The sequence below is a fragment of the Heloderma suspectum genome, chromosome 2 (genome assembly GCF_057233095.1).
Source record: "Heloderma suspectum isolate Gila_16-S chromosome 2, 16-S_ref, whole genome shotgun sequence".
Classification (NCBI taxonomy): Eukaryota; Metazoa; Chordata; class Lepidosauria; order Squamata; family Helodermatidae; genus Heloderma; species Heloderma suspectum.
This window is the reverse complement of record NC_139459.1, coordinates 361,359,798-361,498,272: the sequence shown is the minus strand read 5'-3', so window position 1 is coordinate 361,498,272 and position 138,475 is coordinate 361,359,798. Positions and strand designations below refer to the sequence as shown.

Below are 138,475 nucleotides of genomic sequence, written 5' to 3'. Positions count from 1 at the left end.
TATGCAAATGGTGGCAGCTACGGCGGCCGCCATTTGCGTTCCCTTTTTTTCGCCATTTTAGCCTACGTAAATATTTACATAAGCTATTACGGTGAATAAAAGGGGAATGCATATAGCATAGTGGACGCTAATTGCGTTCCCCTTTTTTTCGCCGTAATAGCTTACGTAAATATTTATGTAGGCTAAAACAGCGGTGGGGAAAAGGAATGCAAATAGCGCCCACTACGCTATTTGCATTCCCCCTTTTTTTTGCCGTAATAGCTTACATAAATATTTACGTAGGCTAAAACAGCGAAAAAAAATGGAACGCAAATGGCGGCCTCTGTAGCCGCCGCCATTTGCATACGCGTTCTTTTTTTTTCCGGAAGGCTGCCCAGTGGCTGGATGTCCGGCTTCGGGCGGCCCCGGCTGGTGCCTCTGCAGAATCTCCACGAAGCAGAGCCAGCTGGATTAGGATTTCAGGGGGAGGCGCGGAGCGCCTCCACCCCCGTCGAGGATTCCGGGGGGAGGGACGGAGTGCTTCCACCCACCACCACAAAGCAGATCCGCGAAACAGTAAGTGACTTTCATACATCCCTACTATGAAATGGACCAGCCAGCGTGAGAATGCTTTCCAGAATGTCAGAGTCTTGTTAAGTTCAAATTTTGTGCTTGTACATTATGATGGAGAGAAGCCACTAATCCGTACTACTGATGCTTCTTCTTACGGGGTTGGTGCTGGGCCAAGCCACAAATTTCCAGATGCTACAGAAGCACCAATTGCTTATTTTTCAAGGACTATGTCATCCACTGAAAGAAACGTTGCAAAAAAATTGACACAGAAGCCCTGGCTGTTACTGCAGGAGTCAAAACATTCCACAACTGTCTCTATGGCTGTGCTTTTAAAATACGCACGGACCACGAGCCTCTTCTAGGAATCTTCTCTCCTGGTAAGCCTACTCCCTGCATACTTTCACCTCGCTTGCAGCACTGGACCATTCTGCTCCATGCTTATGATTATACACTTGTCTGCAAACCAGGAAAGGCAAGAGCTAATGCCGACAGATTGAGTCGGGGGCCACTTCAAATTCCAGATTTTGCTGTACCTCCTCCACTGGAAGTCTTGATGCTCAAAGCCCTTCCTGACCCACCTCTTCAGGCAGATCAAATTGCTAGGCTGACTGCTCGAGATCCTGTACTGGCTCCTGTTTTCAATTCGGTATGGAGGGTATGGCCAGATGAGGAACTGCCAGAGGAATTTAAGCCCTTTGTATGCCATCAGCATGCGATGTCTGCCCATAAGGGTTGTCTGCTATGGGGAAACTGTGCTGTTACTGCAGTTAAAGGTCATCAACCATCTTGACTTCCCTGCATGCAGCTCATCCAGGGATCATTTGTATGAAAGCATTGGCCAGAAGAAATGTCTGGTGGCCAGGTATTGACTCGGATATGGAAAACACTGTAAATGAGTGCAATACTTGTCAAGCCACTAGGCACAATCTACCAAGGGCACCTATCTCTCCATGGGAAGTGACCAAGAATCCCTGGTCAAGAATCCATATTGATTTTTGCAGGACCATTTCAAGGAAAGCACTTCTTGGTTGGGGTAGATTCTTACTCAAAGTGGCTTGAAGTAGTCTTAGAACCATCACATACATCCGCTGCAACCATCACAGCACTGTGCCGCTTATTTGCAAGCCACCGGTTGCCTGATACTATGGTCTCAGACAATAGGACAGCTGTTACATCTGCTGAATGTAAAACATTTGTGGACAAGAACCTTATTTGGGCTGTCCCCATTGCACCTCGTCATCCCCGAGCAAATGGCCAAGCTGAATGGGTGGTACAGACAAAAAAGATGCCCTGAAGCGCATTGCGGGAGGAGACTGGCCAACATGCCTTGCCAGGTTTCTCGTTGCTCAACATGTCACTCCTTGTGCAACAGCAGGAGTCAGTCCTGCAGAGTTACTTATGGGCGGCATCTAAAATCTTGCCTTCACTGTCTCCACCCAGATTTAGCTGAAGACTTACAAAGCAAAGGGGAGCAAGCTCTGCATGCTGCCTTCTCAGTTCCTACTCTCCGTTCATTTGCCCCACAAGATCAGGTCTTTGCTCGGAATTATGGTGATGGACTGAGATGGGTTCCTTCCTCTATCAGTGAGGTCACTGGACCTGTGTCATGCAAGGTCCAGTGTGCAGGCGGGTCAGTGTGGCATCGCCATGTTGACCAGCTGAGAAGGCGTTCTCGCCAGAGTGGGTTGTCTTCAGCAGAGGTAGCTGCTGAAGATCTATCTGGGACTGGTTTCTCTCACCGCTGGTTGAAGTGCCAGAACCACTAAGTGGTGGGAGCAATACTCCTTCCTTACCCACGGCAGTTACTGAAAGAAAGTCATCTGAGCAATCTACACCTACTAGTCAAGTGCAGAGACCATGCCGGGAAAGCGCACCTCCTCGTTGGTTAACATACAGACTATGATAGCGAAGGGAGGAGGAAACAGCGGAGAAATTAAATTCTTAATTTCATGTTAAGAATTGGATAACAACTAAGAAATGCCCCTCCCAGCTGATTTCATCTAGTCTGGATCTACTGATAGGTCTCTGGCTGATCTGCAGTGGATCAGCAAGCAATGCTGACTCCCAGTTGTATAATAACAGCAGCAACAAGGGACTCTCTTCCGCCCTAAATTATGCTGCTGAAACAACAGAAACTTCGGGGTAGCCAGGAGTGGGGTCTTGTGTCCCAGCACTGTGAGCTCCCTTTAATTCTGGCACTGAAAAGAAACCCCTGGGCTCAGAATACTTTCAATCTAAGTGGGTGTGTCTTTTTTGCACCAGGCTCCGGTTGCAGGACCTTGAGGTGCTAGTAGAAAAATGAAGGCGATCTCTCAAGCTCGAAGTCTACCCACTCCTGACCTAAACGAGTGGTTCCCAGCCTTGCATTCCCAGCTATTAGACCTCTATCGTCCATGGCCGGGGACAATGGGAGTTATAGTGCAAGAGCATCTGAGGACCTGAGGCTGCGAAACACAGAAAGCATCCCCGTGGTTGGGCGCTTTGGGCATTTTGCAGGGTGCATAAGGAATTCTGTAGCATGCAATAATTGCGTGGTTTTTTTCTAGCCCCAGAAATAAGGCCTCTTATCATCAAAGGCAGAAATAATCAACAGTTACTCAGTAGTATATTTATTGCAAGGAATAGGCTATTACAAAAAACATCAAACATACTGAATGTATGTTGCATTCAACACTGGCAGATTTTTGAATGGACTGAGCGACCTTGGGGGTTGTTTTCGAGGACGTCAGACCTTTTTTCCCTCTCGTTCAATCTCACCTGCACTGAGTGGCAGTGGATTTCCTTCCCTCCCCTCTCCTACCTAGAAATGCCTCAGGAGATCAAACCTCAGGGCTTCCATGTGCAAAGCAGATGCTCCTTGGGTCCTTTACCTAGGATTGTGGTTCTCACGGCTTCCGAATAAAGCCAGAAAGGAAGAGACCTCATCCAGGGTCAGCCCATAGATCTTCTCTAGCTCAGTACATAGCAGTTGCTCTCCGGGGTGTGACACCAGGGTATCTCCCATGGTGGCCTGTATATGCCAGGGATGGATCCTGGGACCAGCTGCATTTGATTGATGTGCTGTATCAATGAACTACATTCCTTCTCTAAAAAGTAAACAAGTTTCCAGTCCTCATGGTGCTCAATGAAGGACCAATGCAGGTAGGAAGGTGTTCTGTACCATCTCAGGGCTTTGGCACATTTGGATCAATCTTGCCTGTACTGACTAACAGCTGCTCTCTAGGATTTCAGAGAGGGCTCTTTCTCAGTCCTGCTGGAGGATTCCTGGGACTAAAGCTGCCTTGACCACTGAGCTATGGTCCTTCTCCACAATAGTTCTGAATCACATGTGTAAACTCTTGTTCACTATAAAAACTTACTGGAGATGTAGTGATGGATCCTGGGCTGACTTTGCTTTTAAAACCATCAGACAAATTCCTGGAGGACAGACCTATTGGCAGCTCATAAACATGATAGTTAAATAGAGATTCCACTGTTGGTGGCAGTCTACCGCTGATCATTCAGGAGTTGCTGAGAGGGAAGAAGAAATTACGGCTTCTATGTTCATATCCATCTTGTGGGGCACCCAGGAAGCATCTAAGTTGACCACAGTTGGAAAAAGTATGATGAATTAGAGGGAACCACCTTGGTCTGATACAGCAGAGTTCATCTAATGTTCTTCTTACTATGTCCTTCAATCAATTCATGGAGAAGGCTGGTTGAACTGAGAACACTTTTGCTATTGTTAATCCTGATAGAGCTGCACAGTGGGAAGGACCCTGTCAAACTGTATATATATATGTATTCCTATTGCACTTTGGTTTTATGTGCAAGCCACCTTGGAAACATCTGTATCCTGGAAGGTGGAACATCAATAATGAAAATATGTAGTAAAAAAAATAAATTATAGATGTGGTGAATTAGAACTCTTATCCAGCCGGGCTTATCAGGTGTTCCTGTGAAATGCATCCAGCAATAATTGGTGTCTCTCTGTGCCAATAGAACAACCTAAATTTGTCTGTGAATCCTTGGTGTCGATGTCTGTGGTCTAGAAGTTTTGTGTCTGTACAAAAGGGTTCAACCAGATGGACGTTTTAACCCACCGCTTCTCCGCAGTTCTGTTGGGATCCTCACCCACCTCCCAATGCCACTCTCATCACTGCAGGATGATAGAAAAGTACTACCAGGAACTCCTGGCCTTGGCGTTCACCATCAAGGAGCTCAACAAGGATCCTGTTCTCCTACCCAACTGTACTCTTGGCTTCCGCATCTGTGACCACAGCAACATTGCAAGATGGATCTACTTGAACAGTCTGTCTCTCCTCTCCACACGGGGCCAAATGTGTCTGAATTATAGATGTCACAAGCAGGATCAACTGCTCTCTGTTATTGGGGGTCTGGACCCCAAATCCTCAAGGGAGATTGCTTCCTTCATGGGAATCTTCAAGATCCCACAGGTCAGGGGATTCACCTGGGGATAGATGTGAGGGCCTGCAGAGCTCAGGGACACTAAGGTGGAAAGGCAAATACCTGAAAACAGATCTGCCTGTGCAGTGTGTGGGTTGGTTGCTTTGATTCTGGGTGGCAGGAGTAGGGGGCCTTCTTATTCTGGCTAACCTGCCACGCAATAGCTTTGGTGGTGGCTAGGAATCTCAAGTGGCTACTGCGTGTCTAATCCCAGCCAGCAATCAGTCTGTTCAAAAGGTTTTGTATTGGGAGACGTAACAAGGAGCTTTGCAACACTTGAAAGATTCAAAAACGTACAAGGTGCCATAAGAATCCTTGTTGTTCTTGCTGCAGTTGACTAACGCAGCTTCCCCTCTGGGGACTGTTTGTGTCATAAAATGTGTCAGTGTTTTATGTTTTGGGGCACATTTCCATATAACATAGCTTCTATTTCAGCCATACAACTTAAGATGCAAACAAAGTTTTTGGAGGGGTGGCACTTGGGGAATTTCTAATGAAGACCTGCTAACTTTGTGTCAACATTTTCTATTTTGTGTGTTGTGATGTATTTCAACATGGAATGGAACCAGTGCGACCAAACTATCCTTTATGGGGAAGAAGCAAGAAAGCCCCCAATATACTTATAGAGAGTCACACTTCTTGAATATACACACAAGGACCTGTTGATTGCAGTGGTTAGGAATTGTGTCTGGGTTACCTTCATAGAAGCACTGACATTTCCGGTGAGATCCACATGGTAGAAGGGGACTAAAAGTTCTCATCAAGCTTCACTCTATATTTGGATGTCCATTTTAAAATGGACATCTTCCCACTGGATAGCACTTCACTATCTGAAATGGGCTGTAGTAGTCCATGGGAACTTAAGTCATTAAAATTTGTGTCGGTCTTTAAAGTGCCACAAAATTCTGCCTCAACAGACTAACAGCAAATTCCTTCCTTCAGCTCGGATATGGCTTGTTCGAGACAACGGAATTTCCTTCCTTCTACCAGATTGATCCCAGTGAAACCTCCCAGTATGTGGGCTTAGTCCGGCTCCTCCTGCATTTCCACTGGAACTGGATTGGGCTGGTTGCCTCAACTGATGACACTGGTGAACATTTCATCCAGTCACTGATACCAATGCTCCAGCAGAATGATATCTGTGTTGCCGTCACCGAAATGTTCAACCCAAGAAACCGCCTCCTTCTACAACAAGCACTATCTGGCTCTGTTCCTCGTTCTTGGTTTGACCCTCAAGTGATGATTGCCTTTGGGGACCCCAGTGTTATAAAGATATTAACAGTGTTCTTGGTTATTCATGAACGAAAGACCAAGATCTCATTTAGGAAGGTTTGGATCCTGACATCCCACTGGGAAAGTTCTTCGACAGGACCAAAATTAGGACTGGCCAAACTCTTCCAGGGTGCTTTTCACTTCAGAGTCCACAGGAGGGATGTGCCAGAATTCAAGCATTTTCTCTGGGCTTTAGATCCACACCAACCACAAGGAGATGTCTTTCTCCGTCAATGGTGGGAAGAGGTATTTGACTGTCAGTTTCTGAAATCAGGCCAAACATCTCCAAAGGCAGAGAGAAGATGTACCGGGGAGGAGAAGGTGCAGGACCTGGAGGTCCACAAGTTGGAAATGACCATGTCCAGTCGCAGCTACAACACCTTCAATGCCGTCTATTCCGTGGCACATGCACTACATTCCGTGTCCTCATCTGGACCCAGACGTGGAATGAAGGGGGAAGGCAAGTGGCTTCCGAATATCCAGCCTTGGCAGGTAATGTCCTCCTTCAAATTTGGCAATTTTTTAGAAGGTGCCTTGGTGGTTTCTCAGTGGTCTGATCCTGGAAGCAAAGGGCGAGCCTGGGAGAAAGGCTATTAGTGCACTCTAAGGCTCCAAAGAAAGACATTTCCCATGGATATTCTTTCATGGCTGTCATTTCCCCTGAAGAGCCTTAAGAAGGGAGTCAGGAGTAGAGGAGACCTATAATGCTGCTGTGATAATTCTGCAGTTAAAACTTTGGACAATGGGGAGGGAGGCATCAGGAAGCCTCTACCCCAAACACAAAGTTCTGGTATACAAAGCAGTCTTGATCCCACCAACCCTCAGAAGTAAACAGCAGGCAGGTCCCCATTCCCCATCTTCCTCCTTGACAGCCAGCTGAAGTTCCCCAGATGTGGGCTGGCTATCAGGCCACTGCAAAGGTCTTCAGAGAGACATTCCCCATAGGTATTTTTCCATGGGGCTCATTTCCTGTAACTCACATTTATAAGTGAGTGAAGACTCATCCTGTTTCTGTAACATTTAGGTATTTACTAATGTGGCTATTGAGGAGCAAGAAATCAAGCAAGTCCTCACCCCAAAGCCATAGTGCTAATCTAGTAAGCATCGCTGGTCCCCTCCCCCAACAATCGGCAGAAGCAAACAGCAGGCAACCGTCCCCCCACCCCTGCCAGGCACCTGCAGAACCCCAGGAGTTGCTTCCTTTGAGGGTTCAAGCCTGAGGCCTCTGCCACCCATTCAATGGCATGAGGGCAGCTCATAGCAAGCAGACGCCAAAGGAAAAAGCCCAACCACTGGGCAAGCAGGTCTGAGCAATTAGTGCCCAATGAACACATCTTGATGCATCTTAAGTGCACACTAAACAATGGAGTACAGAAAAAAGAAGAAGTCTCATAACATGAGGGCAGTTACGGTATTGTCAGGTTTCAAGCCCTTCCGACCTGTGCATAGTCAGACAAAGAAGTCAGTCTCCAAGTAAACACGTTTTGCTGAGCAAAGCAATCATTCTCTCAGCTAGTCGGGTGACAGACCTGGTCATCTTCTGACAGCCCAATGCTAATGTCCCTGATCAAGCTGACACAACCCGAAACAGCTTATCTGAAGTTCACTCTGAGGGATGCACACCAGCAGAGGAGAACGTTGTTGCAGTTCTGACTCTGCTCTACAGCACGAATCCGGAAAGGCTTCCTCAGTTCCGCCCTCAGGGAGGATCCTCCGCTAGAGGCCTCCTGTGGTGGGCCAGCTTGGTGGAATGCCTGACCTCCTTGTGCTGCTCCTCCCTCTTGACTGTACATCTGATCCATGCATCTGTCACACTCACCTCCTCGCCCTCTGTGAGTTGCTGGGTTCTCACAGAAGGAGAAGTTATGGTTGGGCTTCGATATAACTGATTAGCCTTGGGAAGTTCCTTCCATGTCTCTGTGAGCTCCCTGAGGCTTGGGTTCCTCTTCCACAGTCTCTGCAGGGAGACTGGGCCCAATCCTGACAGGTATGTTAGAAGAAAACAGAACTCACTCACAATTACCCTGATTTTCTAATTCTCTCTTCCATTTCAGATTCTTGCCACTTTGAGGAAAGTCCGGTTTAACAACAGCCTTGGAGAGCAAGTCTCTTTTTATAAAAAGAGAGAGAGATACGATATTGAGAACTGGATTTTCTTCCCAAATACATCCTTTGCTCCCAGGAAAGTTGGACAGGTGGATCCAGAAGCTCCCCCAGGCCAAGAGTTCACCATTCACTCTGATGGGATTGTGTGGGCTACAGAGGTGAGTTTGTGGTGAATATCAAGGGAGAAGGAAAGAATATCGTAGTTCTGTCACTTGAGAAGAGAAGTCTCCTTTCTAGACGAGACCAAAGGCCTATTGAGTCCAGTGATAAAGAACAATCTTTGCATGCAAAACCCCCAGGTTCAGCCCAGGGCATCTCCAGGCAAGAGTGGAAAAAAGCCTCTCCTTCCATGCCCAGAGAGCCGCTGCCAGTCAGGGCTGACTATATGGGGTAAGTTGGATCAAGGGGAGAAGGGAGAGGTAGAAGGGAGAAGGGAGAAGATCTACTCGGTAGAAGGGAGCTTCCAATCATTCTGATTCTTAGAATATTTTTTATATCATCTTCTACTATGATGGTTCTAAAGAACCTGCAGGTAGGGGTGGATGGACCCATCTCCATCCAGGGCGCAAGGGAGCTTGACGAGCTGCCCATCTGCTTGCGCAACCCTGATCCACTCGGTGAGCCTCCCCACCTCCCCAATGAGCTGCATGAGCCATGCCTCCTTTCCACGCCAAGTACTCCAGCAGTCCGGTCTTTGTGCTTCATGCACACAAGGGCTTGACTGCTGGAGTCCTCTGCATGCCGCACCCTCCCACACACACTGCCAAGCACTCTAGCCCTGTCCTCCTCTCGAGGAGGGCAGGGCTAGAGCACTGGAGTGCTGCCAAGGCCCTTCCTGCCATGCCAGTTGTCAAGAACTTCCTTGACAGATGGTGAGGGCAGGACAGGTCCCAGCTTCACCACCCCTCAGAACGACTGCCCAGTCCTCTTATCAAGGAGGACAGGATGAGAGCACTGGGGTGCCACTGAGGCCCTTCCTGCCCATGCTGGTTGTCAAGGGCTTCCTTGAAAGCCAGCTGTGGAGGGACGAGTCCCAGCCACTCGCCGAGCTCTGGGATGCTCGGTAGCCAGGTCCAGAAAAAGATTCACCCTTCCTAAAGGTGTTCCTATCCATCGTGTGATGGGAAACCTGGCTGAGTAACTCCAAGTGCTTTTTAGTGCAATGAATATCATATGTAAAAACTCAACTATTTCTCTCTTCCCTTTAAGAAGACACCCCTTGCCAGATGTGTAGAGCAGTGCTCTCCAGGGCACTGGAGAAGAGTTCCAGAGGGGAAGCCCGTTTGCTGCTATAGATGTGATCGTTGTCCGGAAGGGACAATTTCTAACTCGACAGGTACCACAAACTTTGTAAGAGCTATGTCAAAGTGCAGAATATACTGGGGCAAGAGTCGAGTGAGGGCATAGGAAAACGATAGACAAGAAAAAGAGTGAGCCATTTCCCTAGAAATATTTTCTCGATAAATCCTATTGTGATTGCCTAACTCGGTGGTTTAGTGCTTTGCAAAGTCTTCACAATTTCTTGACAAAACCTTCTATTTAAATAATAAAAGAATGACTCTCATTACATTATTAACACTCGCAAGTACAGAATCTGTTGCGGTTTCTTAGATACTCACATTGGCCAATCTCTTCATACTGTATTTTTTAACACCGTACCTCCATTTTCAAATGTTTTGGCATCAGAGCTGAAGCTGTTTGCGCAGAACATCAATCAGGGCAGGTGGTTGGTCATCTTTGGAACACCTGGAGCATGTTATTCCAATCTCAAACATGTTGCCTTTCTATCCATAGTGATTACTTCAAGCCTTTTTTGCCAGCCTTTGCACCAACAGATCTCCTAAGAGGACAGTCCATCAGCTGAAGAAAATTACAGATCATTATTTCTTTATTTGTTTACCCATTCAGGAGGCACTGCAGGTGTAAGATAGTGGTTCACTTCATACAGTCCCCAGAATTTCACTTCTGCTTACAGTTTTGGGAGGTTTCTTCCTTGCAGAATATTGAACATGAGTCTGGAACATGGGGCCATGTTTTGGAGGTGAAAAAAGCCATTTCGTACCTTTTCTGACTCTTGTGATATGAAATATGATGCTGATGTTTAAAGATAAAATAATGAAAGGGAGGTTGTACCTTAGGTGTAAAGAAGGCTATGGAATTGATATTTCCCTCTCCTTCTTTGTGGGTTGAACTGCCCCGTATAAAGAACATGTATGTCACTTTTGAGATACTTCCATTCCTTTTGCTCATTCCAGATGCAGATCGCTGTACCCCATGCCCAGAAGATCAACACCCAAACAGGAACCAAGACCAGTGCATCTCCAAGAAGATCCATTTCCTTTCCTATCAAGAGACACTGGGGTTGGTTTTAACTTCTCTTGCCCTTGCCCTGTCTCTGCTCACAACTGTAGTGCTGGCAATCTTCATTAAATCCCGTGACACACCAATAGTCAAAGCCAACAACCGAAACCTCACCTATGTACTCCTCATCGCCCTCCTGTTCTGCTTCTTCTGCTCTTTCCTGTTCATTGGCCGACAAACCACGGTCGCCTGTCTTCTCTGAAAAACTGCTTTCAGCCTCACCTTCTCTGTTGCTGTTTCTTCCGTGTTGGCAAAAACTGTGACGGTGGTTCTGGCCTTCATGGCCACCAAGCCAGGAAACATGGCAAGAAAACTCTTGGGGAGACAACTGACAATCTCCATTGTCCTGGCCTGTCCCCTCATCCAGGCTGTGATCTGTGCTGTCTGGCTGGTGACCTCTCCGCCGTTCCCAAACTTGGACTTCCATGCCTTGGCTGGAGAGGTCATAGTGGAATGCAATGAAGGCTCAGTCACCATGTTTTACGCTGTCCTGGCTTACATGGGCTTCCTGGCTCTCATCAGCTTCACAGTGGCTTTCCTAGCCAGGAAATTGCCTGACAGCTTTAACGAAGCCAAGTTTATCACCTTCAGGATGCTGGTGTTTGGCAGTGTGTGGATCTCCTTTGTTCCAACCTACCTGAACACCAAGGGGAAGACCATGGTGGCTGTGGAGGTCTTCTCCATCCTGGCCTCTGGGGCCGGACTCCTGGGTTGCATCTTTCTCCCCAAATGCTACATTATTGTGCTGAGGCCCCATCTCAACACCAGGGATCAACTTTTTAGGGGTGCACAAAAGTCACTTACCTGGTCTCACAGCTTTTCGTGGTGGGGGGGAGGCGCTTCGCTGCTCCCCCCGTGAAGTTCAGCCCGGGGGGGGAGGCTTCCCGCCTCGCCCGGCCAAAATTCAGGCCGGGGAGGAGGCGCCTCACCTCGCCCGGCCGCGAAATTAAAAGTTTTTTTAAAAAATGCCCCCGTGATAGGCTACGTGACCATTAACGTAGCCTGTCACAGCTAGATCTGCAAAGTCAGCCGTGATAGGCTACGTAAATCGTCACGTAGCCTATCACGGGTGACTTAAAAAAAAAAAAAGTGCGTATGCAAATGGCGGCCCCCATAGGGAGCGACCATTCACGTTCCTTATTTGGTCGCTGTAGTCTACGTAAATCTTTACGTAGACTACGGCGAAAATAAGTGCAATGCAAATAGCGTTGCCCTTATTTTCGCCGTAGTCTACGTAATCTTTACGTAGACTACAGCGACCAAAAAGGAATGGGAATGGCGGCTCCCTATGGGGGCCGCCATTATCCGTACGCGCTTTTTAAAAATATTTTTAAATATTTTTAATATTTTTACTCTTCTTTAATTTATTACTCTCTGTCTTTCTAAACACACTTTTGCATGCCCTGCTCTTCCTCACTACTGGTTTATTTGCCTGTGATTTGTATTTACTAGGCTTCGACCCTTGACTCGCCTCTTTTAGCCTGGGGGCAGCCCTTTTAAAGGCATCCACAAGTGTAGTCAGAAGTGTATTGCGTTCAGACAGGAGGGGTTTGACGTGTTCAATATCCTTCATGAGTAAAAAGAGCCAGCCTTCACTTGGTAGGCTGTTACTCTGCTTGGAGGACTCTTCCTTCTTTGCTTTTTCAGCACTGCTAGGGATGTCAGAGAATTCTGCCTCAGACTCCAATGAGGTTGGATTCTAAAGAATCTGGCCCCTCGGTGTCTGTGGCGGGATGGGCCACCCACCTCTGCCACCCCGCGAAGTTGCCCCGGAACAGGTCTTACCTGCCACTGGCCAGGTCCAGTCCGTCTGCTGCCGTCCTGCCGTCCGCTACGCCATTTGCGTCCCCGCTCTTTGCCATGATAGGCTACGTAAAGATTTACATAGCCTATGACGGCAAAGAGCAGGGATGTAAATGGCGTCTGCTATGCCGGATACCATTTGTGTCCCAGCGGCCGGAAGTCCGCCAGTGGCCGGAGCTGGCCGGCAGCTCCGCAGACTTATCCATGAGTGCACAATAAAAGCGTCGCACAATCGTGCCCTAAGAAGTTGCTGTTTAGGGGAAAATTACAACTGAGTCCCGTAATATTTCCACAGATAAAATTTCCTCAGCTAGACAGAACTGAGCTTTGCGCAGTTGCTCCCTCTGAGGTGAGAAGAACGATAAGGAAGCTCCCAGAGACCCAACCAGACCAGACCATCACTGACTATGCTGACAGGCAGAGGCCCTGCAGGGTCTCAGAGAAAGGTCCTGCCCAGCTCTCCCTGGAGATCCGGGGGATCTAACAGGGACCTTTTGCATGCAAAGCAGGGGCTTTATCACAGACCTATGATCCTTCCCCTACAATTAATGTAAGATTCCTCATCTCATGGTTCTGGATGTAACGTCACGTTTCCTACTGTCAACACTGCGAGGAGTGGGGTGGAAACCATGGGGCCTGGCTTCATACTGTAGGGGGCTTGGTTTAGGAGAAAAGTGTTGACCCCAAACTAGTGTGTGGTGCCCCGAGCCCACCATGATCCATGTTCTCTGACAGGAAGTGGAGGAAAAGCATATATATATATATATATATATATATATATATATATATATAACTAGGATTTATTTAACAAGCAGGAAGCAAAATTAGTTTTCAGATGAATACACAATTTAAAGACTTTAAACAATAACATTGAGGGGATAGAGTATGATATTTGTGTGGTTCACAAAGGTCAGGTTATTTCTTAAGAACTGTCTCTAGGTCTCCAGTCGAGGACCCAGAGGTAGCTGAACCATCTCCGGGGAAGGAGAGGATGCTACTTCAGCTGGTGCTGTCCTTCCCAGGGTTTTCTTAGCCCTCTGAGGACCTCTCTTCTCCATCTCTCCCTATACCCCAATTTCCTCAGGGACCTTCTTTACAATCTCTTTCTCCTTTTGTTCCTCAAAACAAAACCCATCAGGGTGAAAAATGGTGGAACTCAAGGGATTCCAGTAGGGGGCAGCACGGCATAGTGTGACATGAAAAAGGGGCTGCCTGAAAATAGCAGCATGGGAAGCTGCCTGACACAGTGTCAGGCCCTTGGCCCACCCCGCTCAGCATCGTCTGCTCCAGCCTTCCCAACCTGGTGCCCTCCAGGTGCTTTGGACTTCAGCCCCAATCAGCCCCAGTCTGATATTCAAACCATCTGGAATGCCCCAGATTGGGGAAGAATGGAACACATACAGCTATCTCCACTGACTGGCCGTGGCTTTCCAGGGATCCAGACAAGAGTCCCAGTCCTACCTGGAGAAGCTGTGGATCACACCCGGGGCCGTCTGCATGAACAGTGCCTGGTCCCCCACTGACCATGGTCCCCCAGAATCCGCGCCCTTCCGTTTCTGTTTGTCTCTGACCTAGGAGGGCAGCTTTCTCTGTGCCACTGTGGATTTGGCTACTGCTGTTGCTGTTTTGGCCCCTGCTTGAGGCTACCCGAGGTTGCTGAGGGCCAAGTGCCTCTTGAACAAGAATAATGACCTGAAAGAAGGTTATTACAGGCCATGTTTTAAAGTGCATACATTTGGGAGCCAAGCCATTTAGGACGTTGAAAGTATGTACTGGCATCGAGAACTACACTGGGAGCAAATGAGCCTGGCCATGCCTTGTTTTCTTAAGCCTAGAGATTACACCCAGAGTGAGGGACCCAGAGCCATCCCAAGACCAATTCCTGCCTGAGAGAGAACAGCGAATGGCACACGCAGACTTACACGCCTAACACACACGCACCCCCCAACACACTCAATACGCACCTGTAGCAGAACACCCCACAAAATCCTCTCTCTCAGAGTTACACTACAAGAATCAGAACACATTGGGAAGTAGCAATGTGTTGCCCTTTCCTGACACCCCAAAGTAGTGGCCGCCTCACTCTGCCAGGTGGTAGGGTGGATCCCGGTGGGACAGGGCCTTTTCAGTGATGGCACCACGATGGTTGTAAACATTCCCTCAAATGCTTGATTGGCTCCTATTCTATTTGAAAAGGATTGTGGGAATAATAATAATAATAATAATAATAATACTTCAAGACTTCTAAGTGCCTCACAAGCATTAGAGAGCCAGTGTGGGGTGGCAGTCAGAGTTTTGGACTGGGACCCGGGAGATCCGGGTTCTAGTCCTTGCTTGGCCAGGAACCTCATTGCATAACTTTAGGCCAGTCACTGACTCTCAGCCTAACCTACCTCACAATGTTGTTGAGTTAAACAAAATGGAGGGGAAGAGGACAACGTGAGCCACATTGTGTTCCTAGCAAGAGAAAATAAAAGTCAAGATATAAATGTAGTAGTACTAGTAGTAGCAGTAGCAATTATTATTATTATTGTTGTTGTTGTTGTTGTTGTTATTTCTCATGGTAATTTTAACACAACCCTGTAAGGTCAGTATTATTATCGCCCATATTGCAGATGAGGGGACTGAGGCTGAGGGGTGGGGGTGGGGGGACTTGCCTAAGGCCACCAAGTGAGTTCATGGCAGTGGCGAGACTTGAACCAGGGACTTCCTGATTTGTAGCTACACGTGCCTTTGATTTGATAGGGTTCCTTCCTCTCTGGGATATGAACGGAGTTGTCTGATTCTGCTGGGATTTGTGCACATTACAGATGTGGCCTGAAATCACCTTTCAGTTCGTCATTCTCGATCAAGAGGCACTTGGTCCTCAGCATCCCCTGGGTGGCCTCGGGCAGGGGCCAGAACAGCACGGCGGCCAAATCAGAGGCACAGAGAGAATTTCCCTCCTACATCAGAGACAAGCAGAACCTGAAAAAAAGCTGACTACACAGGCCCCAGCAAGGGAATTAGATCTCAGGCAGAAAGGATCAGACACCGAGTGACCAGACACCACCCGGGCCGACATGGAAGGGCTCAGAGCGTACTTACATTAAGCACATTTTGTCCAGGATTTCTTTGTTATTGACTCACTAGGTGGAAATCCATGGGGGATTCCTCAGGAATTACTGTCATTTTGATAATTCCAGGGTAGTGAAATAATCACAGCCCCAGAACGCTGGGCTCCCTTTGCGCTGTTGAGCAGGGAAAAAACAACAGTTAGTGTCAATCTTTGCTTCGCTGTGGGCCAGTTGGACTTGTCTTAATTTTCAGATTCTGGCCTTTGGCCTGTGTCAATCCGATCACCTGAATCTTAAGATGGAGTCCGGGATGGTGCCAAAGTTCTGTACTGATGGAGATGGTGCCTGCTTGCAGCAGCGCAGGGCTGGGCAATACGGCTCTGCTAGAGGACATGACTGATCCGGCTGCAGTCATAACATCCTGCAGGGTGCAGAGGGCCAATGAGGGTGGTCCACACTCAGAGACCTGTGTAATGTCAGGGTTTCTGAATGTTTGGGCCTTTTGTTTTGCTGAGGCCCTGTTCTCACTGCCATGCCAAAGTGTCCATCCTGGAACTGCAGGGCTCAGGTGGCTCCCTGGATTTCAGGAGAGCTTGGGGCTGTGAAGCAGGCTGGATACCAGCTAGCGCTCCAGAGGTGTGAGGATCAGGACAAACGTGGCTCAGCACAGTTGAGAGCACAATATCATGCTTGCCTACCATGTGGTGGCGGCAGAAGGGAAGGAGGCCACATTCTTGGCCCCCATTGCGCCCACAAGTAGATGGATGTGACTGGAGCTGTCAGTGTCTGCCCTTGGCGTTGGGTGAAGCTGAGCCCCTAAAGCCAAGGTTCCCCCTTCAGGAATCAAGGCAACAGGGAACGTCGCCTGCCATGCCCAGGCAGATGTTCTGGTTGAGTGCTAGAGCAGCACCCTGAAAACGTTAATGTGGAAGGGTACCTGGGAGAACCCGCAGACCTCGGATGACACGTTGCCTTAACCCGTCTCAGGTGACCCACTCTGCACTTTAATTGACCCTTGGTCTTCAGTCTTCTCAGGCTCCAGACAACATTGTGTGTGCCAGTGGTCCCCTATCTAGGAACTTCCAGATAGTTTGGATTTAAACTCCCATCATTTGGATTTAAAATCCCATCACCAGTTTGGCCATTGGCTATGATTTGGATTCCAAAAGGGCTTATCTAGGTGATGGACTTGACCTTGGGGGAGCTGGGGATGGCGACGGCCGACAGGAATCTCTGGCGTGGGCTGGTCCCTGAAGTCACGAAGAGTCGGAAGCAACTGACCGAATAAACAACAACAACAAATAGGCCTTTATCTGTCAACAGCCTGGGATGTGACAGTGTAAGGCACAGCTCAACAGGCCCAAATGGCTCTCGAGCAACTAAAGCAACTGCTTCTGTTACTGCCCCTTGAATGTTGCCAGGACGAACTACATCTTTTGATGCATGTATCTCTCTCTCAGAGGCCTACAGAAGTTAACCATCCATCCCAGGCTGATTGAGTGTTGGTGTGTTAATGGTGGTCCCCATGCAGCCATGAGAAGTCATGGGTGAGCCCCAGGAGGGATTGCCCAAGCCTAAGAGAGACCATCGCAGTGGTATCACTCCAAGGCCAGGCACCTTGGGAGGGGGGCAGCAGGCCAAAGGATTATTGGGATGTCTTCGTAACCTCAGCTGGCTCATTTCGGTCCTGTCCCCCATGTGAACTGGGAGCTTGCAGAGATCCAGGGAAAGGCCCTGCTTGGCCTGATGCTGGAGGGAGGGGGGAGATGAACCTTTGGGCAACTAGGTATGGACTTATAGTAGGGCCCATCCCTCTTACATTCCAGGACTAGAGAATCTATAGTGCAATGAGGGTAGATGATTCCACTAGATATCAGGAGGCTCTCCTCCAGGGAGTAGTGGCAGCCGTTCCCCGTGAGTTCACTGAGGGTTTTATTGGGGGGAGGGTGTTTCCCCATCAACAAGGAACCCAGAGAACAAGGAATGGCCTTCACATCACAGCTGCACCAAGCTCCTGCTTTGTTTACAGATTTGACCTTTCTATCCTCCGACTGAGGGTCGAGTTGAATGCTAGGACTGCACCTCGAATATGATCCTGTGGAAGGTGAAAGGAGACAACCCTAAGGCCAGGCAAAGGAGGGAGCCCCAGGGATGCTGGTGCTTCAGTTCAAGTGTATGATTTAGGGTGGGAAGGAGTCCTTTGTTGCTGCTATTATTACTAGTGTTGTGCCGAATCCTGCCCCCTAATTTTGGGAACTCTTTCTCCCTGCAAAAGAGGCATTGTTTTTTCTGTCTCTTTCATGGGGGGGGGGAGATTTCAAGTAATTTTCTCCTTAGGGCGGGGGACACATACCCTTTTAAGTTTAGGAGGTGGCTGAAGGATCTCCTTTCTCTACATTTTGAACTTTACAAATGTCTGGTGCACTTGCAGCAGCATGAGAGTCTTTACAGACAGGCTTCTCCAACCCAACAGCACTTCTTGAACTCCTGTGAGACCACAGGATGTTGTCCTCTCTCACAGGCAATCGGGAAGAGTTCCCTGGCTGAAGAGCCAAATATCTCCTGGATGTATGCAAGTTAGTTAGAAACATCATCCAAGAGGCTCATATAGAATGTGTTTTTCATGCAAGGCAGAAATTGGAATGTTGGAAGCTGCTGTTTCCTGATGATGCCAAGGGGACCAGCCCCCACCGCAAATCTCCTCCCCCTCCCATGACATCAGGGAGCCCACCCAACCCACTTTCCCCTCCTCCACGCAGAGAGGCATGGAGCTCCTTGCCTCTCTCTGCATGGAGATATCCTGCACTCGTGCTGCAGCCCTATCTGAGTTAGATGCCTCCTTCCCACAATCCTTATGTCCCAACCGGGATGTGAATCTGATATGAAATATGTTCTGAGACAGAAACAGGATCTTTGGAATCTGCCTTCTGCCGAGGCAAACCCTTGGTCCACCTAGCCCAGTGTTGTCTGTCCTGACTTGCAGGCCTTTCTAGGGTTGGAGGCCCAGAACCCTTTTCCATCCCTACGTGGACATGTGGGGGAACACATCTGGGACATTTACATACAGAGATCATTCCTTTCCCTTGGCTTCCAACCCCTGCTTGACTCAATAGGCCCTTGGCTTCATCTAGAAAGACTTCTTCTGTTCTCAAGGGACAGAACTGCAACATTCTTCCATTTCCCCATGACTTGAAAACATTCGCTTCAGCCAAACCTCTGTAGCCCAGACAATTGAATCAGAATGAATGGTGAAGTCTTGGCCAGGGGGAACTCCAGGATCCACATCTCCAACTTTTACAGGAACCAAAGAGCAATTTGGGAAGAAGATCCAGTTCAGGATCTCATATCTCCTATTTTCACTGAAAGAGACTTCATCTCCAGCACTGCTGTTAAACCGGATTTTGCCAAAGAGGCCAGAATCTGAAATGGAAGAGAGATTTAGAAAACAGTGTAACAGGAGTCCGTTCTGGTGTCTTCTAATATACCGTGACAGCCATCAAGTGAGGAGACAGGGTCTTTCTCCCACACACCCTGGGACTCTGGTGTTCGGTTTAATACTTAAGATGCATCTTCTTTGGGCACTGTCTGCTCAGATATGATTGCCCAGTGGTTTGAGGAATGTTTTCCTGGTGTCTACTTGCTATAACCTACCCTCATATCTTTCAGCGGGAGCTGGAAGGAGTCTGCTCATAGCAGCAAATAGACCAACATCTGGGTTCTTCAGCTGCCTGTCAGAAAGGAACACTGGAGGGGGGGGAGCTGCCTGCTGCTTCCTTCTGAGGGTTCAGTGGTGCAAATAGTGCTCTATAAACTAGAACTTTGTGTTTGGGGTAGAGTCTTGCCTGATTTCTCTGTCCTCAATATCCACAGCTAGAAATGCATAAGTCTTACAGAAGCAAGATAAATCTCCTCTAGTTTTGAATCTACTTTTCATGCTCTTTAAGAGAAATGACAGCTAGGGATGTATGAAAGTCACTTACCTTTTCAACGGGGTGATTCGCGGTGGGGGGGGGAGGCGCTCTGCACCTCCCCCCAAAATCCTAAACTGTCCGGCTCTGCTCTGTGGAAATTCCGCTGAGCCGCCGGCCGGGGCTGCCTGCAGCCGGACATCTGGCCACTGGGCATCCTTCCAGGGAAAAAACCCACAGTGTACGCAAATGGCGGCGGCTACGGCGGCCACCATTTTCGTTCCCTTTTTTTCGCTGTTTTAGCCTACGTAAATATTTACGTAAGCTATTACAGCAAAAGAAAAGGAACTCAAATAGCGCCCACTACGCTATTTGCGTTCCCTTTTTTTTGCCGTAATAGCTTACATAAATATTTATGTAGGCTAAAACAGCGAAAAAAAGGGAATGCAAATGGCGGCCGCCATAGCCGCCGCCATTTGCGTATGCAGTTTTTTGTGTGTGTTTTGCTTGCCGTGATAGTCTACGTAAGTATTTATGTAGCCTATCACGGCAAAGGCAGCTACGCAAATGGCGTGGTGGCCGCCATTTGAGTCCGCAGCAGCCGGCTGAGAGACCAGCTGCTGCCGCCGCCACCGCCGGAGCTGCCGCCGCCGGAACTCCCCCCCCAGGTAAGCTTCGTCCCAGGGGGGATTCTGCCAGGGGGGCGGGGGGTGGGAGGCCGTTCCGCCATGGGTTTCGGGTGGCCAGCCTCACTGAAATCTGTGGTGGAATTCTCCGCCATCCCTAATGACAACCATGGAAGTATATCCCTGGGGAATGTCTTTCTTAGGGCGTAATCCTATGAAGATAGTTGCCAGCTTCCAAACTCAGAGGCTGCTGACTATACTATGCAGAGCAGCTGGAACACAGGGGGATCCTCTCCTCTGTGCTCTGGCCACCCAGCATTTTCAGCTAACCATGCGATTTCATGCATCTAGCCAGGGATGTTTTAGCAGGAGAGGTTGCACGGTGCATAGAAAGCCTCATAAAGAGACTTCGGTGGTCTCCTTCCCTCCCCACCCCCGGGACTGTCTCCTTTGCACCCTCTCTGTGCTCTGTTTGTGAGCATGGAGAAGCAGCCTTCTCAGAGAGAATTGTGCTGGCTATGAGAGGCAGGGTACGGGGGTGGGGATTGTGGTTTCTGGGAACCCAAAAATCCTATGGCTAGGGACGTCAGAGAATTCCGCCATGGATCTCGGTGAGGACAAATGCCAGTGCATTCAACCCCCTGAAATCCATGGCGGAATGAAGCCCCCTGCCCCCCCCCACGAAAGGCGTGGGAAACGGAGTACTTACCTGCTGCCGTCCGCGCTGACTTGAGAATGGGGGCCACGTCTGCAACCACCATTCGTTTCCTCATTATAGCCGTGATAGGCTACGTAAATAATTATGTAGCCTATCATGGTTAACGCGAGGATGCCATTTGCGTCCCTATGGAGGCCTTGATAGGCTATGTAAGTATTTACGTAGCCTATCACGGAAAAAAACAACAACAACAGCGAACGCAAATGGCGGCAGCTACGGTGGCCACCATTTGCATTCCTTTTTTTTTTGCCCTTTTAGCCTACGTAAATATTTATGTAGGCTATTGCGGCAAAAAAAAAAAGTGCAAATGACGGCCACTATGCCATTTGTGTTCCCTTTTATTTTATTTTTTTTGCCGTAATAGCCTATCTAAATATTTACGTAGGCTAAAACAGCAAAAAAAAAAAAGGGAAAAGCCATTTGCGTTCACTATTTTTTTTTTTCCATGATAGGCTACATAAATACTTACGTAGCCTATCATGGCAAAATACAGGGACGCAAATGGTGGTGGCTACGGCAGCTGCCATTTGTGTTCCTGCTGACTGCCCAGTGGCCGGATGTGGGCAGCCCCAGCTGGCGGCTCCGCGGAATCCGGAGCCGGCCGGAGAGAATTTTGGGGGGAGAGACAGAGGGCCTCCCCCCTACCGCGAATGTCACCCTGCGAAAAGGTAAGTGACTTTCGTACATCCCTACCTACGGCCCTCTAGACAGTGTCTAGTGGCAATAGCAATGCTCCCTTAGCAGCTGTAGAATGGACTTCCTCCAGACTCACCCTGTGCCTTCACTAGGGATGTCAGAAAATTCCTCCATGGATCTCGGTGAGGCCGAACGCCAGTGCATTCGGCCCCCTGAAATCTATGGCGGAACGAAGCCCCCGCCCCCCCAACCCACGAAAGGCGCGCGAAATGGAGCACTTACCTGCTGCCGCCCACGCTGACTTGCGAATGGAGGCCGCTCTGCAGCTGCCATTCACTTCTTGATCATAGCCATTATAGGCTACGTAAATACTTAAGTAGCCTATCACGGCTAATGCTGGGACACCTTTTGCGTCCCTGCGGAGGCCATGATAGGCTATGTAAGTATTTATGTAGCCTATCACGGCAAGCCAAAAAAACAACAACAGCGTACACAAATGGCAGCGGCTGCGGCGGTCGCCAATTGTGTTCCCTATTTTGAGCCGTTTTAGCCTACGTAAATATTTACGTAAGCTATTATGGCGAAAAAAGGGAACGCAAATAGCGTAGTGGGCTATGTAAATAGTTACGTAGGCTAAAACAGAGGGGGGGAAAGGAACGCAAATGGCATCCACTACGCTATTTGTGTGTTCCCTTTTTTTCGCCGTAATAGCCTACGTAAATATTTTTTTTAAATAGGGAATCAAAATAGGGAATGCAAATGGCAGCAGCCGCAGCCGTCGCTATTTGCGTACGCTGTTTGTTTTTTGGGGGGGGCTTGCTGTGATAGGCTACGTAAATAGTTACGTAGCCTATCACGGCAGCTTTGCAGGACGCAAATGGCAGCCGCTATGGCGGCTGCTATGGCGCCCGCTATTGGCGTCGGCAGCAGCCCGTCTGCGGCCAGAACTCCAGCTGCGGACGGTCCTGGCCGGCGGCTCTGCGGAGCCACCACGGAGTGGAGCCAGATGGTTTAGGATTTCGGGGGGAGGTGCAGAGCGCCTCCCCCCCAACATGAATCACCCTGTCGAAAAGGTAAGTTACTTTCGTACATCCCTAGTTGCAGGACAGCTCCAGGCACTCTTGAATGAAACGGATTATCTAGATCCATTTCAATCTGGATTCAGGCCTGGATTTGGAACGGAAACTGCCTTGGTCGCCCTGTGGGATGACCTCTGCCGGGAGAGGGACAGGGGGAGTGCGACCCTGTTGATTCTCCTGGACCTCTCAGTGGCTTTCGATTCCATCGACCATGGTATCCTTCCAGATAGGTTGTCTGGGTTGGGAGTTGGAGGCACTGCACTGCAGTGATTCCACTCCTACTTGGATGGCCGACTTCAGAAGGTGGTGCTGGGGGATTATTGCTCTATGCCATGGCAATTGTGCCATGGGGTTCCACAGGGCTCTATTTTATCCCCCATGCTGTTTTACATCTACATGAAACCGCTGGGGAGGTTATCCAGAGGTGTGGGCTGAGGTGCCATCAATATGCGGATGACACCCAGCTCTACCTCTCTTTCTCATCAAACCCAGGTGAGGCAGTGGCTGTTCTGAATCAGGGCCTGGGCACGGTAATGGACTGGATGAGGGCCAATAAACTGAAACTCAATCCAGACAAGACGGAGGTACTGTTAGTGGGTGGTTCGTCTGCCCGGCTAGGTGATGTTCAACCTGTTCTGGAGGGGGTTGCACTCCCACTAAAGGACCACGTTTGTAGTTTGGGGGTGCTCTTGGATCCAGGACTGTCACTTGAGGCACAGGTGACCTAAAGGGCACAGAGCACTTTTTATCAGCTTAGGCTGGTCTACCAACTACGCCCTTATCTCGACAGAGATAGCCTAGCTACAGTTATCCATGCTCTGATAACTTCTCGTCTGGATTACTGCAATGCGTTATACGTGGGGCTGCCTTTGAAAACAGTCCGGAAACTTCATCTGGTCCAAAATAGGGCAGCAAGATTGTTAACAGGGACTAGCCAGTGAGCTCATATTACGCCAGTACTTTTTCAGCTGCACTGGCTGCCAGTCCATTTCCGTGCTCGATTCAAAGTGCTGGTGGTTGTTGTTCAGTCGTTAAGTCGTGTCTGACTCTTCGTGACTCCATGGACCATAGCACGCCAGGCCTTCCTGTCCTCTGCTCTCTCCTGGAGTGTGCTCAAGTTCATAAAGTACTGGTATTAACATTCAAAACCCTTAATGGCTTGGGGCCAGGTTATCTGAAGGATCGCCTCCTCCCATATGTGCCCGTCCGGACCTTAAGATCATCCTCAGCGGCCCTTCTCCGTGAGCCCCTGCCAAAGGAAGTGAGGTGGGTGGCTACTAGGAGGAGGGCTTTTTCTGCTGTGGCACCCCGGCTGTGGAATGAGATCCCTAGTGAGGTTCGCCTGGCACCAACATTGTATTCCTTTCGGCGTCAGGTGAAGAGCTTTTAATTTTCCCAGGCATTTTAGCTTTCTAGACTTTTAGCTTTGCTGTTTTAAATCTGTATTTTAAATTACTGCACTGCTGCTAGGTTTTATTGTGGTTGTATTGTTATATTGTGGTTTTAATGCTTTATAGTTTTATTGTGTGCTGTTTGGTTTTAATTTTTTGAACTGCTCAGAGAGCTTCGGCTATTGGGCGGTATAGAAATGAAATAAATAAAATAAATAATATTTTATTTTATTTACTTAGGGACCTCGACTCGCACCTGCCCTGGAGTGAAAGCCGGGTGTAGATGCACCCCCTGTGAGTCTTGCAAGGAGTGTGGAGGGGGATGTCCCACCTTTCGCTGACACTCTGTGAGCCATTTGGCTGAGCACAACCTAGCTGGCTGAGACTAGCACCTCCAACCCACTGCCAGCTTCCTGAGCCTTTAGCCAAAGTTGGGAAGGAGTCCAGTGCGATGCTTTCCTGCTCTTAACATGTCTGGCTTTCTCCCCTCCTCCTAATGCACACCCATGTACGTCTGGTCCAAAAGCCCCTTTGCCCGGAAGGAGGGAGAATGCTCAGGGATCTCAGGTGCGTGAAAGCCTTCCTCTCCCCCCTCGAATACAGACCACAAATTAAGATGGTTTCACTTATTTATTACGCAGTTAAATGGCAGCCAAGCACTGCACAATGAAGCCACTGACAGAGGAGGGCGTAGCTCAGTGGTGGAGGCCCTGTTTTGGATGGTGAAGGACACATAGTTCGGTCCCCCAAATCTCCGGACAGGGCTGGGAAAGAGCCCCTTTCCGAAACCCCAAGGAGTTTCTGAGTGACGACAATTAACGTTAGGCTTCGATGGTCTGTCTCGGTAGAAGGCAGCCGCTGAGGTGGCTCGTTGTCTTCTGCTTTGCTTCCTTGACAGAGCACCTGCAGAGGGACTGCTTGGCCTTCTGTGGTCTGGAATATAAGCTCACAACGCACACGTCAAATTGTACAGATAGGCAATGCTGGGTGTGCTGACTGGGGCTGATGGGAGCTGTAGTCCAGCACATGTGGAGGCTGCCAGGTAGGGGAGGCTGCTCCACAGCACTGGCTCAGGCTGCTGCTGGCGTGTGCGTTTGTGTGGAGAGTGACTGTTCCTATGTGCTCATATCACATCACAGGAGGTGACGACACACGGGGGGGGGGGGGCGCCAGACAGCTCTATAGCTTCATGTGCACCACGTCGCTCTGCCCTAATTGCACCACACGCAAACCCCCATTTTACATGTTAAAACGTAAAAGCATCTTCTGTTTTTGGACAAGAACATGAGGTGGGCCAATCCCCTTCTCACAAATCCCACCAAAAAAGAAGCGGGGGGGCTTCCGGACGTGGCTTTTATTATGCCATCGCCCTGCCTCAGCCCCATAACTTTTACGGAGAGCCCAGGCATTGTCGCCTTTACCCTGTAATCCTCCCATGCTCTCCCACCCCTTCTTCTGAGGGAAATCCATTCAGGGAAGGCGGAAGAGCAGCACGAGGCCTTAGCACTGAGCCCTCGTCTTTATGTGAAGCACCCTCTGAAAGGCTGTCCATAACCCTCCCTCAGAGCCAGAGGCTCCCTCAGGGCCGTCTCTCCTCAGAGCATGCAGGCTGGGACTCAGCAGGGCCTGCGTCCTGACTGCTCTCTCTTCCCGTCGGTTCTTCCTAATGGCTCAGAGGGGTGCCTGTCGCGGAGTCTGTCACGAAATGTGCTCTGGGTAAGCGTTGCTTGACAAATCCCTTGACTGTCAAGTACTGGCTGTCCGTCCCCCACATCCGCCAGCCGTAGGGAGTAAGAGGAAAATGGAGCTCCAAGTCGGCCTCATGCTCCTTTTTGTGGGCCAGAAACCTGAGCAGGCAGCTGAAGCAGGCACAAGAAAACTTTACTAATGAACACAACTATCTTTTAACAGAGGGGGAAAAGATCAGCCCCAAGCTAGCAAGATGTCACCTGAACGGTCCTCTATAAACTGTCACAACAGACTAGCCGATGGGCTGTTCCTCTAACCCTGCAAACTTCCATCTGGCCTGCAAGATAAACAAACGTCTGTTTAAGTGCCATGTGTCCGGGGGCGGGGTGTACCGTGGGTTAGTTATTGTTGTTGAACCCAGGCAGCTCCTGTAGATCTGGGGGTAGCAACAGTGGGTGTGCTGAAGAAAGAACAGTTGTGTTTGAGGCCTGGTGATTCTTGCAGTCATTGCTACTACCTATGCAACACTTTTTGGCAACAAGGACGGGATCCGAGAGCTATACGGGCAGCATGGACTGTGAATCCAGTGAATGCAGCTAACTGGTAAGCAGTCAGCTAGGCCCACTCCTGTGGGAAAACAATCAAAATCAAAATGGCTGCCTTTGGACATACTGAAGAGTTTGACGTGAGTCAACTTCTTCCTGGGATTCTTATGCAGAGCGGCTTTCATTCGATCTGGAGGCAAATAAGATAGCTAATGCTGAACAAAAGCGAGCTGTGCTCTTAACTGTTTGTGGTAGGGATGGCGGAGAATTTCTGAGAATTTCTCCACGAATCTCGGGGAGGCCGAATGCCAACGCAATCGGCCCCCCGAAATTGGCAGTGAAATTCCCCCCCGCCCCCCCCCCCAGGATGGGACTTACCTCCTGCGAATGTCCCTCTCGGCAGCAGGTCCCGGTGGCGTTTCGGCGGCGTTTCGGCGGGGCCGGGGGCGGCGGCCAGTCTCCCGACCGGCTGCCACCGCCGCCATTGCAAAAAAAAAAAAGTAAAGTAAAAAAAAAAACAAAACACCCATGATAGGCTACGTAACGATTTACGTAGCCTATCATGGCTAGATTCCCAAAGTCAGCAGTGATAGGCTTCGTAAATCGTCAAGTAGCCAATCACGGGTGACTTTGAAAAAAAAAGCGCGTACGCAAATGGCGGTGGCCCATGGGCGCCGCCATTTGCGTTCCTTGTTTTGGCACGTCTAGTCTACATAAAGATTTACGTAGACCAGGGCGAAAATAAGGGCAACGCAAATAGCGTTACCTTATTTTCGCCGTAGTCTACGTAAATCTTTACGTAGACTAGACGTGCCAAAATAAGGAACGCAAATGGCGGCGCCCATGGGCCACCGCCATTTGCATACGCGCTTTTATTTTCCCCCCCAAAGTCACCCGTGATAGGCTACGTGACGATTAACGTAGCCTATCATGGCTGACTTTGGAAATCTAGCCGTGATAGGCTACGTTAATCGTTACGTAGCCTATCACGCGGTTTTGTCGATCACGGGGGTCCCACTTTGCAAGCTTCATAGTTCAGCTTTTGTATTACAAGTGAAGGTGCTATCTCATTATAACACCATTGCACAGATCTTCCATCAGTATGCATACCCTCTAAGTCAGTATCTCGCTATCACTCTATCACAAAATAACACTAACATACATTTGCACTATCGCATGATAGCACATTAATTCAGGGTTGCCTGCTGACTCCTGTTGTAGTCGATGAGTCTTGTTCCTGAAAATGCACTATCACAAACTTCTGCTATTGTGCGATAGCACATTTATTCAGATGTGCTTGCAATGGTGGTAGCCTGGTATTTAGAGGGAAATCAGGGAGGGGGGAAATGGGCAGAACATTAGTCTGGGAAGTCTACTCAGAAGTAACTCCCATTGTGGTCAATAACGCTTGTTCCCTAGATTGCCATCAAGGGAACTAGATCCTGGAGGGGAGAGCCTCTCTTATTAGTTGAGCAGCCCCTGCCAGTCTGATGACGTTCACTTCCAGTCTCCCCACCTCACCCGGAAGTATGTTTCTGTCAGCGACTTATAATGGTGCGGTGCAGTCCTTTGTGGAGCCCTGCACGGAGCCCTGCCGATTCCAGGAAAACTCCGGTATTTTTTCATTTGCTTCACCCTTCCATTGTCGTGGAAACATGGCCCATGTGGGGATTACAAGGGCACTGTGAATAAGCACTTAAGCAGCATCCATATCCTGTGCCTGCTTTCTATCAACTCCTCGCTCTTCTTGGTGCAGGGAAGGTCTTTGCAAAACTTGATCTGGCCTACATATCAGTAGTTGATCGTTGATGAAGCTACAGAAGGTGCCCAAACAATGATCACTCATCGAGAGGCATTCTGACTAAAGCATCTGCAATTTGGAATTTCTGTGCCCTCTGGACTGTTCCAGCAATACATGGAAATCCTACTTTCTGGAATTCCAGGTGTTCTATTATATTTTGCTGATGTCCTGATCATGGGATCAACAGAGGAAGAACTTGCTGAATGACTTCAAGAAGTCCTACATTGTTCTGTCACAGCCAGCATTCATGTAAAGAAGGAGAAATGTGAAACTGAAGCTCCAGCATAACATTTTTGGGCCACTGTATTGATGCTTCTGGCATTCGCCCCACTGAAGACAAAATACGTGCAATTCACGATGCCCCTGCTCTAAAAACAAAGCAGGAACTTCAAGCCTTTGGGGAACTTCCCAATTTCTACCATATGTGTCTTCCACAAAAGGCCACCATTGCTGAGCCATTGCAAGGCTTGCTGGGAAAAAGAACTCCATGGAAATGGACCAGCCAGCATGAGAATGCTTTCCAGAATGTCAAACACTTGTTGAGTTCAAATTCTGTGCTTGTACATTATGATGAAAAGAAGCCACTAATCCTTACTACCAATGGGTCTTATGATGGGCTTGGTGCTGGGCTAAGCCACACATTTCCAGATGCTACAGAGGCACCAACTGCTTATTATTCAAGGACTATGTCATCCACTGAAAGAAACTGAAAGCAAATGAGCAGAGAAGCCCTGGCTGTTAATTGCAGGAGTCAAAAAGTTCCACAACTATCTCTATGGCCATGCTTTTGAAATACACATAGACCACAAGCCTCTTTTAGGAATCATCTCTCCTGGTAGGCCTACTCCCTTCATACTATAACCTCACATGCAGCACTGGAGCATTCTGCTCCATGCTTATGACTATACACTTGCCTACAAACCAGGAAAGGCAAGAGCTAGGGATGGCAGAGAATTCCACCATGGATCTCGGTGAGGCCGAATGCCAGTGCATTCGGCCCCCCGAACTCCGTGGCGGAATGGCCTGCCATCCTCCCCCCCCGCGGATCCCCCCCAGGACGAGACTTACCTGGGGCGGATCTTCCGGGCGGTGGCAGCGGCGGTGGCTGCGGCGGCTGCCGCCACCACCATTTCCAGTCTTGTAAAAAAAACAAAAACAAAAACGTGATAGGCTACATAAAGATTCACGTAGCCTATCATGGTTAGGTTTTAAAAAAAAACACGACGTGATAGGCTACGTAAATCTTTACGTAGCCTATCATGGCTGGGTGGGTTAAAAAAAAAAACTGCGTACAAAAAATGCTATTTGCGTTGCCCTTATTTTTGCCGTAGTCTACGTAAATGTTTACGTAGACTACAGGGACCAAATAAGGAACGCGAATGGCGGCTCCCTATGGGGGCCACCATTAGCGTACGCGCTTTTTTTTTTTAAGTTACCTGTGATAGGCTACGTGACGATTAACGTAGCCTATCATGGGTGACTTTGCAGATCTAGCCATGATAGGCTACGTAAATCCTTACGTAGCCTATCACAGGGGCGTTTTTGTTTTTTTTTTACTTGTAATGGCGGCGGCGGCAGCCGGTCGAAAGACTGGCTGCTGCCCCTGCCCCTGATGACGACCTGCCGAACCGCCGCCGGGACCCGCTGCCGGGAGCGACATTCGTGAAAGGTAAGTCCCATCCCGGGGGCGGGCGGGGGGCAGGGGGGCGGAGAATTTCTCCCCGAACAACCTTCGGAGGACCAAATGCATTGGCACTCGGCCCCCCGAAGTTTCGGGAAACATTCTCCCCCATCCCTAGGTTGCAGATGGCTCTGGGCTGGCTGGGCCTGGCCGGCTACTCCGCGGAGCTGCCGTGGAGCACAGCCGGCCATCAAGGATTTCGGGGGGGAGGAACGGATCGCCTCCCCCCCACCATCAACATAATCCATGAAAGGTAAGTCACTTTCGTACATCCCTAGCAAGAGCTAATGCTGATGGACTGAGTCGGGTCCCACTTCAGATTCCAGATTTTGTTGTACCTCCTCCATTGGAAGTCTTTATGCTAGAAGCCCTTCCTGACTCACCTCTTCAGGCAGATCAAATTGCTAGGCTGACTGCGCGAGATCTGGGTGACCGTCTCGACCCAGATTTAGCTGAAGACTTACAAAGCAAAGGGGAGCAAGCTCTGCATGCTGCCTTCTCAGCTCCTACCCTCCGTTCATTTGCCCCAGAAGATCAGGTGTTTGCTAGGAACTATGGGGCTGGACTGAGATGGGTTCCTTCCTCTATCACCGAGGTCACTGGACCTGTGTCATGCAAGGTCCAGTGTGCAGGCGGGTCAGTGTGGCATTGCTATGTTGAACAGCTGAGAAGGCGTTCTCGCCGGAGTGGGTTTTCTTCAGCAGAGGTAGCTCACCGCCGGTTGAAGTGCCAGAACCACTAAGTGGTGGGAGGAATACTCCTTCCTTACCCACGGCAGTTACTGAAAGAAAGTCATCTGAGCAATCTACACCTACTAGTCAAGTGCAGAGACCATGCCGGGAAAGGGCACCTCCTCGCTGGTTAATAGACAGACTATGATAGCGAAGGGAGGAGGAACGTTATGTATCGGGGGGTGGGGTACTGTGGGTTAGTTATTGTTTTTGAACCTTGGCGGCTCCTGTAGAGCTGGGAGTAGCAGCAGTGGGTGGAGAGTCTGCGCAGTTCTGACTTCTGAGGGTGCTGAATAAAGAACGGTTGTGTCTGAGGCCTGCTGATCCTTGCAGTCATTCCTACCACCTGTACAGCATTAAGCTTGTACACAGAACTTACATACGGTGGAACTCCAACTATCACTGAACTCTGCCACATCCAGCTCCTCCTCCCTCTCCCCAGCCATCCATCTGGGTGAAAACAAAACTTTGGAAAAAGCCCAGACTCCATCTTGGTGCTCAGCCTCAAATGGGAGCAAGGCCAAAACATGACAACTCAACTGGATACTGCCTCTGTACACTAGTTGCTGGGGAACATGGGTGGGAGGGTGCTGTCCAGCTGGTGGGTTTCCCGTGGACAGCAGGTTGGCCACTGTGTGAACAGAAGGCTGGACTAGATGGACCCTTGGTCCGATCCAGCAGGGCTCTTCTTACGTTCTTAAATCTCTGCGCCCTTCTGCCTCACAGGGAAGCCAAGAGTGGCACAAACTTTCCCCTCCTCCCTCTGCTGTGCAAAGAGAGCTCAGCGTTCTGGGGCCGTGTTTATTTCCCTACCCTGGAATTGTGAAAATGACAGTAATTCTTGAGGAATCCCCCACTGATTTCCATCCAGCAAGTCAGTAACCAAGACATCCTGGAGAAAACGTGCTTAATATAAAGACACTCTGAGCCCTTCCATGTGAGGCTGGGGTAACGTCTGCTCACTTGGGGGCCGATCATTTCTTGCTAAGGTTTAATTCCACTGCTGGGGACTGCAAACTCCGCTGTTTTGCAGTTTGTCTTTGTCACTGACCGAGGAGGGAAGTTCTCTCTGTGCCACTGATGACTTGGCTGCTAGAGGTGCTGCTCTTTTGGCTCCTGCCTCAGGCCACCCAGAGGATGCTGGGCACCACCTGCCTCTTGACCAGGACGAAGGAACTGCAAGACTATCACAGCCCGGGAGACCTCCTTGTCAGTGGGAATTTACCACTTGGCTGTTATTCTTATTTCAGGATACCAGATTTCCGTAGGTTAGCCCCACCAAACTTCCTCCTTCCTACTTTGTAAGTTTCCACAAAAGACGGATAGAGGTTTGCCTACTTTGCTTTCAGATTAGTGGGCTCCTTCTAGGGATGGGGGAAAATTCTGCCACAGACCCCAATGAGACCGGATTCCAAGAATCCAGCCTGTGGCGGAACGGAGCACTTACCTCCGCCTCCCTCCAGAATCCTTCTGGGTCGGATCTGTCCCTGCCTCGATCCTGCGAAGCTGGCCACCTGCTCTGCATCCCTGGTGAGTGTCGATACAGCCAGCAGCAAATGCCGTGCCGTAACACTGTAAGTAAGTCTCTGGATGGAAATGGCATAGTGGGCGCCCCTTGCGTCTGGAAAGGTGGTTGTTGTTGTTCAGACGTTCAGTCGTGCCCGACTCTTTGTGACCCCATGGACCATAGCACACCATGCCTTCCTGTCCTGCGCTCTCTCCCGGAGCTTGCTCAAGTCCATATTAATTGCATCGGTGATGCTATCTAGCCATCTCATCCTCTGCTGTCCCCTTCTCCTTTTGTCTTCAATCTTTCCCAGCATCAGGGTCTATTCCAGCAACTTTTCTCTTCGCATTAGGTGGCCAAAAGAGTTGAGCTTCAGCTTCAATATCTGTCCTTCCAATGAGCAGACAGGGTTGATTTCCTTTAGGATGGACTGATTTGACCTCCTTGCAGTCCAGGGCACTCGTAAGAGTCTTCTCCAGCACCACAGTTCGAAAGCATCAATTCTTCGGCGCTCAGCCTTCCTTATAGTCCAGCTCCCACAGCCATACGTTGCTAGCTTTGATTATATGAATCTTTGTCGGCAAGGTGATGTCTCTGCTTCTTACTATGCTGTCTAGGTTTGCCATAGCTTTCCTCCCAAGGAGCAAGCGTCTTTGAATTTCATGGCTATAGTCACCGTCTGCGGAAATAAAATCTGTCACTGCTTCCATTTCTTCCCCTTCTATATGCCAGGAAATGATGGGGCCAGATGCCATGATCTTCGTTTTTTGAATGTTGAGTTTCAAACCAGCTTTTGCACACTCCACTTTCACCTTCAGCAAGAGGCTCTTGAGATCCTCTTCGCTTTCTGGCATTAGGGTGGTATCATCTGCGTATCGGAGGTTGTTGACAGTTCTCCAAGCAATCTTAATTCCGACCTGTGATTCATCCAACCTGGAGTTTTTCATAATGTACTCTGCATATAAATTAAATAAGCAGGGCGAGAATATACAGCCTTGTCGTACTCCTTTCCCAATTTTGAACCAATCTGTTGTTCCATGTCCAGTTCTTACTGTTGCTTCTTGACCCTCGTATAGGTTTCTCAGGAGACAGGTAAGGTGGTCTGGTACTCCCATCTCTTTAAGAATTTGTCACAGTTTGTTGTGATCCACACCATCAATGGCTTTAGTGTAGTCAATGAAGCAGAAATAGACGCTTTTCTGAAATTTTCTTGCTTCCTCCATGATCCAGCGAATGTTGGCGATTTGATCTCTAGTTCCTCTGCCTCTTCGAAACCCTGCTTGTACTTCCGGTAGTTCTCAGTTCACAAACTGCTGAAGCCTAGCTTATAGGATTTTGAGCATAACCTTGCTGGCATGTGAAATAAGCGCAATTGTACGGTAGTTTGAACACTCTTTGGCGTTGCCCTTCTTTGGAATTGGAATGTACACTGACCTTTTCCAGTCAGTGTTCCAAATTTGTTGGCATATTGAATGCAGCACTTTAACAGCATCATCTTTTAGGATTTTAAATAGCTCAGCTGGAATACTGTCATCTCTGCTAGCTTTGTTGTTAGTAATGCTTCCTAAGGCCCACTTGACTTCACTCTTGAGGATGTCTGGCTCAAGTTCAGTGAGCGCACTATCATGGCTATCAGGGACATTAAGATCTTTCCTGTATAGTTCTTCTGTGTATTCTTTCCACCTCTTCTGAATCTGAATTCTGAATCTGTTTCTGAATCTGAAACAGAAACAGTATGCTTTTGTTAGGTCCCTGCCTTCTTTGTCCTTTATCATGCCCATCTTTGCACAAAACATTCCCTTGATATCTCCAATTTTCTTGAAGAGATCTCTAGTCTTTCCCATTCTGTTGTTTTCCTCAATTTCTTTGCATTGTTCATTTAAGAAGGCCTTCTTTTCTCTCCTTGTTATTCTCTGGAACTCTGCATTCAGTTGGGTATATCTTCCCCTTTCTCCCTTGCTTTTCGCTTCCCTTCTTTCCTCAGCTACTTGTAAATAGGGATGTCGGAGAATTTCTCCACAAATCTCTGGGAGGCTGAATGCCAACGCATTCGGCCCCCCGAAATTGGTGGAGAAACAGTCCACCCCCCGCCCCCCCCCGGGATGGGACTTACCTTGTGCGAATGGCCCTCGCAGCGGCGGGTCCTGGCGGCGGTGTGGTGGCGGTGCGGCGATGGCCGGGCCTCCAACCGGCTGCTGCCACCGCCATTTCCCAGTAAAAAAAAAAAAGTGATAGGCTACATAAAGATTTATGTAGCCTATCACAGCTTGATTTTCAAAAAACACCGTGATAGGCTACGTAAATCTTTACGTAGCCTATCATGGCTGACTTTGAAAAAAAAAAAAGCGCGTACACAAATGGCGGCGCCCATGGGCGCCGCCATTTGCGTTCCTTATTTTGGCACAGGTAGTCTACGTAAAGATTTACGTAGACTAAGGTGAAAATAAGGGCAACACTATTTGCGTTGCCCTTATTTTCGCTGTAGTCTACGTAAACCTTTACGTAGACTACCCGTGCCAAAATAAGGAACGCAAATGGCGGCGCCCATGGGTGCCGCCATTTGCTTACGCGCTTCCCCCCCCCCCCAAAGTCAGCCGTGATAGGCTACGTAAAGATTTACGTAGCCTATCACGTTTTTTTTTTTACTTCTTCCTGGCAGAAGAACTTTCACGGCCGGAGAGGCGGGGCGCTCCCCCCGGCCAGAATTTCGGTGGGGAGGGATGGGGCGCCTCCCCCCCGGCCAGAATGTTGGGCGAGAAATGGAGCGCCTCCCCCCCACCGCGAAGCAAGCTGCGGGACCAGGAAGGGACTTTCGTCCATCCCTACTTGTAAAGCCTCATCAGACAGCTACTTTTTTTCTTGCATTTCTTTTTCTTTGGGATGGATTTAGTTGCTGCCTCCTGAACAATGTTACAGATAGGGATGTCAGAGAATTCTGTGACGGATCTCGGTGAGGCCGAATGCCGGTGCATTTGGCCCCTCGAAATCTGTTGCGGAATGAAGCCCCCGCCCACCCAAACCACAAAAGGCGTGCAAAACAGAGCACTTACCTGCTCCCGTCCGTGTTGCTTTGCGAATGGCGACCGTCCTGCAGCCGCTATTCGCTTCCTCCTCTTCATAGCCATGATAGGCTACGTAAATACTTACATATCCTATCATGGCTCAATAAAGGAACGCAAATGGCAGCGGCTACGACAGGAATCTCCTACTGGGAGATTCCAGGGACTAAAGCTGCCTTGACCACTGAGCTATGGTCCTTCTCCACAGTAGTTCTGAACCACATGTGTAAAATCTTGCTTCACTACAAAGAGTTACTGGAGATGTAGTGATGAATCCTGGATTAACTTTGCTTGTAAAAGGATCGGACAAATTCCTGGAGGACAGGCCTATTGGCAGCTCTGAACTAAATAAAGATTCCACTGTTGGTGGCAGTCTACCACTGATCATTCAGGAGTTGCTGAGGGGGAGGGAGAAGAAGAAATTATGGCTGCTATGTTCATATCCATCTTGTGGGGCACCCAGGAAGCATCTAAGTTGACCACAGTTGGAAAACGCATGATGAATTAGAGGGAGCCACCTTGGTCTGATACAACAGAGCTCATCTGATGTTCTTCTTACCATGTCCTTCAACCAATTCATGGAGAAGGCTGGTTGAACTGAGAACACTTTGCTATTGTTAATCCTGATAGAGCTGCACAGTGGGAAGGACCCTGTCAAACTGTTTATATATATTATTTTTGCACTTTGGTTTTATGTGGAAGCCACCTTGGAAACATCTGTATCCTGGAAGGTGGCACATCAATAATGAAAATATATAGTAAAAAAATAAATTACAAATGAGCTGAATTAGATCTCTGATCCAGCAGGGCTTTTCAGGTGTTCCTTTGAAATGCATCCAGCAATAATTGGTGTCTGTCTGAGTCAAAAGAACAACTTGAATTTGTCTGTGAATCCTTCATGTCGACGTCTGTGGTCTAGAAGTTTTGTGTCTGTACAAAAGGGTTCAACCAGATGGACGTTTTAACCCTCTGCTTCTCTGCAGTTCTGTTGGGATCCTCACCCACCTCCTAATGCCACTCTCATCACTGCAGGATGATAAAAAAGTACTACCAGGAACTCCTGGCCTTGGCGTTCACCATCAAGGAGCTCAACAAGGATCCTGTTCTCCTACCCAACTGTACTCTTGGCTTCCGCATCTGTGACCACAGCAACATTGCAAGATGGATCTACTTGAACAGTCTGTCTCTCCTCTCCACACGGGGCCAAATGTTTCCGAATTATAGATGTCACAAGCATGATCAACTGCTGTCTGTTATTTGGGGTCTGGACTCCAAATCCTCAAGGGAGATTGCGTCCTTCATGGGAATCTTCAAGATCCCACAGGTGAGGGGATTCACCTGGGGATAGATGTGGGGGCCTGCAGAGCTCAGGAACACCAAGGTGGAAAGGCAAATATCTGAAAACAGATCTGCCTGTGCAGTGTGTGGGTTGCTTTGATTCTGGGTGGCAGGACTGGGGGGCCTTCTGGCTTTGGCTAACCTGCCATGCAATAGCTTTGGTGGTGGCTAGGAATCTCAAGTGGCTACTGCGTGTCTAATCCCAGCCAGCAATCAGTCTGTTCAAAAGGTTTTGTATTGGGAGACATAGCAAGGAGTTTTGCGACCCCTTAAGGAATAAAAAATGTAGAAGGTGCCAAAAGGCTCCTTGTTGTTCTTGCTGCAATTGACTAACGCGGCTATTGCGTTGCCCTTATTTTCGCCGTAGTCTACGTAAATCTTTACGTAGACTACAGGGACCAAATAAGGAACGCAAATGGCGGCTCCCTATGGGGGCCGCCATTTGCGTACGTGCTTTTTTTTTTCCCCAAAGTCACCCGTGATAGGCTACGTGACGATTTACGTAGTCTATCACAGCTGACTTTGGAAATCCAGCCGTGATAGGTTACGTAAATCGTTACGTAGCCTATCATGGGGGTGGTTTTTGTTTTTTTTTTCCCCGTGGCTGGGTAGACGGGGCGCTTCTACCCGGCCTGAATTTCGCCGGCGAGCAATGGGGCGCCTCCCGCCCGGCCTGAATTTCGACCGGGCGAGGTGGGGCGCCTCCCCCCCCTCGCATGAACTTCGGGGGGAGAAGCGAAGCGCCTCCCCCCCACCGCGAAGCAAGCTTCGAGGACAGGTAAGGGACTTTCGTCCATCCCTAATTAAAAATTGTGTCAGTCTTTACAGTGCCACAAAATTCTGACTGAACGGACTAACAGCAAATTCCTTCCTTCAGCTCGGATATGGCTTGTTCGAGACAACGGAATTTCTTTCCTTCTACCAGATTGATCCCAGTGAAACCTCCCAGTATGTGGGCTTAGTCCAGCTGCTCCTGCATTTCCACTGGAACTGGATTGGGCTGGTTGCCTCAACTGATGACGCTGGTGAACATTTCATCCAATTGCTGACACCAATGCTCAAGCAGAATGACATCTGCGTGGCCGTCACTGACATGTTCAACCCAGGAAACCACCTCCTTCTACTACAAGCACTATCTGGCTCTATTCCTCATTCTTGGTTTGACCCTCAAGTGATGATTGTCTTTGGGGACCCCAGTGTTATACAGATATTAACAGTGTTCTTGGTTATTCATGAACGAAAGACCAAGATCTCATTTAGGAAGGTTTGGATCCTGACATCCCACTGGGAAAGTTCTTCGACAGACCTGGCCAAACTCTTCCAGGGTGCTTTTCACTTCAGAGTCCACAGGAGGGATGTGCCAGGATTCCAGCATTTTCTCTGGGCTTTAGATCCAAACCAACCACAAGGAGATGTCTTTCTCCGTCAATGGTGGGAAGAGGTATTTGAATGTCAGTTTCTGAAATCAGGCCAAACTTCTCCAAAGGCAGAGAGAAGATGTACCGGGGAGGAGAAGGTACAGGACCTGGAGGTCTACAAGTTGGAAATGACCATGTCTAGTCACAGCTACAGCATTTTCAATGCTGTCTATTCCGTTGCACATGCGCTACATTCCGTGTCCTCATCTGGATCCAAACGTGGAATGAAGGGGGAAGGCAAGTGGCTTCCGAATATCCAGCCGTGGCAGGTAATGTCCTCCTTCAAATTTGGCAATTTTTTAGAAGATGCCTTGGTGGTTTCTCAGTGGTCTGAGCCTGGAAGCAAAGGCTCAGCCTGGGAAAAAGGCTATTAGTGCACTCTAAGGCTCCAAAGAAAGACATTTCCCATGGATATTCTTTCATGGCTGTCATTTCCCCTGAAGAGCCTTAAGAAGGGAGTGAAGAGCAGCAGAGACTCACACTGTTTCTGTAACATTTATGTTTTGACTAATGTGGCTATTGAGGAGCAAGAAATCAGGCAAGTCCTCACCCCAAAGCCATAGTGCTAATCTAGCAAGCATTGCTGGTCCCCCCACCCCCAATCTGCGGAAGCAACAGCAGGCAACCGCCGCCCCCCCGCCAGGCAGCTGCAGAACCCGAAGAGTTGCTTGCTTTGAGGGTTCGAGCCTAATGCTTCTGCCACCCATTCAAAGGCATGAGGGCGGCTTGAAGCAAGCAGACGCCAAAGGAAAAAGCCCAACCACTGCGCAAGCAGTTAGTGCCCAATGAACATGTCTTGATGCATCTTAAGTGCACACTAAACAATGGAGTACAGAAAATAAGTCTCATACCGTGATGGCAGTTACAGTATTGTCAGGTTTCAAGCCCTTCCGACCTGTGCGTAGTCAGAAAAAGAAGTCAGTCTCCAAGTACACAGGTTTTGCTGAGCAAAGCTATTATTCTCTCAGCGAGTCGGGTGACAGGCCTGGTCATCTTCTGACAGCCCAATGCTAATGTCCCTGATCAAGCTGACACAACCCGAAACAGCTTATCTGAAGTTCACTCTGAGGGATGCACACCAGCAGAGGAGAAAGTTGCAGTTCTGACTCTGCTCTACAGCACGAATCCTGAAGGGCTTCCTCAGTCCCGCCCTCAGGGAGGATCCTGCCCTAGAGACCTCCCGTGATGGGCCAGCTTGGTGGAATGCCTGACCTCCTTGTGCTGCTCCTCCCTCTTGACTGTACGTTTCATCCATGCATCTGTCACACTCACCTCCTCCCCCTCTGTGAATTGCTGGGTTCTCACAGAAGGAAAAGTTATGGTGGGCTTCGATCCCACTGATTAGCCTGCCCTTGGGAAGGTCCTTCCCTGTCTCTGTGAGCTCCCTGAGGCTTGGGTTCCTCTTCCATGGTCTCTGCAGGGAGCCTGGGCCCAATCCTGACAGGTATGTTGGAAGACACCAGAATGCACTCACAATTACCCTGATTTCTAATTCTCTCTTCCATTTCAGATTCTTGCCTCTTTGAGGAAAGTCTGGTTTAACAACAGCATTGGAGAGCAAGTCTCTTTTTATAAAAACAGAGAGAGATACGATATTGAGAACTGGATTTTCTTCCCAAATACATCCTTTGCTCCCAGGAAAGTTGGACAGGTGGATCCAGAAGCTCCCCCAGGCCAAGATTTCACCATTCACTCTGATGGGATTGTGTGGGCTACAGAGGTGAGTTTGTGGTGAATATCAAGGGAGAAGGAAAGAATATCGTAGTTCTGTCACTTGAGAAGAGAAGTCTCCTTTCTAGACGAGACCAAAGGCCTATTGAGTCCAGTGATAAATATTTTTTATATTTTTTTTATATCATCTTCTATTATGATGGTTCTAAAGAACCTGCAGGTAGGGATGGATGGACACATCTCCGTCCAGGGCGCAAGGGAGCTTGACGAGCTTCCCCCTCCGCTCGCGCAGCCCAGATACACTTGGTGAGCCTCCCTGTTTCCCCAATGAGCCGCATGACCCATGCCTCCTTTCCACACCAAGTACTCCGGCAGTCAAGTCTTTGTGCTTTATGCAGACAAGGGCGGAGTCCTTGACTGCTGGAGTTCTCAGCGTGGCGCATCCCCGCCCCCCCGCCAAGCACTCTAGCCCTGTCCTCCTCTCGAGGAGGCCAGGGCTAGAGCACTGGAGTGCTGCCAAGGCCCTTCTTGCCATGCCGGTTGTCAAGAACTTCCTTGATAGATGGTGAGGGCAGGACAGGTCCCGGCTCCGCCACCCCTCAGCACGATTGCCCTGTCCTCTTCCCGAGGAGGACAGGACAAGAGCACTGGGGTGCCACTGAGGCCCCTCCTGCCCACGCTAGTTGTCAAGAGCTTCCTTGACAGCCAGCTGAGAAGGGACGGGTCCTTAGCGGAGCTCCCAGCCACTCGTCGAGCTCTGGGGTGCTCGGTGGCCAGGTCAAGAAAAGATTCACCCTTCCTAAAGGTGGTCCTATCCATCGTGTGATGGGAAACCTGGCTGAGTAACTCCAAGTGCTTTTTAGTGTGATGCCTATCTAGGGATGGCGGAGAATTTCTCCCCGAAACTTTGGGGGGCCGAGCGCCAACGTGTTCGGCCCCCCGAACAAGTTTCGGGGAGAAATCCTCTGAACCCCCCCGCCCCCCGCCCCCCCCCCGGGACGGGACTTACCTTCACCGAATGTCCCTCCCGGTGGCGGGTCCGGCCGGCGGTTCGGCGGGTGTTCGAGCGGGACGGGAGCGGCAGCCGGTCTTTCGACCACCTGCCGCCACCGCCATTGCAATAAAAGAAAAAAAAAAACGCCCCCTGATAGGCTACGTGACGATTCACGAAGCCTATCACGGCTAGATCTGCAAAGTCAGCCGTGATAGGCTACGTCAATCGTCACGTAGCCTATCACGGGTGACTTAAAAAAAAAAAAAAAAAGCGCGTACACTAAAATGCCCTTATTTTCGCCGTAGTCTACGTAAACATTTACGTAGACTACAGCGACTAAATAAGGAACGCGAATGGCAGCTCCCTATGGGGGCCGCCATTAGCGTACGCGCTTTTTTTTTTTTTTAAAGTCACCCGTGATAGGCTACGTGACGATTGACGTAGCCTATCACAGCTGAGTTTGCAGATCTAGCCGTGATAGGCTACGTGAATCGTCACGTAGCCTATCAGGGGGTGTTTTGTTTTGTTTTTAAACTTTCGCTTTCGCGGCCGGGTGAGGCGGGAAGCCTCCTCCCCGGCCTGAATTTCGGCCGGGGCGAGGCGGGAAGCCTTCCCCCCCAGCCTGAACTTCGCGGGGGGAGCAGCGAAGCGCCTCCCCCTCACCGCGAACGTCCTTCGACGACAGGTAAGGGACTTTCATCCACCCCTATGCCTATCACATGTAAAACCTCAAATATTTCTCTCTTCCCTTTAAGAAGACACCCCTTGCCAGGTGTGTAGAGCAGTGCTCTCCAGGGCACCGGAGAAGAGTTCCAGAGGGGAAGCCCGTTTGCTGCTATAGATGCGATCGTTGTCCGGAAGGGACAATTTCTAACTCGACAGGTACCACAAACTTTGTAAGAGCTATGTAAAAGTGCAGAACATACATGGACAAGAGTCGAGTGAGGACATAGGAAAACGAGAGACAAGAAAAAGAGTGAGCCATTTCCCTAGGAATATTTTCTCAATAAATCCTATTCTTATTGCCTAACTCGGTGGTTTAGTGGTTTGCAAAGTCTTCACAATTTCTTGAAGAAATCTTCTATTTAAATAATAACACAATGACTCTCATTACATTATTAATACTCACAAGTACAGAATCTGTTGGGGTTTCTTAGCTACTCACATTGGCCAATCTCTCCATACTGTATTTTTTTAACACTGTACCTCCATTTTCAAATGTTTTGGCATTAGAGCTGAAGCTGTTTGGGCAGAACATTGAAATCAGGGCAGGTGGTTGGTCATCTTTGGAACACCTATAGGGATGGACGAAACTACTTACCTGTTTCGTTTCGTGACATATGTGGGGGGAGGAAGGTGCTCTGTCCCTACCCCCAAAATCATCACTGGCCGGCTGTGCTCCGCAGTGACTCTGCGGAGCCGCCTGCCGGGGCCGCCTGCAGCAACATCCGGCCACTCCTGGGCTGCGCGGGGATGCAAATGGCAGCCGCCATAGCCGCCGCCATTTAAGTTCCCTTTTTTTCCCCGTGATAGGCTACATAAATATTTACGTAGCCTATCACGGCCTCCGCAGGGACGCAAATGGCATATGTACATAGTATTTACATAGCAAATGGTGCATTTACAAATATTTGCATAGCCTATCACAGCGAAAAATCATGATGTGGCCGCCATTCGTGGCCGCCATTCGCAAAGCAGCGCGAACAGCACCAGGTAGGTGCTCCGTTTCGTGCGCCTTTTGTGGGGGGGGGGCTTCGTTTTGCCACGGATTTCAGGGGGCCGAATGCACTGGCATTCAGCCTCACTGAGATCCATGGCGGAATTCTCCGCCATCCCTACTGGAGCATGTTATCCCAATCTCAAACACGTTGCCCTTTCTATCGATAGCGATTACTTCAAGGTGTTTGCCAGCCTTTGCACCAACAGATCTCCTGAGAGGACAGTCCATCAGCTGAAGAAAATTATAGATCATTATTTCTTTATGTCTTTACCATTCAGGAGGCACTGCAGGTGTGCGATAGTGGTTCACTTCATACAGTTCCCAGATTTTCACTTCTGCTTACAGCTTTGGGAGGTTTCTTCCTTGCAGAATATTGAACATGAGTCTGGTACATGAGGCCATGATATAGAGGAGAAAAAAAGCCATTTCGTTCTTTTTCTGACTCTTGTCATATGAAATATGATGCTGATGTTTAAAGCTAAAATAATGAAAGGGAAGCTGTACCTTAGGTGTAAAGAAAGCTATGGAATTGATATTTCCATCTCCTTCTTTGTGGGCTGAACTGCCCCATATAAAGAACATGTATGTCATTTTTGAGATGCTTCCATTCCTTTTGCTCATTCCAGATGCAGATCGCTGTACCCCATGCCCCGAAGATCAACACCCAAACAGGAAGCAAGACCAGTGCATCTCCAAGAAGATCCATTTCCTTTCCTATCAAGAGACACTGGGGTTGGTTTTAACTTCTCTTGCCCTTGCCCTGTTTCTGTTCACAACTGTAGTGCTGGCAATCTTCATTAAATCCCGTGACACACCAATAGTCAAAGCCAACAACCGAAACCTCACCTATGTACTCCTCATCGCCCTCCTATTCTGCTTCTTCTGCTCTTTCCTGTTCATTGGCCGACAAACAACGGTCACCTGTCTTCTCCGACAAACTGCTTTCAGCCTCACCTTCTCTGTAGCTGTTTCTTCCGTATTGGCAAAAACTGTGACGGTGGTTCTGGCCTTCATGGCCACCAAGCCAGGGAACATGGCAAGAAAACTCTTGGGGAGACAACTGACAAACTCCATTGTCCTGGCCTGTCCCCTCATCCAGGCTGTGATCTGTGCTGTCTGGCTGGTGACCTCTCCGCCGTTCCCAAACTTGGACTTCCATGCCTTGGCTGGAGAGGTCATAGTGGAATGTAATGAAGGCTCAGTCACCATGTTTTACGCTGTCCTGGCTTACATGGGCTTCCTGGCTCTCATCAGCTTCACAGTGGCTTTCCTAGCCAGGAAATTGCCTGACAGCTTTAACGAAGCCAAGTTTATCACCTTCAGCATGCTGATGTTTGGCAGTGTGTGGATCTCCTTTGTTCCAACCTACCTAAGCACCAAGGGGAAGACCATGGTGGCTGTGGAGGTCTTCTCCATCCTGGCCTCTGGGGCCGGTCTCCTGGGTTGCATCTTTCTCCCCAAATGCTACATTATTGTGCTGAGGCCCCATCTCAATACCAGAGATCATCTTATACGGAAAAATAATTAAAGAAACTATCACTTTCGGAACATGCCCTGCTAGTCTAGTTCCTTGTCAATTATATCTACAGTGGTGAGAAAACGTTTGGAAACCTTAACAATAATTATGGAAATCCCATAGTTTTACAAAAATAGCCTTCATCAATCATAGCCAGTCCATTTCTAAATATCCAATAGAGTTTATATTTCTGAATTGCATGTCTTGTGAAATAAAACAATGTATAAATAAGGCATATAATGAGTACTTAAGAGTCAGGAGATGTGCAAAAGTAATTGAACCCCTGGTTGCATCAGCACAATTAAAGGGATTAATTAGAATCAGATGTTTAAGTAATTAGGCAGACCTTCAGGGGTGGGTTTGGGAGGCCATACCCTAGATGAGGATCAGAAACTTTTGGTACTGGAGTTTGGTACTTAACATACGCTTGTGTGTAAATATGTCATGCCATGATCAAAAGACATCTCTGAGGACCTCAGAAAAGCAGGTAGCGCTGCTCACAGCATTGCAAAACCATTTCTAAGGATTTGGGGCTCCACCAATCCACAGTCAGATCGATCGACCAGAAATGGAGAAGGTTCAAGGCCACAGTCACTCTACCCAGGAGCGTTTGTGTCCCTGGATCTGCAGGCCACTCTCGCCTTGGCTAATGTTCATGACTCAATGATCAGAAAAAGACTGAACCAGAATAGTGTTCTTGGGAGGATAGCCAGGAGGAAACCACTGCTCTCTAAAAGGAACATTGCTGCCCGTCTGAAGTTCACTAAAGATCACATAGATGATCCCCAAGACTTCTGGAACAATGTTCTCTGCACAGATGCATCTACCAAAAAGGTAGAACTTATTGGCCTCAGTGAGAAACTTTTTGTCTGGCAAAAAACAAACCCTGAATTCAAACAGAAGAGCCTCATCCCAACTGTCAAGCAAGGAGGTGGGAATGGTTTGGGCCTGCTTTCCTAACTCAGGACCTGGACAGCTTGCCATCATTGACACAAGCATGAAGTAGGGATGGCGGAGAATTTCTCCCCGAAACTTCGGGGGGCCGAGCGCCAACATGTTCGGCCCCCTGAACAAGTTTCGGGGAGAAATCCTCCGCACCCCCCCACCCCCCGCACCCCCCCGGGACGGGACTTACCTTCCCTGAATGTCCCTCCCGGCGGCGGGTCCGGCTGGCGGTTCGTCGGGTGTTCGAGCGGGGCAGGAGCGGCAGCCGGTCTTTCGACCGGCTGCCGCCCCCGCCATTGCAATAAAAGAAGAAAAAAAAAAAGTCCCCTGATAGGCTACGTGAAGATTCACGTAGCCTATCATAGCTAGATTTGCAAAGTCAGCCGTGACTTAAAAAAAAAAAGAAAGAAAGTGTGTACGGATAATGGCGGCCCCCATAGGGAGCCGCCATTCCCGTTCCTTATTTGGTCGCTGTAGTCTACGTAAATGTTTACGTAGACTACAGCAACTAAATAAGGAACGCGAATGGCGGCTCCCTATGGGGGCCACCATTCGCGTACGCGCTTTTTTTTTTTTTAAGTCACCCGTGATAGGCTACGTGACGATTCACGTAGCCTATCACGGCTGACTTTGCAGATCTAGCCGTGATAGGCTACGTAAATCGTCACGTAGCCTATCAGGGGGCGTTTTTTTTTTTTCTTCCGCGTTCGCGGCCGGGCGAGGCGAGGCGCCTCCTCCCCGGCCTGAATTTCGGCCGGGCGAGGCAGGAAGCCTCCTCCCCGGCCTGAATTTCAGCCGGGTGAGGCGGGAAGCCGGCCTGAACTTCGCGGGGGGAGCAGCGAAGCGCTCCCCCCCACCGCGAACAAGCTGCGAGAAAAGGTAAGTGACTTTCGTCCACCCCTAGCATGAAGTCTGCAGTGTTTCAGAAGGTTGTAGAGGAGAATGTGAGGCCATCCGTCCATGAGCTGAAGCGGAATCAAAAGTGGCTCATGCAACAAGGCGATGAGTGTAAAATACAAGCCGATCTACTAAAGAATGGCTGCAGAAGAAATTCCGTGTTTTGGAATGGCCTAGTTAAACTCCGGACCAAAACACCACCAAAATGTTGTGGCAGGAGGACCTAAGGTGAGCTGCTCATGCAAGGAAGGCCTCAAATGTCACTGAGTTGAAGCACTACTGTGAGGAGGAATGGGCCAGAATTCCTCACGATGTGAGAGACTGACCAACAGTTACAGGAAACAGTTACTTGAAGTAGGGATGTACGAAATACTTACCTCCAGGTCCGGGGGAGAGTTTGCGGCAGGGGAGGCAATCTGTCCCTCCCCCCGGAATCCTACCTGGCTGGCTCCGCTCCACGGCAATTCCGTGGAGCCACTGGCCCACTCCGCAGAGCCAGCGATATAGCCACCTTTGCCATACTGCTGGTTGAGAGGGACTGTCTCCAGACGCAAATGGCTTTATGGATACATTTAGCTTAACATAAGACCTTTACGGCCGGAAATGGCATCGTGGACGCCATTTGCGTCCGCAGTCAAGCCGCTCAGCCAGCAATATGGCAATGGCAGCCTAATCGCTGGTGCTCCGGAGCCGGTTGGCGGCAGGATCCAGCTGGTGAGGATTCCTTCAGGAGGCGGAGGTAAGTCTTCCAAACCTCCACGGACTCCGGGGTCCATAGGGGATTTCACCCCCATCCCTAACTTGAAGTCATTGCTGCTCAAGGGGTGCCACTAGGTATTGAATCTAAAGGTTCACATTCTTTTCCCACATGGATATTGACTGTTGAAGCAGTTTTGGATCAGCATCATGTTAGTGTGTCATTTGTTTAATCAGGTTTTCTGTTATTCTTTATCTAGGACTATGTGGTCAGATTAAGGTGTAATCACATTTTAGTTTGGAAATATGTGACAATCCTAAAGGGTTCAAATTTCTGTTGCCCTTAAATTTGCGTTGCCCTTATTTTCACCATAGTCCACGTAAATCTTTACATAGACTAGACGTGCCAAAATAAGGAACGCAAATGGTGGCGCCCATGGGCTGCCGCCATTTGCGTACGCACTTTTCCCCACCCCCGGCTCACGGGTGACTTAAAAAAAAAAAGCGCGTACGCGAATGGCGGCCCCCATAGGGAGCCGCCATTCGTGTTCCTTATTTAGTCGCTGTAGTCTACGTAAATCTTTATGTAGACTACAGCGAACAAATAAGGAACAGGAATGGCGGCTCCCTATGGGGGCCGCCATTATCTGTACACACTTTTTTTTTTTTTTTTAAAGTCACCCGTGATAGGCTACGTGACGATTGACATAGCCTATCACGGCTGACTTTGCAGATCTAGCCGTGATAGGCTACGTGAATCATCACGTAGCCTATCAGGGGGCGTGGTTTTTTTTTCTTTCATTGCAATGGCAGCTGCTGCTCCCGCCCTGCTCAAACACCCGCCGAACCTCCAGCCGGACCCGCCGCCGGGAGGGACATTCGGCGAAGGTACGTCCCATCCTGGGGGGGGGTGCGGGGGGCGGGGGGGTGCAGAGGATTTCTCCCCGAAACTTGTTCGGGGGTCCGAACACATTGGCGCTCGGCCCCCCGAAGTTTCGGGGAGAAATTTTCCGCCAACCCTACATAGACGTGAATTACAGTGATGCTGAATGGTTTGCCTTGGATTCGTACTGAGATCATTCTATCATTTTTGAGATTGTACTCCAGTACTGCTTTTCCCACCCTTTTGTTGACTATGAGTGCTACTTCATTTCTTCTAAGGGATTCTTGCCCACAGTAATAGATATAATGGTCACCTGAATTAAATTCGCCCATGCTTGTCTATTGTAGTTCGCTGATTCCCAAGATGTCGATGTTCAATCTTGCCATCTCATGTTTGACCATCTCCAGCTTACCTTGATTCATTGATCTTACATTCCAGGTTCCTAAACAATATTGTTCTTTACAGCACTGGATTTTATTTTATTTTCAGTGTAACACTACAAGAATCAGAATACATTGGGAAGTAACAATGTGTTGCCCTTTCCTGACACCCCAAATTAGTAGCCACCTCACTCTGCCAGGTGGAAGGGTGGGTCCCGGTGGGACAGGGCCTTTTCAGTGGTGGCACCACGATGGTTGTAAACATTCCCTCAAATACATGATTGGTTCTTACCCTATTTTAAAAGGATTGTGGGAATATTACTACTATTACTAATAATAATAATTCTAGTCTTCTAAGTGCCTCACAAGCATTAGGGAGCCAGTGTGGGGTGGTAGTCAGAGTTTTGGACTGGGACCCGGGAGATCTGGGTTCTAGTCCTTGCTTGGCCAGGAACCTCATTGGGTAACTTTAGGCCAGTGTCACTGACTCTCAGCCTAAACCACCTCACAGGGTTCTTGAGGTAAACAAAATGGAGGGGAAGAGGACAACGTGAGCCGCCTTGTGTTCCTAGCAAGAGAAAATAAAAGGCAGGATATAAATGTAGTAGTAGTAATAGTAACAACAACAACAACAACAACAACAATTTCTCATGGTAATTTTAACACAGCCCTGTAAAGTCAGTATCATTATCGCCCATATTGCAGGTGAGGGGACTGAGGCTGAGGGGTGGGGGTGGGGGGACTTGCCTAAGGCCACCAAGTGAGTTCATGGCAGTGGCAAGACTTGAACCAGGGACTTCCTGATTTGTAGCTGCACATGCCTTTGATTTGATAGGATGCTTTCCTCTCTGGGATATGAATGATCTGATTCTGCTGGGAGTTGTGCACATTACAGATGTGGCCTCCAATCACCTTTCAGTTCGTCATTCTTGATCAAGAGGCGCTTGGTCCTCAGCATCCCCTGGGTGGCCTCGGGCAGGGGCCAGAACAGCACCATCTGCCAAATCAGAGGCACAGAGAGAATTTCCCTCCTATATCAGAGACAAGCAGAACCTGAAAAAGACCCAACTGCACAGGCCCAGCAGGGGAATTAGATCTTAGCCAGAAAGGACCAGACACCGAGTGACCAGACACCACCCGGGCCGACACGGAAGGGCTCAGAGCATATTTAGATTAAGCACATTTTGTCCGGGATTTCTTTGTTATTGACTTGCTAGGTGGAAATCCATGGGGGACTCCTCAAGAATTACTGTCATTTTGATAATTCCAGGGTAGTGCAACAATCACAGCCCCAGAACGCTGGGCTCCCTTCGCACCATTGAGCGGGGCAGGGGGGGGGGGACAACAGTTGGTGTCAATCTTTGCTTCGCTGTGGGCCAGTTGGACTTGTCTTAATTTTCGGATTCTGACCTTTGGCCTGTGTCAATCTGATCACCTGAATCTAAGATGGAGTCCAGGGTGGTGCCAAGTTTTGTCTGTACTGATGGAGATGGTGCCTGCTTGCAGCAGTGCAGGGCTGGGCAATACGGCACTGCTAGAGGACATGACTGGTCCGTCTGCAGTCATAACATCCTGCAGGGTGCAGAGGGCCGATGAGGGTGGTCCACACTCAGAGACCTGTGTAATGTCAGGGTTTCCTGAATGTTTGGGGAAGCTTTTGTTTTTTGAGGCCCCATTCTCACTGCCATGCCAAAGTGTCCACTCTGGAACTGCAGGGCTCAGGTGGCTCCAGGTGGCTCTCCATAGGCATGAGGATCAGGACAAGCACGGCTCAGCACAGTTGAGAGCACAGTATCATGCCTACCTCTAGGGATGTACAAAAGTCACATACCGTTTCGCGGATCTGCTTCGCGGTGGGGGGGGAGGTGATCCATCCCTCCCCACGGAATCCTCGATGGGGGGGAGGCGCTCCGTCCCTCCTGCCCGGAGTCCTGCCCGACCAGCTCCGCTTCGTGGGGATTCCGTGGAGCTGCCAGCCAGCTCCGCCAGCAGCCGGACATCCGGCCGCTGGGTAGCAGGGACGCAAAGGGCGGCTGCTGTAAATATTTACGTAGGCTAAAACAGAGAATCAAAGAGGGACGCAAATAGCACCCACTACGCTATTTGCGTTCCCCTTTATTTTCGCCGTAATAGTCTACGTAAATATTGACGTAGACTAAGACGGCCAAAAATAAGGAACTCAAATGGCAGCAGCCGTAGCCGCTGCCATTTGCATACGTGGTTTTTTGTTTGTTTGTTTGTTTTACCCAGAGCCCTCCGTGGCCGGGAATCCAGCTGTGGATGGCCCTGGCCTGGCCGGCTGCTCCGTGGAGCCACCACAGAGCACAGCCGTCCGTCGAGGATTCCAGGGGGGAGGAATGGATCGCCTCCCCCACTACCATGAACATAATCTGCGGAAAGGGAAGTTTCTTCGGTACATCCCTAGATCTATGAGCCAGGGCAAATTGGATGTGGTTATTGGGGAGATGTCAAGATTAAATATAGACATTTTGGGTGTCAGTGAACTGAAATGGACTGGAATGGGCCACTTCACATCAAATGACCACCAGATCTACTACTGTGGACAAGAGGACCACAGAAGAAATGGAATAGCCTTCATAATTAATAATAAAGTGGCTAAAGCAGTGCTTGGATACAATCCAAAAAATGACAGAATGATCTCAATTCGAATTCAGGGTAAGCCATTTAACATCACTGTGATCCAAATATACGCCCCAACCACAGATGCTGAAGAAGCAGAAGTAGGGATGTATGAACGTTCCGCCACGGATCTCAGGGAGGCCGAATGCCAGCGCATTCGGCCCCCCGAAATCGGTGGCAGAACGGCCCGCAACCCCCCCCCACCCCCCTGGGACGGGACTTACCTTGGACGGATCTTCCTGGCGGCGGCGGAGGCTCCGGCGGCGGCTCCGGAGGCGGTGCGGCAGCAGTGGCTGTGGCGGCCGGTCTTCTGACTGGCTACCGCCGCCACCATTTCCAGTTAAAAAAAAACAAAACCGTGATAGGCTACGTAAAGATTTACGTAGCCTATCATGGCTAGATTTTAAAAAAACACCGTGATAGGCTACGTAAATGTTTATGTAGCCTATCACAGCTGACTTAAAAAACAACAATGCACGTACGCAAATGGCGGTGGCCATGGCTGCCGCCATTTGCGTTCCTTATTTTGGCATGTCTTAGTCTACATAAACATTTACGTAGACTAAGACGGCAAAAATAAGGGGAACGCAAATAGCGTAGACGCTACGCTATTTGCGTTCCCCTTATTTTCGCTGTCTTAGTCTACGTAAATGTTTACGTAGACGAAGACGTGCCAAAATAAGGAAAGCAAAGGGCGGTGGCCATGGCCGCTGCCATTTGCGTATGCGCATTTTTTAAAAAAAATCAGCCGTGATAGGCTACGTAAACATTTACGTAGCCTATCATGGCTGACTGCAGGGACGCAAATGGTGGCAGCTATGGACGCCGCCATTTGTGTCCCTGCTAGCCAGCGGCCGGATGTCCAGCTGCTGGCAGAGCCAGCCGGCGGCTCCACAGAATCTCTGCGGAGCACAGTCAGCCGGCCAGGATTCTGGGGGGGAGGAACAGAGTGCCACCCCCCCGGCCAGGATTCCAGGGGGAGGGACAGAACGCCTCCCCCCCACCATCAACATAATCCGCGAAAAGGTAAGTCACTTTCGTACATCCCTAAGCAGAAGTAGATCAGTTGTATGAGGATCTGCAGCACCTACTGGATAGTACGCCAAACAAAGATGTTATTTTCATTACAGGAGACTGGAATGCTAAGGTGGGGAGTCAAACGACACCTGGAATTCCAGGCAAGCATGGTCTGGGGGAACAAAATGAAGCGGGACATAGGCTGATAGAATTTTGCCAAGACAACTCACTGTGCATAACAAACACTCTCTTCCAACAACCTAAGAGATGACTTTATACATGGACTTCACCAGATGGTCGACACCAAAATCAGATTGACTACATCCTTTGTAGCCAAAGGTGGCGGACATCTATGCAGTTGGTAAAAACAAGACCTGGAGCTGATTGTAGTTCAGATCACGAACTTCTTATTGCACAATTTAGACTCCGACTAAAGAGAATAGGGAAGACCCACAGATCAGTTAGATATGAGCTCACGAATATTCCTCATGAATATGCAGTGGAGGTGAAGAATAGATTGAAGGGACTAGATTTAGTAGATAGGGTCCCAGAAGTACTATGGACAGAAGTTTGTTCAGGAGGCGGCAACAGAAAACGTCCCAAAGAAAAAGTAAACCAAGAAGGCAAGATGGCAAGAAGGCAAGGACCTAACAGAAGCAGAAGAGATCAAGAAAAGGTGGCAAGAATATATGGAAGATCTGTATAGGAAGGATAATAATATTGGGGATAGATTTGACGGTGTGGTCAGTGAGCTAGAGCCAGACATCCTGAAGAGTGAGGTTGAATGGGCCTTAAGAAGCATTGCTAATAACAAGGCAGCAGGAGATGATGGTATCCCAGCTGAACTGTTTAAAATCTTGCAAGATGATGCTGTCAAGGTGATGCATGCCATATGCCAGCAAATTTGGAAAACACAAGAATGGCCAACAGATTGGAAAAAATCAACTTATATCCCCATACCAAAAAAGGGATCACCAAAGAATGTTAAAACTATTGGACAGTGGCACTTATTTCACATGCCAGTAAGGTAATGCTCAAGATCTTGCAAGGTAGACTCCAGTAATTCATGGAACGAGAATTGCCAGATGTACAAGCTGGGTTTCGAAAAGGCAGAGGAACTAGAGACCAAATTGCCAATATCCGCTGGATAATGGAGAAAGCCAGGGAGTTTCAGAAAACTTCTATTTCTGTTTTATTGACTCTTCTAAAGCCTTTGACTGTGTGGATCATAACAAATTGTGGCAAGTTCTTGGTGGTATGGGGATACCAAGTCATCTTGTCTGCCTCCTGAGGAATCTGTAAACGACCAAGTAGCAATGGTAAGAACAGACCACAGAACAACGGACTGGTTTAAGATTGGGAAAGGAGTACGGCAGGGTTGTATACTCTCACCCTACCTATTCAACCTGTATGCAGAACACATCGTGCGACGTGCTTGGCTTGATGAAGCCAAGGCTGGAGTTAAAATCGCTTACCTGGGACGGAACTTCTGGGTGGCAGCGGCTCCAGTGGCGGCTCTGGCGGCAGTTCGGCGGCGGCAGCTGAGGCGACCGGTCTTCCAACCGGCTGCCGCCACCGCCATTTCCCATGTTAAAAAAAAATAAAGACGTGATAGGCTACGTATATCTTTATGTAGCCTATCACGTCTGACTTTAAAAACAAACAAACACGCACGTACTCAAATTTGCGTTCCTTATTTTGCGTTCCTTATTTTGCGTTCCTTATTTGCGTTCCTTATTTTGGCCCATCTTAATGTACGTAAAGTTAGTAAACCTCCTGATGACAGCCACCAGTGGCTTCACATAGATGACAAATAGCATCGGGGAGAGGATGGAACCCTGTGGCACCCCACAAGTGAGCAGCCATGGGTCCAAAACCTCCTTTCCCAGTACTACCCTCTGGTACCTGCCAGAGAGGAAGGACCGGAACCACCGTAATACGGTGTCTCCAATGCCCAACCCTTCCAGGCGGTCCAGGAGGATACCGTGGTCAATGGTATCAAAAGCCGCTGAGAGCTTGAGGAGAACAAGGAAGGAGTATTCGCCCCTATCCAGAGCGCTCCTCATATCTTCCACCAAGGTGACCAAGGCCGTTTCTGTCCCATGCCCAGGCCTAAAGCCTGACTGAAATGGATCTAGATAATCGGCTTCTTCCAAGTGTGCCTTCAACTGCATCGCCACCACCCACTCTATCACCTTGCCCAAAAAAGGCAGATTCAAGACTGGGCAAAAGTTGTTCAGAACTTGGGGATCCAAGGAGGGCTTATCACTGCCTCCTTGAGGGCTGATGGCATCACTCCCTTCTCAAGGGAGGTGTTCACCACTGCCTTGATCCCCTCACCCAGCCTCTCTCTGCAGCTCTGAGGAGAAGTTATGGTGGGCTTCGATCCAACTGATCAGCCTGCCCTTGGGAAGGTCCTTCCCTGTCTCTGTGAGCTCTCTGAAGCTTGGGTTCCTCTTCCACAGTCTCTGCAGGGAGACTGGGCCCGATTCTGACAGGTATGTTGGAAGACACCAGAAATCACTCACAATTACCCCATTTTAATTCTCTTTTCCATTTCAGATTCTTGCCTCTTTGAGGAAAGTCTGGTTTAACAACAGCCTTGGAGAGGAAGTCTCTTTTTATAAAAAGGGAGAGAGATACGATATTGAGAACTGGATTTTCTTCCCAAATACATCCTTTGCTCCCAGGAAAGTTGGACAGGTGGATCCAGAAGCTCCCCCCGGCCAAGATTTCACCATTCATTCTGATGAGATTGTGTGGGCATCGGAGGTGAGTTCGAAGTCAATGTCACGGGAGAAGGAAAGAATATCGTAGTTCTGCCACTTGAGAAAAGAAGTCTCCTTTCTAGATGAGATCAAAGGCCTATTCAGCCCAGTGATAAAAGAACAATCTTTGCATGCAAAACCCCCAGGTTCAGCCAATGGCATCGGCATACAAGACTGGAAAAAGGCTCTCCTTCCATGCCCAGACAGCCGCTACCAGTCAGTGCAGAATATACTGGGTTAGTTGGATCAAGGGCCTGACTCGGTAGAAGGGAGTTTCCAATGATCCTGCTTCTGTCTTAGAATATTTTTTATATCACCATCTATTATGATTGTTCTAAAGAACCTGCAGGTGGGGATGGATGGACACATCTCAGTCCAGGGTGTGAGGGAGATTGACAAGCTGCCCCCTCCACTCGCACAGCCCGGATTCACTCGGTGAGCCTCCTTGTTTCCCCGATGAGCGGCATGAGCCATGCCTCCCTTCCATGCCAAGTACTCCAGCAGTCAAGTCTTTGTGCTTTATGCACACAAAGGCAGTGTCCTCAACTGCTGGAGTCCTCAGCACGGCTCACCTCCCCCCGCCGCCGCCAAGCACTCTAGCCCTGTCCTCCTCTTGAGGAGGACAGGGCTAGAGCACTGGAGTGCTGCCGAGGCCCTTCCTGCCACACCAGTTGTAAAGGGCTTCCTTGACATCCAGTGGAGGAGGGATGAGTCCTCAGCAGGGCTCCCAGGCACTCACTGAGCTCTGGGATGTTCAGTGGCCAGGTCCAGAAAAGATTCGACCTTCCTAAATTGGTGGTCCTATCCATCGTGTGATGGGAAACTTGGCTGAGTAACTCCAAGTGCTTTTGAGTGTGATGCCTATCACATTTAAAACCTCAACAATTTCTCTCTTCCTTTTAAGAAGACACCCCTTGCCAGGTGTGTAGAGCAGTGCTCTCCAGGGCACCGGAGAAGAGTTCCAGAGTGGAAGCCCGTTTGCTGCTATAGATGTGATGGTTGTCCAGAAGGGACAGTTTCTAACTTGACAGGTACCACAAACTTTGCGAGCCATGTAAAAGTGCAGAATATACTGGGGCAAGAGTCGAGTGAGGACATAGGAAAACCAGAGACAAGAAAAAGAGTGAGCCATTTCCCTAGGAATATTTTCTCGATAAATCCTATTGTGATTGCCTAACTCGGTGGTTTAGTGGTTTGCAAAGTCTTCACAATTTCTTGAAGAAACCTTCTATTTAAATAATAAAACAGTGACTCTCATTACATTATTAACACCTGCAAGTACAGAATCTGTTGGGGTTTCTCAGATACTCACATTGGCCAATCTCCCCATACTGTATTTTTTAACACCGTACCTCCATTTTCAAATGTTTTGGCATCAGAGCTGAAGCTGTTTGGGCAGAACATCCATCAGGGCAGGTGGTTGGTCATCTTTGGAACACCTGGAGCATAGGGATGTACGAAACAACTTATCTGTTCCGTTTCACTTTCAGAACATGCCCTGCTAGTCTAGTTCCTTGTCAATTATATCTACAGTGGCGAGAAAACGTTTGTAAACCTTAACAGTAATTATGGAAATCCCATAGTTTTACAAAAATAGCCTTCATCAATCAAAGCCAGTCCTTTTCTAAATATCCAATAGAGTTTATATTTCCCAATTGCATGTCTTATGAAATAAAACAATGTTTAAATAAGGCATATAATGAGTACTTAAGAGTCAGGAGATGTGCAAAAGTAATTGAACCCCTGGTTGCATCAGCACAATTAAAGGGATTAATTAGAATCAGGTGTTTACTTAGGCAGACCTTCAGGGGTGAGTTTGGGAGGCCTTACCCTATATGAGGATCAGAAACTTTGGGAGTTTGGTATTGACCATAAGGTTGTGTGTAAACATGTCATGCCACGATCAAAAGACATTTCTGAGGATCTCAGAAAAGCAGGTAGCGCTGCTCAACAGTCCAAACAGGGTTACAAAACCATTTCTAAGGATTTGGGGCTCCACCAATCCATTGTCTGATCGATTGTCCACAAATGGAGACAGTTCTAGATCACAGCCACTCTACCCAGGAGCATTTGTGCTACCAAACTCTCTCGAAGAACAAACTGGCGCATTACCCAAGAAGTCAAAAACAACCCCAGAGAAACATCCCAGGATCTGCAGGCCACTCTCGCCTTGGCTAATGTTCATGACTCAATGATCAGAAAAAGACTGAACAAGAACAGTGTTCATGGGTGGATAGCCAGGAGGAAACCACTGCTCTCTAAAAAGAACATTGCTGCCCATCTGAAGTTCACTAAAGATCACATAGATGATCCCCAAGACTTCTGGAACAATGTTCTCTGGACAGACGAGTCAAAGGTAGAACTTTTTGTCCTCAATGGGAAACGTTATGTTTGGCAAAAAACAAACCCTGAATTCAAACAGAAGAGCCTCATCCCAACTGTCAAGCAAGGAGGTGGGAATATGATGGTTTGGGCCTGCTTTGCTGCCTCAGGACCTGGACAGCTTGCCATCATTGACACAAGCATGAAGTCTGCAGTGTTTCAGAAGGTTGCAGAGGAGAATGTGAGGCCATCCATCCATGAGCTGAAGCGGAATCAAAAGTGGTTCATTCATGCAACAAGGCAATGATCCTAAAATACAAGCAGTTCTACAAAAGAATGGCTGCAGAAGAAGAAATTCCATGTTTTGGAATGGCCTAGTCAAACTCTGGACCAAAATCCCATCAAAATGTTGTGGCAGCACCCGAGGTGAGCTGTTCATGCAAGGAAGCCCTCAAATGTCACTGAGCTGAAGCACTTCTGTAAGGAGGAATGGGCCAGAATTCCTCAAAACCGATGTGACAGCCTGACCAACAGTTACAGGAAACAGTTACTTGAAGTAGGGATGTACGAAATACTTACCTCCGGGTCTGGGGGGAGGGTCCGCAGGGGGGAGGTGATCCGTCCCTCCCCCCAGAATCCTACCTGGCTGGCTCCGTTCCGCAGCAGTTCTGTGGAGCTGCCAGCCGGCTCCGCAGCGCCAGCGATACGGCCGCCATTGCCGTATCGCTGGCTGAGGGGAACTCTCTCCAGACGCAAATGGCGTCCAGTATGCTATTTGCAGCTGCAGAGGTCTTAGTTTAAGGTAAATGCAGCCATAAATGGCTGCATTTAGCTTAAACCCATACCTTTACGTTCCCAAATGGCGTAGTGGACGCCATTTGCATCTGCAAGCCACCCAGCCAGCGATACAGCAATCGCAGCCACATCGCTGGCGCTCCAGAGCCAGCCAGCGGGAGGATCCGGCCAGCAAGAATTCCTCCTGGAAGCGGAGGTAAGCCTTCCGAACCTGTTTAATCAGGTTATCTGTTGTTCTTTATCTAGGACTATGGGGTTAGATTAAGGTGTAATCACATTTCAGGTTGGAAATATGTGACAATCCTAAAGGGTTCACAAACATTTTCTCACCACTGTATTTGGGGAGGCTAATAAAATTACTCAAAAATTAATGCTCTGAGTGTTTTGTTAAACAACGGGGTACTTTAGACAATGCGGTCCTTGTCCACTTTTGAGGCATTTGTTCTTTCTCAGTCAACTTGAAGTGGACTTAGAACGGTTTTGTGTATGGCAGTATGTTCCTCATAAACAGCCTTCCATTGTAGAATCATTTCATAATCATGTGAATGCACTGTCAGGAATTGGTGTGATATATATATATAAAACCCATGGCACCTGCAATGTGGTATTGCAGTATATCCTCTGCCCCAAGGGTTAGGGACCCCTGCCAGCCTCTCATGCTCTCTTCTGGGATATCATAGTTTATATGGAGTTCAATTCTACTGCAAGGAGAGCATTCCACCTTCCTCATGACACCATCGTTTCCTCTTCTTCTCTTCCAACTGGCATAATATAGGGTGGCTATTGAATGTTCTCCCTGGGTTGTTTTTGGGGGGCTACGTTTCCTTTGGGGGATGGGTGTTCTTTAGCAAATGTTCCCCAGAGCATGCTGATGCCTCACTTGTGTTTCTTAGTAGCCCCGTTTTGGCTCGATTTCTATCAGCACTCACCAGCTGTTATTAAAGGGAATATTATGTTGAATTATGGAAAATGCTGGTTATCCCCTTATGTGCACAGTGGCAATGTGAAATATGTCAATATTCTATCATGACAAAACTGGAAAATTAGGTCTTGCTATGGCACCTAGGCCTCTGTGATTGGTTATCCTGTTCCACCATATACTCATGGCCTCTTTCCTCTCCTTCTACATTTGGGCAATCAAAAATATTTTTTTTATTTCCATCCCCTAGGGATGATTTAACCAGAACCAGATGCTTCCCAGCTCCTATTGGCTTCCCCAGAGTTTAGTTTAAAAGCTGCTCTGCCACATTTTTTATGTTTAGTGCTAGAGTTTTCGTAATCAAAGCTCCCTAGTCCCTGCCCCAATCCTTCCGATGTGTGGCAGGTTTGTTCCCCCGAAACAGCTCCGTGAAGTGTATCTTTTTCATAGGACTTTTGCCCAAAATCAAAGAGGGAGGGAAGGGGAAGCCCATCTCATACCATCCACCCCAAATGAGGACTCCCCTTCCGTATGAAGCCCCCACCTCTCTTTCTGAAACGTTGCAGCTTTCTTGTGCAGGGGCACCTCTATGCTGCCTGCCATTTTCAGAAGAATGGTCCACATGTCTTATTCTTCGGTATGCTCAACATGTTAAGTCTGCTGTTGCCCAAAATAACTCGTCACCTCTTTACTTATCTGCAGAAGGGAAAGCTATCCCTGCACATTTCATCCTATTCTGCCAAGAAGTAAAAATGTTATTGGTAATTTCTTCAAACTACCCCCCCCCCCATGCAATGGGATGTAACTCAAACAGAGCTGTGCCTATGTTTCTGAAATCTGGCATGCACAGTCCTCTCCTAAGGGGCTAGTAAGCCTGCAGTTTTCATCCATAGCTCAGAAATGCTGTGTGTGTGTGTGGGGGGGGGGGAGTTGTAGCCATTGTTTTATTGCCCAGAGGCCTACTCGATTTTGACAGTGCAGCCATGAAAAATCATTCCATTCCTTGCCCATTTGCACCTCTATAGCTGAACTGTGTCAGGTCTGAATCTTGCCCTGAGTTTGCTCTTTTTGACCTTTCCTTGGCATGGTACCACAGGGAGTTTGGCGTGGGGGGTCAGGGGACAAAGACCACTGTGGAGACCCTGTGGGCTGTTCCTCAGCCAGGCCGGTCTCTCAGTAATATCAGGGAGGGAACGGCTCCCTCGTTCCAGCAGGTCCAGCTGCCTTGGAGGCAAGGCATTGTTCCATCAAGGCGTTTGCAACAGGGATCGTCTCTGTCTGGTGGTGATTCCCCCTCCACCTCAGTCCGACTGACATTGCGTGAGTTGATCCAGGCTGCTGCAGCTTCCCCCTCCTGGTTATTTTATCTCCTGACTTGTATTGCACCGTTTATTGTGCTCGACAACTGAGGGGAGAAGTTAGCAGGAGGAAGAAACCCGACTGCGAGATGCTTTCAGTCTGAGTTAGGCTAACAGTAGTACTCTCAAGGCAGAAACTTGATGCCAGACAGACAGGGAGGTGGGTGGACTTGGGAAGGCGGTAACAGAAAACAGTGCAAAAGGGATGTTGGTCTTGGTTAAGCTCGGTTTAGACTCTGAAAAGACGTTTGTGTCTTCTTGCAGTAACAAAAGCGAAAAGATAGACTAGTCCTCCTAGTGGAAGCAGAACAGCAATGGAAAGTTGCTGTGGAGAAACTCAAAGTTCACTTGTCCTCAAGGAAGAATAAGGGTCCGTCTTAATGCTCTCTATGTTGTCAACCTGGATTTGTGTGCACTGCTGGAATACAGAATGATGATACGACTCCCTAGCGCTCTCTTCTCTCTTTGGTCACCACCTGCACCTAGAAGACAGCCTCTAAAGGTGACCCCAATTCACGGGCAAGTTGGTATGGGAACAGATGTCCTTCAGACACCTGTGTCTTAAGCCATATTGGTCTTTAGAGATTCCTGTTTCCTGGATATCATGTGGAGGTGTGCTAAGTGGGGCCTATGTGGGGCTGCATCCTCTGAAAGAGTTCGTTGTGCAACAGGTATGAACCCAGGATTCTGAAGATGGCCAAAGTGATTCTGAAGATGGCCATGGTGACATCCATGGGTCCATAACTGGGATCCTTTGGATTACCAGATAACCCAGATTAAGATTTTAAACTGTAACATCTATGGGCTGCTGCAGCCAGAGTTAACTCCCACATGCTAAAATGAACAGCAAAGAACCAGCCAGTCCGCAAGGACAATACATGCAGTGCAAACCCGAGTTCCACCACCTGGGCAACTGAATTGAGCACCACCATCACGCTTCCCTCCCTCCCTCCCTCCCGATCCCTTTCCTTGTCTCTCCTGTCTTTTTATATTGTGAGCCTGAGGGCAGGGACTATCAGATTGCTGAATTTGTAAGCCACTCTGGGAGTCTTTGGACTGAAGCATGGGATATAAATGCTTTGAATGAATGAATGAATGAATGAATGAATGAATGAATTTTGGGCCATGTGGAATCCCGCAGTTTGAAGAAAAGGGGGGGGTGCTTGTGTGCATCACGGCCCAGGCCCAGCCCCAGCAAAGGAGATAGCAAGCAACTGCCTTAGTGGTACCACCAATTTCGTGGTCCTGTCCTTGAGGGCTGATTTAAAAGAATCCCATTTCAGCCAGTGCAGCCGCCATTTGCATCCCTGCTACCCAGCGGCCGGATGTCCGGCTGCTGGCGGAGCCAGCCGGCCGCTCCGTGGAATCCCCATGGAGCGAAGCTGGACGGGCAGGACTCCGGGGGGAGGGACGGAGCGCCTCCCCCCTGTCGAGGATTCCGGGGGGAGGGACGGAGCGCCTCGCCCCCACCGCAAAGCATATCCGTGAAACGGTAAGTAACTTTCATACATCCCTAGTCTTTCTGCTTCCTGTAGAAAACTAGGGAAGTTCCTAGTCTTTCTGCTTACCATAAGGAAAAAACTGTAACTTTTTTCTCTTGGTCAGAACTGGATGATAGTTTCAGGCATAGTAGATCTCTAGAAGGGGATTTCACCTGCCCAGTGTCAGAAAAATCATAGCATGGTTTATATTTGGATTATTTTTAAAGAGAACTGCCAATAACATTTGTATTCCTTGGAAGAATTGGATAAACATTTCAGGATTCATTTCCCCATCAGAGGAGATTGTGTCTGCCAAATTTCAGAATGATAGCCACAGGGTTTTTTTCGAAAGAGTAGCCATGACATTTTGAGGTCTCCAAAAGAGGACATACTTATCTCCATATTTTCCTTGTGGACCATTGTGAAAATTACAGACAGCCTAGAGGCGTGCCTAAGTAAGAAACCAGCAAGGTTTCAGAAGGCTAAGTGCAGCAGTTCATGTGGAAGGGGAGTTCTCCAGTTTGGGGGAAGGAGTGATTTGCTTTCCCTTCCCTTCCCCCCACCCCCAATTCTTTTGGGGTAAATTTGTATGAAAATGCACATATCATTAGAGGTGTCCCTCAGTCAAGAAACCTGCAAAGTCTCTGAAGAATATACATGCCTGCAAATTTAGAATTACTAGAATTTATTTACATTTCACCAAGATTAGCAGCAGGGGAACATGGTTGGGAAGGTACGATTGCACTCATGTCCTGCTTGGGGGTTTCCCATGGGCAGCTGGTTGGCCTCTGTGTGAACAGAATGCTGGACTAGATGGACCTTGGTCTGATGCAGCATGGTTCTTCTTATGTTCTTAAATAGAGAGTGCCTCTGGGCATGTGCAGAATGTTTTTTCTTTCACCACTGAGCACTTACATTCTCCCCCTACCAATTCTATTCCCCTCCACGCAACCATCCCTCTGCATCCTACCATCCTCCAGGAACTCTTCATCAAAACAGATGTCTTGTTTTGTGCAACTCCTCTCTATGCACAAGCTCTCATGGTATCCCCATAACTTCATTTGTGCCAGGACTTCACCAGGATTCAGCCAATGAGTCTGTTCTCAAAACTAGGGCTCAGTTATGGAGAAACTCTGAGCATGCACTAAATGCCTTTCCCTCTCATGCAAAATGAAGAAAACACAAATGACAAAACATGCATAGGCTGAGCTGAAAGAGTAGTCAATTCATTAGACAGAATTGAGTAGGCACTGCATTAAGCCTGCAGTACCGCGCTCACAACTCAGGACTTATTTCTGAGTAAACCTGCAGAACATCAAGGCACAAATCTCCCTGCAAAAGTAAGTTGTGCTGGAATCCTATGCCCACTTTCCTGAGGGCAAGCCTCATTAAACATAATGGGACTTTCTCAGTAGGCATAGATAGGATTGCATAAAGTAGCAATATTTATCTCCCCTCCACTTAAAAAACAAACCAAAAACTCCCAGTTTTATTAAAGCTTTCTGTTCAGAGGAACACAGGAAGGTGCCTTGTGCTGAGCCAGACCCTGGGTCCATCCAGCGCAGTACTGTTGACACTGACTGGCAGCAGCGGCTCTCCAGGGCTTCAGGCAGGATTCTTCCCTAGCCCTGCCTGGAGCTGCCGGGCATCGAACCCGGGACCTTCGGTATGCCAAGCGTGTGCTCTGCCACTGAGCTGCAGCCCTTCTTGTCGCTGAATAATGGCAGCTGACAAACAAAACAGGCCCAGTTCTGTTTCTCTGCAACCACGTGATCCCACTTTTCTCAAAGGCTTGAGCAAGAAGGAGGAAAACCAACCCTCATCTGTTTGTATAAAGTCAAATACAGTTCAGAACGTCTCTTGCCCACAGGAGAGAATTCTCTTTAAGAATTCCCCAAGATATGCGCTGGGTGGAATAAAGAAGAGAAAGGAAGAACAGGATAGGGGAGAGAAGAAGAATGGTGATTGGAAATGCGGGGACGGGAGGTAGAGAGAATTCCCTAAGCCAAGTGGCTCCTTTCAGAGAGGGAATACTTCAGAGGAATTTAGGAGCCTATATGGAGGGTTTGTGAGGACTGCATGCACTTACATTAACTTTAGGAGGTGAGGTGGCTGAGGGGTTTTCTAGTTTTTTATAAACTGTAGAACCTATTTAAAAGCCTCCGCAGTTCCTCAGTCATGACGCTGCATAGCCCTAACCCTCCGCTTGGAATAATTTGAGTCCTCCAGCTATTTCGGAGAAATTAAAGTGGAGGGGGAGAAAGAAGTTTGCGGAGGCTGACTGGATCCTTTGCGGTACTGAAGCTTCTAAACTTCTGCAGAAGCCAAAGGTTCCACTTTGGGGCAGTAATATCAGACGGTATGTGAAATACCACTATTTCACATGCAGTTCTTCCTGCCCTTCCCTCTCAGTCATCAAAATTCAAGGCAAGCAAGCTCCCAACAGTGGGCATGTAAGAACAGAAAAGTAGGTGGAGAGAGAAAAAGCAATGAGCAGTCTGTGCAAGGAAAGGTGACCGTCTCCCCTCTGGTTCCAAAGGCTGGTGCATTCACACTGGAGTCCCTGCTGGTCTACCAAGGGCGCGAGCCCTAAGGCCTCCGAGTGACAGCAAGGCTACCGAGCTCAGAGGGGAGAGGCAGGCTTGTATTAAGTAGGGCTGTGCACTGCTTCGGATCTGGATCTGAATTCTGAACCGAAGCAGGGTGATGTGGACCAAACAGGTCCTGATCCAAAGCACATCAGTCCACATCAGTCTGAAGTGGGTCGGATTGGTCCAAATCGCTTCAGGTTGCTTCAGATGATTCTTAAGCCCAGACAGCCTGTCTGGGAAATGTGACCTTTTCCTTACGGTTAGAGAGGGAGAGAGGAGGAGTTGGGAGGGGGGAACTGAGCCTTGGAAAGTGCCATCTACCTGCCAGTAGGGCCAGACTTTTAACCCCGCAGTCTCCAGTCACAGTGGGGTGATGGCGAGTGGGGTGCAATCACTCCTCTATAAGGAAATGCTTCAGTGTTTGGGCTATTTAATGTTGAAGAAAGGCAAATAAAGGGGAGGTTTATACAATTATATGGAGCAGTGAAAGTGGAGCAGTGCAATAAATAAGCTGAGTTCAGTGTAGGGATGGCGGAGAATTCCGCCACGGACTCCAATGAGAATCTGCCCCCCCCCCTGGAGTCTGTGGTGGAACGGACTGCTCCCCCCTGCCACCCCGCGAAGCTCATTTGGGAGTGACCCTACCTGGCGCTGTCCGTCCGCTGCCATCCATCCCGTCCATTGCCGCTTGTCTGCGGACGCAAATGGCGTCAGGCGTAGCAGACGCCATTTGCGCCCCTGCCTTTGGCCATGAAGATTTATGTAGCGTATCACGGCAAAGAGCAGGGATGCAAATAGCGTCTGCTACGCCATTTGCGTCCCTGCTCTTTGCTGTGATAGGCTACATAAAGATTTATGTAGCCTATCACGGCCAAAGGCAGGGACGCAAATGGCGTCCGCAGACAGGCAGCGGCCAGAGCCGGCTGGCAGCTCTGCAGACTCCCCACGGAGCAGAGCCGACTGGGGAGGATTCCAGGGGGAGGACCAGATCGCCTCCCCCTGCCTGTGGACCCCCCCACGGACCCCAGGCAAGGGTATCCGTACATCCCTAGTTCAGTGAGACTTTTCCCCAGGTAATGTGTACTGCAGCCAGAGTGATCTTTCACTTTGTTTCTTCCCTTGAGGAGGAGCCTCAGGTCATCCCATGAAGATGCATAGCGGCAAATTCGGGACAGGCAAAAGGCAAGTGCTATTTGCCCTTCAAACAAACTGCCTCCAGAGATTAGGGATAGTGACCTCCTAAGGGGCGCTTTAAACACCTTCTGATTAGGGCCTCTAATTCCCTGTGTGGCTTGACAGTTTTTACCTTTTGTTTTAGTTAGGGATGGCGGAGAATTCCGCCACGGATTTCAGTGAGGCCGAATGCACTGGCATTTGGCCCCCCGCAACCCGTGACGGAACGGCCTCCCACCCCCCCGCGGAATCCCCCCCGGGATGAAGCTTACCTGGGGCGGATGTTCCAGCGGCGGCTCTGGAGGCGGCTCCGGCGGCAGCGGCAGCTGGTCTCTCGGCCGGCTGCAGCGGACTCAAATGGCGGCCGCCACAGCAGCCGCCATTTGCGTCTGGCCAGGCTGCTGTGATAGGCTACATAAGTATTTACGTAGCCTATCACGGCAAAGGCAGCCATGCAAATGGCAGCCACCACGCCATTTGCATAGCTGCCTTTGCCGTGATAGGCTACGTAAATACTTATCACAGCAAGCTAAAAAACCACCGCGTACGCAAATGGTGGCAGCTACGGTGGCCGCCATTTGCGTTCCCTTTTTTCGCCATTTTAGCCTACGTAAATATTTACATAAGCTATTATGGTGAAAAAAAGGGGAACGCAAATAGTGTAGTGGGCGCTATTTGCGTTCCCCTTTCTTTCACCGTAATAGCTTACGTAAATATTTATGTAGGCTAAAACAGAGGGAAAAAATGGAACGCAAATGGCGGCCGCCGTAGCCGCCGCCATTTGTGTACGCTTTTTTTTTTTCCGGAAGGCTGCCCAGCAGCTGGATGTCCGGCTGTGGGCGGCCCCGGCCGGTGGCTCTGCAGAATCTCCACGGAGCAGAGCCGGCCAGGTTAGGATTTCGGGGGCAGCACCTCCCCCCGCCACAAATCACCCCGTCGAAAAGGTAAGTGACTTTCATACATCCCTAGTTTTAGTCTTTGAGAAAAGGAAGTTTATGTGTGACTAGCACAAAAGCCATTGGCCCTGCCTGTCTGAAAGGTGGCAGGTTTAGTCAGCTCCGCAGGGATGCCCTGATGCTGGGGTAGGAGGGATGAAGCTTTATGGCCACTGTACTTGCTCATCTGGAGGGGCCCTTCCTCTCACATCCCAGGACAACGCAATCTGCAGTGCACTTGAGGCCCTCCTCCCTTGAGTCACAGCAGCAGTCGCTGGGAGCTCGCTTGGTTTTCCCCAGGAAATACAGGCCAAGGCAGGGCTTCCGCCCAGTGGTGCGGTGGCAAATTCGGGAGTGCAGGGCCCCTTCGTGAGTGGCACAGCCACGCCATGCACAGCCACGCCCCCTTCTAAGATTGCACAGCCTGGGAAGATATACAAGCTTCAACCGGGGTCCAAAAGCAGTGCAGCTGAGAGTAAGGCAGGGGTCTTTCAACTGGACGTGTCTGAGGGAAAAATGCAGGGGGGTTGAAATCTTTTTCACCCACCCACTCAATGAAACACAAGCATTTTCAGTTTTCAAAATAGGATACTCTATGGAAGCTTCACCCTCTCAACTCAGCCCTCGTGGGCAGATCCCTTCTCATTTAAGCAGCCCCCTTGCAGTCTCCCGTAGCGCCCCAACATGACCCATTAGCCTCTCCTAAGGTCCTTCATTATATCTCTCCCCTCCTGCAACAGAAACGTCCACGCCCCCAGCTGGATTGAAACACACATACACACCCGCACCCCTTCTTTCTCCCCTCCCAGCAACTGATTTTTTTCTGTTTCCCTTCCCTCCACTGGGGTTTGTTTGCCCAGGTTCCTGCCAGCCTGGTACCCAAAATTGTAGCTGACAGAGCAGGTTGCATTTGGCAATTCTGCTTACTGTAGAAATTAATGTTCAAGAATTACCAGTGCAATCCAACGTGTGCTTATCTCGAATTACCTTTACAGAGACCGTGGGAAGGCAGCTAAGGCTTCAGCCCTGGGCACACTTACCTGGGAGAAGCCCAATTGGCAATTGGACATAATGGGACTGACTTCTGAGTGAACGTGCATAGGATTGTGTGATAAATCCTAAAAACTGGCACAAACCAACTCTTACAATGAATCGAATAATTCAGTAGCTGAACAAGACATCATCTTGCTTCCCATTTGCACCACCCATCTGCCTCCATCTTTTTCATGTTCATCAAGATGTGAAAGAAACTTTTCCATACAATTTCTCCAGCCCCTCCCCTCCTCCCGCACTGTAAAGCACAAAAAGGCACCAGTCCTAAAAACACTTACTGAGGGAGCTGATGTATTGCTGTGGCCCTGCTCTCCTTTCCTGGCCTGGAATTGTGGGAGTGGGATAGGATGGTGCCCTAGCTGGCTCTGGCTGCGGGACACAGTTTGGAGAACTGCCAAGAACAAGTTTAAGCATCTCGAGTGTTAAGGGTGATGCAGCAAGGAGCCCCTCTCCCCCTAAACCAACCTCAGTTAAGGGTATGTAAATCAGCTTTATGTGTGTTTTTGAATGAAAGGCACAAAACAATGGGTGCATATTTTCAAGAGGAGGACAAGGGTCTAGGCCATTCACATCTCCACACCCTTATTTCCTAAAGGCATATTATATCTAAATGGTGTGAGGGAAAAGGAGAACATAATAATGATAATAACTTGTATAATCAAAAATTAAGTTTCAAACAGCTATGTAACTTTAGATTACAAATTAAATTTCACTTTAGACTGTAAGCTGCTAGGGGCAGGGACCTGACTTTTTTGCTTATGATTCTCTGTAAAGTTAAGTACCACATATATTGTAAAAACCAAAGTCTGTGCATCTTCTGGAAGCAGCTGAAGACATGTATTATTCAAAGTGTATTTTGGTGACCAGCAAAAGGGAAGGATAAAGTAGATTAATTAACATATTGTTACCAGCCTTGAGCCTTTGGGATGAAGTAGACTATACATCCAATCAATTAAGGGTGAAATCTTAAGCATGTTTAGACAGAAAGAAGTCCTACAATTCCCAACATTCCCCAGCCAGCTTAGCTAAGCTAATTGTAGTACTTTTTTCTGTCTAAACACACATAGAAATGTGCCCTAATTAAATAAATAATACCTCAGATATAGACATCAATGATGATGCGGGGGGGGGGGGTTCTACCTAAGATAAAATAGTAACCCTATCATATGGATAGAATAAAGCCTCATGGCCATGGGGCTTACTCCCAAGTATGGGGGATTACTCTCAAGAAAGCACAAAGCAAATATATGGAGAAACTGAGTGTGTGTGTATGTGGAGAAGGAGAACAAGAAAAAAGCTGTTTTACTTAACACATATATTTAAAGACTGTCAGGGTTGCTGGTAATGTGCACTTTAGGCCCTCACCCTCTGCAGGAACAGCCAAGAAGAAAGGCAGCAGGCTGCAGGTTTCCCCAACCTGGCACCCTCCAGATCTGCTGGACAACAACTCCCATGGGCTCTAGGCAGCATATTGGCTATGCTGGCTGGGGGTTGGGGGATGAAAGGATTTGTGATTACAACACATCTAGACGGCACAAGGTTGGGAAAGGCTGGGTGAGAGATGCAATGGGGAAGTTCTGCGGCCCTTGCTCAGAGCTGTGCGGGCTGTGTGGAGGCAGGCGAGGCGGCCGCTATCCATGTACATGTCTTCTCTGAAGTAAGCGTATAGATTTCAATGGGGTTTATTCCCAGGTATTTCTTCTCATTTAAATTTAATTTTCAAAATGTCTTTTCAATTATTTTTCACTCACATAGACTTCCTCTTTCTTCTCTCTGCCCTCCCCACACCATGACCCCACGCCCCACCACTGCCCAACAAACTGGCTGAGCTGACCTATCTGAGCCTGATGTTGGCCAGTGTGTTCTGGGGCACGGGGCGTGTCATGTCTTTCACTGCAGCGGCAAATGCAGGCTGGGTAGCCGCCGCTCTGCAACTGGCTGGGCTTGCTGGGGGCAGGGACTGACGATCAGGATCAGCCTCTCTAGCAAGCCACCCAGCCTGACCCACTGCTCCCATCCTCCCCAAAGGTGGATGGCGACAGCACAGCCCCATGCACGGGTGCGGCAGGCAGCTCCTCCATCACTCCATTGGAGTGAGACAAGGCAAGGGAGGGGAAAGGGACCCTGTGCTGGGCGAGGCTGCTCCCCAGATGGGGGAGGGGGAGTTGGTCACTCTCCGTGTCCCATGCCTGGCACAATAGCAGCAGCAGCAACTGCGCCTGCCTGCCCCACAAGTAAACCATGGTGGCAGCCCCCCCCCCCGCTGTTGCCGCAGCCAGCACCAGCCCTGAACAGGTGGCTGGTGTTGCAGGATGAGGAGGGCAGCACCGGGCACTGGCATGGAGCACAGACGGGCGGAAAAGCCGAGAGCTGAGGAGGAGAATAGGGGCTCCGAGAAGGGGCTGCAGAACTCCCTCAGGCTCCCCCTCTCGCCCCCCTTGTCTGGCCGGCTCTGCTTGGAAGACGAGAGGCAGCCGCCAGCTCCCCACACTGCCTTCCCCTGCTCCCTCCTCCCCTAGCAGACTGCGACCCGGCCAGGGGCTGGCTTCCATGAAAGGGCAGGAGCGAACCCCAGCGCGACCTGCCACCACTACACCGCTGCTTCCACCTCCTGCTGTGGGTACAGTTGTCCCTTTTCATCCGCAGACAGAGGGTCTCGTAGAGTGGCAGAACTGCACCCTGAATATGCCATTTCAGAGAAGGTCTACATTCCACTTGTGGTAGGACCAAGATATAAACCATACCACCACATTGTAGCTTAAAGCTCCTTCTACCATTAACTAACCTTTAGGAGAGGCATTTGACCACTGTAGAATGAGGAATAAGTCAGGAAATCACCCCCTGCCTCCAGGGAGAACTTCATGGCAAGGGAGAGACCAGCCTGGCCCTATCCATTGGCCAGAGAGGGAGCCGCTGCAGGGAGCTTGCGTTGCCCTTCCCGGCCAGAAAGTGCACCTATGAGAACTTGGTTCTCCTCCTCCTTCCCATGGTGGCCATGATGAAGGCCAACGTCTTGGCCACCATTACACCCCCAATTGGACAGATTTGCCTTTGCTTGTCAGGATCTGCCCTTGGGCCTGTGTGAAGCTGAGCAGCTAAATCAAATATCCACATCTCAGGAGTCAAGGCAGCAGGGACCTTCCCCTGCCATATGCAGAGAGATGTTCTCAAGTCATCCTAGAACCACACCTGAAATTGATCTAGCAGGATGTTACCTGGGAGAACCCTCAGACCTAGGATGACATGTTGACTTAACTCTGTCTCAGAGGACCCACCTCTACACTGTCTTAGAAACCTGGCCTTCAGTCTTCTTGGCAATCCCTCAGGCTACAGAAAGCAACGTCTATACCAAGTGTTCCTCCACCTGGTTTCCAACAGATGTTTCAGAACAGAAGCCCATCATTCTGAACAAGTATAGCAATTGGCTCTGGTGGCTGGAAATGATGGGAATTGCAGTCCAACACATCTGGAGGGCACCAGTAGAGGACTGCAGGTCTATATCAATCATACCAGAGATACAACACTTTTCCAGGTACAATTGCAGTTGCAGCCCATGAGATAATGGGCCTTCTCAAGGAAGAGATCCAAATTTTATGACGAGCAGGGTTTATTGAGCCCTTCAGATGCAAATGGAGAAATCTTTTTGAAGACACTTAGGGAACAAAACCTCAGGGACTGTCACTTCAGAGGGAAGTCCACTTTGCCTCAGGAAGCACCAGAAATGGTCCGAAGAGGCCCAGTTTGGCTGGATCATCAGGCTTCGACTGGATCCCATGCACACCCACAGCTTACGTTTCTGCGAATTTGGATGTTACAGGGTGAAGTTGCATGTTGCTTTCTTTCCTTCGACATGGAACCCAAGTGCTCCTAATGGCGTAGGCCACGTCAGTTCCCATCAGCTGCAGCCAACAATGTTTGGGGGTTATGGGAGTTGTAGTCCAGCAGCACCTGGAGTGCCATAGATTCCCTGCCCCTGGTAGAGGCACTCCTTCAGATAACCTGGTCTTAGACCATATAGAGCTTTAAAGCTCACAAATAAATAAACTCAGTTACAGTAGTTGGATACTGAGGAAATTACTAGGGGTGGACGAAAGTCACTTACCTGTCCTCGAAGGTTGTTCGCGATGGGGGGGAGGCGCTTCGCTGCTCCCCCCACAAAATTCAGGCCGGGGGGGAGGCTTCCTGCCTCGCCCAGCCGAAATTCAGGCCGGGGAGGAGGCGCCTCACCTCGCCCGGCCGCAAACTCCAAAGTTTTTTTTAAAAAAAACAAACGCCCCCGTGATAGGCTACGTGACGATTAACATAGCCTATCATGGCTAGATCTGCAAAGTCAGCCGTGATAGGCTATGTAAATCGTCACGTAGCCTATCACGGGTGACTTTAGAAAAAAAAAAAAAAGCGCATACGCAAATGGCGGCCCCCATAGGAAACCGCCATTCGTGTTCCTTATTTGGTCGCTGTAGTCTACGTAAAGATTTACGTAGACTACGGCGAAAATAAGGGCAATGCAAATAGCGTTGGAACGGGAATGGTGGCTCCCTATGGGGGCCGCCATTATCTCTACGCACTTTTTTTTTTTTTTTTAAAGTCACCTGTGATAGGCTACGTGACGATTTACGTAGCCTATCACGGCTGACTTTGCAGATCTAGCCGTGATAGGCTACGTTAATCGTCACGTAGCCTATCACGGGGGCGTATTTTTTTCTTTTATTGCAATGGCGGGGGCGGCAGCCAGTCGAAAGACCAGCTGCCGCGCCCGCCCCGGACGAACACCCGCCGAACCACCGGCCGGACCCGCCGCCGGGAGGGACATTCGGCAAAGGTAAGTCCCGTCCCGGGGGGGGGGGTGCGGAGAATTTCTCCCCGAAACTTGTTTGGGGGGCCGAACACGTTGGCGCTCGGCCCCCCGAAGTTTCGGGGAGAAATTCTCCGCCATCCCTAGAAATTACAGTCACACCATAAGCCCCTAGTGAACCGTTTTTCTGTAGGAAACCAAACCAGGGCTAGATACATTTGACAGGGCACTAGACTGGAAGGACATATTGCAAAGTGATAGATTCCTTAATTCCTTTTCCGTATAAGATGATCCCTGGTGTTGAGATGGGGCCTCAGCACAATAATGTAGCATTTGGGGAGAAAGATGCAACCCAGGAGACCAGCACCAGAGGCCAAGATGGAGAAGACCTCCACAGCCACCATGGTCTTCCCCTTGGTGCTCAGGTAGGTTGGAACAAAGGAGATCCACACACTGCAAAACACCAGCATGCTGAAGGTGATAAACTTGGCTTCATTAAAGCTGTCAGGCAATTTCCTTGCTAGGAAAGCCACTGTGAAGCTGATGAGAGCCAGGAAGCCCATGTAAGCCAGGACAGCGTAAAACATGGTGACTGAGCCTTCATTACATTCCACTATGACCTCTCCAGCCAAGGCATGGAAGTCCAAATTTGGGAACGGGGGAGAGGTCACCAGCCAGACAGCACAGATCACAGCCTGGATGAGGGGACAAGCCAGGGCAATGGAGTTTGTCAGTTGTCTCCCCAAGAGTTTTCTTGCCATGTTTCCTGGCTTGGTGGCCATGAAGGCCAGAACCACCATGACCGTTTTTGCCAAGATGGAAGAAATGGCAACAGAGAAGGTGATGCTGAAAGCAGCTTGTCGCAGAAGACAGGTGACCTTTGTGGGTTGGCCAATGAAAAGGAAAGAGCAGAAGATGCAGAGCAGGAGGGAGAGGAGGAGGATGTAGGTTAGGTCTCGGTTGTTGGCTTTGACAATTGGTGTGTCACGGTGTTTAATGAAGACTGCTAGCACTAGACTTGTGATAAAAGAGAAGGAAAGGCCCAGAGAAGTTAAAACAAACCCCAGTGGCTCTTGATATGAAAGGAAGTGGGTCTTCTTGGGCATACACTGGTCTTGGTTCCTGTTTGCGTGTTGATCTTCTGGGCACGGGTCACAGCGATCTGCATCTGGAATGAGCAAAAGGAATGGAAGTATCTCAAAAATGACATACATGTTATTTATATGGGGACTGTTTCACCCACAAAGAAGGAGATGGAAATATCCAATCCCTAGATTGCTATACACCTAAGGGTACAAATACCCTTTTATTATTTTTTCTTAAAACTTCAGCAAACAGTTTTCATAAGTCCAGTGTTAGAAAAGATACAAAACACTGTCTTGTCTTGTCTTTTATTCATATGATGGCTGACTGTACCAAGCACATCCTCAATAATCTGCAAGGAAGAAAAACCCGAAGTCTGCAACAAGAAATAAAAACTAGTTCACTGCAAGGAAAAAACCATGACCTTTCAGCTGCACTGCCTTCTGAATGGACAAATAAATAAATACATAAATATCTTTCATTTTTATAAAAAACAACAATAACAACCCTGAGCTCTCCTCTGAAGAGATGTGTTGGTGTAGAAGCTGGGAATAATGTTAAAGAAATCACTACAGATAAAAAGGTCCATGTATTTGATATGCTCCAGTTGTTACAAGGATGACCAACCATATGCCCTGATCCATGTTCCGCCAAAACAGCTTCAGGCCTGATACCAAAAGAAACTGACCAACAGACCAACAACAACAACTAAGGATGGAAATACGATCTTCAAAAAATAATGGAAGAAAACCAAACAGATTTTGTCGCTGAGAGTATTAGTACTGTCTGACAGTCATAATGTTATTATTTAAGTAAGATTTTATTTATTTATTTATTTATTATTAAATTTATTAATCGCCCATCTGGCTGGTCACCCAGCCACTCTGGGCAATGTACAGCATATAATAAAACAGTTTAAAACAATAAAATTCTACCATAAAAACATTTTCTAAAATACCCTAACCCACCCCAAATGCCTGCCTGAACAACCACGTTTTTAATGCATGACGGAAGCTCATTAAAGAGGGGGCATGGCAGAGTTCCCTAGGGAGGGAGTTCCACAGAGTGGGGGCCACCACAGAGAAGGCCTTCTCCCTCGTCCCCACCAGTCCAGCTGCCCTGGCTGATGGGACAGAGAGAAGGCCATCCAAGTCTGATCTTGTTAAGCGGCCTGTCTGGTGTTGATGGAGGTGCTTCTTAAGATAGGCTGAGCCGGAACCATATAAGGTTTTAAAGGTCAAAACCAACACCTTGAATTTGGCCTGGAAAACAACTGGTAACCAGTGCAACTCCTTCAGCACTGGAGTGATGTGATCTCGCCGGCAGCTGCCTTTAATCAGGCGAGCCGCCGCGTTCTGTACCAGCTGCAGTTTCCGAACCGTCTTCAAGGGTAACCCCACATAGAGCGCATTACAGTAGTCTAAACGAGAGGAGACCAGGGCATGTACTACCGATGGGAGCAGATGGTCGGGAAGGAAGGGGCGCAGCCGCCGTATCAGATGGAGTTGATACAGCGCTGTCTGGCTCACAGCTGACACCTGAGCCTCCATGGACAGCTGGGAGTCCAAAATGACCCCCAGGCTGTGGACCTGGTCTTTTAAGGGTAGCCATACCCCATTCAACACCAGGTCAACATCCCCCAGCCTCCTCTTGTCTCCCACCAAAAGTACCTCGGTCTTGTCAGGGTTCAGCTTCAGCTTATTCCTCCCCATCCAGCCACTCACCGTCTCCAGTCATTTGGACATTTAAGACATTGTGAAAAGTTTGCAGACCAGTAAACCCCAGAGGTATGCTTTCCAAAGTAGTATTTCTAGAGGAAAATATTGCTAGGGGAAATGACACACTCTTCTCCATGTCTATGATCTTGCCCTTCAACCCCACACAACCCCATTCTTGCCCTAGTATATTCTGTACTTTTATATTGCTCTCAATGCTTGAGGTACCTGTCCAGCTGGAAATCATCCCTTCCGTACAATGATCACATCTGTAGCAGCAAACCAGCTTCCCCTCTGGAACTTTTCTTTGGTGTCCTGGAAAGCACCTCTCCACACACCTGGCAAAAGGCATCTTCTAGAAGGGAAAGCACAAACAGTTGAAGAGCGTCTCTACACCAGCCTAAGATCCCGCATTTAAAACACTGCTTTCTGCTTCGGTTTTAAATGGAGGATCATGATGAGCTCCCTTTACACGTGCCTCCACCCCCCTTTCCCCCTCCTTTCCCCCCATTTCCGAGTCTTCAATATATTTCATTATACAGTATACAAATATACAGTATATTTTTCATTATATATTTCATTTTTTGTGTGCAAAGATTGTACTTCACAACTGGAAAATAACCCCCATCTGTGACTCAGTAGGCTTTTGGTCTCATCTGGAAAGATGGCTTCTGTTCTCAAAGGAAAGAACTGCATTATCCTTTCATTCTCCCATGACCCTGGAACATTCACTTCAACCCCACCTCTGTAGCCCAGACGATAGCATCAGATTGAACAGTGAAGTCTTGGCCTGAGGGAGCTCCGAGATCCACCCATCCGACTTTCACAGGATAAAGAGTTCCATTTGGGGAAAAGATCCAGTTCAGGATATCATATCTCTTGCCATTTTCTGCAAAAGAGACCTCATCTCCAGCAGTGTTGTTAAACCAGACACTCCTCAAAGAGGCAAGAATCTGAAATGGAACAGATTCTTAGAAAACAGGGGAACTTTGAGTGAGGTTAGGTGACTTCTAACCTACTGTAAGTGCCATTAACTTAGAAGATGGGACCCCCCCTGTATTCTGTTGTTTAGTTTAATGCTTAAGATGCATTGACATCAGAGCTATCTGCCCTTAATACATTTGCTCAGTGGTTTGGCGTTGTCCGGCTGGTGTCTACTTGCTACAACACAGCCTCATAACTAGGGAAGGCGGAAAATTCTGCCACAGACTCCAGTGAGGCCGGATTCTAAAGAATCTGGGCCCCCGGAGTCTGTGGCGGAATGGCCTCCCGCCACCCTGTGGAATCCCCCCAGGATGGACTCACCTGGTGGCGGATGCAGCGGTGGCGGCAGCTCCAGTGGTGGCTCCAGCAACGGATGAAGCGGCGGCGGCTCCGGCTGCTGCCAGGCTGGTGTGGCCGCAAATGGCAGCCGTCATAGCGGCCGCCATTTGCGTCTCTACGCTAGCCTGTTATAGGCTACGTATATATTTACGTAGCCTATCACGGCTAAAGCAGGCATGCAAATGGCGTCCCCTACGCAGGACGCCATTTGCGTCCGCACCAGCCTGTCAGAGGCTGGAGGCCCTGCTGCGGATTGGCCTGGCCGATGGCTCCGTGGCATGGCCGCGGAGCAGAGCCAGCTGGGCAGGATTCCGGGGGGGAGGACTGGATCGCCTCCCCCCCATCAAGGATTCCGGGGGGAGGGACGGAGCGCCTCCCCCCGCAGAGGATGCCCCAACTGGAGCCAGGTAAGGGATTTGTACATCCCTACTCATAACTTTGAGAGGGAGCTGGAGGGGGTTTCCTTGTCACAGCAATTACACCAACATCTGGGGGTCTTCGGCTGCCTGTCAAGAAGGAACCTGGGTAGGGGGAGCAGCCTGCTGTTTCCTTCTGATTGTTGGAGGGGGGGACCAACACTGCTTTGTAGACTCGAATTACCAATTTGGGATAGAGGCTTCCCTGATTCCTCCCTCCTCAAGATCCATAGTTGTAAAGACATAATTATTCCAAAGCAGTATACATCTCCGGTAGTCTTCACCCACTTCCTAATGCTCTTCAGCTGAAATGAACTGCATGGCAGTGTTTCTGTGGTGCTTGAGGATGGACCAATAGCCCTTCTCCCAGGCTACCAAGGAACTTTTATATGATTGCCAAATCTGAAGGAAGATGTTACCTGCCATGGCTGAATATTCAGAATCCTCTTCCCTTCCCCTGTCACTCCACGTTTGGATCCAGATGAGGATATGGCATGCAGTGCATGTGCCACGGAATAAACACTGTTGTAGATGCTGTAGCTGCGACTGGACATGCTCATTTCAAACACTGGGTACAACTGGTCCTTTAGCTTCTCCTTCCCGGTACACTTTCCCCATCCCTGTTGAATCTTCTGGCCTGAGTTCAGAAAGTGACACCTAAATGCCCTTTCCCACCACAAACTGAGGAAGATGTCTCCTTGCGGCTGGAGGGGATCTAAAGCTGAGAGAAAATGCTCAAAGTTTGGCACATCCCTCCTGTGGACTCTGAAGTGCAAAGCACCATGGATGGTTCTTAGAAGTTGCCCGCTCAAAGGGGATCCTGTCGTAGCAATTTCCCAATGCGATGTCATGATCCAGACCTTCCTAAACGGGATCTCGGTCTTCAGTTCATGAATACCCAACCACAGTGTTAACTGTAGTATAACGCTGGAGTCCCCAAAGGCAATCATCACTTGGGGCTCAAACCAAGAACTAGGGATCGAGCCAGTATCTACTCGAAGAATATGGAGCGGGTCGAGTAACTTGAACGTGTCAGTGATGGCCACGCAGATGTCATTCTGCTGGAGCATTGGTGTCAGTGTCTGGATGAAATGCTCGCCACTGTCATCAGTATGAACAGCCAGCCCAATCCAATTCCAATGGAAATGCAGGAGCAGCCGGACCAAGCCCACATACTGTGGCATTTCATTGGGATCAATCCGGTAAAAGGAAGGAAATGCCCCTTTTTCTCCCTGAACTGGGTCAAAGAAGCCATAACCGAGCTGGAGGAAGGAAGGTCCTGTTAGTCTGTGGCAGAAAAATTCTGTGGGACTTCAAAAGCAAGCACAATTGTATGGCACCAGCTTCCACGGGCTGTTAGCTGACTTCAGAAGCAGGATCTCTTATCCAGATGGAAGACATGCATTTCAGGGCTGCTCCCCAAACAGAATATTGATAGCCCAATACATAGAAGAGTGAGAACTTAATGTTGTTGCGGGTGGGGGGCATCCCCAGTTCCCGGAGGGGTAGCTGTGTTGGTCAGTTGCAGCAACAGCAGGGAGCCTTGTAGCACCTTTTGGGCTTGCGAGTGTGGCAAAACTGCCCCATGGCTTTATGTCTTTAAACTCTGTGTTTATGGTTTAATAGCTGCTCCATACGTTTGAGGTGGCCGACAGTGAGTGGGAATGTATTGGTCCGTATGATGGGCTGAGTGCCTGATGCCGGGTGACTGGTCAGTGAGAATGTTGGCTGGGAAGGGGTGCAGGAGCATCCGTTACAGGGAGCAGCTGAATACATAGGTGGTTCAGATAAGGATTGACTTGATTATCGTCATCATCTCCTGGGGATGGGGCAGGGGTGGATTGTGGCTTAAGGCCTTAGCTGGGGTTAGGGGATTAAATCACAGTATAACCAAGAACAAGAGCTTCATAGTAATTTTTTAAAATAATTTAAATATTTATTTAAAACTAAGTAAATGGTTTTGAAGGACAGATAATGAAGGTGAAGCTCCAATATTTTGGCCACCTAATGCGAAGAGAAAACTCCCTGGAAAAGACCCTGATGCTGGGAAAGACTGAAGGCAAAAGGAGAAGGGGACGGCAGAGGATGAGATGGCTAGATAGCATCACGGATGCAATGAATATGAATTTGAGCACGCTCCGGGAGAGAACGCAGGACAGGAAGGCCTGGCGTGCTATGGTCCATGGGGTCACGAAGAGTCGGACACGACTGAACGACTGAACAACAACAAAAATGGTTTTGGTGATTTTGCACAGAGTCTGTACTTGATTCATAATCACGCTGCTCATACATATCCAAGGTAAAACTGAAAGGCCCACTTCACACAATTCACTACCCTTAAAGAAATATGAGAGTATTAAAGGGGGTGAAAGGCGGAAGCCTGAGGTGGGTGGGGAGAAGCTGCCCAGGCTGGGGTAAACCAGATCCCCTCTTGAGGGACTGTACGCTGGGACAAGGGAGAAGGGGTTTCGCTGCACTGAGCCTTTAAGGTGACTCAAGACTCATTTTTATTTCAACCAACCTGAAAACATTTCTTACACAACAGACCCATTGCTGGCTGGAATTAGACACGCAATGGCCACCCGAGATTCCTGGCTACCACCAAGGCTATCGAGTGGCAGGTTAGCCAAAGTCCCCCAACTCCTGCCACCCAGAATGGGGGCAACCCAGCCACTGCATGGGTGAATCTGTTTTCAGAGATTGGCCCGTATACCTTACTGCTCTCAAGCTCTGTAGGTCCCCACATCTCTCCCCAGAGGAATCCCCTTACCTGTGGGATCTTGAAGATGCCCAGTAAGGATGCGATCTCCCTTGAGGATTTGGAGTGGAGACCCCCAATAACAGAGAGCAGGTTATCCCGTCTGTCACATTTATAATTGGGAACCATTCGCTCCCGAGTAGAAAGCAGGGAGAGGCTGTTCTCGTGCATCAGACGGACAATGTCCTTGTGCTGGTAGATGCGGAAGCCCAGCGTTGTGTTGGGAAGAAGCATCGGATCCTTGTTGAGCTCAGTGATGGCAAAAGTGAAGGCCAGGAAGTGCTGGTAGTTCTTGATTATCGTCCTGCAATGATGAGAGTGATATTGGGAGGTGGGAGAGGGTCCCAATGAAACTGCTGAGAAGTGGATGGTTAAGCTATCCATCTGTTTCAACCCTCTTTAAAGAAAGAAAAGCTTCCAGACCAAAGAAATCTACATGAAGGATTCAGAGAGAAATTCAGATGGTGCTATTGACTCACGGATATACAGAGTCTTTCTAGTTGCATTTCATAAGAATAGCTGAAGAGCTCTGCTGGATCAGAGAGTTAATTAATCATATTTATAATGTATGTATTTCATGTTTCAACTTTCACGATACAAACGATTACACGGGGGCCTACTGATAAAACCAAAATGCAATAATAAAAACAAAATAAGACAATAGTTTTAAAGAAGAAAACATTAACCAGGATTATTCCCACAGGGGTGCTCTGTCAGGCTTCACAATGGCTAATTGCTCGCAATTGAACCAGCCTCCTGCAATAATTTGTCAAAGGAGAACCTCGTAAAATGCACATGAGATGACGAGACCTTCTGGATCAGGCCAAGGTCGTTCCATCTAGATCAGCAAACTGTTTCTGCCTGTGGTCAGCCAAGACGCTTCCTGAGAACCCCACAAGAAGACATGAAGGCAACAGCCCTGCTTCCTTCTTCTCCCCCGCATAGCAACTTGCGTTCAGTGGTAGACTGCCTCTCATATTGGAAGCTCTACTTAGCAATCTCAGTTAATTTCTGCAAATGGGCCTGTCATTCAGGAATTGCTCTGATCCTTTTTAAAGCAAACTTAACCCAGCAGCCAATCGGTGCTGGCAGGATTAACCCAACTGCACCAAAACTCTCATATGGACTAAAGTAGCATCCAACATAAATCAGTCCTTTATTCAGAACCATGAGGACTGGAAACTTGTTTTACTTTTAGAAGGAGGGCCTTAGTTCAATGTCAGCACACTTCCTTCGACTGCAACTGGTCCCAGTATCGATCCTTGGCATATACAGTCCACCCTGGCAGAGAGAAACTCTGTCTAACTCTAACTCCCTGGAGAGCTGCTGCTGCTAAATACGGAGCTAGGAAAGGTTAGGTGATCTGACTCAGTATGAGGCAGCCCAGTGTTCCTGTTTAGAGCACTCCTGTGTTCAGAGCCATGAGGGCTGGCCTCTGACTCTGGGTTTAGCCAAAGGAACCAAACAGCCCCTGCTCTGCACAAGCAAGGCCCCAGGTTTGCTTGTGCAGACAAGCAAGACAAGTTGTGCAGACAAGTTTGCCCCAGCAGAATTTCCAGGTAAGACGAGGAAAGATAATGACTGCCACTCAGTGCAGGAGAGTCTGTTGCACAAAATGCTAGTTTCGCCCCTTGGAGGCTAGTCCAATTTGCCCCAAAGAGGAGAGTCAACTTCAGGCTGGGTCCAACTCGATTTTATTGTTTGCAAACAGTTCGACAAAGGAGCTCACGCTCAAAGCAGAGTCGACCCTGGGCAACCTCCGCGCTACAGTTTTATCACTTAGCTTGCATTCCTCAGCCAGCGTGTTACTTTTGATTGGTTGCCAGCGGTTTGCTTAGCAACCTTATCTTAGGGTTACTGCCTGCTCATTCCAGGCATGCGCAGCTCTTACAATACTATGTGCTGCTTAAGACACATACAATGGCTTTTAGGTTACATTTTTACTACAATTCCCCCCTCAAAAGGCTTTTCTCAAATTTATACTCTCTTTGGTCCCGCGGTGGACTATGCACTTAAAGGCGCAAACTATTATTGCTGTGGCATTGATGGTTTTCTCTAAACAGCAAGTGAGGCCTAGGACGCCTTTGTTTTAGCTACTAGAATGTTGACAACAAAAACACTTTTTTTTGAACTTTTAGAACTCAGTTTTGTTCCGTTCATCAGGAACCCTTGAAACGAGAGCACCCTCTTTCTGTAGAGCTACTTGAGTCCTTTCAGGGGTTCATTATTCCAACGGTGACCTTCAGGTGGGTCAGCTTCCGGTGTGACCCTCTCTGGTGCAGGTGATGCCTTTATTCAGTGTGATGAATCCACCTCTTTTCTTTGGCGACTTTCATAGCAATGGGAGTGGTAAGTAGGATCTGAAACAGACCCTTCTGCTTCTTGGTAGGTGGTTCATCTTTCTAGGACTGGATTAGCACCCAATCGCTGGGATTGAGATTATGCACTGGAGCATCTAAAGGCCAGGATTGGTGCGGTGTCGCAAACCTGTGAAAACAAAACAGACTGCAAAGCAGTAACATAACCTTGAATCTTAAAACTTTTACTTTTAAATTCACATTTAAGCTATCAGCCATAGGTAATATCCGAGGTGGGCACTTGTGGAACGTTTAAAAGGTGTCAATTTAATACTTCCCTTGGGGGCGCACCATACTCGAGTCAAGGTGATTGGCAAGGCCTGTGGCCTTTCAACTTAATCTTTAAACAAATTTTAATGAGCATTGTCTTTAAGGTGCGGTTCATCTTCTCAACTTGACTTATAGATTGAGGTTTCCAAGGGGGGTGTAGCTTCTAGTTAGTTTGTTATGCCTGGGCCACTACTTGCGTCACTTGTCTAACAAAATGGGGCCCCTGATTTGATTCACTCTCTTTAGGTAACAAGAGCTTAGGGATTACTTTTTAACAGGATCTTGGCTACTGTCTGAGCGGTGCAGTCAATTGCTTTTATTATTACTAGCAGGTACCGATAGCCATGAGTCTGGGGCAACTCTGAAAAGTCAATTTGAAATCTCTGAAAAGGATAGTAAGCGCATGGGCGACTTCTCATTTGAGCTGGGGGCTCAAGCATCTTTGAATCATTTTTGAGGCACAAAAGGGCAGTCAGCCACTGTTCTCAGGTCTTGGTCTAACCTGAAGGAGGTGCTATCTGCCTCGGGCGCACCCAAAATTGGGGTGTTAAAGGGGGATGATCCCTTTATTAGCTAACCATAATTTTTGAACTTCTCAATGAGCGGCTTCAAGCCTGCACAGGTGGCTTTTTTCAGAGGATACTGCCTTACGCACACAGGGCTCTCCCTTTTTAAAGAAGATTTTAATTTGTGTTATGCATTTGGTCGGGCAGGGGTTCTGTCTGCCCACACACATGGATCAACATTCTCTAAAATCTCAGTCCCTTTGGCCTCTGACACAATCTTGATTGCTTGAAGGGCCATTCGATAATTTGAGCCCTGCATTGCTGGCAGCTGTACTACAATCTGATTATCACGGAAGAAGATTTTAGCTTGCAGTTTTGTTAACAAGTCCCGCCCCTAGAGGGCAACCAGGTATGCAGATGAAACTACAAAGGCATGTTCCAGTATGTTATTTCCAGTCTTCGTGAGGAGGGGCTTACACAGGGGCAATTTAGTTTGTTTTTTTTTCCCCCTTTAATTTCTTCTATAGTTACATGCTTTCCACTTTCTCTTGCCGGGGGGCTTCACAGGGATCATAGAAAATGTGGCTCCAGTATCTACTAGGGCTTTACAGTCCTCGCCACCAACCCTTACTTTTACCTTGGGATTCTCCCGAGCGTTTGTTCGTAGGGTGGTGGCCCTTCAGCTAGACTCCCCCCCACTGGAGGACCCTGCCAGCATTTGGCAGCCTTCAGGGTGAGTCTCTTTTCTCTTTTCTTTCAGCTCTGGACAATCTTTCTTCCAATGTCTCTTCTCTCGGCAATACGCACATTTATTGAGCCCCGGTTGGCCCTTTCCTTTTCTGCCCCCCCCCCCTCTGGTCACTTCTGTGCTCTCAAGCTGCTGTTTATATCTCCGCCCATGGTGGCTGCCAGCATTGCCTTTTCCTTTTTCCAGGAATGGCACTTTTTTATGTGCTCTCATGTGCACCATAGCTCTAAAAACTTCATGATCTGGGGTCTGATAAGGCTAAAGCAGGCGGTGATATTAAGGCTTGCTTCAATTTAAGAAAAGCCTTTTTTATTTTAATTGTCCACTTCTAGTGGGTAATATTTTTGTTAAAGCTTCATACGGGGGCTTCACCCCTTTTTATGGCTACTATAGCCTCCCTCTTGTAACAGGCACACTTATCTTTTGGCTTGCCTGTTCTGCAAATCATGTTTCAAATTCTCTGTGCCATGCACCAGTTTTAACTCTTTGTTTTCTCTGCAAGTTAGGCTGTTTGCCATTGCTTCGACAGAGACTCACTTGCTTAGATCTTCAACGACACACATTTGGGATAAGCTTTCTTTCTTTTTTAAGCCTTTTTGTCTGCTACTTTCTTCTGCCTTCTTTTATACCTTTTTCATATCATTAAAATCTAACCCCATGACTGGAAAACATTTGTTTTGTATAGTAGGGCATGGTGGAGCAGATCTAACCATTATACTGCTCCTCTGACTGCATGGTCAGGGCCCATCAAAATTAAGGGAAGGGCGTTCTCATATGTGGAAAGAATTCCAAGCCACCATTTTTGCATCGGCAACTCCACACCGCATGAGTTTTGGCAGAGTGTCAGGTTTGCCTCTGAGCAAATGGAACGTCAGAACAGTTCAGATTTTGAGAAAGAGCTGGAACACATGGGGCAGGAACTTTCTTAGGCTTCAGAAACACAGCTGGGCTTAGAAGTATCACGGGAGAGTGGGGGACTCTCTCTCTCTCACCTCTTAAGAGAATTTGCTGCCCCCTTTTTAAAGGGAAACTAACTTTCGTAGTTTCTCTTTGAACTTTTTGAAGGCTGTTTCCTTTGTAGTCTATGAATCTCTAGAAATTTGTGTCTGTATGCTTCATTAGGGTAAATGAAATCAAAGCCTTGGAAATCATAGAATCATAGAATAGTAGGGTTGGAAGGGGCTTACAAGGCCATCGAGTCCAACCCCTTGCCCAGTGCAGGAATCTAAATCAGAGCATCCCTGACAGATGGCTGTCTAGCCTCGTCTTGAATGCCTCCAGGGTGGGAAAGCCCACCACCTCCCCAGGTAATTGGTTCCATTGTCGTATTGCTCTAACAGTTAGGACGTTTCTCCTGATGTTCAGCCGGAATCCAGCTTCTTGTCACTTGAGCCCATTATTCCGTGTCCTGCACTCTGGGATTATTGAGAAGAGATCCTGGCCTTCCTCTCTGGGACAACCTTTTAAGTACTTGAAGAGTGCTATCAGATCTCCTCTCAGTCTTCTCTTCTCAAGGCTAAATATACCCAGTTCTTTCAGTCAAATGCAGCTTTTTATCTGAGTGTTGAAATCACAAATCAAACTGTACACTGAGCTGATCACAAACAAACACACAATCTACAACAACGGGAGTTTAAGGCTATGACAAGCCTCACAGTACTTTTTACGGCAAGTCTTTAACTGGCCAAAGTTCCAGTCCATGTGCAGAGTGCCTCTAACAAAGAAGGCTTTGGGCCATAAAGAAGGGATGCGTTTTAAGAAAAGCTCTGTGTCTCTTCATCAGTTCGAATGGGGAAGGTGTAACCTTACACCTCTTCTAGATTCCTCCACAGATAAGAACAGAGCAGTGCTGCTCAGCTTTCCAGCTGTGATGCTTTTCTTGTTTGTTAGTTTTTTTTGCAAATCTCACTCTTTTGTCAGGTCCTCACAGACACCTTCCAGCCTCTCTGCTTGCTAAGGCTAAACCAGCCACGGCGAAGGGGGGTTAGGCAAGTCCCCCTTGGCTCTGCCCTGAGTAGGCTGACAGAGATAAGCTCACACAGACCCTGATATTTTAAGAACTTGCTCTGTCTTTGTTTCTTGATTTTGCCACAGTCTTTAAGTCATCAAACAAATCTCTTTCTTCAGAAGTTGCAACTTTTTCAACTGCTTTTGCTTCTTCTAACAAACTTGGATATGGTGGCAGACAAACTGTCTCTGGCGGGCCCCCTCCCTCCCCCAACAACCTCTCCTCCCAACCTAACAGACCGAATCAGATGGGGGGGGGAGCTCAGGGCACCTTGGGCAGGGTCTCCCAGTCTTCAAGCTCCTTCCATGGGGCTTGAATCGGGGGGAACAGGGGCTTTGGGCTTCACCTCGGAGCATACCATCATGACTTTACAATATTGAACTTTATAGTCAACCTTTTCTCACCTTCAGTGGATTTTGGTTGGCACTCATCCAAATGCTGATAACCTCACCTTCCCTGAGGCAAATTTATCTCTTACTACTTGATTCAGACACTACCTGGGGTCTCTTGCCCCTGTGGTCCTTTGCCAGTAACACATTTACACATTTACACTTCTGTAACTAAGGGGGATTCTTTCCGCACCAATTCAACCAACCATCAATATAGGCGAATTGATCCCATTGCCCATTATTCACCACATTTTTATATACAGCATTTACAATATTTACACCAAAGGATCCTATGTCTGGCCAACTAATTCCAAATGCTGGCCATTCCAATTGACAGAGTGTAACCAGCTTGCCTTTCGACATCTTAGTACACGGAGTCTGACAAACCTCAGACGCTTGACTTTGCTAAAGTTCTTTAGCATGCATCCCGAGGGAGTGGCAGAGCTTTCTAAATGGGAGCTACCCGCCCCCATTGTGCCTACCTCTATTTGAAACCACACATGGAGCCTGACAAACCTCCGACACTTACACGGAGTCTTACACAGAGTCTGACAAACCTCAGACGCTCCGAAGGCAACTCAAACAGAAAGACAGAAGGGAAATCAAGTACTTACTCTGCCCAACACCCTAGTGCCGTCTCTTCAGACCCATTCAGCCTGGTTGACTCAATCAATGGAGTCCACGCCTTTAACCTCCTGGGTGTCCCGACCCCCGTTCTCTGGTGCCGTGGCAGACCTCAAAGGCGGTCTGGCGCGCCCCACAGGCACCTTCGCCGGTTCTGTCGTTTGACCCCAGGGTGGTCCAAGGGACTCCTGGCTGCTCGTCAGTTTGTTGCACAAAATGCTAGTTTCGCCCCTTGGAGGCTAGTCCAATTTGCCCCAAAGAGGAGAGTCAACTTCAGGCTGGGTCCAACTCGATTTTATTGTTTGCAAACAGTTCGACAAAGGAGCTCACGCTCAAAGCAGAGTCGACCCTGGGCAACCTCCGCGCTACAGTTTTATCACTTAGCTTGCATTCCTCAGCCAGCGTGTTACTTTTGATTGGTTGCCAGCGGTTTGCTTAGCAACCTTATCTTAGGGTTACTGCCTGCTCATTCCAGGCATGCGCAGCTCTTACAATACTATGTGCTGCTTAAGACACATACAATGGCTTTTAGGTTACATTTTTACTACAAGTCTGAATTATGCGCACCAATGAACGGTCTGTCTCCATAGAAGGACTCTTCCCAGGTGGTTCACTCAGTTTTGTTTTCCTCCTTTTACAAAGCACCTACAGGGGAACTGCTGAATCCAAAACGTATCTTAACATACATATCAAATGATACATACAGAGTCACAATTTTAAATGGGGCCCAGGTTGCTGTTAGTGGGAGCAGCCTTTTTGCGTAGAAACAGAGAAGAGTGCCAGGGGAACCTCTTATTGGGCTGTTCTTTTCTTTTCCCTTCTTGGGATTTCTCCTTGGAGAGTGGAGCTAATCTGTCAGTGCTGCATTTTATGTATATTTCAGGAACTGCAAATGTTTTGTATGAAAGTTTAGTCCTTGCCATAAATATACAACTGACTAACCATTAATGATTTCAGCCTTGGATTATCAGAGCCCTTATTTCTGGGGCTACAGAAAGCACACAGTTATTGCATGCTACAGAATCTCATACACATCGTGCAAAATGCCTGAACCGTCCAGCCGTACAGATGCTTTCAGTGTTTCCCAACCTTGAGTTCCCAGATGCTGCGGTTGTTGTTACAACTCCTACTGTCTCTTGCACTTGGCCATAGATGATGCTAATTGTGGTCCAAACAACATCTGGGAATTCGAGGATGAAAATCAGATCAGGATTTGGAGACATCAAGGCTGCAGGATCGATGTCATTTTTTACAAGCACCCTGAGATCCCCGAAGTGGACTCTGGTGCAAAAAGATGTATACATAGGATCAAAGTATTCTGAGCTCAGGGGTCTGTTTTGTGTACCAGCCCACTGGCCTTGAACCCAACACCCCACTCTTGGCTTAAATTCAGCTGTATAATTTAGGGTGGGAGGGAGTCATTTGTTGCTGCACTTATTAAAAAATTGGGACTCAGAAATGCTTGATGATCCACTGCAGATCACCCAGAGATCTACCAGTAGATCAAAATCTGCCTTCCCCACCCCTCTCTTAGATGAAGTCTCCTTGTGGCAGGTGGGGGGGTGTCATTTCTTAGCCATTACCAGATTGCTAATAAGTAAACAGATTATCGGTTAGATCTGCTTCTGCTGCTTTCACAAAACCCATCAGAATGAAGCCAGAGAAGAACCCTCAAGCCTCCCACTGTCATTACAGGTTGAAGCCAGTCATTATGAGCCTCTGAGACTGATATATTCAATCAGGGAAGTTTGAACAACAGCAGCATCTCAGATGGGGGTCCTTGGAAGGAGCCCTCTAATCTGAAAGCAAAGCAGGCAAGCATCTATCCCAGATAACTCTTGTGGAAACGTACGCCCGAATATTGGAGAGCTGCAATGGGGCCAAACTACGGAAGTCCTGCGTCTTTTGGTAACGATAACTGCCAAGCAGTAAATTCCCACCAAGAATAATGTCTCCGGGCCTGTAATAGTCCTCTTGACGTTCATAAGGAAAAGTCCAGAGGCACGTGATACTCCGCATTGTCTGGGTGGCCTGGGGCAGGATCAGAAAGAGCAGCAGCAGCCACCAAACCATCAGCAACGCAGACAGACCTTCCCTTCAGGGTCAGAGACAAGCAGGATCTGAAAGACGCAGACTTCTCAGGCCCAGGCAGGGGAGTTAGATCTTAGCAAGAAATGAGCAGAGCTGTTAGCAAGAAATGTCACACAGGGGCTCAGAATGTCTTTATATTAAGCAAGTTTTCTGCAGGATGTCTTTGTTATTGACTTCCTGGGTGGAAATCCATGGGGGATTCCTCAAGAATTACTGTCATTTCAGCGATGATTCCAGGCTAGAGAAAAACCCAGAGCCCCGGAGTGCTGGGCTCCCTTTGCACTCTGGAAGGAGAAAAGCAGGTTTGCATCACGCTTTGCTTTTCTCTTGGCCAGTTGTCGAGTTCTGCCTTTGGCCATCCCTCAGGCTGCAGATAGCTACTTCTAGGCCCACCTTCCCCAACCTGGTGCCCTCCAGACCTTTTGGACAAGAACACCCATAATTCCATATTGGAGGAGGCCAGCGTCATCTTGAATTTTGCAGGGCGAAATGACATCTCTTGCTGCATGCGTATTTTTTTCAGGAGTGTGACAGATAATAAAATGGAAGAGTGGCACAGCCCAAGCTGAGGCTTGAGTCTCACTGGGCTATGGTGGGATGGAAAGGCCCATTGACATGGCTGCATGGCAGCACTCCCTCCAGCACTGCAGAGCTCAGGTGGATATCTGGCTCTTAGGAGAGCTTCCGGCTACGAAGCAGGATGGATGACAGCTGGAGCAAATGGGGCAGAGCACAACTGAGTGCACCCCCTCCTTCCTACCAAGTGGCAGTGGGGTGGTGGAGGAGGCCTACTTCTCCCCCACCAGGGCGCCCCCAAGAGGACAGGCGTGACATGTTTGGTCAGGCTGTGGCCTCGGGCCTGTGTGAAGCTGAGCTCCTAATTCCAAGATGGAGTCAGTCCAGGCTTGGGCCAAAGTTCATTTGCCAGACTGATGGTGGGGAAACAGAGGAGGAGCTGGGTGTGGCAGAGGCCGACTCGATTTTGACAGTGCAGCGGGGAGAAATAATTCCTCACCCATTTGCACTTGTATAGCTTAACTGTGTCAGGTCTTAATCTTGCCCTGAGTTTGCTCTTTTTGACCTTTCCTTAGCAGTTCGAAAGCAAGAAATTGCAAGTAGATAAATATGTTCCGCCTCGGCGGGAAAGGTAACAGCATTCCGTGCACCTCGGTGTTCAGTCATGACTAGGGGTGGACGAAAGTCACTTACCTGTCCTCGAAGATTTCCCGCGGTGGGGGCGAGGCGCTTCGTTGCTCCCCCCGCGAAGTTCAGGCCGGGGAGGAGGCTTCCCGCCTCGCCCGGCCGAAATTCAGGCCGGGGGGGAGGCTTCCCGCCTCGCCCGGCCGAAATTCAGGCCGGAGAGGAGGCGCCTCGCCTCGCCCGGCCGCGAACTAAACAGTTAAAAAAAAAACGCCCCCGTGATAGGCTACATGACGATTAACGTAGCCTATCACGGCTAGATCTGCAAAGTCAGCTCTGATAGGCTACATAAATCGCCACGTAGCCTATCACGGGTGACTTAAAAAAAAAAAAGAAAAGCGCGTACACAAATGGCGGCCCCCATAGGGAGCCGCCATTCGCGTTCCTTATTTGGTCGCTGTAGTCTACGTAAATGTTTACATAGACTACGGCGAAAATAAGGGCAACGCAAATAGCGTTGCCCTTATTTTCACCGTAGTCTACGTAAACATTTACGTAGACTACAGCAACTAAATAAGGAACACGAATGGCGGCTCCCTATGGGGGCCGCCATTCACGTACGCGCTTTTTTTTTTTTTTAAAGTCACCCGTGATAGGCTACGTGACGATTCACGTAGCCTATCACGGCTGACTTTGCAAATCTTGCCGTGATAGGCTACGTGAATCGTCACGTAGCCTATCAGGGGACGTGTTTTTTTTTTTCTTTCATTGCAATGGCGGGGGCGGCAGCCGGTCGAAAGACCGGCTGCCGCTCCCGCCCCGCTCAAACACCGGACGAACCGCCAGCCGGACCCGCCGCCGGGAGGGACATTCAGGGAAGGTAAGTCCCGTCCCGGGGGGGGGGGGGCGGGGGGCGGGTGGGCGGAGGATTTCTCCCTGAAACTTGTTCGGGGGGCCGAACACGTTGGCGCTCGGCCCCCCGAAGTTTCGGGGAGAAATTCTCCGCCATCCCTACTAAGGAGGCGATTCCTGCCCAAAGGGATTCACACTCAGACACTGTTGAAGGGGATAATGCCACATGTATTGGGGTTTACAAAGATTCAAATACACAAGCTAGTTTTGGGGAATTAGCTGAGAAAATGGAGTTAACACTTAAGACCAATTGGGGATGCTCCAGCCTTCACCAAGTTATGCTTTGGTGGGGAAATTAGCTGCATTCTTGGTGAAGCTGAGCCTCAGGCCTAAAAGCAGTTTTCAAGACTGTGGGAAGGAGTCTTCCCAAGGTTTGAAGCGTGCGCGCACAGAGGGAGAGAGAGAGAGAAGGGAAAGGGGGTGGAGGCTACAATTCCTACAAAGAACTTCTGAACGCAGCAATATACCTTTCCTTGGGCTGAAGCCCTTTCCTGCAGACAGGAACTAGCGCGCGTTGCATTTCCTGGTCTCAGGTGAAGAGGAAGGAAAGCAAAGAGCCTTGACCGGGGAGGCAAAGCACCCACTGTGGGCACCTTGCTCTGGCAAGCAAGGACTTAGTGATTTCAGCATGGAGCCTTTCATCTGGGAGGAGAGACTCTGAGGGATTTCAGCAGCAGTGTGGCACCATTCCCCTGGAGGGGTGAGGCACCTAGTGATTTCAGCACCATGGCCCCCCACCTCTGGGAAGAGGGGACTTGGACTGCCCCAACCTGAGGCTTCTTATACAGTTCAGAGAAAGGCAGTGACATCACAACGGTGATGAGCCAGACACTGCTCCTAGGTGCTGGAAATGGTGCTGCTTGCTGTGGGAGAAAGACTGAGTTGGCCTCCCATCCCGTATAACAAAAGGGCCCTTTATGCCTGTAATCTTGAGCCATTGCCCCTTCAAAGCACCCACAGACTCAACTTCATGTATGAGGAACTAACCCGAGCCACAATTTCTGCGCACAGTCGCTTCTCAGTATGGTTACGGACAGCTCTGCAGGGCTTTATGGCGATCACCAAGCCGTCCTGCAGCATCTGCCACACAACTCACACAGGCAGGCAGAGAAGACAGCCTGTCGACCACCCAAAGGGAGTGGGCAGAGGTGCATCCATCCATCCCTAGTCTTCCTAACCTCAGCTTGTTCAGGTTGGTCCTGCCCCAGTGTAAACTGGGAGTTTCCAGGGGCCCAAGGAAAGGCCCTGCTTGCTCTGATGCTGGGGTAGGAGGGATGAAGCTTTTTGGTCACTATGCTTGGTCATCTAGTGAGGCCATTCCTCTCACATCCCAGGACAACATAATCTGTGGTGCAATGAGAGTAGATTACGCCACTGGATATCAGGAGGCCCTCCTCCTCCCACAGCAAGTCACAGCGGCAGTCATTGGAAGTTCACTTGGTTTTCCCTAGGAAATACAAACCAAGAAATGGCTTTCACCTCCTGCTGTGAGTAAAGTTGACCCTTTTCATCCTCAGACAGGGTTTGGGTGAGTGGTAGAACCGCACCCTGAATCTGATTCTGTGGAAGATGCGAGAGAGAAGCCAAAGACCTAGGACAAGGGTGGGGGACCTCTTTAAGCCTGCTGGCCTAATGCCATTTTGGAGAAGGTCTACATTCCACTTGTGAGTAGGACTAAAATAAAAACAATACCACCACATTGTAGCTTAAAGCTCCTTCCACCATTAACTAACCCTTAGGAGAGGCATTTGACCACTGTAGAATGAGGAATAAGTCAGGAAACCACCCCCTGCTTCCAGGGAGAACTTCATGGCAAGGGAGAGACCAACCTGGCCCTATCCATTGGCCAGAGAGGGAGCCACTTCAGGGAGCTTCCGTTGTCCTTCCTGGCCAGAAAGTGCACCTATGAGGACTTGGTTCTCTTCCTCCTTCCCATGGTGGCCATGATGAAGGTCAACCTCTTGGCCACCATTACACCCCCAATTGGACAGATTTGCCTTTACTTGTCAGGACAGGATCTGCCCATGGGCCTGTGTGGAGTTGAACACTTAAATCCAATATCCGCAGGAGTGAAGGCACCAGAAACCTTCCCCTGCCATCGACAGATAGATGTTCTGAATTAGTGCTAGAACTACAGCCTGAAATTGATCTTACAGGACATTACCCGGAGAACCCTCAGACCTAGGATGACATGTTGACTTAACTCTGTCTCAGAGGACCCACCTCTACACTGTCTTAGAAACCTGGCCTTCCGTCTCCTTGGTGATCCCTCAGGCTACAGAAAGCAATGTCTATACCAGTGTTCTTCCACATGGTTTCCTACAGATGTTTCAGAATAGAAGCCCATCATTCCAAACAAGTATAGCCATTGGTGCTGCGAATGATGAGAACTGCAGTCCAACACAACTAGAGGGCACCAGGTAGAGGAACGCAGGTCAATACCAATTATACCAGAGATACAAAACTTCCCCAAGTACAATTGCAGTTGCAGCCCCATGAGATAATGGGCCCCCTCAAGGAGGAGATCCAAAATGGATGATGATCAGAGTTGATTGAGCCCTTCAGATGCCAATGGAGAAATCCAATAACGGTGGTTCCAAAGTCTGGAGACTTTTTGCTTTTTTGACAAAATGTGAGCAAATTCCGGCCAAAATTTGTGCACTCCTTCAGGTACCCTGGTCTTACGCCATTTAGGGCTTTAAAGCCCACCACTAAATAAACTCAGTTACAGTAACAGAGTACTCAGGAAATTACAGTCACACCACAAGCCCCCAGTGAATCTCTTCTTCTGAAGGAAACCAAACCAGGGCAAGCACTATGCCCATGTAATGTCTCACTGCATGAAGAAGCAGGGGTGCACTGAATAATTCATTTTGGCTCTCCCTCTTTCCCAATTATAAGAACATAAGAAGAGCCATGCTGGATCAGACCAAGGGTCCATCTAGACCAGCATTCTGTTCACACAGTGGCCGACCAGGCGTTGACCAGGAACCCACAAGCAGAACATGAGCGCAACAGCATCCTCCCACCCATGTTCCCCAGCAACTGGTGTACATGGGCGCACTGCCTCTGGTACTGGAGGTACCATCCCCTCCAGTGATCACCATCGTACCATTGGTGAGCAGCATTGTCAGACCACGGAGCAGCAGTTTAACATGCGTGCTGTGGTTGAGATGAAACCGGTGAGTGACGTAGGCTCCCTGGTTGTGCACAAGGATTTTATATGTATGTTTCAAGGAGCCCTATGACTGACTGACCGGGTCTTGCACTGAAATCCTGTACCCACTACTCTGGCATAAGACACATGGAACTCAGTAGGACTTACTTCTGAGTAGACATAGATAGGATTGAATATTCCTCTCCCCCTAATATTCAATAAAAAAACCAGGATTTTAAAGGAATCTGTTCTACTGTTGTCCTTCTCTCAACTGAATTATTAATACTTCCAAGATGGCATACTCGTACGTTTTATATCCCCTTCATGGATTACTGCCTTGTTGTGGAGAAGGGGCTTGCATAACTCAGTGAAGCCATAAGCTATGCCGTGCAGGGCCACCCAAGATGGACAGGTCATGGTGGAGATTTCTGACAAAATGTGGTCCACTGGAGAAGGAAATGGCAACCCACTCCAGTATTCTTGCCAAGAAAACCCCATGGAACGTATCACAAGGCTAAACGATATGACGACAGAAAATGAGCCCCTCAGGTCGGAAGGTGTCCAATATACTACTGGGGAAGAGCAGAGGGTATTTCCAAGTAGCGCCAGAAAGAGTGAAGTGGCTGGGCCAAAGCTGAAAGGACACTCAGCTGTGGATGTGTCTGGTGGTGAAAAGAAAGTCCGATGCTGTAAAGAACAATATTGTTTAGGAACCTGGAATGTAAGAGCAATGACTCAAGGTAAGCTGGAGGTGGTCAAACATGAGATGGCAGATTTCCAGAGAATAGCAAGGAGAGACAAGAAGGCCTTCTTAAATGAACAATGCAAAGAAATCGAGGAAAACAATAGAATGGGAAAAACCATGAAAAGATCTTTTCAAGAAAATTGCAGATCTCAAGGGAACGTTTTGTGCAAAGATGGGCATGCTAAAGAACAAAGAAGGCAGGGACCTAACCGAAGCAGATGAGATTCAGAAGGGGTGGAAAGAATACACAGAAAAACTATACAGGAAAGATCTGAATGTCCCTGATAGCCATGATAGTGCGGTCACTGAGCATGAGCCGGACATCCTCGAGAGTGAAGTCAAGTGGGCCTTAGGAAGCATTAGTAACAACAAAGCTAGGGGAGATGACAGTATTCCAGCTGAGCTATTTAAAATCCTAAAAGATGATGCTGTTAAAGTGCTGCACTCAATATGCCAACAAATTTGGAACACTCAGCAGTGGCCACAAGACAGGAAAAGGTCAGTTTACATTCCAACTCCAAAGAAGGGCAATGCCAACGAGTGTTCAAACTACCGTACAATTGCGCTCATTTCACATGCCAGCAAGGTTATGCTCAAAATCCTACAAACTAGGCTTCAGCATAGGGGTGCACAAAAGCCACTTACCTGGTCTCGCAGGTTTTCGTGGTGGGGGGGAGGCGCTTCGCTGCTCTCCCCCCAAAGTTCAGGCCTGGGGGGGAGGCTTCCCACCTCGCCCGGCCGAAATTCAGGCCGGGGGGGGAGGCTTCCCGCCTCGCCTGGCCGAAATTCAGGCCAGGGAGGAAGTGCCTCGCCTTGCCCGGCCGCGAAATTAAAAGTTAAAAAAAAAAAACGGCCCCGCGATAGGCTACGTGACGATTAAAAAAAAAAAGCGCGTACGCAAATGGCGGCCCCCATAGGGAGCCGCCATTCGCGTTCCTTATTTGGTCGCTGTAGTCTACGTGAAGATTTACATAGACTACGGCGAAAATAAGGGCAACGCAAATAGCGTTGCCCTTATTTTCGCCGTAGTCTACGTAATCTTTACGTAGACTACAGCGACCAAATAAGGAATGTGAATGGCGGCTCCCGATGGGGGCCGCCATTAGCCGTACGTGCTTTTTTTTTTTAAAGTCACCCGTGATAGGCTACGTGACGATTTACGTAGCCTATCACGGCTGACTTTGCAAATCTAGCTGTGATAGGCTACGTTAATCATCACGTAGCCTATCACGGGGGCGTTGGTTTTTTTTTTAGTTTTATTGGAATGGCAGTGGCAGCAGCCAGTCGAAAGATCGGCTGCCGCCCCCACCCCTGACGAAGACCTGACGAACCGCCGCCGGGATCCGCCGCCGGAAGGGACATTCGGCAAAGGTAAGTCCCGTCCCAGGGGGGGGGTGCGGGGGGCAGGGGGGTGCGGAGAATTTCTCCCTGAAACTTCTTCGGGGCGCCGAACATGGTGGCGCTCGGCCCCCCAAAGTTTCGGGGAGAAATTCTCTGCCAACCCTACTTCAGCAGTATGTGAACCAAGAACTACCGGAAGTACAAGCTGGGTTTCAAAGAGGCAGAGGAACTAGAGATCAAACCACAAACATTCGCTGGATCATGGAGAAAGCAAGAGAATTCCAGGAAAACGTCTCTTTCTGCTTCATTGACTATGCTAAAGCCTTTGATTGTGGGGATCACAACAAACCTTGGCAAATGCTTAAAGAGATGGGAGTACCAGACCACCTTACCTGTCTCCTGAGAAACCTGTACGAGGGTCAAGAAGCAACAGTAAGAACCGGACATGGAACAACCGATTGGTTCAAAATTGGGAATGTAGTACGACAAGGCTGCATATTGTTGCCCTGCTTATTTAACTTATATGCAGAATACATCATGAGAAACGCCAGGTTGGATGAATCACAGGTCAGAATTAAGATTGCCGGGGGAATTATCAACAACCTCAGATACGCAGACGATACCACCCCAATGGCAAAAAGCGAAGAGGATCTAAAGAGCCTCTTGTTGAGGGTGAAAGTGGAGAGTGCAAAAGCTGGTTTGAAACTCAACATTCAAAAAACGAAGATCATGGCATCTGGCCCCATCACTTCCTGGCATATAGAAGGGGAAGAAATGGAAGCAGTGACAGATTTCATTTTCTTGGGCTCCAAGATCACCGCAGATGGTGACTGCAGCCATGAAATTAAAAGACGCTTGCTCCTTGGGAGGAAAGCTATGGCAAACCTAGACAGCATAGTAAGAAGCAGAGATATCACCTTGCCGACAAAGGCCCGTCTAATCAAAGCTATGGTTTTCCCAGTAGCAATGTATGGCTGTGAGAGCTGGACTATAAAGAAGGCTGAGTGCCGAAGAATTGATGCTTTCGAACTGTGGTGCTGGAGAAGACTCTTACGAGTCCCCTGGACTGCAAGGAGGTCAAATCAGTCAATCCTAAAGGAAATCAACCCTGAGTGCTCATTGGAAGGACAGATCCTGAAGCTGAAGCTCAAATATTTTGGCCACCTAATGCGAAGAGAAAACTCACTGGAAAAGACCCTGATGCTGGGAAAGATTGAAGACAAAAGGAGAATGGGACAGCAGAGGATGAGATGGCTAGATAGCATCACTGATGCAATGAATATGAACTTGCGCACCCTCCAGGAGAGAGCAGAGGACAGGAAGGCCTGGCGTGCTATGGTCCATGGGGTCACGAAGAGTTGGACACAACTTAACGACTGAACAGCAACACATTTTACATTCTCACCCTACAAATGAGGGAGTAGCCAACATTTTCCATAATTTAGTATAATATATTTTTGTTGCTACTGCCACTCGCTCTAATACTGAACTCAGGTGATGAGTGCCGATAGAACCTGAGCCAAAATAAGTCTACTGAGATGCATGAGTGCAGTATCAGCATGCACTGAGGTATACTGATGTTTGCAGAAGAAGCCCCAAATTAAAACAAAAGAAACCTAGCTGTCCAAAGAACAACCCCATGAGAAGGACTGAGAATACTCAATAGCTACAGAATGTTATGTCAGTTGGAAGAGAAAAAGAGAAAACTGTTGTGTTGTAAGGAATCTGGAATGTTCTCCTTACAGTGGGATTGAACTCCATACAATTTATAATATCCCAGAAGAAAGCATGAAGTGCTGGCAGGATCCCTAACCCGTAGGGGTGGAGGATATACCACAACATTCCATAGTAGGTGCCCTGGGTTATACCCTAATTTCTCTCAGTGTATTGGCATGATTATTACATAATTCTACAACTGAATGATGTTTATGGGGAATATACTGCCATAGAAACACCCATTTTAAGTCCACATTGCATTGACTGAGAAAGAGCAAATGCCTCAGCAACGGGCAATGGCCCCATTGTGGAAAGGACCTGGTTGTTTAACAAATAACTCAGCACATTAAGTTTTGAGTAATTTTATTGGCCTTCCAAAATAGGTACACTTGACAGGGCACTAAACTAGAAGAACATGTTCCAAAGTGATAGTTTCCTTAATTCCTTTTCCATATAAGATGATCCCTAGCGTTGAGATGGGGCCTCAGCACAATAATGTAGCATTTGGGGAGAAAGATACAACCCAGGAGACCAGCACCAGAGGCCAGGATGGAGAAGACCTCCACAGCCACCATGGTCTTCCCCTTGGTGCTCAGGTAGCTTGGAACAAAGGAGATCCAAACGCTGTAAAACACCAGCATACTGAAAGTGATAAACTTGGCTTCATTAAAGCTGTCAGGCAATTTCCTCGCTAGGAAAGCCACTGTGAAGCTGATGAGAGCCAGGAAGCCCATGTAGCTCAAAACACTATAAAACATGGTGACAGAGCCTTCATTACATTCCACTATGATCTCCCCATCTAGGGAATGGAAGTCCAAGTCTGGGAATGGGGGAGAGGTCATCAGCCAGACAGCACAGATCACAGCTTGGATGAGGGGACAGGCCAGGACAATGGAGTTTGTCAGTTGTCTCCCCAAGAGTTTTCTTGCCATGTTTCCTGGCTTGGAGGCCATGAAGGCCAGAACCACCACAACCGTTTTTGCCAAGATGGAAGAAATGGCAACAGAGAAGGTGATGCTGAAAGCAGCTTGTCTCAGAAGACAGGTGACCTTCATGGGTTGACCGATGAACAGAAAGGAGAAGAGGAAGCAGAACAGGAGGGAGATGACGAGTACATAGGTGAGGTCTCGGTTGTTGGCTTTGACTATTGGTGTGTCACGGTGTTTAATGAAGATTGCCAGTACTAGAGTTGTGATAAGGGAGAAGGAAAGGCCCAGAGAAGTTAAAACGAACCCCAGTAGCTCTTGATAAGAAAGGAAGTGGGTCTTCTTGGGGATACACTGGTCCTGGTTCCTGTTTGGGTAGTGATCTTCTGGGCATGGGTCACAGCGATCTGCATCTGGAATGAGCAAAAGGAATGGAAGTATCTCAAAAATGACATCCATGTTATTTATATGGGGACAGCTTAGCCCACAAAGAAGGAGATGGAAATATCCAATCCCTAGCTTATTACAAACATGAAAGAATGATTTCCCTTTTATTATTTTTTCTTAATACTTCAGCAAACAGTTTTCATAAGAACAGTGTTAGAAAAGATACAAAACACTGTCTTGTCTTGGCCTTTATTCAAATGAGGGCTGACTGTATCAGACACATCTTCAATAATCTGCAAGGAAGAAAAACCCAAAGTCTGCAACTAGAAATAAAAACTACGTAACTGTAAGGAGAAAACCATGACCATTCAGCTGCAGTGCCTTCTCAATGGACAAATAAATGCATAAATATCTTTCATTTTTGTCCACACACAAAAAAGAACTCTCCTCTGAAGAGATGTGTTGGTATAGAAGCTGGGAACCATGTTAAAGAAATCACTACAGATAAAAAGGTCCATCCTCCAGTTGTTACGAGGATGACCAACCACATGCCCTGATCAGCGTTCAGCCAAAAGAGCTTCAGGTCTGATAACAAAAGAAACTGATCGACCGACCAACAACAACAACTGGGGATGGAAATTTGATCTTCAAAAAATTATGAATTTTGTAGCTGAGAGTATTAGTACTGTATCAGAGTCCTAATTTTATTATTTAAATAAGATTTATCGAAAACATTGTGAAAAGTTTGCAGACCAGTAAACCCCAGAGGTATGCCATCCAAAGTAGTATTTATGGAGAAAACATTCCTAGGGGAAATGACAGAATCTTCTCCATGTCTATGATCTTCCCAATGACCCCCTCCCTTCTTGCCCTAGTATATTCTGTGGTTTTATATTGCTCCCAGTGCTTGAGGTACCTGTCCAGCTGGAAATCGTCCCTTCCATACAATGATCACATCTGTAGCAGCAAACCGGCTTCCCTACTGGAACTTTTCTTCAGTGTCCTGGAAAGCACCTCTCCACACACCTGGCAAAGGGCATCTTCCAGAAGGGAAATCAAAAACAGTTGAAGAGCGTCTCTACACCAGCCTAAGATCCCGCATTTAAAACACTGCTTTCTGCTTTGGTTTTAAATGGAGGATCGTGATGGACTCTCTTTACACGTGATTCCTTCCCACCACCTTCCCCCTCGTTTCCCCCTTATCTGAGTCTTCGATATGTTTCATTATACAGCCGCTAGATGGCACTGTGGTCCAGCTCCTCTTATAGTGGGTTTTCCTTTTTTACAAGGGAATTCAAGCACTGTAATTTGATAGCTCATTATCTCCGATCTTTTAAAAAATGGAATAAAAGGCCATTTAAGGCAAGAGACACCCTGGAAGTTGATGGCATCATCTAGAGGACCCACAAACATCCACGAGTAACCAATCTCAACAGCAAATAAAGTCACGCGTGAAGAAGCCCAAACATTTCCATATGAGAACAAATGCACTCGAATGGGCTCCAAGTCAATCAATGGAATTTCCCATTACATAATAGATAGGACCACCAATTTGGAGGGCCAAAACGCTTCTGGATGCCTGCAGGAAGTCGGGAAGCTGCTTTGTACCGAGTCAGACCCTTGGCCCACCTAGCCCAGTATTGTCCGCATTGACTGGAAGTGCCTCTTCAGTTTCGGCCATGGGACCCTTTTCCAGCACTACATGGACTGAACCCCGGATTTTTTGCATGCAAAGATTGTACTTCACAACTGGAAAATAACCCCCATCTGTGACTCAGTAGGCTTTTGGTCTGATCTGGAAAGATGGCTTCTGTTCTCAAAGGGAAGAACTGCATTATCCTTTCGTTCTCCCATGACCCTGGAACATTCACTTCAACCCCACCTCTGTAGCCCAGACGATAGCATCAGATTGAACAGTGAAGTCTTGGCCTGAGGGAGCTCCGAGATCCACCCATCCGACTTTCACAGCATAAAGAGTTCCATTTGGGGAAAAGATCCAGTTCAGGATATCATATCTCTTGCCATTTTCTGCAAAAGAGACTTCATCTCCAGCAGTGTTGTTAAACCGGACGCTCCTCAAAGAGGCAAGAATCTGAAATGGAACAGATCCTTAGAAAACAGGGGAACTTTGAGTGAGTTGGGTGACTTCTAACATACTGCCATTAACTTAGTGCCATTAACTTAGAAGATGGGTCTCCCCTGTGTTCTGCTGTTTAGTTCAATGCTTCAGATGCATTGATATGAGAGCTATCTGCCCTAATATGCTTGCCCAGTGGTTTGGGGTTCTCAGGCTGGTGTCTACTTGCTACAACACAGCCTCATAAGTTTGAGTGGGAGCTGGAGGGGGTTTGCTTGTCGCAGCAATTACACCAACATCTGGGGGTCTTCGGCTGCCTGTCAAGAAGGAACCTGCGTAGGGGGAGCAGCCTGCTGTTTCCTTCTGAGTGTTGGAGGGGGGATCAAGACTGCTTTGTAGACTAGAACTACCCATCTGGGAAAGAGGCTTCCCTGATTCCTCCCTCCTCAACATCCATAGTTGTAAATACATAATTATTACAAAGCAGTATACATGTCTGGTACTCTTTATTCACTTCCAAATGCTCTTTAACTGATATTATGGGCATGACAGTGTTTCTGTGGAGCTTGAGAATGGACCAATAGCCCTTCTCCCAGGCTGTCCCTTTGCTTCCAGGATCAGACCACTGAGAAACCACCAAGGAACCTTTTACATGATTGCCAAATCTGAAGGAGGATGTTACCTGCCATGGCTGAATATTCAGAATCCTCTTCCCTTCCCCTGTCACTCAACGTTTGGATCCAGATGAGGACATGGTATGCAGTGCATGTGCCATGGAATAAACACTATTGTAGATGCTGTAGCTGCGACTGGACATGCTCATTTCAAATATGGAGTATGGCAGGTCCTTTAGCTTCTCCTTCCCTGTACACTTTCCCCATCGCTGTTGAATGTTTTGGCCTGAGTTCAGAAAGTGACACTTAAATGCCCTTTCCCACCAAAAATGGAGAAAGATGTCTCCTTGTGGCTGGAGGGGATCTAAAGCTGAGAGAAAATGCTCGAAGTCTGGCACATCCCTCCTGTGGACTCTGAAGTGCAAAGCACCATGGATGGTTCTTAGAAGTTGCCCGCTCAAAGGGGATCCTGTCGTAGCAATTTCCCAATGCGATGTCATGATCCAGACCTTCCTAAACGGGATCTCGGTCTTCAGTTCATGAATACCCAACCACAGGGTTAACTGTCTTATAACGCTGGAGTCCCCAAAGGCAATCATCACTTGAGGCTCAAACCAAGAACTAGGAATCGAGCCAGTATCTACTCGAAGAATATGGAGCCGATCGAGTAACTTAAACATGTCAGTGATGGCCACGCAGATGTCATTCTGCTGGAGCATTGGTGTCAGTGTCTGGATGAAATGCTCGCCACTGTCATCAGTACGAACAGCCAGCCCAATCCAATTCCAGTGGAAATGCAGGAGCAGCCGGACTAAGCCCACATACTGTGGCATTTCATTGGGATCAATCCGGTAAAAGGAAGGAAATGCCCCTTTTTCTCCCTGAACTGGGTCAAAGAAGCCATAACCGAGCTGGAGGAAGGAAGGTCCTGTTAGTCTGTGGCAGAAAAGTTCTGTGGGACTTCAAAAGCAAGCACAATGGTATGGCACCAGCTTCCACGGGCTATTACAGCTGACTTCAGAAGCAGGATCTCTTATCCAGATGGAGGACCTGTGTTTCAGGGCTGCTCCCCAAACAGAATATTGATAGCCCAATACATAGAAGAGTGAGAACTTAATGTTGTTGCGGGTGGGGGGCATCCCCAGTTCCCGGAGGGGTAGCTGTGTTGGTCAATTGCAGCAACAGCAGGGAGCCTTGGAGCACCTTTTGGGCTTGTGAGTGTGGCAAAACTGCCCCATGGCTTTATGTCTTTAAACTCTGTGTTTATGGCTTAATAGCTGCTCCATACATTTGAGGTGGCCGACAGTGAGTGGGAATGTATGGGACTGTATGATGGGCTGAGTGCCTGATGCCGGGTGACTGGTCAGTGAGAATGCTGGCTGGGAAGGGGTGCAGGAGCATCCGTTACAGGGAGCAGCTGAATACGTAGGTGGTTCAGATAAGGATTGACGTCATTAGCATCATAATCTCTTGGGGTGGGGGTGGATTGTGGCCTACGGCCTTAGGAGGTTAAAACACAATGAAACCAAGAACAAGAGCTTCATATTATTTTTAATATATAATTTAAATATTTGTTTTAATGGTTTTGGTGACTTATACAGACGGCACGTCACCTTCAGCGATTTACTCAGCTGGCTGAGTGTTGACGTCATTAGGGATAGATGATGTCGTGGCCATCCTGCACAGTATCAATTTGGGTAGAAAGGGAGCTGGTTTCCCATCCCTGTGTTCTCTCCACCCCTTTCCCAACACAAGCATCTGTGTGTCTACTCGGAAGTCACATGCATTGTGTCCAACGAGGCTTGGGGCTCGTCAGGAGGCTCATCTCACAAATGCACACAAGGGGAAGTAACTACTTTGCGCCTTCCTTACGGAGCCTGAGGGGGGGAGCCTCTCTTATTGGTGGAGCAGCCCCTGCCACTCAGATGAAGTTCATGCCAACCCTCCCCCCCCCCCCCCGTGACCCGGAAGTAAGTTATGTGAAGCCACTTAGAATGGCGCGATGTACACCCTCATGGAGCCCTGCCTGGACCACAAGCGGCTCCTACAAAAATGCGGGTGAGCCACTCCTCCCTTCTCTTTCCGTTCCCGTGGAGACGAGGTCAGACTCTGTCCTCGATTCATAATCGTGCTACCCGTACATATCCAAGGTAAAAATTACATCGGCACATCTCTCACACACCGCTACTCTTAAAGAAATATGACAGTATCTTAAAGGGGGTGAAAGGCGGAAGCCTGAGGTGGGTGGGGAGAAGCTGCCCAGGCTGAGGTAAAAGTGAACCCCACCTTCTTGAGCTGGGAGAAGGGAGAAGGGGTTTCACTACAGTTTATATTTATTTATTTATTATTAAATTTATTAATCGCCCATCTGGCTGGTCACCCAGCCGCTCTGGGCAATGTACAACATACAATAAAACAGTTTAAAACAATAAAATTCTACAAAAAAAAACACATTTTCTAAAATACCCTAACCCACCCCAAATGCCTGCCTGAACAACCAAGTTTTAATGCACGACAGAAGCTCATTAAAGAGGGGGCATGACGGAGTTCCCTAGGGAGGGAGTTCCACAGAGTGGGGGCCACCACAGAAAAGGCCCTCTCCCTCATCCCCACCAGTCTAGCTGTCCTGGCTGATGGGACAGAGAGAAGGCCATCCGAGGCTGATCTTGTTAAGCGTGAGCCTTTAAGGTGACTCAAGACTCATTTTTATTTCAACCAACCTGAAAACATTTCTTACACAACAGACCCATTGCTGGCTGGGATTAGACACACAATGGCCACCCGAGATTCCTGGCTACCACCAAGGCTATCGAGTGGCAGGTTAGCCAAAGTCCCCCAACTCCTGCCACCCAGAATAAGGGGCAACCCAGCCACTGCATGGGTGAATCTGTTTTCAGAGATTGGCCCGTATACCTTACTGCTCTCAAGCTCTGTAGGTCCCCCACATCTCTCCCCAGAGGAATCCCCTTACCTGTGGGATCTTGAAGATGCCCAGTAAGGATGCGATCTCCCTTGAGGATTGGGAGTGGAGACCCCCAATAACAGAGAGCAGATTATCCCGTCTGTCACATTTATAATTGGGAACCATTCGCCCCCGAGTGGAAAGCAGGGAGAGGCTGTTCTCGTGCATCAGACTGACAATGTCCTTGTGCTGATAGATGCGGAAGCCCAGCGTTGTGTTGGGAAGAAGCATCGGATCCTTGTTGAGCTCAGTGATGGCAAAAGTGAAGGCCAGGAAGTGCTGGTAGTTCCTGATTATTGTCCTGCAATGAGAGTGATATTGGGAGTTGGGAGAGGGTCCCAACAAAACTGCTGAGAAGCGGATGGTTAAACCATCCATCTGTTTCAACCCTCTTTAAAGAAAGAAAAGCTTCCAGACCAAAGAAAGCTACATGAAGGATTCAGAGAGAAATTCAGATGGTGCTATTGACTCACGGAGATACAGAGTCTTTCTAGTTGCATTTCATAAGAATATCTGAAGAGCTCTATTGGATCAGAGATTTAATTCAGCACATTTATAATGTATGTATTTCATGTTTCAACTTTCACAATACACATGATTCCATGGGGGCTTACTGATAAAACCAAAATGCAACAACAGAAACAAAATAAGACAATAGTTTAAAGCAGAAAGTGGGATTATTCCCACAGGGGAGCTCTGTGCAGGCTTCACAATGGCTAATTGCTCGTGACTGAACCAGCCTCCTGCAATAATTTGTCAAAGGAGAACCTCGTAAAATGCACTTGAGATGAGACCTTCTGGATCAGACCAAGATAGTTCCATCTAGATCAGCAAACTGTTTCTGCCTGTGGTCAGCCAAGACGCTTCCTGAGAACCCCACAAGAAGACATGAAGGCAACAGCCCTGCTTCCTTCTTCTCCCTCACATAGCAACTTGCGTTCAGTGGTAGACTGCCTCTCATAATGGAAGCTCTACTTAGCAATCTCAGTTAATTTCTGCAAATGGGCCTGTCATTCAGGAATTGCTCTGATCCTTTTTAAAGCAAACTTAACCCAGCAGCCAATCGGTGCAAGCAGGATTAACGCAATTGCACCAAAGCTCTGATCTAAAGCAGCATCCAGCTTAAATCAGTCCTATGTTCCGAACCACGAGGACTGGAAACTTGTTTTACTTTTAGAAGGAGGGCCTTAGTTCAATGACACCACACTTCCTTCGACTGCAACTGGTCCCAGTATCGATCCTTGGCATATACAGTCCACCCTGGCAGAGAGAAACTCTGTCTAACTCTGACTCCCTGGAGAGCTGCTGCTGCTAAATATGGAGCTAGGAAAGGTTAGGTGATCTGACTCAGTATGAGGCAGCCCAGTGTTCCTGCTTAGAGCACTCCTGTGTTCAGAGCCATGAGGGCTGGCCTCTGACTCTGGGTTTAGCCAAAGGAACCAAACAGCCCCTGCTCTGCACAAGCAAGGCCCCAGGTTTAATCCCCAGCAGAATTTCCAGGTAAGATGAGGAAAGATAATGACTGCCACTCAGTGCAGGAGAGTCTGAATTATGCGCACCAATGAACGGTCTGTCTCCATAGAAGGACTCTTCCCAGGTGGTTCACTCAGTTTTGTTTTCCTCCTTTTACAAAGCACCTACAGGGGAACTGCTGAATCCAAAATGTAACTTAACATACGTATCAAATGATACATACAGAGTCACAATTTTAAATGGGGCCCAGGTTGCTGTTAGTGGGAGCAGCCTTTTTGCGTAGAAACAGAGAAGAGTGCCAGGGGAACCTCTTATTGGGCTGTTATTTTCTTTTCCCTTCTTGGGATTTCTCCTTTTAGAGGAGAGCTAATCTGTCACTCAGTGCTGCATTTTATGTATATTTCAGGAACTGCAAATGTTTTGTATGAAAGTTTAGTCCTTGCCATAAATATACAACTGACTAACCATTAATGATTTCAGCCTTGGATTATCAGCGCCCTTATTTCTGGGGTTACAGAAAGCACACAGTTATTGCATGCTACAGAATCTCATACACACCACACAGAATGCCTGAACCATCCAGCTATACAGATGTTCCTGTGTTTCCCAACCTTGGGTGCCCAGTTGCTGTTGCGGTTGTTGTTACAACTCCTATTGTATCTCGCATTTGTCCATAGATGATGCTAATTGTGGTCCAAACAACATCTGGGAATTCAAGGACGAGAATCAGATCAGGATTTGGAGACATCAAGGCTGCAGGAGCTATGTCATTTTTTACAAGCACCCTGAGATCCCCCAACTGGGCCCTAGTGCAAAAGGACGTATACATAGAATCAAAGTATTCTGAGCTCAGGGGTCTGTTTTGAGTACCAGCCCACTGGCCTTGAACCCAAACCCCCACTCCTGGCTTAAATTCAGCTGTATAATTTAGGGTGGGTGGGAGTCATTTGTTGCTGCAGTTACACTTGGAAGTCAGAAATGCTTGATGATCTGCTGCAGATCACCCAGAGATCTACCAGTAGATCAAGATCTGCCTTCCCCACCCCTGTCTTAGATGAAGTCTTCTTGTGGCAAGGTGGGGGGTGTCATTTCGTAGCCATTACCAGATTGCTAACATGTAAACAAATTATCAGTTAGCTCTGCCTTTGCTGCTTTCACAAAGCCCATCAGAATGAAGCCAGAGAATAACACTCAAGTCTCCCACTGTCATTACAGGGTGAAGCCAGTCACGATGAGCCTCTGAGACTGATATATTCAATCAAGAAAATTTGAAGATCAGCAGCATCTCTGATGCGGGTCCTTGGAAGGAGCCCTCTAATCTGAAAGCAAAGCAGGCAAGCATCTACACACACACACACTACACTTGATCTTAGCCAAAAGGCCGAGAAGTGGCTCAAAATTAATGCCACCAAAAAGATTCAGTAGGAAAAGTTACATCTGCTTTCCATTACAACCCATTAGTCAATTATAAAAATGATGATTCTGTCACCATAGGACACGTAGCCAACATATGCCAATTCTGCCAGGCCCCCATGAGCCACCTGGGCTATGCTGCTGTAATGGAAGAGTCAGACTAGCAAATCTTAGAGCACCTCCAGGGCCAGCACAGATCCGTTTGTTTAACCAGCATCAATTGTCAAAGCACTTCTTAGAGTTAAGTAGAAGCTACAACAGTGCTTTCCAAATGACATCTTTTGGAGCAAAATATTTTTGAGGGAAATTCCACACCCACATTTAAAGTTCAGGGACAGGTTTATCACTTAGCTGGCAGTGTGTTGCCTGCTGCAAACAGGAGTCTAGATTTTTACAGATCTACTTTCTTGGGGGCCATGACAGTGAGTTACAACGTAGAGCTCACAGCAATCCCAAGCTTGCCAATTTACAAGAGATGCTTCATAACAACAATTTATATATCCAGAGTTTCAAATCAGCTTTAGAGCAAATGCTAATGAATTCCACTGATTTCAGACTCATTGTACATGCTGACAAAAAACCCACGGGCGCCCGCCCAGGCCACTTCAGTGCACCCATTACAAATGAGGTAACTGTTTTAATTGTAGAATTAATGCGCACACTCACCATCTTGGCACCAATCCAGAATAGTCTTGTTGTTGTTGTTGTTCAGTCGTTCAGTCGTGTCCGACTCTTCGTGACCCCACGGACCATAGCACGCCAGGCCTTCCTGTCCTCCGCTCTCTCCTGGAATGTGCTCAAGTTCATATTCATTGCATCGGTGATGCTATCTAGCCATCTCATCCTCTGCCGTCCCCTTCTCCTTTTGCCTTCAATCTTTCGCAGCATCAGGGGCTTTTCCAGAGAGTTTTCTCTTCGCATTAGGTGGCCAAAATATTTGAGCTTCAGCTTCAGTATCTGTCCTTCCAGTGAGCACTCAGGGTTGATTTCCTTTAGGATGGACTGATCTGACCTCCTTGCAGTCCAGGGGACTCGTAAGAGTCTTCTCCAGCACCACAGTTCGAAAGCATCAATTCTTCGGCGCTCAGCCTTCCTTATAGTCCAGCTCTCGCAGCCATACGTTTTACTGGGAAAACCATAGCTTTGATTAGACGGACCTTTGTCGGCAAGGTGATGTCTTTGCTTCTTACTATGCTGTCTAGGTTGGCCATAGCTTTCCTCCCAAGGAGCAAGTGTCTTTGAATTTCATGGCTACAGTCACCGTCTGTGGTGATCTTGGAGCCCAAGAAAGTAAAATCTGTCACTGCTTCCATTTCTTCCCCTTCTATATGCCAGGAAGTGATGGGGCCAGATGCCATGATCTTCGTTTTTTTAATGTTGAGTTTCAAACCAGCTTTTGCACTCTCCTCTTTCACCCTCAACAAGAGGCTCTTGAGATCCTCTTCACTTTCTGCCATTAGGGTGGTATCGTCTGCATATCAGAGGTTGTTGATAATTCTCCCAGCAATCTTAATTCCGACCTGTGATTCATCCAACCTGGCATTTCTCATGATGTACTCCGCATATAAGTTAAATAAGCAGGGTGACAATATGCAGCCTTGTCGTACTCCTTTCCCAATTTTGAACCACTCGGTTGTTCCATGTCTGGTTCTTACTGTTGCTTTTTGACCCTCGTACAGGTTTCTCAGGAGACAGGTAAGGTGGTCTGGTACTCCCATCACTTTCAGAATTTGCCACAGTTTGTTGTGATCCACACAATCAAAGGCTTTAGCGTAGTCAATGAAACAGAAATAGACGTTTTTCTGGAATTCTCTTGCTTTCTCCATGATCCAGCGAATGTTGGCGATTTGATCTCTAGTTCCTCTGCCTCTTCGAAACCCAGCTTTTACTTCCGGTAGTTCTCGGTTCGCATACTGCTGAAGCCTAGCTTGTAGGATTTTGAGCATCACCTTGCTGGCATGTGAAATGAGCGCAATTGTGCGGTAGTTTGAACACTCTTTGGCGTTGCCCTTCAGTGGAATTGGAATGTAAACTGACCTTTTCCAGTCTTGCTGCCATTGTTGAGTGTTCCAAATTTGTTGGCATATTGAATGCAGCTCTTTAACAGCATCATCTTTTAGGATTTTAAATAGCTCAGCTGGAATACTGTCATCTCCGCTAGCTTTGTTGTTAGTAATGCTTCCTAAGGCCCACTTGACTTCACTTTCTAGGATGTCCGGCTCAAGTTCAGTGACCGCACTATCATGGCTATCAGGGACATTCAAATCTTTCCTGTATAGTTCTTCTGTGTATTCTTTCCACCGCTTTTGAATCTCATCTGCTTCTGTTAGGTCCCTGCCTTCTTTGTCCTTTATCATGCCAGTCTTTGCACAAAACATTCCCTTGAGATCTCCGATTTTCTTGAAGAGATCTCTAGTCTTTCAGCCTTGTTAGTAAAACCTAATAAAGATCCGGAGAAGCCAGATTCTTACCGACCTGTATCCCTTTTTAATGTAGGCTACAGAATTTTTGCCTCCATTTGGGCTAATAGACTAAAGAAATTTTTAGGGAAGGCAATTCATCCTGATCAGTATGACTTCCCACCACATCAGTATATAGCTGATCCCTTAAGAAGATTATTTAGTATAATAGAATACAGGTGGGAAAAAATGCACTCCCCTTTAGCAATCATGGCACTCGATCTATACAAAGCCTTCGATAATGTAAAATTTAAAAGTTTTATTTTACACAGCAGCAACATACAGATTCGAACCTCATTTTCAGCATATATTAAAATTGATCTACGTACGCTCCATGGCCACCATTCGGTTTAATAACTTTGAATCACAACCTTTTCAGACTGCATCAGGAACAAAGCAAGGGTGTCCACTCTCACCATTACTTTTTGTTATGGTAATAGAATTTTGGGCTGATAGATTAAGAAATAATGCACAAATAAAAGGAATACAAATACAGGGACAAGAACAGCTTATTAGCCTATGTGCAGATGACATGATTTTAATCTTAACAGATCCCAAAACCTCATCAGATGAATTACAAGCTGAGTTCCAACAGTTTTATTTGGTATCTGGACTGAGGGTCATCTTTGATAAATCAGACCTTCTTTGTTTAAATCTAAAACCTAATGATCGGCTATATATGTCTAAAACGTTAGGAATTCCTTTAGTGAAACATTAGGTGTTCAAGTTACAAGAAAATTTTCCAAATCCTTTAGTTATAATTATGGTGAACTATGGAAAAAAGTTAAGAAAGATCTGAATAATTGGAGTAAAATGCCATTTTCACTTTCACGTAGAATTTCTTTAATAAAAATGATGGCACTGCTGAAATTTACATATTTATTTTACATATTTCCTATTGAAATCCTGCCACAATGGTTCAATATTTTACAACAAAAATTGGAGGTTTTTTATTTTTAAGAAGGAGAACCCCTGAACAATTAAGGCTTTTTGGTATAGACTTATTAGAGAGGGAGGTTGGGGGATCCCATGTTCAAAGCTTTATTATGAAGCATTCCAGATCTGCCATTTGCTCTCAGTAATGGCCGTTAGGAAAGAAGAAGCAAAACAATGGGGAAGAAGTATTAATTACGAAGGCTACTCCATTTCTTCTGTTGTGCTCTTGTCCACAGTAGTAGATCTGGTGGTCATTTGATGTGAAGTGGCCCATTCCAGTCCATTTCAGTTCACTGACCCCCAAAATGTCTATATTTAATCTTGACATCTCCCCAATAACCACATCCAATTTGCCCTGGCTCATAGACCTTACATTCCAGGTTCCTATGGTGTGTTGATCTTCAGAACATCGGATTCATCGTTCACCACCAGCACCATTGGCTGCTAGCCGTCCTTTCGGCTTTGAGCTAGCTGTGTCATCACATCCGGGGCTAGTTGAACTTATCCTCTGTTCCTCCCCAGTAGCATTTTGACCATCTTCTGACCTGGGAGTCCCATCTTCCAATGGTATACCACCATATCTCTGGTTGTACTGATCCATCTAGTTTTCATGGCAAGAATACAGCAGCGGCTGCCGCTGCCGCCATTTCCAGTAAAAAAACAACAACAAAAAAAGTGATAGGCTACGTAAATGTTTACGTAGCCTATCACAGCTAGATTTTTAAAAAATACCGTAATAGGCTATGTAAATGTTTACGTAGCCTGTCACGGCTGAGTGGAAAAAAACAAACAAACCGCGTGTACGCAAATGGCGGCGCCCATGGTAGACGCTACGCTATTTGCGTTCCCCTTATTTTCACCGTAGTCTACGTAAATGTTTACGTAGACTAGACGTGCCAAAATAAGGAACACAAATGGCGGCGCCCATGGGCGCTGCCATTTGCATATGCGCAGTTTTTTTTTCTTTCACTCAGCCGTGATAGGCTACGTAAACATTTACGTAGCCTATCACGGCTGACTGCAGGGACGCAAATGGCTGCTGCCATTTGTGGCCCGGCCGGCCAGGATTCTGGGGTCGAGGGACGGAGCGCCTCCCCCCCACCGAGAATCAAATTTCGATACAGGTAAGAGACTTTCGTACATCCCTAATTTTGCAGAAGCTCTCAGGTGCCATACTTCAGTGGTGGGTGGGGCCAACATACATACATAACTTTCCAGCATATCATTAGCTTAAAATTCTCTCTGCCAGGAATGAAGCCTTAGGAGAGGCATCTCAACTTTTCAGGAAGGGGGAAAAGAACTGCAGCAAAGCCAGGAGACCAAACACCAATCAGCAGTTGGCAGAAAGGGGGCGAGGCCAGAAGGAGGGGCATTCACCGATGGCTTCACTGGGACCCGCGGAGGTCCAGATTTTGGCCCCCGGGCTGGAGGTTCCCCAGCACTGACTCAATATAGCATGTTGCCTGCCCTTATATTTGCCTTTTGGAAACCCAACAAGCTGTGATGTGATTTGCCCCCTTCGAACTGCTTCTTGTTTTAACAAAACAAAACAAACCGAAAACATAACAAAACCAAAATAATAGTAATATTAATATAGACACTGGGGATGCAAACCCTGTCCATGTTTCAGAAAATGGATAGTGATTGGTCAGAGCCATCAGTGGCCCAGTTAGAAATGGAGTAAGAAGTGACAGTGGCCCCCCAGTGGCCCCCCAGCACAACTAAGGGCTTCATCATACAAGACTAAAAATCCCGCAATTTGCTGGAGCTTCTGCTTCCAGAATCTTTGTGAGATTAGAACGGCTCCTTTCCATGCGGCTTCTCAAAAACACTAAACTTCTCAAAGAGCTCTATGTGTCTCATTACAAAGCCACTGAGTGGCATTGTTGTATTATTTGCAGTAAAGTGACTTTCAACAGTATATGGGGGATTTACTGAGACTCCATAATGGGAGGAGGGAAAATGCCAGACTTTCGGCGTCGTGAGAAACAACACAACAAAGCTCATAAAGAGCGGGAGTTGCCCGGAAGGAGGACGCCGTCGTGTGCAGGACCCGCAAACTTCTGTGAGTAACCAATCTCAATAGCAAGATAAAAGCCCCATGTGAAGGAGCCCTAAGTGGCCCACATTGTCTCCCTGAACACACACCTCCAATAGGCCTCCCTCCTCCCTCCCCCAATTTGATATGGACACAGGTTTTGCTCCAATGCCGCCATTTCGTCTCCCACCTGCTCCTACCCAGGACCAGCTGTGGCTGTCCTGTGCACCACCAGCTGACCACACAGGGGAAGCAGCAGAAGTCCCAGGCGTGGAAGAGGAGGTGGCAGCACCTCTGGAGGGGGGGAGATCCTCCAAGGCTGTCCTGCTGCAGCCAGTGACAGACCCACCAAAGGGCCAAAGTGACTATCTGGCCCCCTCTCCTCTTCTTCACAATGGGTACAAGGCTTGAGTGGCAGTCCGTCCCACCCTCTGGCCTGCTTGCACTGGCTGCCTGTATGCTTCTGGGCTCAATTCAGGGTGGTGGTTTTCACCTAGAGAGCCCTACACGGCTTGGGACCACCATGCCTGATGGCACACCTCTCCCCAAATGAATCTACCTGTACTCTCCATTCAGCATCTAAGGTCCTCTTCAGGGTTCCTCCTCTGAGGGAAGCTCCGAAGGCAGCAATGAGGGAGGCAGCCTTCTCAATGCCACCCCCCCATCTGTGGAATGAGCTCCACCTGGTGCCAACATTGTTATCTTCTTGGGACCAGGTTAAGACCTATCTCTTTTCACAGGCCTTTGGCAGCACAAGATAAGTTTTAATCAGTCTTGGATGTGTCTTTAGTGATGACTGACTGTTCAAAATTGTTTTTAGTTACATGGTGTTTGTGTATATTGTCTGTGTGCTTTTATGTAAATGGCTGTTAAACTTTGTATATTGTATTTTAATGTTTTAACTTCCAGAAAGCAGCTATGGGGTGGTATAGAAATGTAGATGATGATGATGATGATATTTCCACACTTGGGAAACCAGAAGGAAGTGGGAGGCCCAGCTATTCACTGTCCTGTCTGGGGGTGCCTGAGACCCATAAGGGAAACAGAAAAGAGCAGGAACTGCCACTGTTTTAGGGGCAGAATGCGCCACAAAACTACCAAACAGGGACACAGCTCTCCTTCCCTTTCCTCCTTACAGTGTCCTCACATAGCTGAGGAGTTGTAAAGATCCCCCCCACAACCCATACACACACACAACCTTGTCAGTCAGTCCAAGATGGAGGGGGACATAGCTCAGTACATCAAGACGTTAACTATGCTAGAATTCTCCCCCCCCCCCGAGAAACAAAAGGAGCAACAAACTCTCTGGGGAGGAAGCCAAAGAGTTCCAGTATGTATTTATGAGGAGACTTTTAGACCCCCTTGTCCAGTGGAGGTAGGTGGCTCCAATTTCAGTGGGGCTGTGAATCCATTCCGGGTTTCAGTCAGAACCATCCAGAACTCTAAAGGAGCAATCCAGGGTGATGAATCCTATCCCCAAAATAGGTTTGGCATCTTGGATAGCTCCTTTAGAGTTCCGACTAGTTCTGGCTGAAACCCAGAATGGATGCACAGCCCCACCGAAATCAGAGCCACCAGCCTCCACTGCCCTCAATCCACAGAATCAAAGAGGGTTAAGCTCTCTGGTGAGGAAATTTAAAGGTATCAGAAGCCATTTTTTCCTATGTGGAGAGTTTCACTCAGACACACCCCCGTCAGAAAGAGAAGGGGCCATGATGAGCTGTTAGGGCCGAGACAAGGGAGTTACCTCATAGCCAAGGACTTCCCTACCTTTTCCACCTAAAGCTGCCATAACAGGGGGAGCAGTTCTGTCAGGGGGCTGCCTCTCTCTCCCAAACCTTGAGGGGTCAAAAGGAGGTTTCCAAGGGCAACATCAGAAGTGCTTGCAAGCTGCTTTAGAAATAATACATAAATAGTGAAATATATAAGAATTCCTCATGACACTCTGAAGAGTTCAAAGCTTCCCCTGGTAGCTTCATTCCGGTTGCAAAGCTGTGGATGAAACTCAGCCTCAGCCATTGATTTTTCAACCAAGATTTCAAATCTACGTCTAGTCACATAGGAGGGGGGCGGGGTGGAGGAGCAGAGCTGGTAGGACCAGTGGGCAGAGAAGGACTGTAATTCAGGGCTAGAGCACACACTTTGCATGCAGAAGGCCCCAAGTTAGATCCCATCATCATCACCAGGTAGAGTTGGGAAATGTTCTTGTCTGCTACTCTGGAGAAGCAATGCCTGCCAGTGTGGACACATCTTCCCCACCCTGGTGCCCTCCAGATGTTTTGGATATGAACTCTCAGCATTCTTAACCTATGGCCATGCTGGTTGGGGCTGATGGGAGCTGAAGTCCAAAACTTCTGGAGAGCACCAGGTTGGGGAAGGCAGATGTCACTGAGCAAGGTGAGCCAAGGCTCACCTGACTCTGTGTTGGGCAACTTCCCATGTTCCCATTTTAAGATAGCCCCTTTTTTCCAATCCATCCTTTGCAGTGCTGCCCTCTGCTAGAATGCTTTCAAACTGTGGTGCTGGAGAAGACTCTTATGAGTCCCCTGGACTGCAAGGAGGTCAGATCAGTCCATCCTAAAGGAAATCAACCCTGAGTGCTCATTGGAAGGACAGATGCTGAAGTGAAGCTCAAATATTTTGGCCACCTAATGCGAAGAGAAAACTCTCTGGAAAAGACCCTGATGCTGGGAAAGACTGAAGGCAAAAGGAGAAGGGGACGGCAGAGGATGAGATGGCTAGATAGCATCACCGATGCAATGAATGTGAACTTGAGCATGCTCCGGGAGAGAGCGCAGGACAGGAAGGCCTGGCGTGCTATGGTCCATGGAGTCACGAAGAGTCGGACACGACTGAACAACAACAACAAAGACGTGATCTCTGACATAAATTCTTTCCACACTCTATGCAGGACAGGAGTGCAACAGCACCCTCCCACCCATGTTCCCCAGCAACTGATGTTCACAGGCCTACTGTCTCTTATACAGGATGTAACACCTAAGCAGCAGGACTAATAGCCACTGGTGCAGAGGCTGAGGACAAGGGTACACAAGTCACTACCCATAAAAAGGGCAATCTGTCATTTATTATTTATTTATTTTCATATGAGACTTCTTCAGAACATCAAACCAATAAAGCACAGAGGTATACAATCCAAAATGATATTTATACAGAAAATATTCCTAGGGGATATGACGGGCTCTTCTCCTTGTCTATAATCTTCCCCTCGCCCCCATTCCACTCTTGCCCCAGTATGTTCTGCAGATTTATATGGCTCTCAAAGTCTGAGCTACCTGTCCAGTGGGAAATCGTCCCTTCTGAACAGGGATCACATCTGTAGCAGCAAACTGTTTTCCCCTTTGGAACTTTCCTCCGGTGCCCTGGAGAGCACCTCTCCACACATCTTGCAAACGGCATCTTCTAAAAGGGAAAAGATGAATAGTGGAGGATATCCAGTGATAGAAATTGCACAATACAGAGTTACTCAACAGTTTCCTACTACATGGTGGATAGGATTGCCAGTGTAGGAGGGCTAAATATCTTCTGGATATCTGCAGGTTACCTTGAACCACCAAATAAGCAACTCATGCTGGAAAAAGACATTGGAATATTGGAAGCTGCTATATGCTGATGATATGAAGGGGACACACACCTCCCTCACATGGCAAATCCTCTCCCTCTCCCATGACATCAGGAGCCCAGGTGACCCACTTTTAACAGCTCCATGCAGACAGAGGTACAGAGCTCCAAAACTCTTTCTGCACAGAGAAGGCTCCCTGGTCCTGCTACTCCATCTGAGTTCGGCGCCTCCTTCCTGCCATGCTCATATCCTGATTGGAGTGTCAGGCTGATCAAAAATATATTCTGAAACAGCAACAGGAACTTTGCAGGCTGCCTCTGATCGCATCAGACCCTCAGCTAACCAAGTCCAGCATTGTCTGCACTAACTGGCAGCATCTCTCCAGGGTTTCAGACAGGGCCTTTTTTCCGGCCGTACCTGGAGACGGTATTAAGAATTTCACCAAAGGTTACAGGTTGCCACTCTGGAGCGTTAGCAGGAGGCCGAATATTATGCCACGAGAAATAGTCAGGATCATGAAAATAAGACAGAAATGACTGTCCCAGACCTGAGAAAGAATACTACAGGCAGGGGGTTCCTGATAATCTATCAAGGCACCAGATGATTCAGAGTCCTTCTTTAAGATAGCTTAGACAAGCAAGTTCCATTTTTCTCTCTGAGCTACTCCTTTCTTTTGGCAAATAAATGCATTTCACTTCTGTTCCAGATCCTAACAAACCTGAGGTAAGGATGTGGCTCCCTCCTTTTGGTAGGTGAGCTATAACTGACTAATTCGGTTTTTAAGCAAAACACAGTCATGATCAAACCTGCTGTTGTTCCTAGAATGTTTACCAGCAAAAACTTTAAATGGGTAAGAAACCCAGCTTGCTGACGTGGAGCTGGGCATGGAATGCCACAATTTTATCTAGTAAAGTAAGAACATAAGAAGAGCCCTGCTGGATCAGACCAAGGGTCCATCTAGTCCAGCATTCTGTTCACACAGTGGCCAACCAGCTATCAACTGGGAACCCACAAGCAGGACACAAGTGCAACAGCACCCTCCCACCCATGTTCCCCAGCCACTGGCAGCATCTCTCCAGGGTTTCAGACAGGGCCTTTTTTCCGGCCGTACCTGGAGACATCGGGGACCAAATTTGGGACACCCGCATGCAAAACTGGTAGTTTGACACCAGATACTCTTCCCTTGACTCAGTAGGCCTTTGGTCTCCAAGAAAAAGACAGCTCCTGTTCTCAAGGAACAGAACAGAAACATTCTTTAATTTTCACATGACCCCAGAACATTCACTTCAACCACACTTCTGTAGCCCACTCGATCCAATCAGAGTGAATGGATCTCTGAAGTCTAGGCCTGGAGGAGCCCCTGAGTCCACTCCTCCAACTGTCACAGGATAAAAGATCCATTTGGGAAGAAGATCCAATTCAGGATATTATATCTCTTGCCAGTTTCAAGTGAATTCATCTCCAGCAGTGTTGTTAAACTGGACACTCCTCAAAGAGGGAAGAATCTGAAATAGAAAAGACACTAAGAAAACAGCGTAATTGTGAGTGAGCTCTGGTGTCTTCTAACATACTGTAAGTCCCATCGATTTAGGAGACTGCTTTTTTCTACACTTCATTGTCTATTTTAATACTTAGGATGCATCTTCATTGCATACTAACTGCTTGAATATGCTTGCACAGTGGTTGGAGGATTTCTTGCTGGTGTCAACTTGCTACAACACACCTCATATCTTGGAGTAGGAGCTGGAGTGAGTTTGCTCAAAGCAGCAAAGAGACCAACTTCTGAGGGTCTTCAGCTGGCTGGAAAGAAGGAACATGGGGTGAGGGGAGTTGCCTGCTGTTTTCTCCTGAGGGCTGGAGAGTGACTAATTCTGCCATGTAGACTAAAACTACATATTTGGGATAGAGGCTTGCATGATTCCTCCCTCCCCAATATCCACAGGTGCAAATACATGATCATTACAATGCACTTTAAGTCTCTTCTCTTTAATTACTTCTTAATGCTCTTCAAGGGAAATGACAGCCTTGGGGAATGTCTTTCTTTGGAGCTTTAGAATGGACTCTTTCCCTTCTGCCAGGCTCACACTTTGCTTCCTGGATCAGGCCCTTTTTTAAAAAGGAAGACTTTTATAAGATTGCCAGATCTGAAGGAGGGCATTACCTGCCACGGCTGAAAATTCAGAAGCCTCTTGCCTTCCCCTATCATTCCACGTTTGGGTCCAGATGAGAACATGGCATGTAGCGCATGTGCCATGGAATAGATGGCATTGTAGATGCTGTAGCTGCGCCTGGACATGCTGATTTCAAAATGGAAATATGGCAGGTCCTCCACCTTCTCCTTCCCAGTACAGTTTCTCTTCCCTCTTGGAGAGGTTTGGCCTGATTTCAGAAACAGGCAGCTAAATGCCCTTTCCCACCATTGATGGAGAAAGACGTCTCCTTGTGGTCGGAGTAGATCTAAAGCCAGGAGAAAATGCTTGAATTCTGGCACATCCCTCCTGTGGACTCTGAAGTGCAAAGCACCGTGGATGGTTCTTAGGAATGACCCACCCAAGGAGGTTCCTGTTGCAACAATTTCCCAATGGGATGTCATGATCCAAACCTTCCTAAATGGAGTCCTGTTTTTTAATTCATAATTATCCAACAACACTGTCAATTGTGTTATAACAGTGAAGTCCCCAAAGACTATCATCACTTGGATCTCAAACCATGGACTAGGAATAGATCCAGTTCAAACTTGAAGCCGATGTAGCAGGTCTGCTGACTTGAACATGTCTGTGATGGCCACACAGATGTCCTTCTGCCTGAGCATTGGTGTCAGGGTCTGGATGACATTTTCACCATGGTCACCACTGGGAGCAACCAGCTCAATCCAGTTCCAGTGGAAATGCAGGAGCAGCCGGATTAAGCCCACATACTGAACAATTTCAATGGGAACAATTTGATGGAAAGACAGACATAACCTTTTGTCTCCCTGAACAAACAAGCCATAACCGAGAAGGAAGGAATCTCCTGTTAGTCTCTTGTAGCAGAATCTTTGTGGCACTTTAAAGACTGACACATTTTTAATGACATTAACTTCCACGGACTACTACAGCTGACCTCAGATGCATGAAGTGCTATCCAGAAGGAAGATGTTCATTTTCAATATGCGTATCTAAATATAAAGCGGAAGTCTATGATGGCTTTGTGGCTTTCCCCCCTCATGTGCTTATCACCCCAAAAGTCAGGGTTGTCACTGAGGTAACCCTGACACAATGTCTAACCTTTGCAATGAAAAGGCCTGTGTGTCTGTATTCAAGGAGTGTGACTCTAAGCATGCATTTGGGGGGCTTCCTGGCTTTGGGTCCCTTCCCAAATACTAGCAACTAGCTTGGTCAAACTAGTTGCTTCTTGGGTCGAAACATGTCAGGGCACACAAATGAGAAAATTTGACACAACGTTAGCGGGGCTAAATCAGACAACATCAAAGTGTCTCCACTCCAACCCCTTTATTTTTTCAGTGCTAAGGCCTGTGCCTGAAACATGGGCCATTTTATGTGGAAATAAGAACATAAGGGGAGCTCTGCTGGATCAGAGCAAAGGTCCATCTAGTCCAGCATTCTCTTCACAGAATGGCAAACCAGCTGCCTGTAGAAAACCCAGGGAGGACATGTGTGCCACCAACCTCCCAATCATGTTCTCCGCCATCTGGTGTGCAGAGGCACACTGCCTGTGATACTGATGGAAGGAGCATATGGCCGCCAGGGCTAGTAGCCATGGATAGCCCAATACATAAAAGATTGGCAAATGTTATATTGTGCGGGGGGGGGGGTTTCCCCCAATCCCCAGAGGGGTAGCTGAATTAGTCAAATGCAAAAAAAAAAACAAGGAGTCTAGTGGCGCCTAACTCATCTCTGAGACATTAATGTGTCACAGGACTCTTTGTTATTTTTCCAAATCCAATAGGGATGGTGGAGAAATCCGCCACAGACTCCAATGAGTCTGTGGCGGATTCTAAAGAATCCGGCCCCCTAGAGTCTGCGGCGGAACGGACTGCTCCCCCCTGCCACCCTGCGATGGCCAGTCAGAACAAACCTTACCTGTCATCGTCTTCGTTCTGCAGCCATCCACTGCCGGGCTGCGGACACAAATGGCGTCCAGCGTAGCAGATGCCATTTGCGTTCCTGTCCTTGGCCATGATAGGCTACGTAAATATAGGCTATGTGATAGGCTACGTTTCACTTCAGAAAGCTTCGTCACAGAGCACCATTTCCTTAGAATCCTCTGGATGGCCTGAGGCAGGATCCAATCTTGCTCGGGGAAGAGGCCCCCATGTCCCAGCAGGCCAGCAGCAGAGGCAAGCATAAGGCTGGTAGTGCTGCCAGAACTCCTGCAAGCTCTCTGTCTCTCACCCCCAAGAGGCTTAGGCAGGCCACATGGAGGAGATGGGGTGGGGGAAGTATGGGTCCACCAGGTGGAGGCTTCCAGCATTCAAAAATCAGTGGCCTTTCTGGGCTACGCACTGACTGCTTTCAAAAATCAGTGGCATTTCTGGGCTAGGCACCGACCGCTTTCAAAAATCAGTGGCTCTTCTGAGATAGGCACTGACCACTTTCAAAAATCACTCAGTAGCATTTCTGGGCTAGGCACTGACTACATTCAAAAATCAGTGGCCTTTCTGGGCTAGACACTGATGACTTTCAAAAATCAGTGGCTCTTCTGGGATAGGCACTGACCACTTTCAAAAATCAGTGGCCCTTCTGGGCTAGGCACTGACCGTGCTCATTCAACATATATTCAAAATACTCATTTAGTGTGTGCTAGAAACAAACAAAAGCAGATAAAAAAAAAAAACCTCTTCCAGCCTGCCTGCTAGGTAATGTGTGTATTCAGCCATAGAGAGGCTGAGCCGGTGATTCTTCTGAATAAGGGTGGTTTTCCACTTCAAAGAAACCTGCAGCAGAGATGAGGGATAGTGACCTCTGCTTCAACACACTTCCCCTTCTGAGTTTGGTCTGAGTTTCTGGGAATATCAGATTCAGCCTGCGCCTAGCACACAAGCCAGTGGGCCAAAGTGCCTGGACTTTGGCCGGTGGGATGCCCTCAAGGGGGACTGGGAGGGGCTCAGGTTTCACACACATCCGTGGAAACAGGGAGAAGTTACGGCTCTTTGCTTTGGGAGTTTTTGTGGAAAAACATCAGATTTCACCAGTGCCTAGCACAAAATCCAGTGGACCAAACTGCCTGGACCTTGGGCAGTGCAATACCCTCAAGAGGGATGGGGAGGGGCCAAGGTTTCACACACCTCTGTGGAAACAGGGAGAAGTTAGAGCTAGGGTTGGTGGAGAAATCCTCCACAGCCTCCAATGAGGCTGGATTCTTTAGAATCTGGCCCCCCAGAGTCCGTGGCGAAACGTACTGCTCCCCCCGCCACCCCGTAAACTAAGGTCGAAACGGACCCTACCTGGCGCCGGCTGGTTCAGGTCCATCCTCTTCGTTCCGCAGTCGCAAATGGCATCCGGCATAGCAGACGCCATTTGTGTTCCTGCCCTTTGCCGTGATAGGCTATGTAAATATTTATGTAGCCAATCACAGCAAACGGCAGGGATGCAAATGGCGTCCCCTGCACCGGACGCCATTTGCGGCCGCAGCCCAGCAGCGGATGGAAGTCCAGCTGTGGACGACCCCAGTCGGCAGCTCCGCAGACTCACCGCGGAGTGGAACCGGCCGGGGACGATTCTGGGGGGAGGGACAGATTGCCTCCACCCCCCCAGCGGACCCTGGAGTGGACTGGTAAGTGGGGTTTGTACACCCCTAGTTAGAGCTCTTAGAGAGTTTTTGTGGAAAACATCAAATTTTAACTCCACCTAGCACAAAAACCCCTCTGCCAAACTGTCTGAGATTTGGCAGGTGGCCTCCCCTTCAGGGGGGCAGAGAGGTCCCCAAATGTCATGCCTGTATCATAAAAACTGAAAATGTTATGACTGTTGATGTTTTCCCATGCAAGCCAATGGGAAAATGCCAAAAACGGGTGATCCAGATATCCAAATCTCGCTTCGGATCCGGATCTGAGTCAAAGTGGAGGGGGTCCAAATTGATCCAAGATGGATAGGGGTCACTTCTAGGGATGTCAGAGAATTCCACCACGGATCTCAGTGAGGCTGAATGCAAGTGCATTCGGCCCCCCGAAATCCATGGCGGAACGAAGCCCCCCCGCCCCCCCACCCTGCGAAAGGCATGCGAAATGGAGCATTTACCTGCTGCCGTTTGTGCTGCTTTGCGAATGGCGGCCGTGTCTGCGGCCGCCATTTGCTTCATCATTATAGCCGTGATAGGCTACGTAAATACTTATGTAGCCTATCACAGCTAATGCAGGGACGCCATTTGTGTCCCTGCGGAAGCCGTGATAGGCTACATAAATATTCACATAGCCTATCACGGCAAAATACAGGGACGCAAATGGTGGTGGCTACGGCAGCCGCCATTTGCATCCCTGTGCAGGCTGCCCAGGTGCTGGATGTCCGGCTGTAGGCGGCCGCGGGCGGCCCTGGCCGGCAGCTCCGCGGAGTTGCCACAGAGCGGAGCCAGCCGGGGAGAATTTCGGGGGGAGGGACGGAGCGCCTCCCCCCCCCACGAATGTCATCCTTCGAAAAGGTAAGTGACTTTCGTACATCCCTAGTCACTTCAGAGAATCCGAAGCAGCATCTGAAGTGGATCAGGGAGTCTGTGCACAGTCCTAGTTATAACATCCTGCAGGGGCAGAGTACGTATTAGGATGGTCCGCCCAGAAAGACTTATGCAATCTGAGGGCTTCCTGGATGCTCTGGGGAAGTCTTTGTCTAGCATGGCAGTTGCCCTTGCTGAGGCCCTATTTCCACTGTCACATCTGAACATCCTCTCTGACGCTGTGGAGCGCAGATGATTCCGTGGATTGCAGGAGAGCTTCAGGCTATGAAGCAGGTTGGGAAATGGCCCGAGCGGAAGTGGTGCAAGGATCAGAACAAATGCAGCCAAGCAGAGATGAGAGCCCATGATGACGCCTACCATGTGGCGGTCATGAAGAGGCTTACCTTTTGGCCACCACTGCATCTTAAGTAGATGGATTTGACTTCAGCTGTCAGGGACTGCCTTTGGGCCTGCGTGAAGCTGAACACTTGAATCCAAGTTTCACATCTCAGGTGTCAAGACAGCATGGCCCTTCCCTTGCCATCCCCATACGGATTTTCTGGTTGAGTGCTAGAACCGCAGCCTGAATTTGATCCTGCAGAAGGTTACCTGGGAGAACCCCCTTGACCAACTAGCTGTGGACATAGAGTGGGAGGTGGGTCCCAACCCTCTCTCCCAGCCCTCTCTCCCAACCCTCTCACTTCCCAGTCCCATAGATTCACCCTAATGATGGCAGAAGATGCCACTAGGCATCCTGAAGCCTAATTGCTTCAGCAAGTCAAACCAGCCCTTGTTCCTGAACTCAGTCTGGTTTTTCCTTGGGGACTTTCCTCCATGAATTAATTACTCATAGGCTAAGGGCTGATATTCACATCTCAGCTGCGCCTCACCCACCTGTGGGCACTGGGTGTCAGTGCAGGACAAATTTTCCCTTGCCCTCTGCACATGGATTGTCAGTCAGAGACTGGGTTTACACAACACTCTAACCCAGACTCAGTGGTGAGTTTGGGTCATTGCTGAACCATGGGTTTTTCTTGAACTGTGGATTATCACATTGTCTGAACACAGTGAGTTTTCCAAAGGGTGGCTTGTTAACCATGCAGTGTGGTTTATTTTTCTTGAACAAGGCAACAAGGATGTTCAGGGGGGCTAACAAGCCACACTGCATGTTAACAAGCCACCCTTCGGAAAATGCACTGCATTCAGACAACACAATAACTCACAGTTCAAGCACAACCCATGGTTCAACAACAACCCACGCTCAACCACTGAGTCTGGGTTAGCGTGTTGTGTGAACCCAGCCTGACTGAAATCTGCACCTTGAAAATGAAGCTGTGGAAAGTTCCATGGTTGAATGGTTCATGGTGTCCTCCAGATGTCTTATCTGAGGATGATGGGACATGTAGTCCAAGACATTTGGGGGTGTTAAGGAAGGCTGATGTAGGATGTCATTGTGTCTGCCATGATATTCTCCCCTTGGGAAGCCCCAGAAGCTTTGATGTTGTTTCCTCCTGTTGAACTGCTCTCAGTTCCTTTTGGGATGAAAGGGTTGCATAGCATGTGATATGTTTAACGTGGAGAAACCCCTTCCTTTTCTTTTCTTTTTTTTATTGTGAGTTTCAACAAAACAAACAAACACATAACAAAGCCAAAAAATTGAAAATACAACAATCTACTCTTAAGTCCTCACTTTCAAATATTACAACATTACAGGGTGGGGGAGGGAAGGGGAAAAAAAAGGTTACACATAAACTTCAGTAAAAGCAGACCAGATATCCAAATATAAGTCCATTTGCAACTGACACCTATATACCACTCTTTCAAATGTTGCTAGTGTTATTAAGTCTTCAATCCATTGCATTACAGGTGGTGAGCTTTTGTCCTTCCAATATTGTAGTATCAGTCTTTTAGCAGCCAAGAAGGCGTGGAAAATTCATTTGTGCTGACCATGTGTTACGTTCCAAAAAGGAAGTCAATAGTTTAAGAGAACATGTGTATCAGTAAATATTAAAGAGCTTTCCAATACAAAATTTATCCCTATGATAACTTCCTCCCAAAGGGAGGCAACTATTGGGCATTTCCAAAACCTATGAATGAAAGAAGCATTAACTGCATTACGCCTCCAACAATTAGCTTTGACAAGCCTTTGGGACATTGTGGCATCCAATAAACCTGAAACAAATGTTTTTGCTGAATAAGACGTAACTGGAGGTCTATAGACCAGTGTTTCTGAAAAATTTGTTGCCCGTATCAGGACTAGGCAGTGGTTTCGAGAGGAATTTGGAGTCAGGCCCAAGGAGCACTCGGGATCTGAGAGCAAGCAGGAGTCAGGACCAGGACCAGGACCAGGACCAGGACCAAGACCAAGACCAAGACCAAGACCAAGACCAAGACCAAGACCAAGACCAAGACCAAGACCAAGACCAAGACCAAGACCAAGACCAAGACCAAGACCAAGACCAAGACCAAGACCAAGACCAAGACCAAGACCAAGACCAAGACCAAGCAGAGCCCAGGTAGACTTTCTTGCTCGCACCAGGCTCTGCTGGAAAAGAAAGTCTTTTATACTCCTTCCTGCCCAGGAGGAGCCAATGGCCAACCAGGGTGGGTGGAGCCTGGCCAGATCTACAAAGTTCTCCCCTGGGAGGCCACAGTTCCATGACTCAACACTTGGGGCAGCGGTCAGCAGTTCTTGAAACTGTCTGGCAGGCCCAAGAGCATAGTTCATTTAAAGGGTTTTACAAAAAACAAACGGCCAGTTATTTGGTACCCAAGCCATGTCTCATTGAGGATAATAGCCTGTTCCAGCAGATTTGGTGTGCCTTAGAGAGAAGGAAGTGGTCCATTTGCATCACTGCAGTGGGGATTGTCTAGGGTCTAGGTTGATTAAACATCCACCTCAGTCTGGTTGGCATGGGGTGCATTAATACTGGGTCCCTGGAAGCCATGAGGGTTCCCTAATTTGAGGAAGTGGGATGGATGTTGCTGTGCATCATGGCTCAGCTCCTGGCAGGGTTTCCTCAAATGCAAGAGTTGCCAAGCAAACCCATGACCACACCTAGGTCAGGCATCCAGGGAAGGAGAAGACACTTAAGTGGATTAGGAGGATGTTTGACTACTAGCTGCCACTTTCTAAGGTCAGTCCTGTCTCCAAGTGAACTGGGACTCAATCTACACAGCTGATTTAGTGCTGAGCGAGAGGACATCAGGGTTGTTCACAACAGAGGATGTTGTCACCAATTTGCAGCAACCCCACAGCTTCCCTGTGGAAAAGAAGCATTTTCAGAAAGTCCTTTTAGTGCAATTTCCCCCCTTAAATGTGGCTCCCATGCGGTTCTGCTGCAGTGTGCCCCATCCGCCCACATTAAATCCTGGGCATGCTTCTGTGACCTGGCTGTGACCTGGTAGTGATGTCGCCAAGGGGTGGGGCCACCCCTTCCCTCCCCCCATTCCCTCTTTTTCTCCATTCGCAATAGGGTGCTTTTGGACACAGGCTTTCTTTCCCACTTAGCACTGCTCTGTGTTGTTTCATCCTTTCACTATATCGAAGTAGTGCTGTTTTCCCATTCACAGAATGTAGCCTAGTGCAGTAGCCACTTTAGCCATTCACAGTATGCAGCCAGTTTTCCCCACTCATAATAGTACAGTAGCACATTTTTAAACATTCAGAATAGCGCAGTAGCACCTTCTAGGGATGTACGAAAGTCACTTACCTTTTACGAAATTTGATTCGCGGTGGGGGGGAGGCGCTCCGTCCCTCCCCCATAAATTCTGGCTGGGGGGGAGGCGTCCCGTCCCTCCCCCCCCCCAAATTCTGGCCAGGGGGGAGGCACCCCGTCCCTCTCACTGTGAATCCTGGCCGGCTGGGTCTGCAAATGGCAGCGGCCATAGCCGCCGCCGTTTGCGTCCTTGCAGTCAGCCATGATAGGCTACGTAAATGTTTGCGTAGCCTATCATGGCTGAGTTAAAAACAAAACAAAACACCGCGCGTACGCAAATGGCGGCGCCCATGGGCGCCGCCATTTATGTTCCTTATTTTGGCACGTCTAGTCTACGTAAACATTTACGTAGACTACAGCGAAAATAAGGGGAACGCAAATAGCATAGATGCTACGCTATTTGTGTTCCCCTTATTTTCGCCATAGCGTCTGTAAATGTTTACGTACACTAGACGTGCCAAAATAAGGAACGCAAATGGTGGCGCCAATGGGCGTCGCCATTTGCATACGCGCGGTTTGTTTGTTTTTTAACTCAGCCGTGATAAATGTTTTTTAACTCAGCCGTGATAAATGTTTACGTAGCCTATCACGGTATTTTTAAAAAAACTAGCCGTGATAGGCTACGTAAATCTTTACGTAGCCTATCACTTTTTCTTTTTCTTTTTTAACTTGGAAATGGCGGCGGCAATGTGATGTGGCTGCAAAAACGGCCAATGCTCTTTTGGGCTGCATTAATAGAAGCATAGCTTCCAAATCCCAGGAAGTACTACCTCCCCTCTACTCAGCACTGGTTAGGCCTCATTTGGAGTACTGTGTCCAGTTCTGGGCACCACACTTGAAGAAGGATGCAGACAAACTGGAGAGCATTCAGAGGAGGGCAATAAAGATGATTAGGGGACTGGAAACAAAGCCCTATGAAGAGAGACTGAAAGAACTGGGCATTTAGCCTTGAGAAGAGAAGACTGAGGGGAGATATGATAGCACTCTTCAAGTACTTGAAAGGTTGTCCCAGAGAGGAAGGCCAGCATCTCTTCTCGATCATCCCAGAGTGGAGGACACGGAATCATGGGCTCAAGTGACAGGAAGCCAGATTCCAGCTGAACATCAGGAAAAAACTTCCTGACTGTTAGAGCAATATGACAATGGAACCAATTACCTAGGGAGGTGGTGGGCTCTCCCACACTGGAGGCCTTCAAGACGAGGCTGGACAGCCATTTGTCAGGGATGCTCTGACTTGGATTCCTGCACTGAGCAGGGTGTTGGACTCGATGGCCTTGTAAGCCTCTTCCAACCCTACTATTCTATGATTCTATGAGTCCCACAGCCTCAGAACTGATTCTGCTATCAATGGAGGTTGGCATCTCTGATGTCAGAGGGGTGGTGAATCCCCCCTGGATTTCAGTCAGAACCAGTCAGAACTCTAAAGGAGCTACCCAAGGTGTGGAGCATCCAATCCAGCACAGAAGCCTGCATTTTAGCAAATTGGCACAAAGTTTCCCAGCAACTGAGAGAAGGCTGATGGGACGATAATCTGCAGGGTTTGTTTTATTACCTTTTCTGAAAACAGGAAATATAATTCATTTGCTCTAGATGGGGAATATTCCCAGTTCTATTAATGAGGGTGAAGAGAGTTGAGAGTAAGGGAGCCCACCATCCACAGTTAGAATGTTAACGTATCAGGAGATATGGGAACAGGGCCTCGTGCCTTGTAAGGTTTGAGCTGGGCAATTCAATTAAGAATTTCACCAAAGGTTACAGGTTGCCACTCTGGAGCGTTAGCAGGAGGCCGAATATTATGCCACGAGAAATAGTCAGGATCATGAAAATAAGACAGAAATGACTGTCCCAGACCTGAGAAAGAATACTACAGGCAGGGGGTTCCTGATAATCTATCAAGGCACCAGATGATTCAGAGTCCTTCTTTAAGATAGCTTAGACAAGCAAGTTCCATTTTTCTCTCTGAGCTACTCCTTTCTTTTGGCAAATAAATGCATTTCACTTCTGTTCCAGATCCTAACAAACCTGAGGTAAGGATGTGGCTCCCTCCTTTTGGTAGGTGAGCTATAACTGACTAATTCGGTTCTTAAGCAAAACACAGTCATGATCAAACCTGCTGTTGTTCCTAGAATGTTTACCAGCAAAAACTTTAAATGGGTAAGAAACCCAGCTTGCTGACGTGGAGCTGGGCATGGAATGCCACAATTTTATCTAGTAAAGTAAGAACATAAGAAGAGCCCTGCTGGATCAGACCAAGGGTCCATCTAGTCCAGCATTCTGTTCACACAGTGGCCAACCAGCTATCAACTGGGAACCCACAAGCAGGACACAAGTGCAACAGCACCCTCCCACCCATGTTCCCCAGCCACTGGTGGACTGGAGGAATACTGCCTCTGATGCTGGAGGTAGCAAGTAGCCATCAGGACTAGTAGCCTTTGATAGCCTTCTCCTCCAGGAATGGATCTAACCCCCTTTTAAAGCCATTCAAATTGGTGGCCAGTACTACATCTTGTGGTAGCAAATTCCGTAGCTTAACCATGTGCTGTGTGAAAAAGTCCTTCCTTTTATCTGTCCTGAATCTCCCACCAATCTGCTTCATAGGATGACCCCGGGTTCTAATATTTTGAGAGAGAAAAATGTCCCCCTACGCACATTCTCCACAGCATCCATAATTTTGTACACCCTTATCATGTCTCCCCTCACCTTCCTTTTTTCCAAGCTAAACAGTCCCAGCTGTTGTAACCTTCCTTCATAGGGGAGATGCTCTAGCTCGTTTAGTGGTGGTGCCACAGTTATAAAGGTGAAAGGCAGGTAAGCATCCAAGGTGAACACGAAAGGAGAGGATAGTCTCAGGATGCTATAATACATTCCTTCAGTCACCAGAACCCTGTACTCTTATCAGATCAGCAAATCAGATAAGAGCAGCGATGAACATCTCCAGTGGCCTGGCCTGTAGCACTTGTTGACTTGCCTATGGTGAGGTACCGCCTCTCAAACTTCCCTCAGAGATTTATATACCTGTTGTTGTTGTTCAGTCGTGTCTGACTCTTCGTGACGCCATGGACCAGAGCACGCCAGGCCTTCCTGTCCTGCGCTCTCTCCCGGAGCGTGCTCAAGTCCATATTCATTTATATACCTAGTGGACTCTTGTTCTCTCCCCCTTCCCCACACACACATCTCTTCCCACAAGCTGAGAGAAAATAATTTGCCTCCATCACTGACAGGCAGCCAACAGCAAGCTATCGCCGACCTTGGCCATCTGTTCCATGGTGAGGGGCTGTCCATGCCGAGGCTTCCCTGGGCAGCCACCAGAACTAGTTTGGGAAGGGTGGGATGACCCTTGAAGAGCACCAAGGACTGCAGGGCATGAATCTTTTTAAAGAAGCTGGGTGTAGACCGCAGAGAGGAGCGCCTGCTGTAATGTCCTGCCAGTGCTGACACTGGGGACTATGCTGTATTACCCGTCGCAAATTTTAGCCTCCCTTTTCAGTTCTGTTCCTTTATACGATTTCCTTTTGTATGAATGTAGAAAGCAGAATAAACATACTTTCAATAAAGAAATGAAAACCGGGCTGTTCTTTGTATCAGCCAGGCTGGAGATAGGTTTGGAAGGGCCCGCACTTGCTGTCCTATTCAGCGGCGTCACTGTGTGTGCGAGGGGCGTGTGTGACCCATTTCAGCATCAGTTGCTGCTGCTGTTTTTCCAAGAGCAGAACAAATCCCGGTCATTACCTCATGTGGTCACAAGGCGACAGTACTGTTCCTCGGAGAACTCATTTCGTGCAGAATTGCTTCGCTGGGAAGTTTTGTCCTATCAGGGCAGTTTCCTGAAATGGGATTGTATAGTGTGAACTTGGGTAAAAGATCAATTTAATGTTATTTTTATTTTCAACATTTTGAAGGTCTTCAAAAAACACACAATATCCTAAAATCGAAGTTCCTGTAGTTAATAATGTTAAGCATTGACTTCCACATCCAATAGCATTCATGACTGGGAATGTTTAACAATTTCTTAAAAGGAAAATATGGTTTCACATTTTTGGAAGCAATGGAAGTTGGAGCATTTACCTGGGGTTCTGGTTTTCTCACAAACACATTGCAATTGCCATCCTCTCTGAAGCCCCACGCACCAGCTTCCTGGTCTGTATCTCTGCGTTGGGAAAAAATACTCCCATTGCCATTCATGATACATTCATTTTTCCTGACGTGAAGCTAGGCAGTATTCATTCATGTATTTACTATATTAACATGCTGCCTTTTTGCCAAAGCACTCGAGGGCCTGGTTCCAGCTTAGCTGTTCTGCCAGCAGAATGGAAACCACTGGAGGAACGGGACTTCCCCATCCTCTTCTTTCCCCTTCATCCTCCACTGTATCAGACTGTATCAACGACGTACAGAAACTCTAAATATTAGGGTATACAGACTGAATGTAACTTGCAAACAATAATAAAACTTGTGGAAATGGTGTGCTGTGTAGAGATGTGCTGGCATTCCATGAAGGATTATGTACATGTGATGTTTGATGCCACTGTGGTGCCACAGCATCCAATTTGTAATTTTATTAATTTGTTTTATATTAATGTTTGCATTTGAAAAGATACCAAAATTAAGTTACTGCCAGAGCAAAAACAAAACTGAAATCCAAATTAGAAGTTAGAAAATGAACCTCACATTCCTCACATTCCAGCAGTCCGAAATCCAAAATACCTGGTCATTTGTAACTGTAATACTTCCGTCAGCAGTGCCAGAAGACAGAAGGTGGATGGTCCTGGTCAGAGCTGGACCTGCATGGCAGATGTCAATCAGAATCCACGGGAACTTGTGTAACTCCGTTTTTAAAAACCTCTTGCACATTCTGCTTTTCTTGACGAATGGGGTTTTATCACAATCAAACTAAGAGACACACGGAGGGGCCACAACGCTCACAAGATCCTGAAGAAAAATGCAGCCGTCTTTGCAAGTGGCTTTCTTTGCAGCATTCCGGTTTCTTAATATGTTTAACGTGTTCTGAGTGTGTAGTGGGACCAGGGCACGGATGCGGCACCGGCCCTTGTTTTTATTAGCAGGGATGCTGAGATCTCTGCTACACACACACACACACACACACACACCGAATTCCCTGGCCCTCCCTGAGCTTAGCCCTACAATCCTCACAGTAGCTGGGGGCAACTGCATATTGTTCCTTATTGTAACGGAAAGTATTGGGGGGTGGCTTTGTCTTGTATGGGCAATTCAGACCCGTGAGCTTTAGGAAAGACCTTCTCCTAGCTTACGAACACGCCCAGAACTGGTTGGTTGCTATGGTTCAACAGGGCTGCCTGCAATTTTGGACTCTCCTGGGGTGGGGGAGCTCGAGGCCCCGTTGCATTTACAGGAAGGGAAACACCCAGCGACTGAGAAGAAAGTGAAACTGGCTCCGGTGCTCTGCTCTTCTGTGTGGAGCAGCCATGGCTGCTGCTGGGAGTCCCATCCAGGATCTCTGCGAGGAAGCCACTTGCTCCATCTGCCTGGATTATTTCTGGGATCCCGTCACCGTTGCAGAGTGTGGGCACAATTTCTGCAGAGCCTGCCTGGCCCAGTGTGGGAGGAAATCAGACACAAAGGCCTCTTGCCCCCAGTGTAGAAGAAGCTTCCGGAAGAGGAACCTCCAACGAAATTGGCAGCTGGCTAACGTTGTTGAAATTGCCAAGAGATTTAAACATTGGGAGGCCAAAGGGCCAGGCGGGGAGGGGCGAGTCTGCGAGGAACACCAGGAGCCCCTGCAGCTCTTCTGCCAAGACCACGAATCCCTCATCTGCGTGGTGTGTGACAGAGCCAAGAGGCATGAAGGTCACAAGGTGGTTCCTCTGGAGGAGGCTTCCCGGGAGTACAAGGTAGGAAGACAATGCAGAACTTGAATTGGAGCGGGGATAGCTGTGGGCTCCCCTTGGGAAGTTCTCTGTAAATTCACTCCAATATGACGGTATCTGTATGAAACCTTTTATTATTTATTGCATGTTGAAGCGCTTTGGATGCTTGACATGAATGCAATTGACAGGCGTGTTTTTTGCTAAGTAAACAGCAGCCGGGGAAGCCTGAGAATACTCAGGACAGTGGAGGGTGTGGGGGTGTGAGGGGGGGTTTAGCTCTTCCTCTCCCTCCTGCACGCTACACCAAATATGGGTTTGGGACTCTTTTGATTAGAAAAAAGGCAAGGAAGGGGAGACATGGCAGAGGTGCATGAAATGAGGCATGGTGTGGAGAGGAAAGAACTGGCCTCCCACAGCAGCTTATCCCTCACATGCCCCACTCTCTCGATCTGCCACAACTTTTCAAGCCTCCAGCTGCAAGCTTTGTACAATGTGTACTGTAACGTTAATTCTATATAGCCAAAGTCCACTACAATGAGATAAGATTCTATAAAATTCAGTTGTATATGACCAGTATATAAAATTCTAAATTAAACAACAACAGATAATATTGTTAAATAGAGTACAGGATTGCCTTCAACCATTGGGCCATACTGCCATAGATGATAGGTGTGTGTTTGTGTGTGTACCTTCACTCTCTCCCTCTGTGCTCTGGATATTCCAGCTGCACCACCACCACCCCCATCTCATGTCAGTGCATGTTAAACTCGGGGGCTCACCACACGAGGCTCTTTATTCCGCAATATACCGGTGCTTCTGTTTCCTCGTTGTAAGCGAGATCAAGATCAGCTCTTTCCACAGCAAGTTCTCTGCAGCTACGGGGCAGAGAGCAAGCTGTGAATCAGTGGGGCTCCTGAGGGATTCAAGTATCGCTCACTTGCGTGCTCTCTCTCTCTGCAAAGCAGCATGGGGGGTGGGGTGGCTTCGTTGCTGTCAGCTGTTCGCATGGGGGTCGCCATCTTCTTCTTCCTCCCCTAGCCAGCTCCATGCTCACCTTGAGCCTCTCCTAGCCTGGCCAAGAAAACTCTCCTCCCAGCCCAGGTCAACAGGCAGATGCGCTGGAGGGCAGGGCGGGGGGGATTGTGAATGTCCTGCTCCGCCCAATGGCTTTTTTCTTCATCTTTTTTGGAGATAAAGATCAAAACATCTGGATATGCCCGGGAGCTTGACGGCCTCATGTAAATGACCCTCAAACCTCCACTAGTGACCAGTCCTGAGTGCACTATAAATTACTTGTGTAAAGACAGCCTCAGACTCCGAGTGGATATAGTAACTTATTTGCAGGCTACAACGGGATACAGGTGGATAGAGATTTGGCTATCGGGTGGTATAGAAATAAAAGAAAGAAAGAAAGAAAGAAAGAAAGAAAGAAAGAAAGAAAGAAAGAAAGAAAGAAAGCAAGCAAGCAAGAAAGAAAGAAAACAAACCTGAGAGCGCCCCCCCCCCAGTAAAAAAGAAAAAAATTGATTGCAGGGAGAAGCATATTATCCAGTTCCTCTTTCTCTCTCTCTGATCCAAATGTGAACGAAGCTAAGCATGGTCAGCCCGGGTTAGTCCTTGGATGGGAGACCGCCTGGGAATCAGGCTTCCTGCACTGAGCAGGGGGTTGGACTCGGTGGTCTTCTGGCCCCTTCCAACCCTATGATACTATGATTCATTCGGAGGGCCAGTCACACATCTCTTGTTTTCGCTTTAGGATCTGATTCACCATCGCCTGGAGATTCTGAAGAAAGAAAGAGAAAGAATTCTGGCATTTAAGGCAGACACAGAAAAGGAAAATGAAGGCCTGCTTGTAAGTATCTGTATTACTAGGAAGGGGACAAGTGCTTCACGGAAGATGTGTAAAACTGTGATGTGAAGTGCAGAGGAATCACGAGCCCCGAGGCAGCTTGGCTGTGCAGGACAGCGGCTATTTGGGATGGAAGGAACAACCATAACAACGGTTAACGAAAGGCCATTCCGAGAGTGGGGCCTCTTATACCTTTAGGAAGCTCTTTCACTATTGAATGTTGATTTAATATCTGGAAACGTACAAGCACCTTTCCTAAAAAATCCTATTAAGCCTCTTGATTAAGCTGTGAAGAGTGGCCCTGCTTCTGATCCTGGCTCCCGTTTCTCCCCCTTTCATCCACTTCTTGCAGAAGCAAACACAAGCTGGGAGGGAAGAGATGGTGGCTCAGTTCAAACGACTACGTCAGTTTCTGGAGGAACAAGAAACGCTCCTGCTGGCCCAGGTGGAAGAGGCAGAGAGGGAGGTTGCAAGGAAGAGGGAGGAGCACCAGGCCAGACTCTCGCAGGAGCTCTCCTCTCTTGAAGGTCTGATCCGGGAGATGGAGCAGAAGTGTCAGCAGCTGGCGTGTGAATTCCTGCAGGTGAGAGGGTGGCAGAAACAGCCCAGGATCCCCTCCAAGGGGAAAGCGGACTTCAAAGCCCTCATGCCTCCTTCGCCCACAGAAGGCAGGGGCCCAAGGCAGGCAGGCACTGCACGCCCCCTCGGCATCTGGCAACCGTGAGATGGTGTCTCTAAGAGAATTCTTGCCAAAGCAAGACAGTAAGGTGACCTTGCTTTATGGTGTTACAAGTCAGGAACGCAGCGGCAGATCTGGCATTCCTGAGCTAATCAAAATTGCAGATATGTAGCAGGTCCAGGACAGGGAAAGGTTACTCTAATATTTATTTGTCTGTTTGTTTGATTGATTTATTAGCCGCCCATGTGGCTGGCTACCCAGCCACTCTAGGCTGCGTGCCGTACAATACAAATAACAACACAAAATACAACACATTTACATAATCAACTAACAAAACAACATTGCTCTAAAAAACCCTAACCCACCCCAAATGCCCGCCTGAACAGCCAGGTTTTCAATGCCCAGTGGAAGCTCATCAAAGAGGGAGCATGGTGGAGGTCACTAGGGAGGAAATTCCACAGAGTGGGGGCCACCATAGAAAAGGCCCTCTCCCTTGTCCTCACCAGCCTAGCTGTCCTGGCTGATGGGACAGACAATATGCCTTCGCAGGCCGATCCCATTGTGCAGCGTCTCTGGTGTTGTTGAAGGCGCTCTTTAAGACAGACCTGGCCAGGACCGTATAGGATTTTATTTGCACCAGGCCAGCATCCCCCAGCCTCCCCTTGTCCCCCACCAAAAGTACTTCGGTTTTGTCGCCCCCAAAGAAGCCTCCCCACCTCTCTTGGAATATTGTGAGCCCCTCTTCTGCCTGCCCGTCTCTCCCTTTGTTGATGAGGAGGCACCCCACTGCCCCCAACTTCATTGCACCCAAAAACCTGTGCAGAAAAGGAGAGGTAACAAATTGAAATTTCCCTCTCAAACCACCACACCCCAAATCACCGCAGACGTCTCTCTCAATCAGCTCTCATTCCTAAAATCCAGCCGCTCACAAATCCTGGCTCTGATCTAACCCATCCCTCAGACCTGCCTCACCACCGTCTCTGATCTGATCCCTCACTGTCTCTATCTGGCTCTCCCAACACAGAGCCCAGTTTTGATAGCACACACACTTTACCCCCCCACACACTCTCTCAGCCAATCAGCTCACATATGCAAATCCAACATGTAACAGGAGTACGTAACTATAGACTTGTTAGAAAACAGATGTGTAACGTCGCAGCACCCCAAACGTCAGCTTCAGGAACGGGTCACAGAGACCCAGGGAGAGAGATCTTTGAAATTCTACCCTATTTTCAGGAGGTTCTTGTACAAAGAGCAGCTTCCTACCCTTCACCCTCTTTCTCTCTCTCTCTCTCTCTCTCTCTCTCTGTGTGTGTGTGTGTGTGGTATCCTGAGACATGGTATTGTGACCATGTCTCAGGATTAGCCTGACCACAGCACCCTGCACTAGGACAAGCCCCCTTGAAACCTTTCTTTCCTCCCAAATCTGGAAAGCTCTCCCCAGACCTTCCGTTTCCTCTCCCAGCAGCGTTAGGAATGCTTAACTGATGGTTTTGATTTTGCATGTTTAATTGTTTAAGTACAATACTCAATGATCTAATTTCCCCAATTGATGAGATTCCATCTGAAATTCTTGTGACTTGAGAAATCCCCCATTATTTGAACAGGCCAGTGTCTGGGAGAGTCATTGGCTCCCCTTTTGCTAGACACCCTATTGCCAACATTAAAAGGTGCTTTAAAAATGAATGCACGTTCAGAGCACATGCCCAAGTTTGTACACGTGTCTAGAGGAGCAAATTCAGTAACAGAGCTGACAACCAGCTCTGTAACATCCAGGAACATCCAAGATGAACAGGACTGTGCACTCATGCTTGGACAGTATTGGAGGTTTCGATCTAATTAGGGATGTCAGTGAATTCTGCCACGTATCTCGGTGAGGCCGAATGCCAGTGCATTCAGCCCCCTGAAATCCATGGTGGAACGAAGCCCCCACCCCCCCACCCCACGAAAGGCGCATGAAACGGAGCACTTACCTGCTGCCGTCCGCACTGACTTGCGAATGGCGGCCGCATCTGCGGCCGCCATTCGCTTCCTCATCATAGCCGTGATAGGCTACATAAATAATTACATAACCTATCACGGCTAATGCAGGGATGCCATTTGCGTCCCTGCAGAGTCCGTGATAGGCTACGTAAGTATTTACATAGCCTATCACGGCAGGCAAAAACAACAACAACAGCATACGCAAATGGCGGCGGCTACGGCAGCCGCCATTTGCGTTCCCTTTTTTTCGTCGTTTTAGCCTACATAAATATTTACGTAGGCTAAAACGGCGGGAAAAAAAGGGAACACAAATGGCGGCCGCCATAGCCGCCGCCATTTGCGTACGCTGTTGTTTGTTTTTTTTGCCTGCAGGCTGCCCAGCAACTGGATGTCCAGCTGCAGGCGGCCCCGGCTGGCGGCTCCGTGGAATGTCTGCGGAGCGGAGCCGGCCATGTTAGGATTTCGGGGGGAGGTGCGGAGCGCCTCCCCCCCACCGCGAATCACCCTGTCGAAAAGGTAAGTGACTTTCATACATTCCTAGATCTAATATGGATGGAATCTCTTGCTGGTTTCACCTCCCTGCTAATGCATTTTGTGCTAATGTCTCCCAGTGAGGAACTGTTCAGGCCCTGCTTCTGGGCTTTCCAGAGACATCTGATTAGCCATTGTTGGGGACAGGATGGTGGTCTAAATGGACCCTTGCAGTGACCCAGGAGGGCTGCTCATATGTACTGGGCCAAGACTGGAAGCATTGTCACTTTTGGCATTCCTCTGTTGGCATTCCACTCTTGGCATTCATACAAAGAAAGGATCACGTAGCCCTCTTTTGCTCCCAGTCCCCCAAATACATGTCCCTGAACATACCCATCAGCTCCTCTGCCTTGCGAAAATGTTAGACTTTGGCCTGAACCTCTTTAATCCCCACTGTGGGAAGTGACATCCATTTTCTTTAGCCCTAGATTGGAGGGTACTATGTGGAAGATCACCAGGTGAGCATGAGAGGGCCAGGGGGCATCTTCATAGAGTGGGCTCTTGCAGGCACTGAGCTCCCTCTTCTCTCTCTCTGTTCCCCTCCAGGACGTGAGAAGCACCTTGCAGAAGTAAGTGGATCCCACTCCTTTCTATGATGCTGGGAAGGGTCTGGATGGCATGGGAACGACAGGACCCTCCAGGCTCCTGGGCAGAGAAGGAAGGTCTCCAGTGCCTCACAGATTAAAGCAGGGACCTGCTTTTGAACTTGTATCTCTTCTATTTCCCCATCCCCCACCTCCATCACACATGTCTGAAGACTCTTCCTGGCCTGCACAACATGAATCGCAACCCAAATGCACCCATACAAAACCCCCACAGGCCAACGTCCCACAAAAACACCGATTCAGGGAAAACTCACATGCCTCCCACACCCCAAAACACAGGCAAAACCCATACCATTCACCCTATCCCTCACTAAACACAGAAAACACCCCATCTGCCCCTTTCACCCCCAGCCACACCCACTTCTGTAGCTGCTGGACAGTTCTGTGGGGGCCAATGTGGCCTCACCCCTCCACACACAGAGAAAGGTTTCTTACCACTGCTGTAAGCTTTCTGCAGTTTTCATTTTATTCATTCATTCATTCATTTTCATCTACAATATTTATATACCATTCCATATCAAAAGATTTCAGAGTGGTGAGCAGCAAAGATAAAAGAATAAAACACCATGTTTAAACAATTAAAACATTTTGAAAGAAACAAGTTCTGATAAGACTGAATTTAATAAACCACAGCAGTTCACTCAAGGAAGTGGCTGGTCACCCAATTTGCTCCCTTCGGGAATATTAGATTGGTTACCCTTGCTTTTGAGAACGCAAGAGCCCTGCTGGGTCAGAGCCAGGGTCCATAGCCCAGCATTCTGTTCGCACAGTGGCCGACCAGCTGCTGACAGGAAACCCACAAGCAGCACATGAGTGCAATAGCACCCTCCCACCCATGTTCCCCAGCAACTGGTGTACATAGGCTCACTGCCTCTGGTACTGGAGGTAGCACACAGCCATCAAGACTAGTAGCCATTGATAGCCTCCCCGCCCCCCGGAATTTGTCTAGCCCCCTTTGAAGCCATCCAAACTGGAGGCTGTGACGCTCCTTCTCCAGCCTCCACCTGATGAAACTGGGAAGAAAGCCCCCTCAGGACGCCTGCCTCCGCTGGGTCAGTTGTCCTCAGTGACACACACAGCTTCAGCCCCTGTTATTCTTGGGGTAAAGAGACACTCAATATGCTGAATTGGTTCCCTCTACCCAATACAGGAGCAGTAACAAGGAAATACGTTTTTCTA

The 138,475-nt window shown here is 48.3% G+C and overlaps 2 protein-coding genes across 7 annotated transcripts in view; one reads left to right on the top strand and one right to left on the bottom strand.

Annotated features, from left to right (window-relative positions):
• Positions 1-65,221: 65,221 nt before the first annotated feature.
• LOC146355653 (vomeronasal type-2 receptor 26-like) lies at positions 65,222-88,963 on the bottom strand. Of its 4 annotated transcripts, none has more exons than XM_084830728.1 (6): positions 78,580-81,066; positions 76,229-77,071; positions 74,814-75,023; positions 74,299-74,425; positions 72,335-72,440; positions 65,222-70,376 (listed from the first exon to the last, which is right to left on the bottom strand). In XM_084830728.1, exons 1-6 carry the CDS (start codon positions 78,949-78,951, stop codon positions 70,373-70,375), a joined length of 1,662 nt encoding a protein of 553 aa, XP_084686854.1. In that variant the 5' UTR covers positions 78,952-81,066; the 3' UTR covers positions 65,222-70,372. The 4 variants fall into 4 exon arrangements, with proteins under 4 accessions (XP_084686854.1, XP_084686853.1, XP_084686851.1 ...); XM_084830727.1 differs by lacking the exon at positions 65,222-70,376 and adding an exon at positions 85,460-88,963 and having other exon boundaries at positions 71,422-72,440; positions 78,580-78,871; XM_084830725.1 differs by lacking the exon at positions 65,222-70,376 and having other exon boundaries at positions 71,422-72,440.
• A 42,265-nt stretch (positions 88,964-131,228) lies between these two features.
• Positions 131,229-138,475, top strand: part of LOC146355652 (E3 ubiquitin-protein ligase TRIM7-like) — a 15,635-nt gene continuing 8,388 nt past the window's right edge. For all 3 annotated transcript variants that reach the window (XM_084830968.1, XM_084830967.1, XM_084830970.1), the window contains exons 1-4: positions 131,229-131,673; positions 133,406-133,501; positions 133,851-134,081; positions 137,238-137,260. In XM_084830968.1, coding sequence (XP_084687094.1) covers positions 131,248-131,673; positions 133,406-133,501; positions 133,851-134,081; positions 137,238-137,260 — 776 coding nt within the window. In that variant the 5' untranslated portion in view covers positions 131,229-131,247. The remainder of the gene's footprint in view (positions 131,674-133,405; positions 133,502-133,850; positions 134,082-137,237; positions 137,261-138,475) is intronic.

What these genes read in the sequence shown, in the direction of transcription:
- LOC146355653 (XM_084830725.1), bottom strand. Translation starts at nt 78,951, where the DNA reads ATGGATAGCTTAACCATCCACTTCTCAGCAGTTTCATTGGGACCCTCT. An exon ending in GCATCTTCAAGATCCCACAG is followed by an intron (nt 77,072 to 78,579) that starts GTAAGGGGATTC and finishes TCCTTCCTCCAG; the next exon opens with CTCGGTTATGGCTTCTTTGA. An exon ending in GATGATTTCCAGCTGGACAG is followed by an intron (nt 72,441 to 74,298) that starts GTACCTCAAGCA and finishes TGCTCATTCCAG; the next exon opens with ATGCAGATCGCTGTGACCCG.